The sequence below is a fragment of the Neltuma alba genome, unplaced genomic scaffold (genome assembly GCF_004799145.2).
Source record: "Neltuma alba isolate B1F8T4 unplaced genomic scaffold, ASM479914v2 tig00012201_pilon, whole genome shotgun sequence".
NCBI classification, from domain to species: domain Eukaryota; kingdom Viridiplantae; phylum Streptophyta; class Magnoliopsida; order Fabales; family Fabaceae; genus Neltuma; species Neltuma alba.
Window position 1 is genome coordinate 118,850 of NW_021636740.1, and position 114,566 is coordinate 233,415.

A 114,566-nucleotide genomic window follows, 5' to 3' on the forward strand; every position below is an offset into this window, starting at 1 on the left:
TCTTATTCAACATCCAGAGTGGCAAGGGAAGGTTGTATTGGTCCAAATTGCTAACCCGGCCCGGGGGAAGGGGAAAGATGTGAAGGAAGTGCAAGCTGAGACGAAGGCAACAGTTAAAAGGATTAACGAAACATTTGGGAAACCTGGGTATGATCCTGTCATTCTGATTGAGGAGCCACTCAAGTTCTATGAGAAAGTTGCATACTATTCTGTTGCTGAGTGTTGTCTGGTCACTGCAGTTAGGGACGGAATGAATCTCATACCTTACGAATACATAGTCAGTCGTCAAGGAAATGATAAATTGGACAAAGTTTTGGGACTATCTTCCTCTCCTAAAAAGAGCATGTTGGTCGTCTCTGAGTTCATAGGATGTTCCCCATCTTTAAGTGGAGCAATCAGGGTGAACCCATGGAATATTGATGCAGTAGCAGATGCAATGGACTCTGCCCTGGAGATGCCTGATTCAGAGAAAGAGCTTAGGCATGAGAAGCATTATAGATATGTTAGCACCCATGATGTGGGGTACTGGGCTCGAAGCTTCTTGCAGGATCTGGAAAGGACTTGTGGTGATCATGTCCGGCGAAGGTGGTGGGGAATTGGTTTTGGATTGGGTTTTAGAGTCGTAGCACTTGATCCAAACTTCAGGAAGCTCTCAATGGAGCACATAGTTTCAGCCTACAGACGAACAAAAACTCGGGCGATCCTTCTAGATTATGATGGTACACTAATGCCTCAAGCTTCCATTGATAAGAGTCCGACAAGTAAAACCATTGAAATTCTTAGTAGCTTGTGCAGAGACAAGAACAACATGATGTTTCTCGTTAGTGCTAGAAGCCGAAAAACACTTGCTGAGTGGTTTTCTCCTTGTGAGAATCTGGGAATTGCAGCTGAGCATGGTTACTTTCTAAGGTAAACTGGGATGATATTTAGTTAAAAGTTCCGTCGGTGTTTGTTATTAGCCTCATCATCAATAACACCCAACACGTGCTTTTCAATTGTTTGGTTTCAGGTTGAAGCGTGATGCAGAATGGGAAACATGCGGACCTGCAACAGACTGTAGCTGGAAACAGATTGCTGAGCCTGTGATGAAGCTTTATACTGAAACAACTGATGGATCCACTATTGAAGATAAAGAGACCGCACTTGTGTGGTGTTATGAGGATGCAGATCCAGATTTCGGGTCATGCCAAGCCAAGGAACTTCTTGATCATCTTGAAAGTGTGCTTGCAAATGAACCTGTCACTGTCAAGAGTGGCCAGAACATTGTAGAGGTTAAACCACAGGTGTGTATAATATCCTTGTATGAGATTAAATCAGTTCTCTTGGCTTTCGACGTCCACCAGCAATTTGTTTTCATTTTTCCATTTATTATCTAATTTTGGATGTAAAATTCTGGTTAACTTGGGTGACGCTATTTATAGAGCAAGTCATTTTGTAACGAGTATGAAGTTAGTGCCATGAGAAGATTTTTTAGGGTTTTTGAATACGAAGAAAAATAACGCTATGGGACTGTGGGAAAAAGTAAAAGCACATGAAAGAAGGTGATCTGTTGTCTAGTCCAGTCTTTCAATGACCTGTGAATGTTAATCTAAGTCCGGAATTCTTCATATACTTCATGTAATTATATTTTAGTGATCAAACTCAATACTAAAGCCCTTGTAGAGAGTACATTTATTTCTAGAGTGCGGCATAAATATGACATCACTGTTAAAAGGCATTTTGAGAAATGTAAAGGTTCGGATGCAGCTTGTTTCATGGTTCTAACATGCGGCACAAACGTTTCAAAAAATCAGCTGTATCCGTGTTTGACAATTGACACACATCAGACACTGTGGAATGAAATCCAGCATGATTTTTCATATTTCTTTCAGGAACACTTCATTATTAGTGTCTGTGTGTATCTAGTTCATGCTCCTTTAGGATTTTGCTTACAGCTTTAAATGTCTGTACTTTGTGGTCTTCCCTCTACTGCCATTAATACCTATATTACTTGCAGGGGGTAAGCAAAGGGATTGTGGTCAAGCGCTTGCTCTCAACCATGCAAGAAAATGAAATATCACCTGATTTTGTGTTGTGCATCGGAGATGATAGGTCTGATGAAGACATGTTCGAGGTAATCTCCAGTTCCTTGGCTGGGCCTACCCTGGCACCAAAGGCTGAGGTATTTGCGTGCACGGTTGGCCGGAAGCCGAGCAAAGCCAAGTATTATCTGGATGATACAGCTGAAATAGTGAGATTGATGCAGGGACTGGCCTGCGTCTCAGAACAAACAGTTAAAAGAAAGGATGGTGAATGAATTGAGATGTGTTGTGCTTCACTGGCTTTCAGTCGTTAATTGTGAACATTTTAGGCTCAGTTTATGCTTCTTTCTTCCTCACACGGTCTTATTGCTTTCTTGATATTTCCATGTAAATTATAATAGTTGTTTGTTGCCGAGAGAAGCTCTGTATCGGATTCCCTTGGAATGTTTGATTTCAATTGGGAAAAACTTGTAAATATATTTGTTTTTCCACCATTAACTCGGAACCCTGCTTTGCTTTCCCACGTTATTTGATAATATCTTCCTTCTTATGATGGATACGTATACTCTGGTCTCTCCAAAGCTGTTTATTTGGCAAATGTAAATTATCATATCCAAAATGGCTCTTCTGATCAGTGTGAGCAACATAACTGTTCTTTCGCCATCCGTACTAATAAAACATTCAAAAGCATGACCTGGATGGGATTCATCTCCGGTCATGAAGCACTGCACGCTTTTTTTCATTTAAGTGTTAAAAATGAACCAAATGCCACCGTTAGAGACAACATTTTTATTTTTAAAAATATTTTTTTTTATTTTGATTAAGTCTAAATACAATTGCATTTTAACACATCCTACTTTTGCCGTGTAAATTATCAGAATTACTTGTACCTAGTTGATAAAGTAGCTCTATAGGTCTTCACTGAAATTCTCTTCTTCCCGATATTAATTTATCAATAAGGCATGCGGCGGCAAGCCGGACGACGCATTTCCGTCGCCTGAGCTCCCGAGTTCGCATCTCCAGTTCTCCATCAAGCTGGAGGTCAGACCCTGACCGGTCAGTTGTCCTTACTCGGTCGTCGTCGAGGCCGTAGTATAGAGGAGTTGGGCTCCCCGCTCACTTCTCTTTCCGCTCTCCTCTCCCTCATGTACTCACGCTACTCCTTTGGGTTAGTTTTTTTTTATCAGACTTTTGGGTTAGTTTGAGAGTTTATTGTCAGTGGGCATTCGAAACTAATAATTGAGGAACGCCTATAGTTTAATATGATGAAACCAACAACCATGATCCGAAGTTTGAACCTGATGTAAGGTTTGTGGACTTTGGTGCATTTGCCTGAGCTATCCACGTAAGATGGTCGACGATTAGTCTCCTGGACCTCGTGCATTGAGAGGCTCTTGGGCGTCGAGGGTGTTTTTTTTGGTTTCTACCGTCTTTCATATGGCAAAGACATAGATTGGCGATAGTCTCCAAATACAATTTACCTTTTAGACTTACTACACTCGTATAAATTCAAGGCCATATCATGGTTCTCTGTGGTTCCCAGTTGTGTACTTTTGGGTGACACATGAGATGCAAGCGCTGGTCAGTTCTGAAGCACTGTTTGCTTTGGACATTGATTGCTCAACAAGACACACGACAAGTCACGGTCGATTTTGTAACCCAATCTTGCGAATTGGAATCATTTGTTGCACTAACTGGTATAATCCAATCTTGCGCTCTATTAGTGTATCAAACCAGCCTCTCAAATCTTCAAATGAGTGTCGATGACTGTTTTTGGGTTCGCAAGTGCATTAGTATTAGTGACGTTTTTGGTCGGGATAAGGAGTATGTATTCAATATAAGATCAAACAATTCATTGGAGGCAAGTACATTTTATCAGCATCGAGGTGAGACCACAAAGTCGGGGCGGTTAATGGAGATCATGCTTGCCTGACTTTTTGGTCATATAAAAGAAAGATTGGTCGCTTCTGGTTCCTTGCCACATGCAGGACCATGAATGTCCAGTTCCAAGTCAAACATGACTTGGGCAAACTGAAGTTTAGAATTGTCGATCATAATCGTTGTTTCACCAAAAATCTCCACACGAACAATCTCCATTCTTGAAATGGTGGAATCTGCTACTATCCCTCACAATGATTTCCCTCCCAACAATCTTGGCTATAAATTTTATCGCCGTGTGGCAGTCCACACAAACCCGAATGTTCTTAATTACACGGATGGTTGTGCCAGCAGGAGTGCTAATTATGCCATATGCTATGGCAAGTCTTTCACTGTGGGTATGTAACAAGGATCGTTTTTGATCCTCTTCCACATCGTGGAGAACCTGATCAGTGTCAGCAACATAACCTTCTTTCTCCATCTGCTCCAATAACACATTCAATGCCTCACTTATTTTGTCATAATCTGGATGAGACTCGTCTCCGGCCATAAAACAATGCACATTGTTTCTAACCTCGATCCAGCTGCACGCTGGTGTCTTCTTCATTCCCCTCTTCCTCATTCGGATTCTCAATTTTGCAGCATCTTTCCATCTTTGGGCAGCTGAGTATGTGTTTGACATTAAAATATAAGCACCCATGTTTTCGGGATCAATGATTAGTATCTTGTCAACAACCTTTTCAGCTAATTCGATGTTCTTATGAACTCTACAAGCAGCCAGCAACGTTGACCACACACTTCCTGTTGGGGGTGGTGCTTTCATGCCTGAAATAAAGTCATAGGCTTCCTCCAACTTCCCAGCTCTACCAAGCAGATCTGCAACAGCAGCATAATGCTCCAGGCCAGGAGCAACACCGAAATCCCGTGCCATACAATTCAAATACTTCCACGCTTCATCTACCAATCCAGCATGACAACAGGCAGTTAAAACAGCCACAAATGATACATAGGTTGGCTCTACTCCATCTGCTAACATCTGCTCAAATAAGCTAACTGCATCGAGGGCATGGCCATGTAAAGCAAATCCCATAATGATGGCAGTATATGACACAATGTCATGCGTCTCTATTTTGTCAAAGATATGCCTGGCCATCTTAACGTTGCCACATTTAGCATACATATCTACCAGAGCACTTGCTATAAACTTGTTATGTTCGAACCCTATCCTAATTATACATCCATGGAGCTGCTTTCCCAAACTCAGGGTTGTCAAATGAGCACAAGCTGGTATGATACTTGAGAAAGAAACAGGCATTGGTTTGACTTTTTCCTTCAACATTTGACGAAAGAAACAAAGCCCTTCATCAAACTGACCATTCTGCACACACCCAGCAATAATAGAGTTCCATGAAATGGCATCTCGCTTAGGTAAGAGGTTAAAGACACAAAGCGAATACTCCGCTTGAGTACATTTGGCATACATATCAATTAAGCCGCTTCCAATGAAAACATCCGCATCAAACCCATGTTTGATGGCGTAGCTATGAATTTCTTTTCCTTTAATGACATCAGCATACTCGGCAAAAATTGGAAGAATGCTTGACAACGTGAAGGTATCAGGCTTCAAGTTTGCATTTCCCATCTCCCTAACCATGGTTAATGCTTCTACATACATCCCATTTTGTGCGTGTCCTACGATAACAGTGTTCCAGGAAACAAGATCCTTAATGGGCATCATCTCAAAAACCTTTCTGACACTATCTATTTTCACAGTATCCGTGTCTGCCATCACAATATTACTTTGATTAACGTGATCCAAAAAATTAACATCAGCATCACCTTTTCCATGAGAATTGATACCAAGGAACTGCCCCTCATAATTGTTCACTGATTTACATGAATGATTATAATCCAGGATCAAACTACCATCAGCTTCTCTCTGTACATTGCCTGGAAAAAAATGCATTCTTCCCCTCCCCTCTAATTCACCAGAAACTATTTCACCACTTGACCCACGCCTAAATAAATAAGTCTCGTGTTTAGCATTTTCCCTTTTTTCAGCAAATCGGTCAAGCATTTTCTTTGCAGAAAGATCGTTTTTACAAGACTTACCCAAACTCTGAAATTTTGAGTACATATTCATCAGTGCATTACCAGTGTATAAATCAAAATCCAGACCAAGACGGATTATGCACCCATGCACTGACTCACCCAACCTCAAGTCCTTCAGCAATATGCATGCTTTAAGAATAGAAGGAAACACGTGTTTATCTGGATAGATGCCCAATGCCCGCATCTCATTAAAGGATGCCAACGACTGAACAGAAAGGCCATGAGAAGTGTAGCATCTAATGATAGATTTCCAAGCTAGAGCTGGAGGAGACTGCAGGCTGTCAAATACACGAACTGAGTCTTGTAAATGGTTCAAGTTTGAGTAGATTGAAAGTACAATGGAATTGTCGGAGTGCAATGTTCCTTTAATCTTGAGAATTTGTGCATGAAATTGTTTTGCAAGATATGTGGAAGTGATAGTATTTGGGTTTCTTAGAATAGTTCTTATCAGGTTTTGAGATGAATCCATTGATCTAACAGGATTTTGAAGCAAACATTGTGGTGGTGTACTAATGAAGTTGGTGATTCAAATTTCAAATAAGCTGCAGCATGAAACCAATCTGACTGAAGACTGAATATGGCACACTACACGGCTTCAGTTTTCTGCTCCGTCAAGGCACTGCAAAACTTTAAGGATGATGCTAGTATCAACTTCAAAAGGGCAAGCTCAGGCAACTAGCTACCCAGTGAATTATTTGGATGACGAAAGGTGTGTAATGATCATACACAGACCAGTATTCTTCTTAAATTGCATTCTAACACTCAAACAAAGAAGCCACACGCTCAAATTTCCAAATTTATACGAGTTCACGGCAATCATTACAACCAAACATTGATTGATGGGTAACCAGTTCTCGAGCTCAACAGTAGGAGTTCTGGTACTTTACAGCCAAAATCATAGGTTTGTGATTGATTCAGAACACAAAAAGAGTGAACATGGCTAAATAAGTGATTCAGAAACGGACGCACGGAATTTTCCCACGTCCTCTAACCTGTTACAGCAATAACAACATGCTAACGATGGCTTCGTTCAGGAGTCAACGGTGCTAATACTTCATAAAAATGATGAGAATCTTTAAGCTGAACTTGTGAGCAACAACAAAAGCTCCGGCGGAGGGGGTCCTCTTCGTCGACGCCGATGGGGTCGTGCCCCCTCTTCTTCCGTGGGCAACTCAGGTGCTGTGCCACTGTGGCCTTTGGGTATGAAAATGGGCCGGGAAATGGTCTTCTAGTTGGGCCATCGTAAGAGGGCCGATGTTCAGCTTAACATTAATTGTTTGCGTCAATTGCCATTTTGGTTTTGTCTCTCTTCTTCTACTTCTTTTTTAACTCTTTTTTTGAGACCAACAAGTATTAGTCCAAGTGGAAGGGACTTGAACACTTTAAATATCATATTCTGGATTCGATTCTTGAGGTGATGTATATGAAAAGAATACTGTTGGGAGGGGTTCCCCCTACGACGCTTGACAGTATCCCGAGAGTTTAGTCTCTTACTGTTTGGGTGGGAGGATACTCTAGGGGAAAAAAAACGTTTTTTGGGATTCTTTTTCACTTTTTTTAAGCCGAAGAGGGGTCTTAACTCTTAAGACGAAAGACTCGAGTAAAAATGGAGACAAATGAGGGGAAATTATCATTTTACCTGTGTTGAAAACGTCTTCTTGTGATTTTTTAAAAGGAAATTTAAATTCATGGATGAATAGATAATGAGCTGATTAACGTGTCGAATACTTGCAATTAACTGTCAGTAGAAAGCATTGATTTGTCAGCTAATGTAACTATTTTTATTAATAAAATATTTTCAGTTCGAGAAAAAAATTAATGGGACGTTGATAGAAAATAAATATGAAATGTTGGCTTGTTGATTAAAATGCATAAATAAATATGAAATACAATTAAATCATGACATGGTGTCACTAAAGAAATGTCTTCTGATTAATAGAAAAGTCATCATAAGTACTCCTCCGATCCTTAATATAAGACCCATTTAACTACTTTGATTAGATTAAAGAAGTTAGATAAGTTAGTTAATTATAAGAAAAGTGACATATTTTTCCTAAAACACCATAATCATCTTTCTTAATACCCTTTCTCCCTCTTCTACTTGATTATGGTTGAGGTAGTATCTATAAGGGTAATTTAGAAAAAATTGATAAATATTAGAAATGAGTCTTATATTTAAAATCAAAACCAACTCAAGAATTGGGTCCTATATTAAAGACCGGAGAAGTATGATTACATGTAGGATAACAGGAGTCATTTATTAAAATGTCGAAATGTTTTTGTTTTACTCTCACGGATGGGAACGTATAGCTTTATCGTGTGATTAGGAAGATTGCCTGCCCCGGAAGGAATATTGCACCAAACACATATTTTTAATTAACTTTTAATACTCTTTTATCTTATATTTTTTATTAAAATTTTCAAAGATCAAGCTTTTAATTTTTTTAAATCGAGTTCATTAAAATTTTTCTTCCCCTCTTCTTCTCTTTCCCCCGTTTCCTTTCTACCAAACGGACCATTAGAGTTAATTAGAGATATTAAGTGAAAAAAATAGTACTTTAAACAATATTTCATCTTATCCATAATATAAGATATTAGTTAAGCTTTCTCACGAACCAATAAATGTTAGTTAAAATATTAAATATGTTTTAAATTAATAAAAATTGTGTATTTTATTCTTATTAGTGAATGTGATTGGAAAATTTTTTGCTCTCTTCTCTACATTTAAAACTCTCTCCTCTCCTTATAATTACTCCATCAATCTCTTGTCTTTTGAATCAAAAGTTTCTTCTAAAAGATTTTCTCATTATATGGGCCAGGAGTACATGTTATACTATCTTCAATCCTAATTATAAGACCTTATTTGTAGTTTATAAATAAGATTTTATAATCAGAATAGAACCCAAAGTAGTATAGTATGACGAAATATGTAAGAGATGCTTCCAACAAGAATTAAAGAGGCAATAGACGAGCCATTGGTGTGTACGATAGGATAAAAGCAGGATTACCCGCCTAGAAAGGAACAAGATAGCAAGTACACACAGTTGCCTTGCTGAGTGGGGGAGGAACAACCTCACATGAATTATAACTTGTGAGGATCTGCATTGTAAGCAACAACGTTTGCAACACGTAAGGAGGAAAAAAGGAACCAGACATGAGAAGGAAGGAAGGGAAGAGGACCATGACTAGCTTTGAATTGAAAGGACCAAGACTCAGTGATGTGGTCTCCAATAAATAAACCCAACCAAAGTGCCTCACTATTCTGGTTTTCCCACTTTGTGCTTGGGCTTTGACCCAGTCCCCCATCTCCACTGGCTCCACCTCAAGTCTTGTCTATATGCTCTCACCGTGTGAACTCTCTTTTTTTTCCTTCCCTGCATTATTATTATTGCCATCATGTGGTTCGAATAGAGCAGATAATGTCTTTGATTGGACGGGAGATGCAGAGTACCTGGCTGAAGCTTCCATTTATGCCTTCTAGTATCGTGCTCGTTTGAAAGAAGTTTTGTCTTTTAAGTCTCTGAAGTTTAAAATAAGTGATTTTAATTCTTAAAATTTTACTTTATTTTGATTTTGATCATTGAAATTTAAAACCAATAATTTTTGTCCTTGAAATCTGATTTCATTCTGATTTGCTTAAAAAATTTTGATCGTTGAAACAGTTTTTTTCTTGAAATAATGATCAAAACCAAAATGAGGTAGAATTTCATGAAACAAAATTAAGACGAGATCAAATCTTGTGAACTAAATATGATATCAATCCTGCTTGTTGTATACGTAATGTTAGATGAGCGTAACACCAACCTGTATACATTACGCCAATTTTAATAAATACTATGTCAACCCAAACTGTAAACTTTGTGTGGCTATAAATAACGGCTTGACTAAAGATTTAATGAAATGAGAATTACGGAGTGGTTGACAAGTTAGCCAAGAGACGACTCTTGCAAGTGGACGGATCGCCCTCGAAATAGCTTTAAATTTTGTTGATATTATTCCTGCTCAAACCAGCCTTGAAGGGGAAAAAAGAAGAAGTTCATTAAACACAGTATTGATCAAAGTTGAACCGAGATTCGGACCAATTCAAAGTAGTTTTGGCTAGTTTTCACGCTTTGTAATATACACGATGCAGTGACCAGATTGGAACACTTGGTTCCATTAACGTGGGTCGATGCTGTTAAAAGGGAAGAACGCGGTTCGATTCATAGAATCATTGAATGCTGACGAAGCCTCAGTGCGATACGACGCCTCGTTTCAAATATTTACTGTAATTTCATGACATTACGATGTGGAAATCCCAATGCTCTTCTTACAAATCAATGGGCTTCATCTGCTCTTTAGGCATTCAATAACTTGCTCCCAACAAACTTTTGGACAAATAAGATAAACCTAAAAGCACATTTTTAGCAGCACACGAGGCTAGTTTCTCCTAAGATAAACCTAAAATTCTTGTTGTAAGATGTGTTAACATTTTGTGTTTGATAGTGCTTGGAAAATGATTATCTTTATTGAGAAGATACCTATTAGTAGCAAAAAAAAACTTTATACTCTCTCTGTTTGTTTTTATAAGGAGCGATGTTTCTATATATACAAAATAAATATTTTTATTTAAAATTTTAAACTGATCTTTTCATTTTTACCCATATGTATAACTTATTATGTTTGTGCCACAAATTTTTACTCGATATCTAATTGTGAAGATGAGCGGTATTATACAGGATTTATGCCTCAAAAGCAAAAACGATTCTCTGTAGATATAACTTGTTTTTTAGGAGCTACTGTCATTTTATTGATCTTTTGAGAATAAAATGTCATTCTCCCTGTGAAATCAGAATTGCTCCTTTATTTGTTTTTCTTTAATCCCCAGTTAGTATTATCTGCTTTCTATTAATTTCTATCCAGTTGCAGGGTATCGGTTTGAATACAAGGGAGATTATAATTGACGTCTATGCGTCTACGTACACTTGATTATTACAAAAAGTATAATCCTTTTTTTTTTGGGGGGTTCCATTGTCATTTAAAATAATTGAGTGGAAAAAAAGCCCTTGCTCCTCGAAATCGTATCTGCTTTGATCTTCCTTTAAGAAAATATTCAAAGGTCAACAATTTAGTTTCAACTTGCTTGAATTCGGGAACATATAGTTAATGCCAATTACACAAAGGTAAATGACCTACTCATCCAAATTTTAACCAACACAAGTTAATTAGCAAAATAATACTAGTAGTAATAATAATAATAATAATAATATTCAACCAACAAAATTTAAAGAAATTGACTTATCGTCTTTTGACCATGAATGACATTAAAAAAAGAAATGGAAACCGTGTTGCCTGACAGTTATTTACAGAAAGAGTAAGGATAAATATATATATATATATATATTGTCAAAACTATACGTATATTTGTCTATTTTAAACTAAAACGAAGACAGTCCTTTTTTTAAAAAAATAGATTATATAAATAATTAGACCTCTTCCAAATTTTGTTCAAAATAAACCTTGTAGGTAAAAGGTATGCGTGTATATGATTCATTCTCCATTTATCAAAGAAAAAGTTAACTGAAAAATGGAAGGAAAATTTATTTATTTATTTTACATAACCTGAACACACAAATAAAATTAAGAGATGCAAGGAACATTTTAGTCATCTTGACCAATAATTGAAATCATACCCGGTCCACGTCATAATGGTCAATATTTTTTTTTATTTAAACGTTTTTTTGGTGGATGATTAAAGACTTGTAAAGACAAGGGGTGTTTTCTGATTGCGTTGCTGCTGTTTAGACAAGGGGTGTTTTGATTCGTTTGAGGTTTGATTGTGTGAAAGGTATTCGAAGTTTTTGTTGATTCGTTGGCTGTAAAAGGAATCACAAGGAAAGAATGAGGCTCTTTTAAATTAAAAGTTCAAAGGCTGATGTTGGAGTGCCCAGTCAAATCAACCACTGACTTCTATACATTTCCATTGTTTTACTTTTATCATCATCTTCCTCTTTAATTAATTGTTTCACTTTTTGATATTCATCCAAAAGTGCTCACCACTTTCCTAATGTTTTTTTTTTAGAAAAAAAATGTCAAAGAAGTAATATAAGGAGAAAATTACATAAGATTTTTTTTAAATTTTCCATCTATATTATATTCTGCAATATTATTATAGTTAATAATTTGACTGGGTGATTTAATTTTCTATTTTTAAGTAGACTCTTGAATGAAGACATACTACTTATTTTGGTAATTTAATTAAGACCCAATTGATTATATGTAAAAAATCGCGGATTGTTTTTAATAATAAAAATGTGTATGATTCCATATGCCGGTATTCTTGCTAGAATGGTATGCAAATGTAAATGATGTGTGAAGTCCCACAATAATTAATACTTTGGTCATCAATTAAGATGAAAATTTTCAAAACATCATTAAATTGCGGACCCAATTTAGATGGTCAAGAATTAGGAAGAGTCATCATGAAATACGAGGTTTGAATTAAAAAAAAAAACATTCAAACATTTCTTAGAAATTATAATCGACATTTAACAAAGACGTTTCTAAAATTTCATTGACTCTTATTTTCTTCCTTTTTTTTTTCCTCTTCCGGCATTGACTCTTATTTTCATTACATTCAGAATCCTAAACGTCACGTATAATTAATTCTAAACCCATATTCATTAATATTATGTTTTATTTTTGATAGGGGACTCTTTCTTTACGAGATTGTTAAATTATAGTAAAAGATCCTCATATTTGTTGTTTGTACTTAATTTTGTTCGTATCAATGACTAATTTAAATTTAAACATGATGAAGCTCTAGTTCGATTAAAACTCTCCAAACCAGCTTCCATAAGACTTGCACTCAATATCCCATAATATTGCTATCTTAGTATTTCAGTTTAATATCAATAATTGTTGGCAAAATTTTTTTAACATTGATAATTAGTCATATGCTGAATTTTATGTTGGCCGTATACATAAAAAACATTAACAGATAAAAATGAAAAACCGAAGATCCAGGAGTTAAGAACTAGTAATAATTAGAAATATTACTTATTAAATATTAATGTAACTTTAATGTATAAACAAGAGAAGCTGTACGCTTAAAAAAATAAAAATAAAATAAAAAAAGGCGGTAATGTACTTATATAATGATTGGCGCTTCGGCGGGGGTCAAAAACACTGAAACGGAAATGGGTGCAGGCATAGTACAGAAAGCTCTCAACAGCTTGGGCAAAGGCTTCGACCTTGCCTCTGATTTCCGTCTCAAATTCTGCAAAGGTGAAGACCGTTTGGTTCTTCTCAACGAAACAGAGAGAACGGACCTCGCGATTCCCGGTTTTGGACCCGTCTCCGATGTCTCCGTCGATGTCAAATGCGATAAAGGCGACCGCACTCGATACCAGTCCGATATCCTCACCTTCGCACAAGTAAGACATTTCATCGAACATCTCTTACGAATTTAATCAAATTCACTAGGTTTCTCACCAACGACCATCGATACAAATTGGTGATCAATAGATTTTCCACTTTTTGACTGGGTTGATGATCTGGTTTTTCATGTTGCTGACAGATGTCAGAGTTCTTCAACCAGAAAAGTTCCATTCCAGGGAAAATTCCGTCGGGGTTTTTCAATTCCATGTTTGGGTTTGATGGAAGTTCATGGGCAACCGACGCAGCGAACACCAAGTGCTTGGCTCTTGATGGCTATTTCATCGGTTTGTTCACCGTCCACATTGACCGGTACCCTCTGGTTCTGTCCGAAGAAGTCCTTCAAGCCGTTCCTTCTTCCTGGGATCCTCCTGCGCTCGCAAGGTAATGGATTTTTCATCTCGTTTTCAATGATGAATGATATAGAGAACATTAAAAGGGGAAAAATGGAAAAACAAAATGCCAGAGCCCGAGTGAAATTGATTTTGCACTGGAATTAACCATAGAGGTTCTCTTGTGGACATCAATTGTGCTTTTCATGGGCGCATCCATAACTTCAATTGGGGAAAAACCGGATTATAGATGAAATTAACACTTTCTTTTTGTTCAACAGAGATGAAACATTTTAATCTTTCGACTTTCTCCGATAAAAATAATATAAACTTCCTCGAATGAAAAAAGCAGAAAGGCTTAGACTTTTAGAGATCTTAATGCAATCCTAAGATTCCTTCAGCAAGTATATAACCTCTATGACGAAAAAAAATGAATCTTGATGATGTAAAATAAGATCAATATATAATTAGTTCTAGTGCATAGTTAATAACTAATGATAATGTAGTTTAGAACTTGAGTACCCGTTTGAAAGGGAAATTAAATTGGCTAACTACCAGCGAAGAAAGGTCAAAGTAGTAGGGACAAATTGTAACCTAACTTGCTTAGCCGTCGACGCCTCTGGGTGCAAAAATTTCCACATTTGCTAAGACGTGGCCAGATGCGCGATCCGCGCTGCCATACAATGTTTCGCTTTCATAATGATTTTCATGTTATTGTCTCTGTGGTCTGATCTATTTTATTTTATTTTTTTTTTTTTGGTAAGGAAAGGTGATCTATTTTATTTTATTTTATTTTATTTATAACAAATGTCGACTTCAAGTAGTTGTCGATTTAGAATAATTTTTATTTAGATAAACACAAGCACTATAATCGTTTTTTTTATAAAAGATAAACGTTTACGCATATGTAAAAACATGTATATTTAGAACAAATCAACAAATAGTTAGGTTTAAATGTAAGATTGAGCCTCAGATTAGTTTGGCAGAGTTGATATATTTATTATTGTCAAGGTCAAAAAATATTTTAAGGGGAAACATTTTTAATTGATTTCTTACTCCCCCCATGACTTGTCACGTTTAATGTTATTTTGAATTTGTAGAGGATAAAATTGGTGGGATCTTTTCTATTTTCTTTCCTGGATTTCTATTTATTAAGATCTTTTATTATATATGATCATGTGATAAATTGATCCTCCCAAGAACTTAGCTGTGATGCATGCAATCCCGGCCCCTGTGGCTCTTTCTTCGGAAACAAACTTTTGACATTTGGCCCCTGCTTTTCTCGACTTATCCTTTTGAATTTGGTCATGACTTCAGGATTATGGACCTATTCTTCTTGTATGAACACGTCATTTGACCTAAATATTTGATTTAATTAACTAGAAGTCCTCTCCAATTATTATTTTTTGCTTTGCTCAAAACTCGTACTTTATTGTTTATGTACTTTTTTCACAGCTAATGACCATCCAGCTTCGAGCTTCTATAGATTATATATATTGATGATTAAAGTATGACAAGGTAAACTGTTTGAATAAAATAGCATTATTTAAAAAATTTAATGGATTTTTAAAATTTAATAAACAAGTCAATGGAGAATACTTATAAACGTTTATATATAATTTTTATGTAACCAGTGTGATATTTAATATATGGCGTCCGAGTAACGATTCCAAAATTATTTTATATTCACCATAGGTTATAGAAATTAGAAGTGAACAATTCCTCGGGTTGAAATCCTGCTACAGTTGCCCAAAAATTTGAGGGGCCGTGGGAAGGTGCGACTTTTGATAGGAGGATAACTGAAAGTCAATCCTTTATGAATTATGATAGTCTGAAAATGGCTGTAAATTCATATTCCTTTACTTTCATATTCAAGAAAGAAACGGTCAGATTGCGGCCATCAGCTGATGGTTATTTTTCAATATTCAAAGCTGTATAACTGCTTGGATCTTGAAGCGTTTGAAACCTTGTGAAATGCTGATTAGTAAACATTAATATTCAAAATTCAAAATTCTAGTAAGTGCAGTTGCAGCATTCCAGCGAAATTGCGCCAAAATTTCAAGCCTCACAAGTGGCTGCAAAACAAGGAAAGATATGAGAATAGCAGATTCTAGATTACTCTCAAGTTTGAACCTTCACTGTGCAGCGATTGACTCAGTAACCTGGTGACTTGAGTTGGAATGGATTTTATATTTAGTTGAATATGATCCTCAAGGACATTGTTCATATAGTTTGACATGTTCTGCGTGGGTACTTAAAAATTAAGATAATCTACTAATTTAAAGTTTTATTTGATTCTACCCGATCAGACTAGTTCTAGTGTATATTCTTAATTTTTTACAATTCAATTAACAAGTTGGTATTTCGAGGTAATTTAGAAATCCCATCCAGTTTAATCCAATCAGGTGAGTTAAACCAGGCGATTCCTGGAATCCATTTTGTTAGGGTGATACTGGCCAACAACTGAATTTTCCTCTTTATTTTTTCAATCTAGTTGTTAATGACTACGCCTTATAGATAGAAAGAGCAAAATGCCTTAATATTTCCTTTTAAAGAATTTTGTTAACCTGCGTATAAACGGATGATTCTGCCTTTTATGGACAAGAAAGCCCCTGAAATGTAGGAACAGAAGTTTCTCAACTTCTGAATTTGCTTGTATGTATAGTTGTATAATCAAAGGTACTATGCTTGTCAGATTCATTGAGAAGTATGGAACTCACATCATTGTGGGACTTGGCGTTGGGGGTGAGGATGTGGTGCTAGTTAGGCAAGATGCGTCTTCTAATTTGGACCCATCAGATCTCAAGAAGCACTTGGATGATCTTGGAGATCAACTATTCACTGGGACATGCAATTTCCTTCCAAATGCTAAAGAGCACAAGTGCAAGGTTCTCCCTTCGCATTATTTAAGCTTCCATTTTATTCAATTAAGAACCCTCAACAACTAACGATTTTCTCCCCTGGTTTAGATTTTGTGTTGAGCGATGACAATGATATGCTGAAAATGCAGGTACCACGGGCTTTTGATGTTTTTGGTCCACAAACTGTTGCCTTCAATAGTTGCTCATCTATTAGTTCAAAAGATGTAGGTTCTCCCTCTTAGCCCAACTAAGCATTTCCCTGTCAATCAACATTTGAATTCTTCATAATCAAAGTACAAAAAATGCGTCATTTCAGCTTTCAACCGATTACGTGATTAATGGACTTCAAAGATTGATACATGCAGGGAATTACTGTGATATGTTCTAAGAGGGGAGGGGATACCCAAGTGAGCAACCACTGTGAATGGCTTCTCACAGTGCCTGATAATCCGGATGCTATTCAGTTTAGCTTCATTCCCATCACTTCACTTCTTAAAAATGCTCCTGGCAAAGGCTTCCTATCGCATGCCATCAACCTCTACCTCCGATGTAAGTGGATTTTTATATCTTCTTTCTCTAGGAAAGTGTAAAATGCAATACATTATAATGAAGGCAGCACCGAGTTTTCATTGACCACATAATTAATATGCAGATAAGCCGCCTCTCTCAGAACTGCCATACTTTCTTGATTTCCAAGCATATAAAGTTTGGGCTCCCATTCACAATGATCTGCCCCTTGGTCCAATGGCAAATAGAGCTACCCCCTCACCTTCTCTCAGCTTGAATTTGATAGGTCCTAAGCTGTATGTAAACACTGCTAAGGTATTCCCTAAGCATTTCCATTATTCCCAAAGTACCAAATATTATAGGCCTGGTTGCACGTTCTGGTGCACCTATTGTTCATTCTGAAATATCCAATCTAAAATATTTACAACGCAGGTAATAGTGGGGAAAAGGCCTATTACAGGGATGCGCCTGTTTCTCGAGGGCATGAAATGCAACAGGTTAATTTTACTGTCATTTTAAGTAGTACTTTTTATACCACTCAAACCCATTTCCCTCTTTCCATTTCATAAAGTAATCATAATTAAGCGAGTTTATGCTGAGTATATATAGCACTTACATGGGTGTTTGTTGGTGACACAGATTAGCTATACACTTGCAACATCTACTAAACACTCCATTGATGCTTGAGAACAAAATACAGGACACAGCCATATGGTCAGAAGAAATTAGTGATGAAAGGTACTTCGAAGCTATCAATGGAAGAAAATTTTCGCATGTGTGCACGGCACCAGTGAAATACAACCCTAGATGGTGCTCCGGGAAAAAAGATGTGGCCTTCATTGTGACAGGGGCTCAGCTTCATGTGAAGAAGCATGACTCAAGGAGTGTCCTCCATCTCAGGCTATTATTCTCTGAGGTGTCTCGTTCTGTTGTTGTACAGTCAAATTGGACAAGATCCTCCAGTGAGCTTTCCCAGAAGACTGGGATTTTCTCAGCAATAAGCACATCAATTTCTGGTAATAAAGATCAGAAAAAACCAGCAGTGGTTGTGGATTCTGGCGTGTTCCCTACAGGACCTCCAGTTCCAGTACAAAAACAAAAGCTTCTAAAATTTGTAGATATGTCACAGCTATGCAGGGGCCCACAAGATAGCCCCGGCCATTGGTTGGCCACTGGAGCAAGATTGGTCTTGGAAAAGGGTAAAATATGCTTAAGTGTCAAGTTCTCTTTGTTGAACACTGATTCATGAAAGTTGAAAGACAGAAATCACCACATATACATCCCAAAAGGGCTACATTATGTGTTCATACTTCAGACTCTGTGCTGCTTGATAGAGGTAGTTAATAGGCTCAATTATACTTCACTTTTGTAACTATATGTAGCATAATACTGTGCAGCTCAATGCCATGTTGGCTTCATACGTTGTATTTATTCTTTTATTCTTTCGCACAAGCCGGGACAGTTTTATACAAGATTGTACATTTTGGAAGAAAAATAGCATACAGATTCTCGCAAATCACCCTTAGGTTGACTTGAATTTTATACTAGTTTCTTAAAGAAATTGAATATATGAACGCAAGTACATAAAAAATTGTACACCGGATCTGGATTTGGTGCAACTTGTCCATGTGTGTGCGTTTTTATTTTATTTTATTAGCAGTATTATTTGATGTATGCACATTTATTTCTCATCTTCTGTATCTGCGGGGCGGCAGAAAAAGGATGAAACAATTTTCTCACATATTTAATGCGTGTTGATCTCACGTATGCATTAACACAACCATTTTTTCCTATTGAAATTAAACGCAAAAAAAAAAAAATCAATCCCCCGGCCCCGGGGGTCCCCGTTCGATAAACTCGAAGATTTTTCTTTTAAAGAACTCAAACAAATGACCAATTTCCTTTAGTTTTGTGTGCTTTATTTTTCTACATTTTTTAAATTTCTATCCAGTTGCAGGGTATCGGTTTGAATACAAGGGAGATTATAATTGACGTCTATGTGTCTACGTACACTCAATTATTACAAAAAGTATAATCCTTTTTTTTTTTGTCTGAACTTTTTTTTTTCCGGGGTTCCATTGTCATTTAAAATAATTGAGTGGAAAAAAAGCTCTTGCTCCTCGAAATTGTATCTGCTTTGATCTGCCTTTAAGAAAATATTCAAAGGTCAACAATTTAGTTTCAACTTGCTTGAATTCGGGAACATATAGTTAATGCCAATTACACAAAGGTAAATGACCTACTCATCCAAATTTTAACCAACACAAGTTAATTAGCAAAATAATACTATTAGTAATAATAATAATATTCAACCAACAAAATTTAAAGAAATTGACTTATCGTCTTTTGACCATGAATGGCATTAAAAAAAGAAATGGCAACCGTGTTGCCTGACAGTTACTTACAGAAAGAGTAAGGATAAATATATATATATATATATATTGTCAAAACTATACGTATATTTGTCTATTTTAAACTAAAACGAAGACAGTCCTTTTTTTTAACAAAAAATAGATTATATAAATAATTAGACCTCTTCCAAATTTTGTTCAAAATAAACCTTGTAGGTAAAAAGTATGCGTGTATATGGTTCATTCTCCATTTATCAAAGAAAAAGTTAACTGAAAAATGGAAGGAAAATTTATTTATTTATTTATTTTACATAACCTGAACACACACACACACATAAAATTAAGAGATGCAAGGAACATTTTAGTCATCTTGACCAATAATTGAAATCATACCCGGTCCACGTCATAATGGTCAATATATTTTTTTTTATTTAAACGTTTTTTTGGCGGATGATTAAAGACTTTTAAAGACAAGGGGTGTTTTCTGATTGCTTTGCTGCTGTTAAGACAAGGGGTGTTTTGATTCGTTTGAGGTTTGATTGTGTGAAAGGTATTTGAAGTTTTTGTTGATTCGTTGGCTGTAAAGGGAATCACAAGGAAAGAATGAGGCTCTTTTAAATTAAAAGTTCAAAGGCTGATGTTGGAGTGCCCAGTCAAATCAACCACTGACTTCTATACATTTCCATTGTTTTACTTTTATCATCATCTTCCTCTTTAATTAATTGTTTCACTTTTTGATATTCATCCAAAAGTGATCACCATTCTCCTAATGGTTTTTTTTATAGAAAAAATGTCAAAGAAGTAATATAAAGAGAAAATTACATAAGATTTTTTTTTTTAATTTTCCATCTATCTTAATACGTGTTGATCTCACGTATGCATTAACACAGCCATTTTTTCCTATTGAAATTAAATGCAAAAAAAAATGATCAATCCCCCGGCCCTGGGGGTTCCTGTTCGATAAACTCTTGAAGATTTTTCTTTTAAAGAACCCAAACAAATGACCAATTTCCTTTAGTTTTGTGTGCTCTATTTTTCTACATTTTTTTTTGTATATCATAAAAATATTAATTGCAGCTTGAAAAAGAAGGGATTTTTCAGCATATTTGCCCAATTGCTTAGATCCTTTGTCATATCTAAATATCAAACCATATTATTGCGAACTACCTTTGATTCTAATTATAAGATCTCGGTTATAATAAAGTCTTATAATTAAGACTGGAAGTAATATATTATTGATGCCGTTTTAATAACAAGTTGCACCAATTAGTTACAGATCCATTTACTTATACGGAAAAGGGAAAAAAAATGTTTGAGGAACATCAAATAAATTAACAGATGCTTCTGCCTTCTGGTTTTATTTTCATTGGGCTGAAGCCCCTTTGCTTCTCTAAGTTTCCTACTCTGTATAACCCAATAAAAATTAATTGGTAATTATCCAACCCAAATTATGGTTTACCAATAAAAATGGCAACTTCTTTTGAACGATCGCAATCATCATCAAGCACGCTCTCAATCAAGGACAACCACCTGCAAGAAAAAGGTTACTGGCAAATATTATTTATAAGTTACTTCCAACATATTTTAGACAGATAAAAAAAAACCTTAAATTTCATTAACTCATTTAAAATTTATCAACTTTTCAACTTTATCTCTATTTAGTATATATTATAACTCACATAAACAAAGTCAATACCAATGTTTTAAAAACCGGACCGGATATTGAACCGGAAAGACTAACGGGTCACGGTTCATATGGTTGGACCGGTTGAACCGATGGTCAGACCGGTAATGTAATAATTAAATAAAAATAATATTATATACTTATAAAATAATATATGCATTCAAAAATTAAAGTTATTATTTTAAAAATAAACTTTAAATAAATTTAGATGACAATAATGTAGTAAAAATGCATGTTTAATTTATATTAATTAATAAAAAAATTAAATAAAGAAACCAACTGACAAAAAAAAGAAACAAAAAATGAGGGAAAATGTTTAAACAAGTAGGGAGAATTATAATAAGTTCTCAAAGAAAAAAAATCAGTACTAAAAAATTTCAATAACAACTTAAGTAACTTATAATGATAAATCTTAAAATAAAAAATAATAATTTCTGATATTTATTTTGTAATTATTTTTTTTTAAAATCTCATTATAATTCTTCTATTCCCAACTTAAAAAACGTCTGGAGGTATTCTATAAAAGGCTAAGAAAATTCTCAACTAAAAGAATAAAAAAATTGGCTCGGTGAATGTGTGTGGCAGTAATAGCCTGATGGGTGAGAAGTCAAATTTATTTACATTGAAAAAAGAAAAAGGTGAGGCAGTAAAACGTGCTTCCAGTTCAGCTTCTTTGCTCCTGTCCTTTCAAACGATAACCTCTTCGCCATTTTTTTTCCCTTCTTCACCCGAAGTCCTAACTCCAGTTGTTCGAACTTCGAACTCCAGCATAGTCATAGTCGACAGCCATGGATAGTTAAATGGTTCAGGTTCTGTTTGATTTTTTTGCTAATATTTTTCATTATTTCTATTATTATAAAAAAATTACTGGGTAATTTCTGGCTGGTTTTTCCTTCTCCCCTTTCTTCCTGGTCCTCCTCCTCATTCTCCTTCACCTCCAGAGCCTCATCCGGCGACCTGTTCGGTTTTTCAAAAACCGTTCCGGTTCCCGGCTTAACGACGGTTTCCGGCTCTAAAGCCGGTTCTTCCCGGCTCAACCTTTAAAACGGTTTTCGACGAAAAAACGAGCCGTTTGGGATTCCAGTCGCCGGTCCGGCCGGTCTGACCGTCCGGTCCGGTCCGGGTTCAAAATCATTGGTCAATACAATAATAAATAAAAAGTAAAATGCCCCGTAAATAAATAGAACCAAATGAGTATAATAACAACTATTCCATAAATTCCGATCTCCACCTTCATCCTAGAAGCTTAATACTCTAACCGAGTCTTTATAATTCAAAGCATTTACCGTTTTAAAAGGAAGCTGATCTCAAACTTTTCAAAGGATCAATCCACACACATATAATATATACCTTCACATGTTCTTCATTTTAGCATACCAAAAGTAACAAGACAGAAAAAAGGACGTCAAGGGAGGGCATTGAAGGAGAACAGATGCTAGTTTGTGGCGCGCAAGCATCGCATAGTCTTCGATCACTTAATGTGATCCCCCCCCCCCCCCCCCGAGGGAAACTTCAGTCAGCGGAACAACTTTGAGCATAACTTTCATTTTCCGAGGCCAAGTTCAAAGAAGAAATCTTGAAGAAACTTGGACGTGAAAAAGCTTGTTTCTCCCTCGAACAACACAACATGCGCATCGCAGGATATGTGATCCGCTGCTTGGAACAAGTTCATTACACGAGGTAGTGCTTCGAAGGTGATAAAAAAAATCCCTTTCTTTCATGCATGGTTACATTAATATTCATTGATATCGATGCAAGTAATGATGTTAACTTGTATTATTTATACTAATATTAGGGTTTGTTGGATGAATCAGAATTAAATTCCAAACGCAGTGGAGATGAGAAAGCTGATCGAGGCGAATGGAGCTCAACGATCCCGCGCCATATGGTTGAGACCCACCAGCAACGCAAACTCGTATGAGGGCAGCCATGGAAGCTGCTCTCACCACTCACTCGCGTCGCTGAACAGCTCTTCCACCATATAAATCAACAGATCCTGCACATTCGATTCGAGATTTAAAGCGCAAAAAGAGATTTTTGGTTACAGACTCGATTTACAAATGTGTCCATGGAGAAGATAGGGGTACATATGCGCGCGCGGGGGATTACTGATTGGTTTCCTCCTCATCAATTTATTTAACTTACAAATCGAGCCCACTTATCCAAGAATATTAGTTTGATTGATTTGGTTTTATTGAGCATTTTTGTCGAGTGCTCATTCTGGTTTTTCATCTTTGTGCCCCACCCTTTAGGATCCATCTCATGGTTTGCTTTGATTTGTGGTTTTCCCCATGAAACTAAGAAATTAGAAATTGTTTTGGCCAAAAAAAAAAGAAAGAAAGTTAGAAATTGCCGAAACTGTTTCAAGATATTACTGTAGAATATGTACCTGGTGGTCAATTTACGGGATTTAAGATCTTATTATGGTAATATTAATATAATTGCAAAACCATTAGTTTGTCTTCTTTATGCCTATATCAAGAACCCACAAAATCAGCATATGACTAACTGTTTTCTTTATTTTCACTACGGTTCTTGGAAACTTATTTGAAATTAAGTTTTTTACCCCCTGACCAAATGATGGTATTGTCCCTCCCTCACCCTCCCTCTAAACAAGAATACGACACACCGGCCACCAGAAACAGATTTTTACTTGCAATTTGCAAACTGTTTGTTAGACAACAAGTTTCCTTGTGTGGGCGTGTGAAACCAGCAGAAAAACTTTCGCGCATTAAGAAATGAGGATTCAAAAATATAGAAAGAAAACCACAAGCAGCCATACATACATTAATTAGCATGAACAACTTGTCTTGATCAAGACATCAGTACAGACCATACACACACACACACACACACACACAAACATACATAAAACACTCGAGTCCACTCAAGGTTACGTTCAAGTTAAGTTCACACCTTGCTATATATAACTTAGATGAACACTACAGTCTCCAGCTAATGCTGCAGATTCGATGAGATGCAATGCACCAAGTTCAAGTTGTCAATACAGACGCAGCCCCCTGCTAAACGTGCGTTCCAAGGAAGATAGTTGAAGAGACCATCTAATGCTGGCTTTCTCCCTCTTGATTGTGACAAGTTTATCATAAACACACCATGCGAAGCTTAGGAAATGATCCCTGTTCAACCCTTCATTGTAGCAACCCCAATAACTTGGATGATAGGTAACATAGTACCAAGCAGATGCTTTTGCCATCAGATCTTCCTCCCCATAATCTTCTGCACTTGCCGGGCTGTTGAACCAGGTTCTAGCTTCTTTTCTTAGGGATCTCACAGCCATTGTAATTGCTTCTGCATCCCTTCTTCTGGTAAAGGATTTGGACATTTTCATAATATTCCCACTCAGGATTTCAGCCTCAGTCTTGATGCCATAGTAATCCATCAAATTCCCCAACTTGAAGTCATAGTTGGTTTTGTGATAGAAAGCATCATCAACATAATCCATAAAGCCATCGACTTCCATATCAGAGTCATACGACTTTCTAGCCTTTTCCCTAGTGAAGACTGCGGTAGGGTTAGCTTCTGGTGCAATTTCTTTCACTTCCCTAAAAAGCTTTCCGATCACATTCACTGATTCATAGGTGGGTTTATCGGGTTTCTCCATGAAGTCTGGATATTCTTTGACATACAGCTCACGAGGTATAACAGCTGGGACACCAGTTTTGGGAAAGTCAACAGCAATCGAAAATAGCTTTGCAAGCTCAATGCATGGTTCAGCCATTGCCTTATTGGGCTCTCTATCTGCGAAGACAGTGTGGGCATTTGCAATTATTCCTAGACTGTCATTGACTAGATAGTTGACAAAGTATTCCTCAACCTCCTGCGACAGAAAAAGCAAGCATCTCAAAAGGTTATGCCTTAATTAATCTCGTAAGTGGATCTAAAAGCAATTTCTTTCACTTCCCTAAAAGGCTCGCAGGAGCGGAATTACTAAAATTAAGGTTGGTTGAGTAATTACTAATTAATTTAAAGGGAAATAATAAATGTAAATAGAAATATAAAACAGAGGGGTCATAAGAGATATGAAATATTTATATCTTACTGCGCAAATTGGTAAATTTGGGTCTCCAAACTAGAAAAAAGCTAAAGAAAATCTCAGACAACTGAATTTCCACGAGGCAATCAATACAATAGCATAATTTCCGAACATAGGAAGACTAGGTAAACAGAAAGACTATAAGATTTCTTCTTAGACGGAGATGACATATTACAGCTGGCTCTTCCTAACAAAATCAGGAAAATATGTCGACTAATCCTACAAAATAAGAAATCCAACACCGGCGAACTCAGTCTGAGGAAAACCATTATGAGTACTCAAGAGGAAACCAGAATAATGATATTTTTAGGTCCTGAATGTCCAGAAATTAAGAAATAGTTGGTGGACTTTTTGCCACATTCAACATTGTGTTGCATTTGCAGGTCATAGGCTGCTTTTCCTAAGGACTCTAGTACGAGACCAAAAGAAATCTTCAATGGAATTCCTACTCATACCATGGATGCAGCAATCATATTGGTCTACTATCTTCTCATGTCATCTCCTGGCTGTAAAAGCTGGTGCTGTGGTTCAACATTTCGGTGACATATACTTGTTTCTTTCCCCTTTAACTTTTTCTCAAAACGAGATGCCTTTGCATGAGTCATTGAATTAGGACCAAATGACCAAGAAACACATTTTACTACCCTTACATCATTGGAAAAAGTGAACTCCTATTGGCTTTATTTTATACCCCCTTAGTACATCAATCATACGTGTACAATTGTATGCTTATTAAGAAAAGAAAGATCATTTTTGAGGAAAACTGAGTATGAGGCATCTTTCACAGTTTATGTATTTGTAAGCCTCAAATCATGACACTCAGAAATATTCTGAAATATATGTAAAATATGTTTGAACTAAAACAAATATAGGTGTTGTCCCACTCAAATCCTGGTCATCCCATAAAAAGGAAAGAAAGATGAGTCGCCACCAAAATTTTAAAAGGTTAATTTTGGAAATCTAAACAATGTGATCTAGGAAAACCGGATAGAGCTCAGGAGTCAATTGTGTGTGAGGAAAGTGTTAGGCAGTCGTTCAAGAAAACGGTTACCCTAAATCAACTACTCAAAATTAATATGACTTTTTTGTTATATTTTAATTACCATAAAAAAAGATAGAAACAAAGATTGTTTTTTAATTTAAAAAAGGAAAAAAATAAATTACTTATGAAGTTAGACTTGATCTGAGATAAAAACCTAGGGCCTACGTATCTTTTAGAGGGATCAAAGCCCAAGTAGTTTGGAGATAAAAATGTGTGTCACTTTGTTGGTATTTTTTAGAAAATATTTATTCAATTAAAAAAACATGTTTTTTATGGGTTGGTATTTTTTTTAATATATGAAAACAATTTTTGTATTTTTATTTAGAAAATATTTTTTGAAAGAAATTTTGGATTACCCTCTTTGCGGAGGTTCCCATAACCTCACACAGAAGAATAATCATTCGAACCTGTGGGGATCCTAAAACTCCCACATGATTCTAAAAAACATTTTGAGATTACATATATACATATTTACAAAGGGACTTTTTATTTTATTATTTATTTATAAACACAGGGCCAAAATTATTTTCTTTCTTTTTATTTCAAAAAGAAAATTTGCACAACCACAACTACATGGGTATTCGTGCAGAGACTTTCATAATCTCACACGGTTTACTAATGAATCTAGATACTTGTGGAAGTTTTGAAAACCTCACACACGGTATAGATTTTAAAAAAAGAAGCGCTTTCGAAACAAAAAGAAAGAACACTCAAAAGTAATTCAACATGAAAATCAAGTTAAACATAATAGATAGGAATGAAAATTCATACTTGATGATGCACTTATCAATTGGCTTAAAAAAGAATACATTATATAATAAGCCAATAATAAAAAACTATATATACATATTAGCACAATGACATGGACAAAAATAAAATAAAAAAGAGAAGAAAGTAGATATCAAAGTGAATATATATGGGAGATAATAGATAACGGCATATTTTGAACAAATCAAAGAGAATGAGAGTATTGAGAATTAACTAAAATCATGTTTGATTCAACCCTCTAGCCATCATTGTTCAAGTGCACAAATGTGATAATAACTACAAGAGTGTAGGCTTACCTTAGGTAGAAAAAAGAAGAAGATGAACAATGAACTTTTCTCTAGTTAGGTCTCTTCTCTCTTTCCCCAACCCACCTCATTATCATGAAATAAAATAATCAAAAAGCTCTCTACCTTGCCTCCTTTTTCACCGGAAAATTCTGAATGCCTTCCTTTAACCTCTACTCTCTTATTTATAGGCTCCACCTAGGATTTTTCAATTTTTCTCTAATTTTTGTTTTTTAATTTTCCTCAATTATGACTCATAATGTAACTTCCTATTTAAGCACCAAATCATCATCAATTGTGATTTTTTATTTTAATTTTCGTTTTTTAGAATTTTCACAATTATGACCCTAAAAGATATTTCTAAATTGAGGAGTTAATCATCTTAAATGAGAAATTTTTACTTCATTTTCTGATTTTTCTTATTTTCCTTTTTAATGTGTCCACCTCACATTTTTTAAATTAGATGTCAATTGGCTCTTAATTCTTATATTTTATTTTATTACTATTCATTGTAAAAGGGATATTCTTATTTAATTTTCTTTTTTTGATTTGCCACATGGTAGATTTCTCAAACTTAACCTTCAAGAAAGAATAAAGGAGGATATTAATCTTTTATTATTCTTTTTTTTAATTTCATTTATATTTAATATTTTTTGTGGGTTTCGGACAAAATTGAGTGTTCACATATGTGAAACCCTCCTTAACAAGGTGAACATGGTCCAGGCTAATGGCGATACATTCTTTGCAGTATTGGCGATGAGAGGATCATAGAAAAGTGACTCAATATGGACTCATTAGACATGATCAATTCCAATGAAATCATGGAAAATAGTCATGACATAATGACAGCAAGAGGATAGTTGAATCCAAGAGAACAATACCTCCATCATGACATCATGATCCAATTGTACGCTTTGGGCCGGAGTATAATCCATTGGTGGGATTTGGCGCGGTGGAATTAACTCAGGGTCCCAGCAAACGAAGTAGATGTCTCCATCGAGATCACTTCCCGAACACTCATTGGGATGAGGTCTTGTATCGAAAGTCAATTATGGCATCAGCAGACAAATTACAAAAGTAAATTTAAAATATCCAAGACAATACCAAGGAAAAAAGCCACATCAACTTACTAGAGAATTCATTGACAAATAACTTAACAAACATAGCTCTTCCGTATGCGAAAATATTCAACGCCTCATTAAATGAAATGGTTTATGACATGAACTAATCATACTCCAGATTTACTTCGACATAAACAGAATGTTGCAAAACAGGTCAGGTATATTCCGGTGCATGTAAGACAGAAAATAGTTGAGAATAGAAATATTTTAATAGCATGTATAGTGCGTGCATGCACACATGTATATCTTCTGCATACACTATGATTTGAGCCCACATATGTTCCTATAAAATGATATCAACTGTGTAAAGTAATATAAATGCAATGAAATAAGCTTACCTGGATCCTTTCTGAGGGAAAACAACACAATCGACCATGTGATGAAGAGCTGGTACATTAACAGCCTTCAAAACACGCACATCACCGGGATGCAAGCATGGGTTTTTGGCAACAACTACCTTACCTGTAACTATATAAGATCTCTCAGAGCCATATGCAACAGAACCATTAGACCATGGCATGGACCTCTTATCAGAATATTGCACAAATACTTGACCATATTCCAAGGTTCTCGTTTCATCTAGGCATCCCATCATTGCTCTTCCGTTTGGCAAAATAATTCTAGTTTTGCGTCGCAATTCCAATAGCTTTGATGCCCTGAATGTTTGCAGCATCATTGAAAGAAAAGGTTCTGCATCAGGCTTATAACCGCAGATGAGCATCTCCTTCAGAATATGAGATATCTCCCCAGCAGAAATCAAGTCCAGAGCCTCCTGTGCCTTTAATGAATCTGTTAGCAACGAGTTCAGTTCGTTTATAGCTTCCTTCTGCTTTTTCTCAAAAACATGATCCTTGACACCAAGAGTAGACAAGAGCGTGATTATCTGCCGATTCAGATAACAAGGCTGAAATTTACTACATGCCAAGACATCTAGTTTTGTATTATCCGATTCATACTTGAGCATGCTCCTCCTCAGAGATAATTTCACCGACGATGTCGGGTCAACAGCCACAACCCCTTTGAACCCACCATATCGAATCTGAAAGGCAGATGGAGTGGATGATTTATGGCCACATTTCATAGCCACTTTCCTCGCAAATTTAGCAGAAATCTTCCCAATCCCATCAGAGAAAATATTGTCAATTCCCTCACGTTTTACCACCACATCAGGAATCATCTCAGTTTCATCCTTGCTAACACTTAAAGTTTCAGTAGATGAACCAAAAGATTGACCCAGTCTAGCAGCATATTTAGCTACATTTCTAATGGTGCGAAAATCCCCATCCACTCTCTAATATCAGCAGCATTAAGTCCACAGCTTGTAGGAGCAAACATCCATAAAGAATTCTCCCGCAACTGACTTGACGAGAATGCTAGAAATTCAAACTTTTTGTCACCAATTACTATGCCATTTCTAAGGATGGAAAGAATTCTTTTATATATCTCAGTTTTTCTTTGCCCGCTAGAAGAGGTACGTGGAGATAAATCTGTTGAAAACAGTTTATCCAGCTCCTCGTCAACGAATGAAACGCGTAGGAAGTTATCAATGAACTGATGGAAATGGCGAAGGACACGATTTGAGACATTAACCTCTGGGCCGCAGAAATACACTTTACAAGGGGTAATCTGAACCCTGCGAACATATACCAAGCCATTATCTAAGGATATGGAAGGGGACGGGGAAGGATCCTGTGATGCACAGTACTTTTTATACTGATCAATGATCCACTTTGAGGGGTCAGAGCAGAGTTCCTTTGAAAAAAACATTTTCTCTAAAGCATGTTCAATGAAAGCACGATTCATTCTTCGTGGATCAATCAAACGATAGAAGCCACTATCTAATGCTGGACCTACAAGACATCCATGCTGAAGCAATGAGTTAACTTTGAACAGGATATCATATGGTATGTCAATTCCCCGAGGAGGAGCAACAATAGGGACTAGACTAGAATTGCTAGAAAAAGGAACTCCTTCCTCCAAGGAGAACTTGCTCCCACTTTCCTTATAATAAGCAAAGTTTTCCCTGAAATTTGGACGCTGTCCATGTGAAGGAAGCTGCAAGTATATATGAGAAGACTGCCCAATACAGCTAAAAGGAGTGAAATCTATTGCCCGGATCCATTGATCATCAGAAACATCTTTACAATAATTGAGAAGAGGATCTTCGAATATACTTCCTGAAGTACGCACGTCTTTCTCAAATATTCGAGGAGCACCAAGTAGCTGAAAGTTGAAGAGAGATTGATAAAGATACAAGATTCATCTGAAGTCATGTACGCAGAAGAATACAAATAATAACAATATGCAATTACGCAATATATGCAATCATATGAATTAACAAGAATCCACCTTCATGTATGAAGATAAGCTCGGACAAAAACTCAAAAGCATTAGTGTGCTCTGTTTTATAAGTATATGAGCTTTAGGGGTTGGCCTTACGTTCTATTTTCCTAGTACTTATAGAATGTCTTCACTCTTATCTTATGACAGGCAGTGAAAGGTATGCATAATCTGAAAGGCTTTGTTGCATAAGAAAGGTAGGAAAGAGAGAGAAACAGAGGGAAATAGAGAGATAGATGAGAGCGGCGAGAGAAAACAGAACTTAATTCATCATTATTCCGAAGCCCGGTTACAGCTTAACTCACCCCTCTATTCATATATAGCCTATTACCCTTGACCCCGATTAACTAGATAATCCTAACTACTGGTTACCCCTTAACTAACCATTTATTCATTACATAACAACACCAATACCTAATTTATAGAGGCAGTTAAAGGAAGGAGGGAGGGGACAGAAGAAGAAGAGAGACAGAAGAGAGAAAAAGAAACCAAGAGACAAGAAAGTAATCAATAACTGAATTTCTAATCAGGCATGAGTATGACTTTCTCATACAACCTCCTTTTATAGGCTATTAAACCCGAGTGGCTATTAACTCCTAATGTCTATCAACTAACTGACATACGTATACTTAATTTACAAGTTACACATAGGCTTCCTCCTTCAATAAATTATACATGTAAGCATGCACGCACGCACACAAATTGTGGTTGTATGCGTATATGCCACAAACAAATCTCATAATGAAAAAGGAAGTAAGTCTTCTACAAGTTCAGCTTCAAAATAGTAAAGTAAATCTAATGGAGTAGCATTTATTCACTACTATCTATTAAATTTCTCGAGCAGAATTATTTGAATCAGCATTCCTTTTCCTTTCTTGATTCTGTTATATGTCAGAAATCAGACAATCTAGGAGCTTTATATTCTATTTTCCGGTTATTACCTTGAATGTATTAGTTTCATTTCACCATTATTTTTGTGGTCAAGAAAATGAACCCTTGACTTCTACCAATCTCTATCCCATCCTTACCATTTAAGTGCAGCAGGCCAAGTGGCTTGTTTCTATCACAATTGGTTGGTGTTCTTGTAACTATCACTCCAGTAACAATTCTTTTATTACACCCACCATAACAGTATAAGAAAATAAAGTATATGCTTTTAAAGTTCAAATTACCACTAAATAAGTTATATTTGACGACCTGAATCAGAAGATACTCTGCAGTTTCACCACGCGGACGATGCAGCTCAATCTGCCAAATGTTTTCATAGGAAAGCTCAAGCTTGTAATCCGCCCCCCTATAGGACAGAAGGAACTGCATCTTTCTCATTCCTATCCCAAAGTTTACTTCCTTAGTAACAGCTTTCCATAAATTATAGAATCTATCCCTCGAGATCTGGCAGCCAAAATGCAGCTTCACATCCTCCAAGCTATGCAAAAATTTTACTGGCTTTGGCACGATATCATTTTCCAGTTCTCGAGCCTTAAGGTAGGAATTCCCATACCATATGCTTTTGGCCGGCAAGGAGATGAGATAAGAAGCATTCTTCGCTTCGTTGAATTGAATGATAGCAAATGCTCTTCGAACTCTACCTTTGCCTTGCCTTATCTTAATAGCATAAACAGTATCTTCACCAGTAATCTCCTCTACAAATGGCTTTACTGTGGACACAGAAACATCACAAGGGAATCCATACAACTCGATTGTTCTACCCATCGTATGCCAGCTCTATAAAATTTCCTGTATTGGGAAGATGAAATGATAACCAACAAGAAAAAAAGGACAGAAAGAAAAATGTTACTGTGATTCACAACAGGAGTATGTTAAGGATGAAATGCAGATAAATTTTTCTAGCATATTTCATGATGAGCAAGGGGGAACGAAAATAAATATTTCAACAGAAGGCCACGTCAGGTAGCCAACACAACAGAGCTTGATGAATCCTTAGAAGTTGGAATGCTGTGAATCACCATTTCTAACAAAAATTGTCCCATAAAGCAAATCACAAGAGTTAGTGATACAGTATCTTACAGTCTAAACAAAGAACCAAGCTTAGATGGACTTCTGGACCAAAAAAAAAACAAAAGAAAAAAACTTAGAGACTGATCTTCTAAAATAGAATTCAGGGTGTAATTTTTTTAGTTCAAACTTACTGTCGTGAAAATAGCATTCCCAAAAAAGTTACCAAATAGTGCAATTCATGTGATTTTGAAAGGTAACCAATCAAACACATGCCCTTGGTGAAAATTAAGAGTCATCTGTTGAGTATTTTAAAAAAAAAAAAAGTGAATATAACAACGGTCAAACGTTAAATATCCGAAGGTACAAGATGCAACCGATCTCAGAACAAGTAAGAAATAGATTTATGTTCACACACTTTTAAACAGGACAATCATTCCATTCCAGCCAAGCGGATCAAACGCGTCTACCGAAGAGGTCCAATTTATATCCAAGGGAGATTTCTTTTTTCAAGAAAAACTTTTCCTCTTGTATTAAGTTAAATCACCACGAGTAAGTTTTAGAGCAACCCAGCAAAGCACCAAAGCAGAAAAGGAAAAACACTTTGAACATCTAATGACACGCCAACAAGACAACTAATCCGACACATCCAAAATTCTTGAATAAAGAAAACGAGAAAGAACGCAACACCGCGATATTTCAGGCAGAAACGTAATATTCTTGCAAGAGTAGTGATCAGCCGTGCACCACAAATTTGCATGAATCGAAGTAGAGAGCAGTAGAGGTTTGAGTTAGTGATCACTCATCATCCATCAAAAATGCAAAAAGATGATCAAAATCCAGAACTGAGTCTTACCAGAGCAATCACGAGACAAGGGATCCAACGACACAGAGAGAGAGAGAGAGATGAATTCTTGTTCTTCACTTGTCAACTGGAGTCAACACTCTCCCTCTTGACTGCTACTCACTATCCATCAATGACAGATTTACACTCTTCCTTTCTCGCCACTTCTCATGGCACGTCGAAGGAAGCTGCCTATAAATAAAGGGAAAAAAGTTAACGGGAAGTCAGTCAAGAAAACAAAATAAAAAAGTGAATAAAATAAGAAATGATTCTATGCGTTTTTAGTTTTGAAAAATTAATAAAAGTATCTAGATTTTATTTTAATTACTTTTCACCCTTTTAATTTTTATTTAAAATTTTATATTTTATCTGGCGCAGTAGGAATCTGGGATCATGGAAGCACACTCCTGGTTCGCCGAAAGCAATCCAACATCGACAATAACGTGTTGACGAAAGCTGAAGACGTATGTAAGGTGATATTACCATACTACTATACCACCAAGTTCGAATATAAAATTAATTTAGAGTTTGTTTGAATTAATATCTGAAAAAAATGATTTTTATTTCAATTTATTTTTACAAATATATATATAATTAACATTTTTTCCCGGCCAAAAAATAAAAAACGGAGAGAGAATCTCTGAAGGAATCCGCGAATGGGGATGCACTGGTCCGTACAGATGGGTCCCAGCCTTGAAAAGCAAATCTATGATCCGTGAAGCGAAATTTCGACCAGGCAATAAAGAAAGAAAATGTTCACAGTTTATTTATTTATTTATTTTAATTTTTATTAGGATAAAACTCTATTCCTCTCACGCTTATTATAATACTTAGTTATTAAGTTAATTTTAGTTCTAAAGATAAAATTTGTTTTTTATTTTTATCAGTTTTTTTTAAAATTATCCTTATTGATACTTTCTCAACTATAACCCATTAGGAGAGGGAAATGAATATTAAGGAAGATGATTATGATGTTTTAGAAAAAAACATGTCATGTTTTTATAATTAACTAACTTATCTATTTTTTTAATCTAATCAAATTAGTTAAATAGATCATATATTAAAGACTAACTGAGTATAATTTATGTAAAGTTCTGTTTCGTTAAGAGCAAGTTTTTTCTTTTCTTTTTGGTAATAAGAGCAAGGTTTATTGCAGATAAAAGAGTAAGAAAGACTCTTGAGCTACTTGTTGGCCTATTCCTTTTAAAATTATTCCATTCATTCAAGAATGTGATTTTTTTTCATGCCAAAAATATGGAAGAATTGGACAATCGAAGAATATTCCCAAATAACATCCAAGATTTACTTCTATTTTTTATTATAAAACTGTTATTTTATTATTAATGATTTACGAGGTACTGTTACAAATCAGAATTAAAAATGTAATTTGTTTTACTGATAATATTAGGTTATTTATGGTTTTGATTTCTTACATGACTTGTATTGAATTAACTACAAAAAATATATCTTTACTTATATTAATTAAAAAATAAAATCTGAGTTTTTAGACATAGCCATGTGTAATTGGTAGACATGGGACAGTCTTTACTCTTTGCCATTTATTTGCTCATTTGTTATTCCAATTTGCCCATTTATATTTATATATATAAACAGGATTTATAGCCAATAACATACAATTCATTCATCTATTTTTCCTTTTTTTTTTTAAGAGCGGAAACACGTTTAACTTTTCATGTAAAAATATAATCATTTTTTTATTATTACTTTTTTTGCTTTAGGGAAAGTTAATGAGTGAAGCAAGCTAGAGAAGAATCTCATCCATGGAGTAGAGATGAAAATAAAGAGCAGAATAAGCCATAGCCCATGAGGGAAGACTCCTTGGTGATGAAGAAGTATTATCTCTGGTCAAAAAAAAAAAAAAAGCAACTTGGTGATGAAGTATTGAAGGGGCCCATATATTCCATTTCATTCTTCCTCCTTTCTTCCTCCTCCATCATTTCATTCTTTTCTTGTTCCACGCAAAGATCAAAAGCAATCTCCTCACCTTATATTATATATATATATAATTATTAAAAGTTAAAAAAGCATGAAAATGAGAGAGAAAAGAGCCAATGATTTTTCTAAACCGTGCCTTATTTATTAATTCGTCCATGAGGGCTTATAAAAAGAACAAATGAATGAGACAGTCTAATAAATCCGAAGTGAATCTACAATAATTGTGATTGGGAACGTAAACAAAATAGTACTAGAAAAACTATCCTGCATGAAAATGACCAAGTAAATCGTAGTAACCCACCCCCATTTAATTTCATTAATACCCTCCCTCGAGCTCAGGATCTCGTGTTTGACATTTAATTTTCCTGTTGATCAGTGCATATAGGGTTATGAAGAAAAATGAAATAGCCTAATAAATACAAAATCAGTCCACATTAATAATAATAATAATAATAATAATAATAATCACAATAAATGTGATGATCGTAACTACTGAATAAGAAATTACCACAAGGTAATCATAATTTCCTTTAGTTTTGTGTGCTCTATTTTTCTATTTTTTTTTTTGTATATCATACAAATATTAATTGCAGCTTGAAAAAGAAGGGATTTTTCAGCATATTTGCCCAATTGCTTAGATCCTTTGTCATATCTAAATATCAAACCATAATATTGCGCACTACCTCTGATTCTAATTATAAGATCTCGGTTATAATAAGGTCTTATAATTAAGACCGGAAGTAGTATGTTATTGATGCTGTTTTAATAACAAGTTGCACCAATTAGCTAGAGATCCATTTACTTATACGGAAAAGGAAAAAAAATGTTGGAGGAACATCAAATAAATTAACAGATGCTTCTGCCTTCTGGTTTTATTTTCATTGAGCTGAAGCCCCTTTGCTTCTCTAAGTTTCCTACTTTGTATAACCCAATAAAAATTAATTGGTAATTATCCAACCCAAATTATGGTTTACCAATAAAAATGGCAACTTCTTTTGAACGATCGCAGTCATCATCAAGCACACTCTCAATCAAGGACAACCACCTGCAAGAAAAAGGTTATCTGGCAAATACTGTTATAGTCTTATTTATAAGTTACTTTCAACATGATTCAGACGGACCAAGAAAAACCTTAAATTTTATTAACTCATTTAAAATTTATCAACTTTTCAACTTTATCTCTATTTAGTATACATTATAACTCACCTAAACAAAGTCAATACAATAATAAATAAAAAGTGAAATCATACATTCATATGAAAAAAATTTTTTTGCCCTGTAAATAAATAGAACCAAAAGAGTATAATAACAACTATTCCATAAATTCCGATCTCCACCTTCATCCTAGAAGCTTAATGCTTCAACCGAGTCTTTATAATTCAAAGCATTTACCGTTTTAAAAGGAAGCTGATCTCAAACTTTTCAAAGGATCAATCCACACACATATAATATATACCTTCACATGTTCTTCATTTTAGCATACCAAAAGTAATAAGAAGACAAAGAAGAAAGGACGTCAAGGGAGGGCATCAATCTACAATAAAATACTCTTCCACCGAAACACTGTTCATAAGCCGTTTGCACTGTCTTGGGCTGCGTGCACGCCTGTTTTCCAAATCTTCCCTCCAACAAACACACTATTTCACAATGTCATGCATTTCATTCACATTTTCCCTCCTTGAACGATACAGATGCAGCTTCAACTTGAAATTCAAATAATGTTCCCTCCTTTTTCATGAGGCCACGGGCATAAATAGGTAGCTTATTCCCATTACCTCCACTTTTCCCATATTCTTGTCATCTCCTCTCTCAATCTTCGGTTGACAAAAATCATGTCCACATTGGTAGGAGATCCAGTTGCTTTGGTAGATTTGTATTATGGCAGATGTGAAGGCTGTATTTTGGTGAAGGTTGAGAGGGTTATATTCAGGGAGAAGAAGGTTTGGAGACGTGGTTTTACAAGAAGTTTTAGGTTTTTGGTTTCTGTTGATTTGTTGGTCTTTGATGAAATGGTTCGTCATTTTGGCTTATGATACAAAATGTTTCTATTAGTCTAAGGTTTGGTTTCATTACGGTTTACTTATTGGTGAATCATTCATGAATCTTTCAGGGTACCCATGTATTAGCTGTTATAGAAGATGATACGGTGCTTGACAGTCTCTGTGGTCGATTAGTTCAAGGCCAGTCATATAGGATCTCTGGTTTCACTGTGAGGCCTGATGGACTTGGTGTTCATAGTAGTTACCATATTTATTTACAGGAAGGGACGGTGGTTTTAGATGCAGCAGAACTTCTTCCTCAAGTGTCTTTATTCCTTAGGGGAGTTGATTGCTTATCATATGGTTATTATCATGATTGGGGTATGCTGGGTAGGTGAAAATGTTGGATGCAAAATTCTTTACATGTGCTTCGTTGAAAATGTTTGACGTGGTCTTCATGGATTTTTTTTTTGCTAATATGTTATATGTTTTTCTAATCTATTATTTGGTTTTCTAATCTGTTATTAGATGCTTGTGGTTATCTTCGTGAGCTTTTGAGCCCAACAATTGCTAAAGTAAATGGTGTGTATTGTAAAGAAGTTACGCTGATACTTGAGCAGAAACACTTTGAGGAAGAAGGAGGGTATATGTTATATTATATTTTATATAATATGTTTTTCATTTATTGTCAAATCAATTATTAGTATCAATTCATAGATACTGATTTCTCAATAATATTAACTAATGAATAATTACTTTCAGAAATATTGTTATATGTACTTTGCATGGAGAGTGTGCTGAGACCACCATTACATCATATAACTCTATTACTAACACTGAACATGTGTTTGTGGCAATACAACATGTTATAGGTACCAGTTTTTTTCAACCCGGTAAGAATATATCATGAAAGTAGTATGAATGTATTTTTGTTTATTTGTTAGTTCTCTTTCTAAGCATTGTCATTTTTTATATAGGGGGGCCACATCTAACCTCTTTTGGTGAAGCTACAAGAGTCTTCTTTAATCCTGAGGTGGCTGGTATTGTTGAAGAAGGCTACTATCTTTTGTCTTCTGGAAGACCGATGCTGAAATAGTTAGGATTTAAAATCATCATGGCTAATGATATTATCATTAATGAAGTTTGTAATATTATTTCCTTAACTTTGTTGAAGCCCTATAATAACCTATTTTTATCCTTTTTTTTAAAAATTATCATGAACTTTTATTAATGATTAGAATGTTTGTAAGTTACATTTACAAGTGCATTACTGATGGGCAGTTGACAAACACGAGCTTTAGAATATATTTGGAATAGACTAAAAATAGTACCATGACCAAAAAATTATTCTAACTTCTGATTACTCATTGAAATTAAAAGATGTAAAAAAGAGACATAGTCAAATAATACTAATAGTAATTTATTAATGATTTGAATGTCTGCAAGTTACATTGCAAGTTACATTTACAAGTGCATTACTGATGGGCAGTTGATAGTTGACAAACATGAGCTTTACAAAAAATTATTCTAACTTCTGATTACTCATTGAAATTAAAAGAAATTAAAAGATGTAAAAAAGAGACATAATCAAATAATACTAATAGTAATTTAATAATATTAATATTAATCAGTTCAATTAGACATTACAAAGACACTTTAAAATGCATACAATAACATAACATTACATAATATTAACTATGACTTACTCATATCCTAAGCAGCGTGCCATGCCATGGACATCCTACAATATATGTAAAATTATACTATTTTATATAGAAAGCCACCGGCTACTGTGGGACCTATTATCTTAACTCTAAATATATTACCTAAAATGATATATTACCTATTATTTTGCAACCTTCGTCGTTTTCCCCTCTTCCCCTTTGTCGCTTATCCTTCAAAACCCGTAATCTCCATTAGTTACAAACCCTAACGCTTCGCCGAGTTCATTTGCCGAAGGTAAGCCATATTCGCAGCAATCTATTCCTCCTTCCATTAATTTAGTCGACATTCCTTCCTCTGTTGCGATGAAATTGGAGTCAGACGATGATATTGTTGTTTCAATCTCTTCCATGGGTGCTTCCTCCTCCTTTGTTTCTTGAGTTCTGTTATGGGTATCAATTAAGCTGAGGAAATATCGAGCAAGATTGTTTCCAGCAACTGGGAAGACTTTCATGTATGAGTTCATAGTCACATCCTCAATCAAGAGAGGGTGAGATGAACTGACTGGTATCTTAACACGGAATGATGATTTGTATTTCTGGATCGTATGCAAGAAGAAGCTGATGTTCTCCAGGTTGTAGCATTCTGAGATATCCCATTCAATGTCGTGTATACCTTCGTTGTGAATGAGCCCGTAAATGCATCGGAACGGTATATACCGATGGTGAAACCATTCTGCAGTGCCGGCCTCTATGATTCCTGCCTCTGAAGCCTTCAAGACAATACGGTATGAAGTTAAGTTAAGGTGTGCTGATATTTCTAGAGGGCCGCATGTTACACGAACAAATCTAACTCCATAGATTTTCCATGTCCTGAGCAGAGCGTAAAACACAATTTCTGAAAATCCTTCGTAAGGAGGCATTTTGACAAACTTATCTCAATATCTATTCTCGGTTTATATAAGCGTTCTAGATATGTGAATGAGGATAGCGTGAGAGACATATATAGAAGAACTTATATATATTCTGTTCTGCGTCATGGTTTCTGCGGCTTCGTATAAGTTACCACTTTCTGTGTTGCATTTATGTTAATGATGTGACGTATGCTACTGGTATTGGGTTGTGATGATCATCATAATTAGCTCACTGTGTGAAACTATTTTAATTATAACTTGCCACAAGTTTCGATGCCTTTTTTTGTTTCACACAAGTACATATGCATATCTTCTACTTCATGTCATAAAACTGATACGTCGCAGAGCTGAAACACTACAGCGACGCGTCCTGTTACTCAATTTGCCTTATCCCAATATGTTACTCAATAGTTGATTATAATGAGTTGACAAGATGATTAGCCATTCGTCCACATCTTCTGCCTATCTTCTGCAATGTATTTGAATTTAATCATGTGCAATGATTTTACCACTGTTTACCAGCGTTCCCTGTTTCAGTTCTCAATTCCTTTGCAATTCTTATTTGTTACTTGTGTATATCCCTATTGTCTGCTTGCCATATGAAATGAATAGTCATATGACTGCATTATATACCTTTATCCAAACTGTGACTGCATTGTATCCTTTATCCTAATAAGACTACGCTTGCTACAAGCTTCTATGCCTTTTTTTATTTCACACAAGTACATATGGATATGTTCTACTTCATGTCTATTTAAAACTGATATGTGATAGAGCTGAAACACTACAGTGCGCCATCCCTGTCCACTCACTTCACGAACATGACTTATTCCTAATGTCTTCATATTTTTTATTACTATGTTCATTACATTACCACTCCCATGTAACTCTCCTGTTCCTATAAGCTTGCTATGGTTATCTTTTGTATCAGTGAATTGTGGCCGGTTGGCTTTACAATTAGGACATCCTATGGTACAAAGGATCCTATTTTCATTCTGTCCACATCTTCTGCCCATTATCTGCAATGTATTTGAATTGTCTCCTATACAATGATTTTACCACTGTTTAGCAGTGTTTCTTATTCAATTTCTCGGTTCCTTTGCAATTCTTCTTTCAATTTAATCCTGTTCATTTTACTTCATCAGTATTCTTGTATGTCCATTCTTGTCACTCTGTTTTTAACAACATTTTCTTCTTTATTATTAATTATATAGAAGTTGGCAATTTTTTCTAATGTCACTGATGTTCATAGCTTATTTAATAGCTGACTCTATTGACTTGACATAATGATTACTTGTGCTGTCCAGAGCTTCTGCCCATCATCTGTATTTGAATTTAGTCATGTATAATGATTTTACAAGTGTTTATTTAAGTCCAGTTACTATATTTATTCTTGTGTTATATGGGCATTCAAGATATGATGATGAGGATGGAGTAAGTGACATATACAGAGGAAGGACTACGCTTGCTACAAGCTTCTATGCCTTTTTTTTTGCTTGACAGAAGTAGATATGCATATCTTCTACTTGATGTCAGTTTTAAACTGATATGTGGTAGATCTGAAACACTACAGTGCGCCGTTTTGAACCATGTAACTCTCCTGTTTCTATAGGCAAGAAGATATGCATATCTACTTCTGTGCGCCGTCTTGCTAGAAATGTGTAGATATGCATATCTTCTACTTGATGTCAGTTTCGATCTTGCATACTCCTAATGTGTTCATATTTTTTATTATTATGTTCATTACATTACTATTCCCATGTAACTCTCCTGTTTCTATAGGCTTGCTATGGTTATCTTCTGTATCAATGAATTGTGGCCGGTTGGCTTTGCAATTAGCAAAGAAACCTATGCTACAAAGGATGTCGATTCTTCTCACTCTGCTTTAAAGAACATTTTTTTCTTTATTATTATTATTAATTATATAGAAGTTGTCAATTTTTTCTATTTTGGTTGAAAATGTTCATAGCTTAGTTAATACTTAACTTTATCGACTTGACATAATGATTACTTATCCTGTCCAGATCTTCTGCCCATCATTTGTAGTTGAATTTAGTCATGTAGAATGATTTTACAAGTGTTTAGGTTAGTCCAGTTATTGTACAAGTTCCATATCTCTCTTACAAATAGTTTGCCTTACTTATGTATCTGTGTTTCACTATGCCTGTACCGTTGATATGCTCTCTGTTTAACCAAATGTTGGTACTTTCCTATCAGCTGTGTTTTACATTATGGCTTACCTTTTTAAGTCGAGTTATTATACATCTATTCCTTATTTCATTTTTTCATTCCTTTTATGATTCATAGCAAACTGTGGCTGCATTATATATTCCAATTTGCTTATTCCAATTTCATGAAGTGGATATCTTCCTAACGCCTTGCACTGGAACTGGTTATTATTCTTGTCATTCTGCTTTAAACAACATTTCTTACTTTATCATTAATTAATTATGCACAAGTCGGCCTTTTTTTCTATCTTGAATGATGTTCATAGCTTACCCAGTAGCTGACTCTATCGACTTCACAACATTACTACAGTCTCTGTCCATACTTATGTTCTAACAAGGTATTCAGTACAAAATCTTCATTGAAATAGAATCTATTCCTATTGAATGAATTGACAAAAGTTTATGAAAACGCAAATGGTGTACAGGTTCCACCCATAGGCTATCAGATTTTATCAATATCAGATCATTTATACTTTATCTGCAAGATACAGCTACTGCCTTAATATATAGGTATGGCGTATGAAATCAAGTTGCAGGTCGTGATGGGTATGGAGAAGATATCTTTGCTGGCAATTGTCAACATTGTATGTGCTTTGTGTCATTCGTTTCACTCATACCTTCATTTATTGTGCACTGAAACCTAACTCTGTGCTTTGAAAACAAACTTGTGAGCTACCTTAGAATATGTATATCTCCGTGTTTCCAAATCTGGACAGGATAGGTAGCTTAGAATAGTAGAGAAGTCATTTGAACACTATCCAGTAATATCTTCCGCCCTCATCATAGATGTTTCCCGCCACAGAATTTCATCTTTATCATTCATATTTCATTATAGATGTTTCCCGCCACAGAATTTCATGTTTATCATTTGAAGTCTAACTTGTCTCTTGAATGTTAAGTCCAGTAACATATTTCATTAGGAATAAGTCATGTCATCCTTCAGTATAAAAACTGATTAGTTCCTTCATATTTTTCCACCGTTCAAGTATCTGTCTCTGATCACAAAGTTTGTAGCCTAAGGCTTCTATTCTCTACATTGTTGCTTACTCTGAAATTCACTATGTCACGTATATCATTGCTGAAAGATTTGAATGATACAACCGATAGGTGGCACATAGTGGCAAGAGTTTTCAGAAAATGGAATGTCTTTCATAAGGCAGCCCCTTCAGATATTTTTTGTGTGTCAATGGTTCTATTGGATGAAGAGGTATCTTTTTTCTTAGTCCCAATCTGAGTTATGTTCATTTCTTTTATGCAATAATGATTAATCGAACTACTATGTTTATGTGCAGGGGGATAAAATACAAGCAAGTGTTTTGAACAAGAGCTTGCATGACAAGTTTCGGCATGGTATTATTGAAGGACAGACTTACTTCTTTGCCAATTTTGAAGTCTCTCCAAATGTTAACCAATATAGAGCAACCACTCATCCTTTCAAGATTACCTTAACTCCAAGAACCCGTGTTGCTGGGAAACTTGCCAGTCTGCCAAGTTATTCTTATTCATTCTTCCCACTTGCTGATATCGTGAAGCTTGATCAGAGCCATGTTATTGATTACTTGATAGGTAAGTCACGTGCTTTGAAATATTTTATATGCTTTACTATTACATGAAGTGTTATTATTCTTCTTCTATTTCATTATATTGCCTTGAATTGTAGATGTTCTGGCATTTGTGAAGTCAATGGGCACACTTCAAGAATATCGTCGCGACAATGAAACCAAGAACAAATTGCGGATGGTCTTAACTGATATAGAGTATATAGGCCCCTACAATGTTTACTGTTTTTGCTTTGCTTTATTTTTGTTAATCTCAGTATAGTAACAGATTTTGATCTTTTATTTGAAACTTGCAGGGGAAGTGATGTCGAATGTACATTATTTGATGAAGCTGCCAATGATGCATTTATGTCTCACTTACAAAATACACAAACACCAGCTGTGTTGTTATTGAATATGGCCAGGATTGGATTTTCAGATGATGGTAACATGCCCATTAAAATTTTCTGGGTTCGATGTTCCATGTCACTTACTATTTTTTCTGATACACTGTTAATATGTAGGAAAACCACAAGTTTGCAACTCTTTTAATGCTACAAGGGTGTTTTTCAATCCACCTATTAAGGAAGTACAACAACTTATTGATAGGTTTGTGGATATAAGGAAAAAAATGAAATTATATAAATTTAATTTAATTCTGTATTGCTTTCGTTTCTTTAGTTAATTAATTATATTCATTTTAATGTAGTGGAAAAGATAATGGCTCACCAGCTCTCTCATTTCTCAGTCAAACCGCGCCTTCTCAATTGAGCCAGCAGTCATGTTCTGGAATGGCACGAAATCAAAACAAGATCACTATCTCACAGATAAAAGATCAACCAATGGTTAGTGTTGTTTATTGTATGTATAAAAATAACTACAAATGCTAAGTTCATTTACCTTAACTCTGTGTGATGGCAGGGAGAAAATTTTGTTATTAACTGTATCATTCAGAAGTTAGAGACAAGATATGATTGGGTTTATGATGGTTGTTCAAAATGTGGCACAAAGCCCCGATTAGAGAATGAAACTTCCATATGTCCATCATGTCGCAAGACGCCAGATTCAATAGAACCAAAGTATTATTACTAATCACCTTATTATATGCTGTATATGATTTTAGAATTGTTAGTATACTAATTATTAAGTTGTGCTTTAGGATGAAAGTCCACTACACTGTCAAGGATCACACAGGAAGTACTTCTGTCATTTTCTGGGATAAACTTGCTGTTGATTTGATTAAAAATACAGCCACTGAATTGATGCAGATGCTAGAGAAGGTATAAAAATTATTCCAAATTCTCACAAGTCGTATTTGTAAATGAATAAGTCTGTATTAGATTAATATTACTTCATGTGTAACATTTGCCTACATAGGATCCTGAGGAAGTTGATTTCCCAAAGAACTTGGACAATCCTGTTGGGAAGAATTTGTTGCTCATTATGAAACTCAATGAGTATAACAAACGCCACCCAGGTTCTAGCATTAGTGTTTTGCAATATCAATTATGTGAAGATTTGATGGATCAGTTCACTCAAGCATCAACTGAGGTTTTTATTCTTTAAAAGATTCTTCCTAATTTACTGTTTTTTACTTATTAAATTAAATAAACAGATTTGGACTCATGATAGTTGTGGTCTATATTTGATTTAGGGTTCTCAGGTTGACAATGGAGAAGGTGAGGAACATGTCAAAGCTGATGAAACAGTTCCTCCAACTGCACAGACAGAGTTTGTTTCGGACTGTAATGCTAAAGATGATATGAAACTATCAGATCTGGTCAACCATGCTCCACATCCTCCTGTTAAAGCAAAAAGAAGAGGCAATGTGAAGAACAACGCAGTGAACCATATGGATGAAGCATCTCCAGCTCCTCAAGAGAGACGTCTGAAAGCTATCAAGATAGAGAAATAATTTAGTAAAAATGAGTCTGTTGTCAATGGTGGTTATGTACTGTTGTCGTGTCATTTATGCTTTGTAGCTGTTTAACTTGTGTGTCGCTGTTTTCTGTGTTTCCAGATTCCATTTAGTGTTTGTTATGTTTAGGATGGAGCTTCGTTTTAAGCGTGTGTGCGCGCTTTGTATGCCTGTGAGTCTTTGTCAATGTAATGTCTCTTTTTAATGAAAGTAGTTTGTGTTTGTCTTAGAATTTAATCCAGTTTCTGCCTTTATTAAACCATCAAACTCATAAATTTAGTTTGAAATAAGATACTATGATTTATAAAGAAATATTCAGTCTGATAAAGAAATAATACACCAAGGTCTTCTAATTCATGTGAATTAGAATTAATCATTTTTTTTTAGAACAAAGAAGCAAGCCCGTGTTCAAATTTTAACAATTCAAGAATGATTATAAGTAACATATGAACTCTCCTGTGATTGTCATGTTCAATGAAATTCATTTTGTCCATGAAAGAATGTAAACAAAAGTTGCATTTGTTGTAATGTCCCTTTGGTTTTCGTTTGGATAACTATAAACATTATTTCCTCTTGCTTAGATTTCCGATTGGTAAATATGTATTGGGTATATGAGTGTTATATGTAATAACATACTTAATACATGTTGTCACCAACACTATTGACCAATATACTTTAACAGTAACACATATATATATTCGAAAATGGGAAAACTGTTACCACGGATAGGTAGTAAGGCAACCAATCAAAATGAAGGACTTGGATAGCTAAGAAATGACAAGGCAACCAATCAAAATGAAGGACTTGGATAGCCAAAAAGTGACCGAATGGTTATAAATGGACTACTAAAAATTACGAGCTATATATATAATACTCCATCCTCATTGCACAACAAGTTCATTGGCCACCATGTCTTCCAGTGATGAATTCCTGCTCCATTCTCAAGTCAATTCTACAGAAATGCAGACCAAGAAAAACATGCCAACGTCAGGTTTATTATTTCTTCTTTTGAAACATATTCTAATAGAATATTTATGTTACATTCATTTTTTTTTGCTTTTATAATGTTCTGTTATCTTGTACTTTACAATAACTAATAGTAATGTAATAGTTATTTTGTGTTCAAAGTCACCAATTTGTTTAACTTCATTGTTGATAGGAAATAATGGACAACATCAAAACACTTACATGGCAATTGTAACAAATCAGAGTGTAGTTCACTGTTCTGAAAATATTAATACTCAACCATATCCAGTTTTGTCCGATATTCGTCATAGCCGAAGAAGGAAAGCTACTGCACTCGAAGATATAACAAATGTAGCTTGCAATCTACAGGGGAGATTTGATAGCAATTTGTTAACAGGTTTGTGCGTCACTTTAATAACTAATACCGATTAAACCATTTCATTTATATGTTTGTCTGGGACAGGTTTAGAGAACTCTCAATGTTCTACGCATAAAACACCATTTTCTCAAGTTCAACCTCGGACGCGAAAAAGTGCTAGAAGCAGAGGACTGGAAAATATAGTTCCATGTATAACAGCTGACAAAAATATTCAACAGAAAGGTTTGTCAATGTAATTAATTTACATGAATCTAAGTTTAGTAATACATGCTACATAATTTATGGGTCTAATATATTTATTGTCGTATAAAAAAATCATAACATTTTGTTCGAAGCCATAGAGATCGTTGAGCTGGGAAGTTCGTCACTTTGTACAAATACAAGTGCACCTGTGAAAAATTGGCAACAAAAACAGACAAATGCAACAAATACATGGGCTAAAAGTAAGTATTTTGAATACTTTATAATTTGACTACAAGAGGCATAAAAAATATATTAGTTCATCTTTATTTAAGGTTAATAAAATAATGCATAATAATTAATTTTTTTGAATGACATTAGTATTACTGCATGTAAGTTACCTAATTGAGCGAATGATAATATCTTGCTCCTTAATTGTTAGGATCATGATATATGTTTCTATATTAGACCTTATTTTAATGCATGTGCAATGCATATATCAGACTTCGCAGAGCAAGAAATGTTTTACAAGGATATTGAGATCATGATTGGTGCTAATGATAATGATGATATTGAAGATAATATTAGGCACGATGAAAACATGGCAGGTTATTATTTTTAAGTTTTCCATTAGATGTTTATAATTTTATATATACATTTATATATGTCCATATGATAGTTTGGTTATAACATGTGTTCAATTTCAACAGATATAGAAATATGCAACACACTTACTCATTTACAGTATGCTTACCATACATCAACAGCTAGCTTGGATCACCAAATTTATAACGAAGGTATCATATTATGTCTAAATTTAAATATACTGTAATATTATTGTCTCCTTATAATAATCTGATTAACTTTAAATTGTTCTTTAGGATACATTGATGAGGGAGATCCTATACATAAATGCAAATTTTGTGGTGCTCTCATGTGGTTTAATGAAAGAGTCAAGAAAGATAATAAAAAAAGGTCCATAAATATCTTCTCAATGTGCTGTATGCAAGGAAAAATTGTGTTACCACCTTTGAAGACTCCACCTCCTATATTCCAGCGGTTATTTCTGCAAAAGGATAATGCACAGACGAAGAATTTTCTGTCAAATATAAGACAGTACAATAACATGTTTTCTTTCACATCAATGGGAGGAAAGATTGATCATTCTAAAAATTTTGGTGGAGGTCCTTACTCATTCATATTGTCTGGACAAAACTATCATAATATTGGTAGCTTATTGCCAGTTCAAGGTTCAGAACCAGTGTATTCACAACTATACATATTTGATACTGACAATGAGGTTTCCAATAGAATTGCTGTTGTCAGGTACTAGCTACTTTTAATATCTTTACTGTGTATTATACCTATTTATTTCATCAATGAATTGAAAATTGATATTTATTTTTCCTGTAGTAAACACCAGAAGGAATCAACAATTGATCCAGGAATTGTTGTGCAAATCAAGATGGTTTTAGATGAAATTAATCCTTTTGTACAACAATATCGATTTGCTTCTCAGTTTCTGAGCATTCAAAATCATCAACATTTGAAGTTATGCTTGCTAAGTTCCAGGGCACATGATGGGCGAACCTATAATCTTCCATCTGCTTCTGAAGTTGCAGCATTAATTGTTGGTGATATAGATATGACGTTTAATGTCAGAGATATCATTGTTGAAGAGCAATCAGGGAGACCTCAACGAATTAATGAACTCCATCCAGCATATTTACCTCTACAATATCCTCTGTTATTTCCATATGGTGAAGATGGTTATAGAGATGATATTGAACACAGACAAGAAACTCTTGCAATTACAAAGTCAAGAAAGAGGTTAAGCATACGTGAATTTTTCACATACAGGCTTATGAGAAGAGAGAATGAGGTGTCAATCCTATTACATGCATCAAGATTACTTCAACAATTCATTGTCGATGGCTACACAATGATTGAATCACAACGATTGCTTTGGGTTAGAACTCATCAAAAAGAACTCCGAGCTGATTTATATCAAGGATTATCTGATGCTGTTTTAAGTGGTGAGAGAAATGCTTCACACACGGGAAAACGTATCATTTTACCATCAACCTTTACTGGTGGTGCAAGATATATGCTACAAAATTATCAAGATGCTATGGCATTATGCAGATGGGCAGGCTATCCAGATTTATTTATCACATTTACTTGCAATCCAGCATGGCCTGAAATCACTAGACTTTGCCAACAAGATAATGTAAGTCCATGTGATCGACCAGAAATATTGTCCAGAGTTTTCAAAATGAAATTACGATCTTTCATGAAAACATTAAGGGAGAAGAAGATATTTGGGACAATTCGTGCAGGTTAGTCCAAAATTATTTTTTTATATTTCTTAATGTTTAAATCATTAATTTTTTAAATTATTATTACTGTCTATACTTTATAAGTGATATTCATTATTAATACATCTTATCTTTTTTTATTTTCTACAGAAGTTTACACTATTGAATTCCAAAAACGAGGCCTTCCACATGCACATATCCTGTTATTTCTTGATGAAAATGACAAAATCAAGGATCCAAAAGCCATTGACCGGATTATTTCGGCTGAGATTCCAGATAAGCATTCTTCTTCTATTCTGTATGACTTAGTTCAGAAGTATATGATCCATGGTCCATGTGGAATAGTTAACCCAAAATCTCCTTGCATGAAAGACAACAAATGTAGCAAATACTTTCCAAAAAAGTTCAATGATGTTACCACAGTTGATGATGATGGTTATCCCACATACAGAAGAAGAAATGATGGAAAAACAATTGAAGTTAAAGGTGTTTGCTTAGATAATCGTTATGTTGTTCCATATAATCCTACCCTTCTGTGCATGTTTCAAGGACATATAAATGTCGAGAAGTGCAATCAATCTACTTCAATTAAATACTTATTTAAATATATTAGCAAAGGCAATGATAGAGTTGTCGCTACTATATTTGATAAGGATAACAACAAGGATGAAATTGTTGATGAAATAAGGCAATATTATAGTTGTAGATACATATCTGCATGTGAAGCATCATGGCGTATGTTTGGATTTGATATCCATTATCGGTTTCCTCCGGTTGAAAGATTGAGTTTCCACTTGCCAAATCAACAATATGTAATTTATTCTAATACTGATGATGTTGCGGACTTATTACAAAGACCACGAGTTAGTGAGTCACAGTTTTTGGCTTGGATGAAAATGAACAATGATGATGATTTAGCGGCAAATCTTACATATGCTGAATTTCCTAATTATTATGTTTATCAAAAAGATAAACGCCAATGGAAACGAAGAGAGAAGGGGTTTGCTGTTGGTAGAATTACACATGTATCGCCATCATCTGGAGAATTATATTATCTCCGAATTTTGTTAAATAAAGTGAAGGGTCCAACCTCATTTGATGATATCAAAACTGTTGATGGAGTGATTCATGATACTTTTAAAGCTGCATGTTTTGCACGTGGACTCTTAGAAGATGACAATGAATATATTGCTGCAATAAAAGAAGCATCAGTATGGGCTTCAGGATCTCAACTGCGAAGGCTTTTCGTAAGCATGTTATTGTGTTGCTCACTGCAACATCCTGACACTGTATGGAAAGAGACATCAAATATACTCTCAGAAGATCTACTTCACATACCTCGCAATGATCCTGTCCTCTCAGGTATGTGAGCTACAATTCTCATGTCCTAAAACATGTGTGTGTATATATATATCATATTGATATTTATACCAATTTTTTTCCATATTTTGTAGATATTCATATCTCATTGTTTGATAAAGAGAATATGGCCTTGAAAGAGATTAATAATCTTCTCAGAGCAAATGGGAAGACTCTTCATGAATTTCCATCTCTTCCATTGCCATTGAATACTCCAGTCATTGATATAGCGAACCATCTGATAATGCAAGAGTTAAATTATGATAGAGAGTCTTTGAAATTAAAGACTACCACGCTCATGCAGAAGTTGAATGACGAGCAGCGAATCATATATGATAATATATTATCTGCAACAAATCTACCTCAGGGTGGATTTTTCTTTGTTTATGGATATGGCGGTACTGGGAAGACCTTTCTTTGGAATGTATTAATTACAACATTACGGGCAAAGGGTGAGATAGTTCTTCCAGTTGCATCAAGTGGAATAGCAGCAACATTATTACCATCTGGAAGAACGGCACATTCAAGGTTTGCAATTCCTATTCAAATCACTGAATCTTCTGTATGTGGGATAAAACAAAATTCACCACTAGCTAATCTGATTAAGTCCACGAAGTTAATTATATGGGATGAAGCACCTATGGTTCAAAGATATTGCATTGAAGCATTTGATAGAACATTAAAGGATATCATGCACTCTAACTTACCATTTGGTGGGAAATGCATTGTTATGGGTGGTGACTTTCGTCAGATACTTCCAGTGATACCAAAAGGTACAAGAGCTACAATTGTTAATGCTTCCATTAATTCTTCATATTTATGGAATCATTGCAGAATTTTCAAGTTAACGAAGAACATGCGATTAAGGAAAACTAATAGTTCCAATGATAGAGAAAGGTTAGAATGGTTTTCGAATTGGTTGCTAAATATTGGTGATGGAAAAATAGGGCAATCAAAAGATGGTGTTGCAGATATTGAAATCCCTAAACAGTTGTTACTCACAAACTATGACAATGCTCTTCATGCAATTGTACACAGCACTTACCCAGATCTTCTTCATAATTTAGCGTCTAATGACTATTTCAATGACAGAGCAATCTTGGCTCCAACAATTGAGATGGTCAATCAAATAAATTATTACATGTGTTCTTTGTTACCAGGAGATTCATTTCAATTTCTCAGTTGTGATACTGTCTGTAAAGCAGATCAAGAAATAGATACAGTTGACGATTTGTACAACACAGAATTCTTGAATACTATCTCTTGCTCTGGAATGCCACCGCACAAGTTAGAACTCAAAGTGGGAGCACCGATCATGCTATTACGAAATATAGACCAAGCTTCTGGTTTGTGCAATGGTACACGCCTTAAAATTTGTCACTTGGGAAAAAATGTGATTGAAGCTGTCACGTTGAATGGATCGAGCCCCTATCAGAAGGTTTTAATTCATCGGATGGATATGAATCCTTCAGAAAGTCGTTGGCCGTTTAAAATGCAAAGGCGACAATTCCCAATAACATTATCTTTTGCAATGACAATTAATAAAAGTCAGGGTCAATCATTAACTCATGTTGGTCTATATTTACCGAAGCCGGTTTTCACACATGGTCAGTTGTACGTTGCATTATCCAGAGTAAGAAGTATGGACGGTCTGAAGGTTGTTGTTGACGATCAAGATGGTTGCTTCAAGTCAATCACAACAAATGTTGTGTACAAGGAAATATTTAGAAATATAGATGGTAATTGTATTTAGTGTATTTATCTATAGTAGGCATTTTATCCTATGTTACATTATATATTGTAATGACACATATTGATCATGAGTCCATATTTCCCGTGCAACGCACGGGGGGAGAAAAATCTAGTTGAAGGAGAACAGATGCTAGTTTGTGGCGCGCAAGCATCGCATAGTCTTCGATCACTTAATGTGATGTTTTTTTTCTACCCCCCGGGGAAACTTCAGTCAGCGGAACAACTTTGAGCATAACTTTCATTTTCCGAGACCAAGTTCAAAGAAGAAATCTTGAAGAAACTTGGACGTGAAAAAGCTTGTTTCTCCCTCGAACAACACAATATGCGCATCGCAGGATATGTGATCCGCTGCTTGGAACAAGTTCATTACCCGAGGTAGTGCTTCGAAGGTGATTAAAAAAATCCCCTTCTTTCATGCATGGTTACATTAATATTCATTGATATCGATGCAAGTAATGATGTTAACTTGTACTATTTATACTAATATTAGGGTTTGTTGGATGAATCAGAATTAAATTCCAAACGCAGCGGAGATGAGAAAGCTGATCGAGGCGAATGGAGCTCAACGATCCCGCGCCATATGGCTGAGACGCACCAGCAACGCAAACTCGTATGAGGGCAGCCATGGAAGCTGCTCTCACCACTCACTCGCGTCGCTGAACAGCTCTTCCACCGTATAAATCAACAGATCCTGCACATTCGATTCGAGATTTAAAGCGTAAAAAGAGATTGTTTGTTACAGACTCGATTTACAAATGTGTCCATGGAGAAGATAGGGGTATATATGCGCGCGCGGGGGATTACTGATTGGTTTCCTCTTCATCAGTTTATTTAACTTACAAATCGAGCCCGCTTACCCAAGAATATTAGTTTGATTGATTTGGTTTTATTAAGCATTTTTGTCGAGTGCTCGTTCTGGTTTTTCATCTTTGTGCCCCACCCTTTAGGATCCATCTCATGGTTTGCTTTGATTTGTGGTTTTACCCATGAAACTAAGAAATTAGAAATTGTTTTGGCCAAAAAAAAAAGAAAGTTAGAAATTGCCGAAACTGTTTCAAGATATTACTGTAGAATATGTACCTGGTGGTCAATTTACGGGATTTAAGATCTTATTATGGTAATATTAATATAATTGCAAAACCATTAGTTTGTCTTCTTTATGCCTATATCAAGAACCCACAAAATCAGCATATGACTAACTGTTTTCTTTATTTTCACTACGGTTCTTGGAAACTTACTTGAAATTAAGTTTTTTCCCCCCTGACCAAATGATGGTATTGTCCCTCCCTCACCCTCCCTCTAAACAAGAATACGACACACCGGCCCCCAGAAACAGATTTTTACTTGCAATTTGCAAACTGTTTGTTAGATAACAAGTTTCCTTGTGTGTGCGTGTGAAACCAGCAGAAAAACTTTCGCGCATTAAGAAATGAGGATTCAAAAATATAGAAAGAAAACCACAAGCAGCCATATATACATTAATTAGCATGAACAACTTGTCTTGATCAAGACATCAGTACAGACCATACACACACACACAAACATACATAAAACACTCGAGTCCACTCAAGGTTACGTTCAAGTTAAATTCACACCTTGCTATATATAACTTATATGAACACTCCAGGCTCCAGCTAATGCTGCGGATTCCATGAGACGCAATGCACCAAGTTCAAGTTGTCAATACAGATGCAGCCCCCTGCTAAGCCTGCGTTCCAAGGAAGATAGTTGAAGAGACCTTCTAATGCTGGCTTTCTCCCTCTTGATTGTGACAAGTTTATCATAAACACACCATGCGAAGCTTAGGAAATGATCCCTGTTCAACCCTTCATTGTAGCAACCCCAATAATTTGGATGATAGGTAACATAGTACCAAGCAGATGCTTTTGCCATCAGATCTTCCTCCCCATAATCTTCTGCACTTCCAGGGCTGTTGAACCAGGTTCTAGCTTCTTTTCTTAGGGATCTCACAGCCATTGTAATTGCTTCTGCATCCCTTCTTCTGGTAAAAGATTTGGACATTTTCATAATATTCCCACTCAGGATTTCAGCCTCGGTCTTGATGCCATAGTAATCCATCAAATTCCCCAACTTGAAGTCATAGTTGCTTTTGTGATAGAAAGCATCATCAACATAATCCATAAAGCCATCGACTTCCATATCAGAGTCATACGACTTTCTAGCCTTTTCCCAAGTGAAGACTGCGGTAGGGTTAGCTTCTGGTGCAATTTCTTTCACTTCCCTAAAAAGCTTTCCGATCACATTCACTGATTCATAGGTGGGTTTATCGGGTTTCTCCATGAAGTCTGGATATTCTTTGACATACAGCTCACGAGGTATAACAGCTGGGACACCAGTTTTGGGAAAGTCAACAGCAATCGAAAATAGCTTTGCAAGCTCAATGCATGGTTCAGCCATTGCCTTATTGGGCTCTCTATCTGCGAAGACAGTGTGGGCATTTGCAATTATTCCTAGACTGTCATTGACTAGATAGTTGACAAAGTATTCCTCAACCTCCTGCAACAGAAAAAGCAAGCATCTCAAAAGGTTATGCCTTAATTAATCTCGTAAGTGGATCTAAAAGCATAAGGCTCGCAGGAGCGGAATTACTAAAATTAAGGTTGGTTGAGTAATTACTAATTAATTTAAAGGGAAATAATAAATGTAAATAGAAATATAAAACAGAGGGGTCATAAGAGATATGAAATATTTATATCTTACTGCGCAAATTGGTAAATTTGGGTCTCCAAACTAGAAAAAAGCTAAAGAAAATCTCAGACAACTGAATTTCCACGAGGCAATCAATACAATAGCATAATTTCCGAACATAGGAAGACTAGGTAAACAGAAAGACTATAAGATTTCTTGTTAGACGGAGATAACATATTACAGCTGGCTCTTCCTAACAAAATCAGGAAAATATGTCGACTAATCCTACAAAATAAGAAATCCAACACCGGCGAACTCAGTCTGAGGAAAACCATTATGAGTACTCAAGAGGAAACCAGAATAATGATATTTTTAGGTCCTGAATGTCCAGAAACTAAGAAATAGTTGGTGGACTTTTTGCCACGTTCAACATTGTGTTGCATTTGCAGGTCATAGGCTGCTTTTCCTAAGGACTCTAGTATGAGACCAAAAGAAATCTTCAATGGAATTCCTACTCATACCATGGATGCAGCAATCATATTGGTCTACTATCTTCTCATGTCATCTCTTGGCTGTAAAAGCTGGTGCTGTAGTTCAACATTTCGGTGACATATACTTGTTTCTTTCCCCTTTAACTTTTTCTCAAAACGAAATGCCTTTGCATGAGTCATTGAATTAGGACCAAATGACCAAGAAACACATTTTACTACCCTTACATCATTGAAAAAAGTGAACTCCTATTGGCTTTATTTTATACCCCCTTAGTACATCAATCATACGTGTACAATTGTATGCTTATTAAGAAAAGAAAGATCATTTTTGAGGAAAACTGAGTATGAGGCATCTTTCAGAGTTTATGTATTTGTAAGCCTCAAATCATGACACTCAGAAATATTCTGAACTATATGTAAAATATGTTTGAACTAAAGCAAATATAGATGTTGTCGCACCCAAATCCTGGTCATCCCATAAAAAGGAAAGAAAGATGAGTCGCCACCAAAATTTTAAAAGGTTAATTTTGGAAATCTAAACAATGTGATCTAGGAAAACCGGATAGAGCTCAGGAGTCGATTGTGTGTGAGGAAAGTGTTAGGCATTAGTTCAAGAAAACGATTACCCTAAACCAACTACTCAAAATTAATATGGCTTTTTTGTTATATTTTAATTACCATAAAAAAAAGATAGAAACAAAGATTGTTTTTTAATTTAAAAAAGGAAAAAAATAAATTACTTATAAAGTTGGACTTGATTTAGGATAAAAACCTAGGGCCTACGTATCTTTTAGAGGGATCAAAGCCCACGTAGTTTGGGGATAAAAATACGTGTCACTTTGTTGGTATTTTTTAGAAAATATTTATTCAATTAAAAAAACATGATTTTTATGGGTTGTTATTTTTTTTAATATATGAAAACAATTTTTGTATTTTTATTTAGAAAATATTTTTTGAAATAAATTTTGGATTACCCTTCCTGTGGAGGTTCCCATAACCTCACACAGAAGAATAATCATTCGAACCTGTGGGGATCCTAAAACTCCCACATGATTCTAAAAAACATTTTGAGATTACATATATACATATTTACAAAGGGACTTTTTATTTTATTATTTATTTATAAACACAGGGCCAAAATTATTTTCTTTCTTTTTATTTCAAAAAGAAAATTTGCACAACCACAACTACATGGGTATTCGTGCAGAGACTTTCATAATCTCACACGGTTTACTAATGAATCTAGATACTTGTGGAAGTTTTGAAAACCTCACACACGGTATAGATTTTAAAAAAAGAAGCGCTTTCGAAACAAAAAGAAAGAACACTCAAAAGTAATTCAACATGAAAATCAAGTTAAACATAATAGATAGGAATGAAAATTCATACTTGATGATGCACTTATCAATTGGCTTAAAAAAGAATACATTATATAATAAGCCAATAATAAAAAACTATATATACATATTAGCACAATGACATGGACAAAAATAAAATAAAAAAGAGAAGAAAGTAGATATCAAAGTGAATATATATGGGAGATAATAGATAACGGCATATTTTGAACAAATCAAAGAGAATGAGAGTATTGAGAATTAACTAAAATCATGTTTGATTCAACCCTCTAGCCATCATTGTTCAAGTGCACAAATGTGATAATAACTACAAGAGTGTAGGCTTACCTTAGGTAGAAAAAAGAAGAAGATGAACAATGAACTTTTCTCTAGTTAGGTCTCTTCTCTCTTTCCCCAACCCACCTCATTATCATGAAATAAAATAATCAAAAAGCTCTCTACCTTGCCTCCTTTTTCACCGGAAAATTCTGAATGCCTTCCTTTAACCTCTACTCTCTTATTTATAGGCTCCACCTAGGATTTTTCAATTTTTCTCTAATTTTTGTTTTTTAATTTTCCTCAATTATGACTCATAATGTAACTTCCTATTTAAGCACCAAATCATCATCAATTGTGATTTTTTATTTTAATTTTCGTTTTTTAGAATTTTCACAATTATGACCCTAAAAGATATTTCTAAATTGAGGAGTTAATCATCTTAAATGAGAAATTTTTACTTCATTTTCTGATTTTTCTTATTTTCCTTTTTAATGTGTCCACCTCACATTTTTTAAATTAGATGTCAATTGGCTCTTAATTCTTATATTTTATTTTATTACTATTCATTGTAAAAGGGATATTCTTATTTAATTTTCTTTTTTTGATTTGCCACATGGTAGATTTCTCAAACTTAACCTTCAAGAAAGAATAAAGGAGGATATTAATCTTTTATTATTCTTTTTTTTAATTTCATTTATATTTAATATTTTTTGTGGGTTTCGGACAAAATTGAGTGTTCACATATGTGAAACCCTCCTTAACAAGGTGAACATGGTCCAGGCTAATGGCGATACATTCTTTGCAGTATTGGCGATGAGAGGATCATAGAAAAGTGACTCAATATGGACTCATTAGACATGATCAATTCCAATGAAATCATGGAAAATAGTCATGACATAATGACAGCAAGAGGATAGTTGAATCCAAGAGAACAATACCTCCATCATGACATCATGATCCAATTGTACGCTTTGGGCCGGAGTATAATCCATTGGTGGGATTTGGCGCGGTGGAATTAACTCAGGGTCCCAGCAAACGAAGTAGATGTCTCCATCGAGATCACTTCCCGAACACTCATTGGGATGAGGTCTTGTATCGAAAGTCAATTATGGCATCAGCAGACAAATTACAAAAGTAAATTTAAAATATCCAAGACAATACCAAGGAAAAAAGCCACATCAACTTACTAGAGAATTCATTGACAAATAACTTAACAAACATAGCTGTGAAAATATTCAACGCCTCATTAAATGAAATGGTTTATGACATGATCTAATCATACTCCAGACTTACTTCGACATAAACAGAATGTTGCAAAACAGGTCAGGTATATTCCGGTGCATGTAAGACAGAAAATAGTTGAGAATAGAAATATTTTAATAGCATGTATAGTGCGTGCATGCACACATGTATATCTTCTGCATACACTATGATTTGAGCCCACATATGTTCCTATAAAATGATATCAACTGTGTAAAGTAATATAAATGCAATGAAATAAGCTTACCTGGATCCTTTCTGAGGGAAAACAACACAATCGACCATGTGATGAAGAGCTGGTACATCAACAGCCTTCAAAACACGCACATCACCGGGATGCAAGCATGGGTTTTTGGCAACAACTACCTTACCTGTAACTATATAAGATCTCTCAGAGCCATATGCAACAGAATCATTAGACCATGGCATGAAGCTGTTATCAGAATATTGCACAAATACTTGACCATATTCCAAGGTTCTCGTTTCATCTAGGCATCCCATCATTGCTCTTCCGTTTGGCAAAAAAATTCTAGTTTTGCGTCGCAATTCCAATAGCTTTGATGCCCTGAATGTTTGCAGCATCATTGAAAGAAAAGGTTCTGCATCAGGCTTATAACCGCAGATGAGCATCTCCTTCAGAATATGAGATATCTCCCCAGCAGACATCAAGTCCAGAGCCTCCTGTGCCTTTAATGAATCTGTTAGCAACGAGTTCAGTTGGTTTATAGCTTCCTTCTGCTTTTTCTCAAAAACATGATCCTTGACACCAAGAGTAGACAAGAGCGTGATTATCTGCCGATTCAGATAACAAGGCTGAAATTTACTACATGCCAAGACATCTAGTTTTGTATTATCCGATTCATACTTGAGCATGCTCCTCCTCAGAGATAATTTCACCGACGATGTCGGGTCAACAGCCACAACCCCTTTGAACCCACCATATCGAATCTGAAAGGCAGATGGAGTGGATGATTTATGGCCACATTTCATAGCCACTTTCCTCGCAAATTTAGCAGAAATCTTCCCTATCCCATCAGAGAAAATATGGTCAATTCCATCACGTCTTACCACCACATCAGGAATCATCTCAGTTTCATCCTGGCTAACACTCAAAGTTTCAGTAGATGAACCAAAAGATTGACCCAGTCTAGCAGCATATTTAGCTACATTTCTAATGGTGCGAAAATTCCCCATCCACTCTCTAATGGCAGCAGCATTAAGTCCACACGTTGTAGGAGCAAACATCCATAAAGAATTCTCCCGCAACTGACTTGAGTGAGAATGCTAGAAATTCAAACTTTTTATCACCAATTACTATGCCATTTCTAAGAATGGAAAGAATTCTAGCATATATCTCAGTTTTCCTTTGCTCGCTAGAAGAGGTACGAGGAGATAAATCTGTTGAAAACAGTTTATCCAACTCCTCATCAACGAATGAAACACGTAGGAAGTTATTAATGAACTGATGGAAATGGCGAAGGACACGATTTGAGACATTAACCTCTGGGCCGCAGAAATACACTTTACAAGGGGTAATCTGAACCCTGGGAACATACACCAAGCCATTATCTAAGGATATGGAAGGGGACCGGGAAGGATCCCGTGATGCACGGTACTTTCTGTACTGATCAATGATCCACTTTGAGGGGTCAGAGCAGAGTTCCTTTGAATAAAACATTTTCTCTAAAGCATGTTCAATGAAAGCACGATTCATTCTACGTGGATCAATCAAACGATAGAAGCCACTATCTAGTGCTGGACCTGCAAGACATCCATGCTGAAGCAATGAGTTAACTTTGAACAGGATCTCATATGGTATGTCAATTCCCTGAGGAGGAGCAACAATAGGGACTAGACTCGAATCGCTAGAAAAAGGAAGTCCTTCCTCCAAAGAGAACTTGCTCCCACTTTCCTTGTAATAAGCAAAGTTTTCCCTGAAATTTGGAAGGTGTCCATGTGAAGGAAGCTGCAAGTATAGATGAGAAGACTGCCCAATACAGCTAAAAGGAGTGAAATCTATTGCCCGGATCCATTGATCATCAGAAACATCTTTACAATAGTTGAGAGAAGGATCTTCGAATATACTCCCTGAAGTACGCACATCCTTCTCAAATATTCGAGGAGCACCAAATAGCTGACAGTTGAAGAGAAATTGATAAAGATACAAGATTCATCTGAAGTCATGTATGCAGAAGAATACAAATAACAACAATATGCAATTACGCAATATATGCCATCATATGAATTAACAAGAACCCACCTTCATGTATGAAAAAGTAAGTTTCACTAACAACCCAGAGAACATAAGCTTGGACAAAGTCTCACAAGCATTACTGTGCTCTGTTATATAAGTATATGAGCTTTAGGGGTTGGCCTTACGTTATATTTTCCTAGTACTTGTAGAATGTCTTCACTCTTATCTTATGACAGGCAGTGAAAGCTATGCATAATCTGAAAGGCTTTGTTGCATAAGAAAGGCAGGAAAGAGAGAGAAAGAGAGGGAAACAGAGGGAAATAGAGAGAAGGGAGGGGGAGAGAGAGACAGATGAGAGCAACGAGAGAAAACAGAACTTGATTCATCATTATTCCAAAGCCCCGTTACAGCTTAACTCACCCCTCTATTCATAGCCTATTACCCTTGACCCCAATTAACTAAATAATCCTGACTACTGGTTACCCCTTAACTAACCATTTATTTATCACATATCAATACCAATACCTAACGTATAGAGGCAGTTAGAGGAAGGAGGGAGGGGACAGAAGAGAGAAAGAGAAACCAAGAGACAAGAAAGTAATCAATAACTGAATTTCTAATCAGGCATGAGTCTGACTTTCTCATACAACCTCCTCTTATAGGTTATTAATCCCGAGTGGCTATTAACTCCTAATGCCTGTCAACTAACTAACATAGGTATACTTAATTTGCAAATTACACATCAGGCTTCCTCCTTCAATAAATTATACACGTAAGCATGTATGCATCCATGCATGCACACAAATTGTGGTTGTATGCGTATATGCCACAAACAAATCTGATAATGAAAAACGAAGTAAGTCTTCTACAAGTGCAGCTTCAAAATAGTAAAGTAAATCTAATGGTGTAGCATTTATTCACTACTATCAATTTAATTTCTCGAGCAGAATTATTTGAATCAGTATTCCTTTTCCTTTCTTGATTTGTTATGTGTCAGAAATCAGACAATCTAGAAGTTTTATATTCTGTTTTCCAGTTATTACCTTGAATGTATTAGTTTCATTTCACCATTATTTTTGTGGCAAGAAAATGAACCCTTAACTTCTACCAAACTTCATCCCATCCTTGCCATTTAAGTGCAGCAGGCCAAGTGGCTTGTTTCTATCACAATCTGGTTGGTGTTCTTGTAACTATCACTCCAGTAACAATCTTTTATTACATCCACCATAACAGTATAAGAAAATAAATTATATGCTTTTAAAGTTCAAATTACTACTAAATAAGTTATATTTGACAACCTGAATCAGAAGATACTCTGCAGTTTCACCACGCGGACGATGCAGCTCAATCTGCCAGATGTTTTCATAGGAAAGCTCAAGCTTGTAATCCATCCCCCTATAGGACAGAAGGAACTGTATCTTTCTCATTCCAATCCCAAAGTTTACTTCCTTAGTAAAAGCTTTCCATAAATTATAGAATCTTTCCTTCGAGATCTGGCAGCCAAAATGCAGCTTCACATCCTCCAAGCTATGCAAAAATTTTACTGGCTTTTGCACAATATCTTTTTCCAGTTCTCGGGCCTTAAGATAGGAATTCCTATACCATATGCTTTTGGCTGGCCTCGAGATGAGATAAGAAGCATTCTTTGCTTCTTTGAATTGAATGATAGCAATTGCTCTTGGAACTTTACCTTTGCCTTGCCTTATCTTAATAGCATAGACAGTATCTTCACCGGTAATCTCCTCTACAAACGGCTTTACTGTGGACACAGAAACATCAAAAGGGAATCCATACAGCTCGATTGTTCTACCCATCCTATGCCAGCTCTTCGAAATTTCCTGTATTGGGAAGATGAAATGATAACCAACAAGGAAAAAACGACGGAAAAAAAAAAAAATTTACTGTGATTCACAACAGGAGTATGTTAAAGATGAAATGCAAACAAATTTTTCAAGCATATTTCATGATGAGCAATGGGGAACAATAAGAAATATTTCAACAGAAGGCCACGTCAGGTAGCGAACACAAAAGAGCTTTATGAATCGTTAAAGGTCGGAATGCTGTGAATCATCATTTCTAGCAAAACTTGTCCCATAAAGCAAATCAGAAGAGTTGGTGATACAGTATCTTACAGTCTAAACAAAGAACCAAACTTAGATGGACTTTTGGACCAAAAAAAAAAAAAAGCCTTAGATAGAGACTGATCTTCTAAAATAAGAACTCAGGATGTAATTTTTTAGTTCAGACTTACCTTCGTGAAAATAGTATTGCAAAAAAAGTAACCAGATAGTGCAATTCATCTGATTTTGAATTTGATGGAGCAAAGATTTGACTGATGAAGATGGAAGTTCTCAAGTGAATCATAATTGAGGATTCAAAGACCGAGTCAGCTTAAAAGAAGAAAATCAATTAACCAGGAAATACAGAACAATTTACTCAATAATGGGTTTTAAAAGGTAACCAATGAAACACATGCTCTTGGTGAAGCTTGGAGTCATCTGCTGAGCATTGGAAAAAAAAAGAGAGTGAATATAGCAATGGTCAAAGGTTAAATCTCAGAAGGTACAAGATGCAACCCGATCTTAGAACAAGTAAGAAAGAGATTTATGTTCACAAACTTCTAAACAGAAAAGTCATTCCATTCCAGCCAAGCGGATCAAACGGGTCGACCGAAGAGGTCCAATTTGTATTCAAGGGAAACTTCTTTTTTCAAGAAAAAAAACTTTTCCTTTTGTATTAAGTTAAATCACCACGAGCAAATTTTAGAGCAACCCAGCAAAGCACCAAAGCAGAAAAGGAAAAACACTCTGAACATCTAATGACACACCAACAAGACAACTAATCCGACATATCCAAAATTCTCGAATAAAGAAAACGAGAAAGAACCCAACAACGTGATATTTCAGGCAGAAACGTAATATTCTTGCAAGAGTAGTGATCAGCCGTGCACCACAAATTTGCATGAATCGAAGTAGAGAGCAGTCGAGGTTTGAGTTAGTGATCACTCATCATCCATCAAAATGCAAAAAGATAATCAAAATCCAGAACTGAGTCTTACCAGAGCAATCACGAGGCAAGGGATCCAACAACAGAGAGAGAGAGAGAGATATAAATTCTTGTTCTTCACTCGTCAACTGGAGTCAACACTCACCCTCTTGACTGCTACTCAGTATTCATCATTGACAGATTTCCACTCTTCCTTTCTCCCCACTTCTCTCTCATGGCACGTCGAAGGAAGCTGCCTATAAATAAAGGGAAAAAAGTTAACGAGAAGTCAGTCAAGAAAGCAAAATAAAAAAGTGAAGAAAATAAGAAATGATTCTATGCGTTTTTAGTTTTTAGTTTTGAAAAATTAATAAAAGTTTTCTATTAAAAAAAATTAATAAAAGTATCTAGATTTTATTTTAATTTGGGATCACGGAGGCACGCTCCTGGTTCGCCGAAAGCAGTCCAACATCGACAATAATCGTATTGACGATGGCTGAAGACGCATGTAAGGTGATATTACCATACCACTATACCACCAAGAAAGAATATAAAATTAATTTAGTTTGTTTGAATTAATATCTGTAAAAAATGATTTTATTTCAATTTATTTTTACAAATCGATATTAAACAAAAATCAATTAATATAATATGATTGATGTTTGAATATGTTTTTTTTAAAAAAATTAGTTGGATCTAAATTTGTTTAGAATAAAATCAAAAACTCATTACTCTAATCCCGTTTAAAGAGTAAAGAAAATGTATTACAAAATATATATATTGAATAAGAATAAAATTAAAATTTTTATTAAATCTTAAGATAGAGTTGCGAAATATGAGTTTTTGGGTTTCTTAAATAAATAATTAGAGCAGTAACTTTGGTTTTTTTCCCAGGTGGGAACCGTTATTTTAGGAGAGACGAATCCGGAATTAACATTTTTTCCAGGCCAAAAAATAAAAAACACAGAGAGAATCTCTTAAGGATTCCGCGAATGGGGATGCACTGGTCCGTACAGATGGGTCCCAGCCTTGGAAAGCAAATCTATGATCAGTGAAGCGAAATTTCGACCAGGCAATAAAGAAAGAGAATGTTTATAGTTTATTTATTTATTTATTTATTTTAATTTTTATTGGGATAAAGCTATATTCCTCTTACGCTAACATAGTACTTAGTTATTAAATTAATTTTAATTCTAAATATAAAACTTGTTTTTTATTTTTATCAGTTTTTTTTTAAATTATTCTTGTTAATACTCCTTTAATCTCAACCAATTAGAAAAGAGAGGAGGAATATGAAAAAAGATGATTATGATATTTTAGGAAAAACATATCATATTTTTATAATTAACTAACTTATCTATCTTTTTTAATATAATCAAATTAATTAAATAAGTTTATATTAAATATCGAATGAGTATAATTTATGTAAAGTTCTATTTCATTAAGAACAAGTTTTTTCTTTTCTTTTTTAGTAATAAGAGCAAGGTTTATTGTAGATAAAAGAGTAAGAAAGACCCTTGAGCTGCTTGCTGGCTTATTCCTTTTAAAATTTTTCCATTCATTCAAGAATGTGATTTTTTTTCAATTCCAAAAATATGGAAGAATTGGACAATCGAAGAATATTCCCATATAATATCCAAGACTAACTTCTAATTTTTTTTATTATAAAAGCTATGATTTTATCATTAATAATTTAACGAGGTACTTATACAAATCAGAATTAAAAATTTAATTTGTTTTACTGATAATATTAGGTTATTTATGGTTTTGATTTCTTACGACTTGTATTGAATTAACTATAAAAAATATATATCTTCACTTATATTAATTTAAAAATAAAATCTGATTTATTAGACATGGCACGTGTAATTGATAGACATGGGACAGTCTTTACTCTTTGCCATTTATTTGCTCATTTGTTATTCCAATTTGCCCATTTATATTTATATATATAAACAGGATTTATAGCCAATAACATACAATTCATTCATCTATTTTTCCTTTTTTTTCTTTAAGAGCGGAAACACGTTTAACTTTTCATGTAAAAATATAATCATTTTTTTATTATTACTTTTTTTGCTTTAGGGAAAGTTAATGAGTGAAGCAAGCTAGAGAAGAATCTCATCCATGGAGTAGAGATGAAAATAAAGAGCAGAATAAGCCATAGCCCATGAGGGAAGACTCCTTGGTGATGAAGAAGTATTATCTCTGGTCAAAAAAAAAAAAAAAGGAACTTGGCGATGAAGTATTGAAGGGGCCCATATATTCCATTTCATTCTTCCTCCTTTCTTCCTCCTCCATCATTTCATTCTTTTCTTGTTCCACGCAAAGATCAAAAGCAATCTCCTCACCTTATATTATATATATATATATTATTAAAAGTTAAAAAAGCATGAAAATGAGAGAGAAAAGAGCCAATGATTTTTCTAAACCGTGCCTTATTTATTAATTCGTCCATGAGGGCTTATAAAAGAACAAATGAATGAGACAGTCTAATAAATCCGAAGTGAATCTACAATAATTGTGATTGGGAACGTAAACAAAATAGTACTAGAAAAACTATCCTGCATGAAAATGACCAAGTAAATCGTAGTAACCCACCCCCATTTAATTTCATTAATACCCTCCCTCGAGCTCAGGATCTCGTGTTTGACATTTAATTTTCCTGTTGATCAGTGCATATAGGGTTATGAAGAAAAATGAAATAGCCTAATAAATACAAAATCAGTCCACATTAATAATAATAATAATCACAATAAATGTGATGATCGTTAACTACTGAATAAGAAATTACTACAAGGTAATCATAATTCAATTACAATTAGATGTTGCATTTGGAGTTCACTTCTAAAGGCTTGTTTCAAGCTGCTTTTTATAAGCAAACACGTAAGTTGAAATAAAATTATTCTTATATATTATTTACTTTATATTTCATAAATTATTATTAGAAAGCTGCATTTAAAAGGTTCCAAATAAATTTAGACAAAATAAATAAGAAATAAAAAAGAAAGTTCAACTGTTAGTTGGCCCGAAAAAAAGAAAAGAATTACAATGAGGCCTCAAGCAAGAAAAACAAGTCTCAGAAGTTGTCATTCTCACTATAAAACTTGTCATTATAAGTTGTTGAGGTTGTTACTGAGACTTTTTGGTAATTATTTCTTTTCTATAAGACTTGATTGTAATTCTCCAAAAAAAAAAAAATTCGGCCATTGACATGTTTGGCATCCAATAAAAATAACCAATTTGATGGTTTTTTTTTTCCTGGGGGAAATTTGATGGATTAATTTGTAGGCCATTGGATGATGATAACTACGTGACAGAAAATATTGAATCACCATAATTGTTAATTATAAACTTTAAGTAAAAAAAAAAAAAACTTTAAGTAGAGGCTAGTCAAGGTCAAAAAACATAAATAAGTGGTTGGCTTAAAAAAAAAAAAAAAGCCGGGCATCAGAGTGTGAAAAGAGGCATCCTAATCCCTGACACAACTTTGGCCATTTCGCATGCTTGCTTTTGGGAAAGAGTCACATCTGCTGCATCAGCATGTACGAATACGATAATGAATCCCCCCTCCCTCGGCAATTGGGATTCAAGGAACCATTCATTTTACGTTATGGAATTGAGAATCCTATTTGATGGCCAAAAGCAATATTGCTATCCAAGTGATTCATCCATAATGAAGCAAAAGTTGGAAAGTAAATCTAATACATGATGTCTGCTGATTATTCTAACGAGCCCCAAGTAGTGATCTGGTCTCCAAAGTTAAGCAGCAGCATTTTTATAATGAATTACAATTAGCTGGGGCATTTTGCAAAGGAGCATCTTGAAGAGGTACAAGCTTTGCTCGTCCACCATACTCTTCAGGCAGAATCTCTTCTCCTATCTCTCTTACAAACTCTCTCCTCTCCTCCTCACTGCTTACTATCACAATCTGCATTCACAGCAAATACAAACATCCTCAGCGTTTTCAATCATTTCTAACAACTATAACAATGCAAATGAAATATGCCATACATGTGCTCCAAAAATTGTTTGAGTCATTCTCTCTTCAAATGTATGTACGTATATGTGTATGAGTACGCACGTATGGATGGATGTAGATGATTCATTTTTTAAAAAATTAAAGGGCTGATACTAACAGTCAGATTACAGAAGGAATTAAACCTGAAAGCCTGCAACCTACCACTTATAAGGAGGTTTCATGCCACTAGGCTAGAGGTCATCCAATTTAGTCAGGCTACTCCACTTTCATTATGGAAATTTACTTAAGACATTGTTATAATAGTACTTTGGAATTAAGTAAGCTAATTAAACTTACCATAAAAAGGTAAAAAGAAACTAATTAAGCAAAATATCACTTTCTCCTACAAAGGTATTACTGCACCAGCAATTTTGTTTTATTTTTTCTCTCTCTTTTTTCCGGCTTTGATTGCAGTTATGTGATTTCTATGCAGGCGTGTATGAGGGGAAATGTCACTAGGCAATTTCTATACTGGTATCACTTTTGAATGAGAACAAGCTGCCTGCACCCATGATAAATTCTGGACTTCAGATGGATAGATACCTTTTCCAGTGTAGCCTTCTCTAGAAACCGAGAAACTAGTCTCCAAACCGCCACAAAAAACTGGGGCATGTGGACTAAATAGCACTTTGCAAGACGTTCAGGATAGTATGCCTGACATTTTGACAAAAGGTAACAACAAATGAAGTCAGATCTGACGAGCTAACCCATTACAAACCCCTGAGACTCAAGATTGCAACATGGAAATTCTGACTTTAGAATACTTCAATCAATGACCAGTTTATAAATCAGATTATTTCCAGATGAAAAGGTTTAAAGTTGAAAAGGAGGAAACCAAATGACAACATGTCTTGGCATTTATCACATTCATCACACATTTATCTATGACCACATAAAATTGCAAGGAAGAAGACAAGGCAAGTCACCTGTAAAAATTGAAATCCTGTGATTAACCCGCGAGCATCAATGTTTTTATATGTGATATGCTGCAGATCAAGGATCCCAATCAACTTTTCATTTCCTCTTTCCCTTTCTTTGATGGCACTAAGCACCAAAAAAATTTAAAATGATTAATTCCTCAGTTTTCTACGAGAATGAAACAGAAAGCACAGATAACAAGATAATGGAAGCTATGAGGGTTTTTTTCCTCCCAAAAAAAAAAAAAAAACGAATGTGCTGAGTTATTGATGGAATATAGGTTTTGAGATACTATGGATTTTTCTCTGAGATAATTAGGATTTCGTGTTTATTAACATCTTCTTTTAGATTTGACTTAAATTAGGATTTAGATTATTCTTAAATAAATTACCTGAACTTTTACAGTTTTATCTAATCTTTTAGGATTTGTTAGATTTAGATTAGATTATTATTTTGAATAATTGTGCCTAGGAGTCTATAAATAGCCCAAAGGTCTTCTGAATTGTTTGAACTTTTCGGTGATTCAAATAAGAAAGTGAATCTTTGAGTTTTCTGTGTTCCTCCGTTTTCTTCTGTTTCTCCCTCCTTTCTTTCTCTTCTCTCTGTCCCCTTCCCTATTTCAGATCGCTTACTTTCTAAAGAATGGCAAGCTTTTATAATGACAAAACAAGCACATATAAACTAGACAACTTCAAATGAAAAATCAACTACCAAGCAGTTTCTCCTATTGATGTGTTAAATTTACAATGCTTCAAGAAACAACTTAAAATATGTCGCAAACTTTCAAAAAAATGCAAAGAAAAGGTGCGGTATGGGCTTCAAGAGTGGTCCATGGCTCTCACTTGTTTGTTAACCATAGTAATCCAACGATGATTCTCTGATTTTGTCACCTTATTGGATGTGAACTCATATGTAATTAAGAAAAATCTCCTAGTCTGAAACAACTGTAGCTTTCAGGTCCCTGTTTTCTGTTGCCTCCATCACAGTATGGAGTATGGACACAGTCTCCATAAATATCATAATCATGGTTATTTAGCAGCTTCAGTAGTTCAGTTACAATTATTTTCTAAACTGATTTTGTTATCTGAAATGCTACCAAAAGTAACGATGAAGATGTTCATCATATTTATTATAACAGTAAGTATGGTCATGCTACCATCCAAAATAAATTATTTCTAAAAATTGGTAAGTGAACCCTGTAGCAGTAAAAATAAAGAGTACCTTGCAATTGTCTTGTCTAGTAAATGAACAACAAATTCTGCACCAAAAGACAAGAGAAAAGCATCAGCCATAAGCTATCCTGAATAAAGGTCTAAATTCAAATATTTTTAGTCATTTATCTCGTTGAGGTAATATCCTCTTTCTAATGTTTACCAGACAAGAATTTGAAAATGAGAAGTGAAAGAAAGTAGGAAGAAATGAGAATCAGAACCCCTGATGATATAATTTCCAAGTTGTGATCATCAACTCCAGTAATGTGGCAACCATATATTGACTTAATTAATTGGAAACTTTTAAGAAAAGAATCCCGGATGGCAATTCTGCCTGTAAATTTCATTGGATAAGTTTCCCTATATCATAATTACAACCTAGTGGACTAAGAAACATTAAATCAAACAACAACCAGAGAAGAGAATTTAAAATGAAGTGAAAGAAAACTTGTAATATGGTACGTATCTGTAGCATCTGAGAACTTAAACTAATTTTTTCACCTTGATAACTGATCATGCTGTGACATTCAAAAATGAACCTGCTTTCTCATGCTTGAGCTGAAAACTTATCAGTTCCCTTTCTCTACTTAGTTACAACCCAAACAACAAGTCTTTTCCTGAAAAACTGATAGTTCATCAACAGCCTACTAATTCAACCTTGAAATGAGATTATTTAAGCTGTCAAGATCCTAAACTTTCAGACTGTTCTAACTGTCAACATTATGTAAACATAAACTATGGTCTTTGAACCCTTTCTTGTAAGTTCCTATGTAGAACCTTGATTTTAAGATGTCATAGCCCAGGAAATTCTATATGTACACAAGTTCCTCTACCCGACATTAAAGATAGTAACATTCACAACAGGCCATGTTCTCGCATATTATAGTTCTCATTGTCTTAAATAACTTCAAACTCTATATATTCAACATAAACTTTAAAGAATATGATAACTAATTTTCAGGTAAACCGATACCGCTAGTTATTCAGGCAGAAAAAATTGTCACAAACCAGACCAGTTTCATGATCTCATATACATTTAGAACAGCTGAATGACAATAGATAAAACGCAAATGTTCGTATCAAGGACAAACTTAAGGGTGCAAACACGTCTCAAGCCCTCGAGCTGACGCTCGAGCGACTCCGCATGTTGCGCCTCAGCGCATCCGTTTTCTTGCTGGGAGAGGAGTGTTATTAATAGCAGGCAGAGCAAATGAATAGATTATGATAAGATTAAAATCAACATATGAAGGATTTAGAAGTGATTTTTTAATGGACAAGGAATAAAGAATAAGCAGTTCTTTAACTTCCACTGTTGAAATGACTTAAAGGTGATAAGAGGAAAGAATAAGGCAACAAATGACAGTTTTCCAAATAGATACCCAAGAGTTTCTGAGGAAATATAAAATTAGGATGCGGCAAATAGAGTGGCTTAGACCCTTAGATCCATGCAGCCCAATAAACTCACCATTACTGACATGTTCGTTTTTTTCATCTTACAATTAACAATAGCCAAATATTAAGAGCAAAATAAAAGAAAGAACTGTGTCTTGAACTACAAAAATTGAACAAAAAAAGACAAATACTATACGACAGATGGTTAGGCTCATTTATTAAGTGACACATCCTTCGGGCCCCCCAATCTTCTGAATAATAGCACACCTATTTTCAACCACAATATTTAATGCCACCAGTGGAGATCAGATGGTGGCCCAACTTCTCATCGCAAATACCAGCAATAACGCTATTGGTAATAAGCATACCTCTAGAATTAGTAACCAACCAGCCACATAAAATATTGTATCTCTCGGCTATCTATGCATGCAATTTTATGAACACCATAAGGTAATTCGAGCGGAACCAACCAATCACATAATAATAGGCGATCATACGGGTGACAGAACGACTCAAGAAGAAGGAACAAAGGAGAAAGTAAAGGAAAGTAGACGGAATGAATCCATTGAGTCACTGACAAATTTGTTAGAAGCTTTAATTAAGACATGTTCATCCGAGGGACCACTGAGAAGATAAAATAACCCAAAAAGGTAAAAGCATCTTAAACTGACTAGATTAGAATCAAATTTCTAAAAACTGCAAGAGTAAAGTAACTTATTTAGCAATTTAACCACGAGTAGAATATTATGTGTAAAAAAACTTAAGGCAGGAAGTTAACTCTTGAATTGATTCTGATCCTTGGGAGGAAAATGCTTCCTTCCTTGGATGATCAACAAGGGGTATTTATCCTTGCACAAACCCTGCAAGAAGACTTTTCTCCCTTCCAGTTCATCTGGAACTTCAGATTCTGAAATGAAACCACTGGGCACCATCTTAGCCCTCCACTTCTGGCACTGAACAAACATCTTAGCTGCTTTGTCCGGGTCCATTGATCGAGCAATCAAGAACCTCACAAGTGTAGGATCCCCATACATCTGCAAATTTAAAACCCATGAACAACAACAACAACAACGACAAACAAAAACAAAATTGAGTTTTGCGCGACCTCAGCAGAAGAACCAAGCTTCTCAACTGATTTCCTCATCTGGGTCAGTGCAAATTCTTGCCCTTCTTCCATTTGGTGCTCGAGCAAAGCTTACAAGGCTAATTAAAACTGATGGGGTCGTCCTCAAGCTAGGAGAGCAGAACCCAGAAAAAAAAGCAAGAAGAAGACACTTGCAAGTTTTGACCCAATTTTCAGAAGGACAAGTTGATGCATTCAAACTTGAGAGGAAGAGAGAGAGAGAGCGTGTGTGGCCAAGGCCTACGGAGTAGGAGGATTTAATTTGCCTTTGACAAAACGGAAGCTTGGCGGGCAATAAGAAGACGACGAAAGGCGGGGAATCGATCAAGATAGAGAAATCAGTGTAGGGAAAAGAAAGAAGACGTTAAAGAATAAATATCAAGTTTAAGATATTTTTAGTTTTTTTATCGACTTGAATTAATGAATTCATCATGGGCAATCGAGGATTGTCAGTCAATGGTAAGCTGGTAACCAGAGCTAAGCGTCGTGAAACACGTTACTTCTTTAATCTTATTTATAAGAAATTTTTAACATATTTTATATAGATAAAAAAATTTTAAAATTTTGAAAATTTTTATTTAAAATTTAACAACTTTTCATGTTTATCCTATTTAATATATATTATATTTCATATAAACAAAGTCAACATAATAATAAATAAAGGGTAAAATTAAATATCTATATAAAAAATTTCTTCAATACCTTATAAATAGGATTAAAAAATGTTTTCTTTTTCTGTTTATAAATAGACTAAAAAATATTCTCTCTTTGTTTTATCAATATGATCAGAGTTTCCGCCCTTTTTGCTTTTTCTTTTTGCCAACATATTATTATTACTATATTAGAAGACATATTTTCCAAAAAAAATTTATATTTCAATTTTATAATACAAATTTTTGAAAAAATAAATAATTAATATTTTATAAAAAAGGGATCTAACAAATAAAAAAATTACTTGATCGACTGATCCGTGTTAGTTGAGTTCATTTCCTATTGATCCATGGTTCTTATTATAAAGTCTTTTGCAAGTAGTTAAATTTTTCAAAAATGTTTTTGAGATTTTCTAACTAACTAAACAACCTCCTAATTGGTATTAATTGAACTTCCTAACCCTGGCAAAACTGTTAACATGAGAGGCGCATATCAACTCTGAGCAAAGCAGGCTCGTTATAGCAGTGTTCTACTGTTTTTCATCCCTAGTTCCAGTCCGTTCGGCTATTTTACCGTGCATTTTTTCCTCTCCTGAGAATATTATACTTCGTAGTTTTATCACCCACATGTTTTAGATTTTCTTTAAAATTACTTTATTGTCAAAGTTTTTAATAAGAGAATGATATTTGTTAGAAAAAAGAAATTAAAGCATATATTAAGAAGATTTCTAATAAAAATTAGACATACTTCCTTATGCATTACAAGCCATCTAAAATAACTTGGACTATTCATGATTGATAAGTAACAGTGGGCGTAATTTCCGTAAAATTTCGCGCAATTTTCAAAATAAAAGGAAACTATTGTCTCTGGATAAGAAAGCGACATCTAGTTACATTGTCTAGAATTAAATACTAATATCATGTCCATTCCCAACTAAAAAAGATACTCCTACTGTCACGTAAAAAGTCGGATTTTCTATCGTCTCTTTCTTCTTGCTTTCTTTCTTTTTTTGTTTTTTTGTTTTCCCTTGGCACTTGGGTAATGGTTCCCACTTCACAGCCAGATTCAATTATTAAATCGTTGAACAATGGTCCAACCAATCGTGGCTGCATTTAATACCAGGCCATATTGACTGGTACTCTGGTAATGAAGACGAGACTAGTTTAGGTGAGGTTACAATTACATACAGCATATAACTAGTGATTCCACTAGGATAACATTTCCAACAGCATAAAAACCCTAACTAACATTGATGGCAATAAGCCGATAATTTGGACATAAACTGTTAGTTTTATTTGCCCTACAAACTAGTTGACAGGTAATAAAAATTCCTAAAGACATGTGCAGCTTCTAAGGAGAGCAAGCCAACATGCATAATACTGATACTTTATACAACCATCATTAAGCTCCAGAATACAACCGAGTCTGGTTCAAGCAGCAAGAAGTCCAAAACTAGTTTGAGGAAATAATCTCTACTAAACAAGATCCAACTGAATCTCTACTAAACAACTGATGATGAAATAATCTGTACCTTGGAGGAAAATGGCTTTCTCCTCGCCATAGTTCAGCCTGTTGAAAACAAGATTCGGACTGAGACATTCACTAACAATGCGTAAATGAATATGGAAGTAATAGCTCCCTCTTTTTTCATTTACAATGACCTCGGACCTTAGTATTTTAACTATTCAATTGCTACCATGTATAGAAACTATTACTCAGAAATTTAGAAAAACAGGTTTTAAAAATAAACCTAGCAAGTTACCTATTCAGCGAACACATTCATGGGATCAGATGGATATCTTTGTAAGACTGGGGAGCCCACTTTTGAATTATCCATAAAATCCATATTTGGCTCCTGCTTCACTGTGTTACCATTGCTATCTAGAGGGATTTTTCCCTGACTTAAGTCACTGACGGATGATTCAATTTCATGAGCAGCAAACCTACTTGGAATACTGCTACCTTGGCCAACAAATCCAAGATTTCTTACATGTGCTTGATCAATTGCATCACCAGATTTAGTACCACCATATGGAACTTGTGTCTCAGACACGTTTGATGAAAGAGTTGGCAAAGGTCTAACAGTACCGAATGCCAAAGATGGGTTATGAAGCTGTTGGATATTGCTGTTGTTAGCGCTTATTGGATGCGACGATGTTGAGTGCGAAATGGAGCTTGGAGCCACATATCCACAAAGAACACCTTTAGCTTTGGTGTCCCCGCCAGGAAATTGAGCAATATTTAATGAAGGATGATTCGATTGCGGTGTAAAGAGACTATAATCCATAAGGACATTCCTGGCCAAACTGGAATTCTGGTTGACAGAAGCAGGACCGTTAACCTGGAAGGTGCCTGAAGTCTGAGAGGGAGCCACCAAGCAAGATGGCTGAACATTGATGGAACGACTTTGATCATGCATCAGCGATTGCTGCTGCAGCTTATGCTGCTGTGTTTGCTGGAACTGCTGCCTTTGCTGGTGCTGCAGTATATCCACCAGCATGTCATTATTTTGAACACCCACCCTTCCATGATTACTATTGGGTGCCATTGAACCAATTGTATCAGATGGCGGCCATGTTCCATAACCTCGAGATGCATCATCCACAGTAAGGATGGATCGAGGAAAATTCTTGGCAACGTTGGAAGGACATTTTACTAGAGGCTGACCATATGCCACAGAATGTTCTGCAGGGGAATGCTTCGGGCCTTGTATGGAAGCTTGCAGAAGAGAAGTCTGGTCTACAGTCGGCACCAAGTTAGTGGCCGGACGACCTAAGAGTTCTGCATGAAGGGCTGCCAGTGTTTGAGGAGGAACTTGGCCAGCAGCAGCAAGAGCTTGGATGTCTAACCTTCCAAGTCCTCCTAGCCTGGATTCCATAGACCCAGAGACTGTGTTTGGAATCCCATTCTGTTGTTGTGCCACTCCACTTATTCTCTTCAAATAAAGTCGAAATTTCTGCCAATCAATATTGCAATTCATAATGACAACATGAACTCCAGTTCTGAAACCACAAGAAACAACTTCGAGAAACTCTTGAACTCAGCTGAGCTTTTGTGTGTAACTTTTTCCAAGTAAAATGTAATTAGCCAAGTATTTTCTGCAAAAATAATTTACAATATCACTTCTTCTCATGTCACTCTTGGCCTCTACTTCTTCCTCATACTTGACAACTCTCTCTTTCACATCAGGTACATATTCAAACCATATTAATAGTTTGCATTCCCAAGTTGAGTTTACCATTATACTCACCCTAATTAAACGATTTATCAACCTCTATTTCTTCCATTAGCACATAATTTAGTTAAATTATTATCTCTGGCACAACTATTATTCAAATATGTTGCTTGACAGCATCGAACGTCATTCACATAACACAAAGGGCCATATTAGCGATAAGTTTCCTTTCTATTAAATTCATCAATCCTCGTTTATGAGCTATAGGCTTCTAGATGTCCAATAATAAAATATCAAAGCATATTAAATTAAATTATCAAGAATTTCGTGTGTGATGAGTCATTTTATGTGACAGATTTCGCATGAGAGTATTAATAAGTCGGAACAAAATCCATTTTCCAAAAACAAAGTAAAGTTACACAGAAACCCAGAACAAAACAAAAGTAATTTACTAAATAACCACATGGAAGTAAATTGAATCAAACCTGCAGATGACTCGCAACATTTTCTCTTGTCAAACCAGGGACATTCATAAGTTCAAGAATTCTCTTTGGTACAGCCTCTGATACAAATGGCAAAAAGAACCTCGTAAGTTCGAAAAGAGTTTATTTCGTAGAATAATCTTTATACATACCCCCCTCCTCTTATTTATGGGGCATCTCCAACATGTTTTATACGAACCAAGGAAAACGTTAAACTGTATTAGCTCTGCCTTAAAATATAACAACTTTCCAACTTTATCCCTATTTAATATATACACTTTTCAAAACATAACAATATATACTATAATAAATAAAGGACAAAATAGCACATTCATGCTAAACATTTAATGAAGACACCCATAAATAGGACCGATTCTCTCTGCCTCATAAATAGAACCAGAGGGATATTTCAGTAACACCAATGCAGTCAGTTCACTGGATAAATATGCAAAAAGCAAGAGAATTAACATAAAGCTAGAATGTTGAAGATTCATACTGTCAAGCCCAAGTTGGTTCACAGCACTGACAAATTGTTGATGCAGTTCTACTGACCAGACCACACGGGGTTTCTTAGATGTAGATGGATCATCATTCTCCAGCTCACCATCATCATCTTCTTTTGAGCTTATCCTCTTTTTTGGCACTTTAACTACTTCTGCCGCATCAATTACAGATGAAGCATATTCAGTATCATCAGTTCCTTGTTTATTCCTATCATTGTCTTCCAAGCTGCCAGAATTTTCATGTTCTTTATTTTCATTCCACATTTTCCTAAGAACGTGCTGCCATATATTCCGCAATTCCTCCTCACGAACAGGCTTAATCAAATAGTCACAAGCCCCATGTCTAATACCCTTCATCACAGCACTTGTTCTACCGTCAGCAGACATCACTGCAGAATATTAACAATTTGCAAAATAAATATTAGGATGAATTACTCTCCCCTATCTGAGAGATGTCTAGATCACAAAATCCTCCCCGTCTATCATTTAAATATACACAAACCTCCCTTGAAGCCAAAATATTGCTAAAACACCCTTAAACAAAATATTATTTTAAAATATAGGTTATTAAAAATTATATTTCTTAAAATTTCATTTTAATGTTATCTATTTCGTGTTGAAAAATATAAATTGATTTGTTCTAAATTATTAAAGTGACTATATTATGTTGGATCGATCATATACCCATCCAAGACTCTATATATGTCACAAATATAAGTATATGTTGGTCAAAATAAACATGTTTATAGCTTCTATTTTTTTGGTTACACAGGAGATTAGTTGGTAAATATTTTGATTCCGAGAGAAGAAGGTGTAACTTTTGGAAAAAGGACAAAGCTGAGTGATTTGAGCAGTTCTCAAGGAGGGGAGAATAATTTATCCCAAATGTCTCAGTCATTGAAGTACATTTCCGCAATTATAGAGACAAGAACAACAACACTTACTGATAACAGGAAGATCCATCTCCAGCCCAACATGTTCTAGGAGTTTATAACCATCCATGTCAGGCATATAAACATCACTCAGTACTACGTCAAAACAGCCTTTTTTTCTCGTAGAAGATTTAAAGCAACAGTAGCCTCAGAACACGTGGTGACTGCAAGTAAACAAATAATCAGTTAATTAACATGAAACCATTGTCCAAGTTTACAGCAGCTACTAGTGTGCCATACTAGACATAGCCTATAATCTCAATTAGTTCCGGACTATTACTAGTAGAATATAACACCCCAAAAAATAGATATTCCTTATCATACCCTCAAGAAAAGTCTCCTTCTCATCTCCTTAAACCTTAAGATACAGGAGAAACTATATATTTTATATTCATTATCCAGGGAAAAAAACTCATTCAATGATATGCAATTAGAACAAGAAAGCACATACAAGCTATAAGGAGCGTCCAATCTAAAAGGAAAAGAATAACACGCAAAATCTTTTGGACATAAAATCTATTAAAGCAAGAAAAACGACTTTAGGTTATATGGACATCACGCAGGTATGCATAAATTGTTAAATGATAGACAAGATCCTCAGTGTTCCCTTATGAAACATCCAGCGATTTTACCTTAGATCCTTGGATTTAAAGTAGGAGCAGCTAATTAGATGGTGTCCAAAAAAAAAAAAAAATCTGCATGCAGCATGCTAATTGTGGCAGACGAAAAATGCAACAATATAGGGAAAAAAAATAATTTACTTTCTCAAAAATGCTAATCAGCGTATTTAAATCAGAGTCTACATCTTGGCAAACCAACCCGCCCCAAAAAAAAAAAAAAAACTCATTTTACAAATCAAGTTGTTTTTTTAAAACCCCTTTTACAATTCAAACTACTCGCATTGCCAACAATTCACAAATTTAGGACAAAAAGGATTATTCTGTGGTCAATGTGAAACAAACAAAATGGCCAAATTTAAACGGTTAAAATTAACACTCAAAATTTGAACAAAATTTTTGCAAGCAATTCAAATAACCCACTGCCTAAGTGTCGATCATGCCATATCTACAATCAACCCGCAGGTATTAAACAAACTTTTCCATGCTCCAAATTCGTTTAAAAGATTCATGTTACACCAATTCACAATCTATCGGGATGAATAAAATGGGCATGAAAATTTTCCCAAAAAAGAAAAAGACTAACCGCGATAATGACACTTAAGAGACATTTGTTCGATGATTTTCAGAGTAGTGATGTCATCGTCCACAACGAGAACCCTCAGACCAACTGGGAACTTATCAGGAACCACCTTCTCAATAGATGCAGCACCACCACCTTTGCAGCTGCCATAGCTGCTTACACTAGTGGTCATGCTTGACTGTGTCACTCTCTGCAAAGCAGCCATTGCAGCAAAATCTGACGCAGCAAAGCCACAGACAGCCCAACACTATATATAGCCCCCGAAATTCGCCATAATCAAAGACAACCGAAGGAATTGGAAACTAAAACCCTAGAATCTCCCAGGAAAAGGAAAGAAATTGAACGGCTTAAAAATCAGATCTGCCAGAATTGGAGAAAAACTCGGGAGAGTTGAAAAGTTTCCAAAATTGAAATGAAAAGGGAAAGGAAAGAAAGAAGGGAGGAAACGAGAATGGTGAGAAAGAAAGATAACGCAGAAATGAACAAGGGGAAGAAACGAAAAAAATTGACATGGTCTTTATTAATACTCATTAATCATTGATAATGTTTTTTTTTCCCGGTTCAATGTTTTTTTGGCCATTTTTTTGGTTCAGTGTTACTCGTTTTAAACTTTAAATAAATATTTTGGATTACTGAAGAAAGGCGTGATTAAAAAAAGGGAGGGTAATAATTGGAGGGAAGATACGGGCCCACAAAGTCGTCTGCGGCTATAGCCGCTAACAAACATTGGCTATTGCCTCCCCGGATGGGCCCCACTTCTCGTGCTCATTAGTTGTCTTTTAATTTGTGAATATTTAAGGTTTAAGCTAATAAATTATCCTCTCTCTGTTTTTGTTCTTCGGTTAGGAATGCTATACGCCTTCGTGAAAACAATAATACTGTTAAAGCAGGTATATATGTCTTTGTAAATTTGTGGTGTATTGTTGTTATTTTATTATTATTACTAACTCCGGTCCTTGATACTATCTCTGGTTCTAATTATAAGACCTTATTTATATAAATTCTTATAATTAGGATTGAAGGTAGTATAAGAGTTTGTTTAATTTTTATTTTAATCCTAAATATAAGATCCCACTCCACTTTATCTCTCATATTTATCTATTTTTTTCAACACAATTTGTGTAATAATAGTAGTTTTAACCAATACACTTAATTAACAAGTATATTTGAGCAAAGACAATATCTATTTGTTACAAATAACTAACATAACTAACTTCCTTGATCTACTCAAATTGGTCATCTAACTCTTATATCAAAGACTGAAAAGGACTGGAGGTAGTATTACTACTTCCTGTCCTTAATATAAGAACTTGTTTAACTTTTATTTTGATTATAAATATAAGATCTCAATTTACTTTATCTCTCATGTTTATCTATTTTTTTTTCTTAAAATAAGCCTTGCAGTAGTAATAGTTCTGGCTAATATATTTAATTATAACTTTTCAATACCTTGATAACTCATCAAACCCTACAGGCAACAAATCATTTTCCTTTTCTTCGGGTGTGTTTGCATTCACGTTTTGACACCAAAACATGTGATTCAAATGGCAAACGATGCTTTTTCAGAAAATGTAGTGTTTGGTATAGTGTTTGTATAATCTGACTTTTGAATCTCAAATAGACTTATGGAAGAAGCTAATCAATCATGCTTTTACTAGTAGGAGGTAACAGTGCGGTGGAAATGTAGCATTTTTTAATTTCTTTCTAATAATAAATTATTTTCAATATTTTTTTTTTACGATTGTCACATTATATACGTTTAATATTAAATATGTACTACCTCTGATTTTTAATATAAGAGCTAGTTAATTAATTTGGAGAGACTAAAAAAGTTAGTTAAATTACTTATTTATAATAAATAGTTGTTGTTTTATACTTAAAATCAAATTTAATGTCAAACCAATTCTTATATTGAGGACCGGAGGTAGTACTACTTAATAAAATTCATATCTTTTTTTGTTCATTTTGCATATAAACTAACTTTTTTATTAATCATCCAAGCAAGTTTTAATTTCTCAAACTGACTTTTTTACAAAATCCAATCCAAACATAAATCATATTATCCTATCCGACTTTTATCTAATCTGACTTTTATAAAAGTCATGTTGAAAAAAAGTCACTCCTCCCACCGCTAATCCAAACACACCCCCTTGTCTCCTTCAAAATATGGGCCACCTAACTTGCAACGAAACCAGTAAACTCTTGCCTTGTTCTTGATGGTGTGATGGCGATCGGCAGTTGGAGACAGCCGGCATGATTAGGCAACGGCAAGGACAGGTTGGACGAGAGGAGGAAAGGAGTAGATGAAGGAGCAAAGAAATAGAGCCAAGAAGAGTGAGTGAAGAACGGGGGTGAAGAGTGGGAAAAGTTTTTTTTTATTTTTTCCTAAGAGTAATTATTATTTTAACAGTACCTTACCATCCACCTATAAGCACGATAAAAAAACAATAAGTAATTTTGAGGCACTTAACTCAATCAGGCTTATGATTCCAGCTTTTAGCCATTAAGTAGGATAGAGAATAAGCTTATCCAAAGGGGCAGAATTTCTTAAACGTGCTTATAATTGAGTAAGTTACTTTTAAGCTCCTCAAATGCTTGAACAAACAGGCTCTATGTCTGTAAGTTCAACTATTTATTTACTCATTATTATGATTTAGAGTAAGTCAATATTTTAATGGGCAATCCTCAATCGAGCGATTTTATAAATTGTTTCGTAGAAAAATGTTTATCATTTAATATACTCATGTGAATTATTTCAAGCAAAAATTCGTCTCATTTGATTATTTTAGAATGCGTACACAACAACACACATAAAGGAAATATAGTGAAGAATAAAAATAATATTCTAACTTAATAATAAAAATAATATTCCTACAATAAACAGCGTTAACTCGGACCAAATTCTTATAAAACTATAGATACATTAACTAAAATTAAAATTTGATCAAAGTAAGGAGCCAATCTTTTTAAGAATAGTTAAACTGAAAATCATTTCATCACATCCCAAATAACCACACATATGCGTTTAATATTACTTGTTTGGAATGTCGTTGGAGCATTTAAAAATAATTTTTAATTATAATCTACAGAATACGCGACATGCATCGTGAAAGGTTCCAAACAAGTTATAAGGTCTACACATGCGCACAGATACCGGGGGGGGGTTATGTACCTGGATTGCGTAACGTTATCCTAAAGCACAGGTTCGTCTGCGGCGCACTGTCCTTCTTCCTGCTAGGGAAATTACTCCATCTGCGGAGATTTTGCTCACAATTTTCCTCTGTGTTCTGATTTCTAATGCTGAAAAATTTAGGGTTATGGCCAATGGTACAGACATCAATGCCCCCTATCTCAATGCTGCAATCTTCTTCGACGCGCACCTGTCCTTGTAATTCTAGCTTCTGCTCTACCGTTCAAGCCTCGAATCTGAGACGACAAAGGGTTTTGAGCGCTTTGTGTAGAGCGAGGCGGCGAGTTAGGTACGAAGATGACGATGTAATTGAAGACGAAGATGGACACAATGAGCAGATTGCTAAGTTGGAACTGTATAGTCAATCGGCCAGAGGAGAAGCTCTGCTTGTTCATGCACTCGTGGACGGCGAGGACGTGGATGTGCTTATCTTCAAGGTCAGTTTACTCCTGAAATTAAAGAGTACTTAATTACTACACCATAGAAATTATTCATAATCAGAATCAGAACTCTTTGTTAAATTCACACGAGAACAAGGGATTGAATTTGAATGCCGAGCCAAGTGGTTCCAAACCCATTTGGACATGAATCGAAACGGGTTCTCTTTGATTTCTTATCAGTAAATAATTCTAACTTCCCCCCCGGTTAGGATAGTTTATAATCAAGATGAACTTCTGGAAAACTATCACTGGACTTCGACAATAATGTGAATCTGACTTTGAATTAATGGAAGAACTTTGGGTAATCTTGTGGAATTTATGTGATAATCTACTAGTTTGCAGATATGTTCAGTTGTGTTAAATGTTAATGTTTAGTGTGAACGTTTCAGGGATTCTCTTCATGCTTGAGCTATAGAACCTCGCCTGATCCTACAAAGAGCGTTCTTCCGGCGAGGGCAGTGATAGAGTCAATTGACAGAATCAAAGGGCCATTTGACCCTAACAATATTGAGTATCTGGAGAAAGGTATAACCTGGGAAGCATTCCTGGACAGATATAGTTGACCGGTGACATTATATAATTATGGATTGAAGAGGTTGTGACCTGTAAGTAACCTCCCCCCCCCCCCAAAGAAGTGTTTTAACTTTTTAATGAGCATTGTTTTTTTTTTTTTCATTCATTTTACAACCCTGTGCTTTTGTTTTTATTTTTAAATATTATCGAGTTGTCACTGTTTGTGAGAACAAATGTGGTTTTCACTGCTTAGGCCATGAAATATATTTTATCTTCGAAGAAAATCTTAAATGGCTTAAGATGATATAGTTTTTCAAATTCAGTGAATAATTGAAAATAGTTTTATCATGTAAATTGCAAAATCAAATTTTCAAGGTGTTCCAAGTCCACACGCTGTGTCTTACAAGTTCCATGATCGATCTTTACCCTCACCAGGGTGCTCCCTCATCTTATGCGACGTTGGAATTGGTTAATAGAACCTTTCACGCTGACAAAAATCCCAGTGAAGTGATTGGTGTTCCTTCATCTTTAAAAAAAATCAAACGCACTGAATTAAAATTGATTTACCCACAGAAAAAATGAAGAAAGAAATAATTGATATTGAATTGGACTAAGAAATGATGATGCGGCCCAAAAGCCCAAAATATCTGGATTTGGGGAGAGGAACCAATCCGGACCCAGAATGTGAGGAGACACGTGGTGCGATGATAGACATGAGAGGAATCAACGATCCAGATTCAAGATTTAAGTGAAACGATGCGCGCAGTCTAATGACCAAAATCTCCCTTCCAAAAAATCTATCATCCTCCTGCGATGTTCAAACTGTTTCAGAGTCAAAAATTCAGTTTTGGAATCGATGGCAGAAACTGAAATCCCCCAACACTGCACTTTTTCATTGTCGCGACCTCCTCCCTTCTGTTCCCCGACAGAAATTCAGCGATTGACTTTGCATCTTGGAGCTCGGTGATAATGGATTTCTAGATCTGCACGGCTCGAGTGGGATTTAATGATAATATCCTAGCATTTTATTTTATCAAGACCATTGATCTCATTGCACCTCTATAGTCGCGCCACGTGTCTGCTAGCGCCTAGTAATGCTCGCACTGGATCCTGTTCCCCATAGCCGGTGATCCCAGAGGGAAGCAATCACAATCAGGAGAAAATAACTAGAGTGCCAACGAGAAGCGGACGAGCACTGAATCAACGGTGTCCTCCATCCTGCCTCAAGAAATTGAGGGAGCGTAGAGATCAGAGGCGTTGCAACTCGTTCTCTTTCATTACAAGGTATTCCATAGCAGCTATGCATTGCATCACTTGCTGAAATGAACGTGACCCCAATCTCGGGGGATGTGGGAAGAATTTATTGCTGAATTGGTTTCTTTATTCGACCGCCAGATGCTAAAATTTTGTCAGTTTGACTCAAAGCTTTCAATTTTTGAAAGGAAACGCAGGCAATTTCATGTGTGACTGTTGAAAATCGTAGTCAAGTATCGGGTTAGGGCTTAGAGAGCTGCAGTTGGCTAAATCAATTGATTTTTCTACTGATTTTTTTTTGTACTTGGTGTGACGGTGCAACAGAGTATCTCTATCATGCGTCGTTCCTTCTCGGTAAACCTCGAAACGGATGATTATCGATCTATCGAGCAACGAATGCGATACTTGTCCCTTGTTTTTCTTTTTAAATTTTCTTAAAATTCTGTTTCGATTTCGGGGATAACTAACAAGTTCTGATTTTGCGTCTGAGTCAATGAAAAATGTGCACTTATAAATCAAATTTTCTGAGTTGAGGCGTCTTTTGAAGTCCAGTTCTTTCGTTTGCTGATATTGTGATTATTGACTTCGCCAAGTTAAGTGCAGAGAGGAGAGCACATGGGGAAAAAATGAGTTGTGGAAACTCTTTAGCTCTTTTGTTGAATCTGGCTGGAGATGTTATTTTTAATCTTTTTAAAAATCTGCAGGCAAAAATGACAGGAGTAATTCAGAAGTTTTTTATTGCGTCACTGCTTATGTGGGCTGCCCCTCTGGCAATTCTATATGGGTTTAACCATAATCTGCTACCTGGTAAGACTTTAAAGAACTTCGTATTTCCTGGGATTGATTATGTATTTGTGGCATGGGTGCACGTTCGTTTGTGCTGTAATCTATGTGTTTGATAGTTTTTCACTATTTTATATTAAAAACTTATAACTAGTGTTTCTGTTAACTTACAATTATCAATGTACAAGTCTGCATCGGAGATTAATAATGGCAGAAAGGAAAAGGCAATGGAGGTTCTGAGTTGCCTTTTCTGGTTTCGTAGATTTAAGACATTAACATTTCTGTGTGAAACAGGATCCGCTAATCTGTCCCCGTACTCTACAACTCTGGCGAGCGGATTTCTTGCGGTCATATCAGTTAATATTGTCATAGTATTTTACATAATTATGGCAATGAGAGAACCTGCTGATAAACATGTGCCGGATCCAAAATTTCTTGCTGAGGCTAAAGCCAGCATGAACCAATCTACAGGAGACTCGCCGCAACCTAATCTCAAGAAACAAGATTAGCTCGGAGCTCCTAGTTCATTGTCTTGCAATAACTAGTAGCTCTCTGTAAGGGAGGGAAAATTTTGGGGTGAGGTGGCCAGGTCCTGAGTTTTGTACGCTCCTAAAGCTTCGTAGAAAGATCGCATGCGATTCATCACGAGCACTACTTCCCTGCCATATTTTATGGCATCAATGTCTCTTAGTGTATACAAGTTCTTTGACGGTATGTGATGCAAACCCTTTTCTTCCCGCTTTTCACTGTTTTATTTTGGGTTCTCTGCCTGGAGGGAAATGATTTGGCGGAAACCTGTGAAGATTTTTACGGCATAACATTTTCGATAGACTTTGTTTGTAAGGTGCGGGCATGTGAACAGGTCAGAGGTTAAACTTGCTGATAAATTATGTAACTTGTTTCCATGGTGATTCTTTATGGATCTAGTCTCTTTCAGGATAGGATAGATCAGAATCAGATATTTGAGCATGTGTAGCTCTAACTGGTTGCTCACCACTAACACAGAGTGACAAAGTCTCCCATCAATGAAGTTAAATAAAGTGAAGAGTATGAAACGAGTGGGCATATGATTGTGATATTAACGGGACCTAATTAATGACATCTTGTACGGTCAGCGTGGGAAAAAATGGTTGATGTCGGTGTCTTATCTTAAACGGAAATCTAATCCCGGGTTGCTCCAACTTCGATATTCTTAGACGGTAAGCCAACTTTTGACGTCATGTAATCCAACTTGATCATTTTTGTTTTGCTTGTCGGGAGCTTCCGAAGATACTGAAAACATTTTTCACCTGTGGTGCACAATCGTGTGGATGGTATTGTAAGGTAACGTGGTCAACCTGAGATTGGCATTCATCTTGTGGGATTTTTTCTCCTTTTTTTGAATTTTTTTTGGGGGGGTGTTAAAACGCGAATTTACCCTCTGAAAGAACTGTCTTTTCTATACACGAACTTTTCATTCTCTGTTGTACCTGTTCATGTCGAAGATATTTGGCGTTTGACATTCATTAAAAATAAAATGTGTGATGTTGAATGTAAAGTTAAAATTGTACGCCGATAAAATAAGTGTGCGTAAGGGAAAATTTTATGAGGACGAACGGCTGAGATTTAAATTGTCACATGATTATGTTTTGCAGAAGACGGAGACGGCTTTGCCCTGGATTGTATCTCTTTATACTTACGTGATAATGTTGGTAAAATCTTTCGAAAGTGTCTTCTCCATACACCTGGACTTTTGCTCGACGATTATTTAGCTCCCATCATCCATCTGCACTATCGACATTGGGTTCATTTGGATTAGAAGTAGGAAAAGTGAGTTATTTTTAATATGATTTTAAAAAAAATTAAATTATATAATGTGATTTATGTTTGGGTTTATTTTTATAAAACTAATTTATAAAGTAAAAAAATGGTTTGGATTATGATTGAATAAGTAAGTTTAATTTGTAGAATAACTAAAATGGATATGATTTTTATTAAATAATGAAAAATAATTAAAATCTTTTTAAAAAAATCTAGTAATTTTAAATTAGTCTAATATTAAGCCGTTTTCTTTCCTGAAAAATATATTTAAATTAAAAATCATAGTAATGTGAAAATTTTTTAACCAAATAATATCACATAATTAATTGGATGATATATTTTGAATAATTTGTGTAAATATAAAATAAAAAATATTATAAAAACCGTTAAAAATTATTTTTGCTTAAGAGAATATTAAAATAAATAACAAAAAAGTGATTGGGAAGCACAAAGAATATATAGAGAGAAACATAAAAAAAAAACATAAATATAGAGGCAAAAATGTCTTTTAATTTTAAAAAGATATTTTTGCATAAGATATAAGTAAATTTTAGGTGTCTTTATAATTGTGTTTGAAAAAACAACTTTTGACTCATAAATCAGATTGGCCGAAAATTATTACAAACAGTTTTCAAATTAAAATTGATTTCCTATACCTGTAAGCTATTTTTTGTCTGCTGAAATGCCTTACCAAATAGGCACATTTATCTTCTTGCCCAGGGAGAAAATTATCACGTCCCCGGGGGGTTGCTTGTGAGGAAATTAAACTTTTTGAGAACTGATATTATTGTTGTCATTTTTATTTGTTTGCTCAGTAACTTATGGTGAGTTTTACCTTCTGAGTCACTTTTATCATTTTTCTTAAGTTATACTTATTAAATCTCCTGATTCATAATTACTTTCAGATAATATATTTACTCAAGAAATAATTTTAACTTTTTGAAAAGTAAAAATAAAAAAGGGTTAAAGAAGCAAATTTTACGCAAGCTCTTGCAAAAGTAATTTTCTGAAAAATTTATTTAATGAGATAATTTTTTGAGAGGCATGAATGTTTGAATCAAGCTTATTAATTATCAATTTTCCGCGAGGTCGTGCAATTATTATTCTTTTTAACAAAAATATCAGGCGCCGAATAAATTGAAAATATCTGGGATATGTCGTCCCCCATGAGCTTACGTAAGAGATTTTTTCATTACGCACATACACAGTAGTGCCTAGATTTTTTCACACAAAAAGCAGTTTTTCAATTCCGTGGGTGCAATCTTCGGCCAAAAAAAAAATTCGGTGGGTGCAAACAATCCTCAAACCCAATTAATAATATCTAATAGTAGTATAAAAAAACATTTGTAATAAATCATACTATATTTAAAATTGAAAATAATACTCTATAAATCTTCTGGCTTCAGCATTTAATTTAAATAATATGATTCATGGTAACTCGTCAGTATCGACAACAAACAATATATATGAAATTCATAAAAAAATCTCGCATTATACATCTGGTTTTGTCAAAATACTCTTCCGATTTTTAATATAAGATATAATTATTGAGTTAGTTTTAGTCCTAAATATAAGATCCATTTCTCATATTCATCATTTTTTTCTTAAATTACCTCTATAGATATTCCCCTAACTATAATCAAATAGAAGAGGAAATGGAGTATTAAGAATGATGATTATGGTGTTTTAGAAAAATGTGTCACACTTCTTATAATTAACTAACTTACCTAACTTCTTTAATTTAATCAAATTAGTTAAATAGGTTTATATTAAAACCAGAAGAGTATATTTTTTTGGTTATTAACTCAAGTAGCACTCGCAACCTCATAATTAAAAAAATAAAAAAAACTAAAATCGTTTGATACTCTTCCGATCCTTAATATAAGACTCATTTAACTAATTTGATTATATTAAGGAAGTTAGGTAAGTTAGTTAATTATAAAAAAAGTGACAGATTTTTCCAAAAACACCATAATCATCTTTCTTAATATCCCCTCCCCCTCTTCTACTTGATTATGGTTGAGGGAGTATTCATAAGGGTAATTTAGAGAAAATTGATAAATATGAGAAATGGGTCTTATATTTAGGACCAAAACCAACTCAAGAATTAGGTCTTATATTAAGGACCGGAGGAGTATTATTGAGTTATAAGGTCCTGACATATAAATTTGAGTTGATGCACTGGATGAAAAAAAAATGGAAATGAAAATATTGACATATCTAGGAATATAGAATTTATCATGTCGTACATTAATATTACGCAGGTTAAAATAATTAATTGGGATTAAGGAGCAAGTGGCGGTGAGAAGATAATAAAGTAGAGCAGAAGATATCAGGAAACACCAACCGAACATGGAAAGCAAATAGAGGCAGCCCGCCAAATCTGTGAACAAAATATCTTGGGCCGCACCTCCTGACGTGGCAGCTTCCCGGTGGGATTTTGGCATTCGGCTTAGATATTTTCGCCCCAAAAATATCATAGACACATCCCACGTTGACTCCTTTTCACTTCCGGTAATTTCATCACTTTAACAGGGTTATTTCCGTCCAAAATATTCCCTCTTTGTTATACTCCCTGACACTCTGGCCTTCGTCCAGTATCCTCCTCTGCTTCCACCATTTGAGAGATATAGAGAGACAGAGGGAGATTCAGTGTGTCAGAGGCTGTTTGTTTCCTTCATGGCGATGGCGAGAGAGATAGGGGAGGAAGGAGAGGTGCAGAACAACGCGGGGAAGAGGCTGAAATGCATGAAGAATGAGGAGAAGGGTCAAACAGGGGAGGAAGCTGTGGAGGATGAAAGTGAGCTTCCCCTCCAGCCCGGCATCTTCTACTATCCAACCACTCCTACGTCTTTCGTTGTCTCCGATGCTCTTGAACCCGATTTTCCCATCATCTATGTCAACAAGGTCTTTGAATTCGTCACCGGCTATCGTGCCGATGAGGTTTTGGGTCGAAACTGGTGAGAATTTGAGTTCTTTTTGCTTTCCTTGTCTCATCATATTTCCTATATTTCTTTCTTTTGTTTTTTTTTCCCTGTGCACCTTTTCCTCTATCCTGTTTGGAAGATTGTGAGAGGGTGAAATGCAGGGTTTACTGCCTTGTTAGCTTAAAAGCGAAAATAGACAATAAATTTGCATGGTTAGTTACGGATTGTTGTTTGCGATCACTTTCTTCAATCGATTCCTCTCGTTAAATAGTGGAATGATTTCGTGCCTTCAGATCTACGCTGAATTGAAGTTTTTGATGCGTTCCAATCTCCTATCTAGAGACAGATGTCTGGTGTTAATCGGTATACATTTTTCAGAGCACATTATGGCTTTTCCCACTCTTTTTTGGCAAGCAAATGGTGTTTCATCTCTCTTCCATCACATACCTAGGGGTAGTTTCTCTTTATTCACGTCAGTCGAGAAGAGTGCTCCCTATTCTGATGTTGAAACTTCACAAGTTGGACGTTTTGCCTGCTCCTATCCTTAATTCTTGTGGCAAAATCTTGTTTTCTAGGTGGAAGCAGCGATCTACTTCTTTGTTTCGAATCTTCCCGGTGTAAGAATATTACTGGAGTTTCTTTTTTTTTTTTTGAAATTGTCTGTTGTTTGTCTTGATTTTAGTAAGGAACGTATAGAACTCCAAATCGAGGGGAGCCTCAAGATTTAGAATTTTTAAGGAAAATTTTGTTGCCATGTCTTGTGGATTGGAGAGTAAGGATTTTTTGGTACTTAGTCTTATCATCTGTTTGTGCTTATTCGAGTCATCTTCCACTGAGGAAGGATTTTGGTTAGTGGATATGTTCCAAAAATGTGACTTTTATGGCACTGATATATCATATATCTCTCTAAATTGTAACTTGCATTTCCGCAAAGTTCTTTACATCTCTAGATTTTCAAGATAAATGATCCTGACTTTTGTCGGGCATTTAATATGGGCATTGGTGGTCCATGGTTCTCTTGCATCTATTTTGGAAACTATGGTCTTCTGATTACTCATGTAGCTTGGCATTAAGTGTCTGATCTCATTGAGTTACAATATTTATTACATAGTTATGGTATGTCACTTGATTTTATACATTTTTCAAGTTCCTATTTGTTGGAAAAAAAATTTTCGTGATGGTTGTTGAAGAGGTTTTTTCATGAGAAAGAGCAAATGTTCTAAAGAAGCAGCAGAGCTCATTGAAGATGCAGTTTGCATGGGTTGTGATCCTTTATTTCCTCCTTTCTATACAAAGTATCTCCTCCTTGTCCTGTTGACTTGATAAGATTACAGGCTACAGCTTAAATCATATGTCGTTTTTGTTGAGCTTCTAGAGATTTTTTTTTTTGGCTGGAAAAAAGCCTTTAAGATTGTTAGAAATTTTTATCGGACTTTCTCCAAGTTTTGCATTCAACTGCACCATCCTAGTTTTGCAAGCACAAACTTCTCACTACTTCTCCTGGGATTTCTCTTGCAACGGTTCTTTCTATAGCCAAGGCTTAATCCTAACAAGCTGAGGAAAGAATGATGAAGGGCGCTACTGGTCATTTGAAAATAGTTGGCGACAAAATAATTCTTGTTCTTTTATTTTAATTCCTAGAGCCGTTGAATATGCCAGTTCAGTGATCTCATGATTTTCTTTTCGTTTGTATGGTCTCCGAACAGACATTTAAGAGCCAAGGGTAGGGAAGTTATCTTAGTTCTTGTCTTTATTTGACAGTTTTATTTGCTAAAGAATACCCTGTTAACCACTTTGATGTACGTTTGGTTTCAGTCGGTTCTTACAGTATAGGGACCCTCATGCTCAAAGGAGGCACCCTTTGGTGGATCCTGTTGTTGTTTCTGAGATTAGAAGATGCATTGAGGAAGGTATTGAGTTCCAAGGTGAACTTCTGAATTTCCGGAAGGATGGCATTCCTTTAGTGAACAGGCTGAGACTTGCTCCAATTCACGATGATGATGGAACTATGACACATGTAATAGGCATCCAGCTATTTTCTGAAGCAAATATAGATCTAAATCATGTCTCATATCCGGTGTTCAAAGAGACCTGCAGTCAGGAAATTGACAAGACTGGTAAAAATTTTCTGAAGAGTGGACAACCATTATACAGCCAGCACCAAGAGATGTGTGGCATTCTTCAGCTTTCTGATGAGGTCTTGGCTCATAACATCTTATCACGCTTGACACCAAGGGATGTTGCATCAATTGGGTCTGTGTGCAGAAGGATCCGTCAATTAACACAGAATGAACATGTTAGAAAGATGGTGTGTCAAAATGCATGGGGAAAAGAAGTGACCGGTGCATTGGAACTCATGACCCAGCAGTTAGGATGGGGTCGTCTTAGCCGAGAGCTAACCACTCTTGAGGCTGTTTGTTGGAGAAAACTGACAGTTGGAGGTGCAGTAGAGCCTTCGCGCTGCAATTTCAGTGCTTGCGCTGCGGGAAATCGCCTCGTACTGTTTGGAGGTGAAGGAGTTGATATGCAGCCCATGGATGACACTTTTGTCCTCAATCTTGATGCTAAAAATCCTGAGTGGCGTAGGATTAGTGTGAAATCATCCCCACCAGGAAGGTGGGGCCACACACTCTCCTGCTTAAATGGTTCTTGGTTGGTGGTATTTGGAGGATGTGGTAGGGAAGGATTGCTTAATGACGTGTTTGTTCTTGATTTGGATGCTCAACAGCCAACATGGAAAGAAGTCTGTGGTGGAACTCCGCCCCTCCCTAGATCTTGGCACAGCTCTTGCACTGTTGAAGGGTCTAAATTGGTAGTCTCAGGTGGGTGCACAGATGCTGGGGTACTACTTAGTGACACATACCTACTGGACCTTACTACGGATAATCCAACATGGAGAGAAATTCCAACTTCTTGGGCTCCTCCTTCTCGGTTGGGGCACTCACTCTCTGTATATGGCAGAACAAAAATTCTCATGTTTGGGGGACTTGCCAAGAGTGGACACTTGCGATTACGATCAGGGGAGGCTTATACGATTGATTTGGAAGATGAAGAGCCTCAGTGGAGGCAGCTAGAATGTAGCGCATTCTCTGGAATAGGCAGTCAAAGTGCTGTGGTTCCTCCACCTCGGCTAGATCATGTTGCAGTGAGCATGCCTTGTGGGAGGATTATTGTTTTTGGAGGCTCCATTGCAGGGCTTCACTCTCCATCCCAGCTCTTTCTTTTGGACCCTTCTGAGGAGAAACCGTCATGGAGAATCCTCAATGTGCCGGGACAACCGCCAAAATTTGCTTGGGGTCACAGCACTTGTGTGGTCGGGGGGACTAGGGTTTTGGTTTTGGGTGGACGTACAGGGGAAGAGTGGATACTTAATGAGTTGCATGAGTTATGCTTAGCAAGCAGGCAGGACTCCGACCTAAGGTGAATTGGCCAAACCAAGTGCACAAACTCAATTCCTTTCATGATGAGACTTTGCTGCTTTGTTGATGTCTTCCTTCTGCTCTAGTAGCTTGGTTTTGTGTATATGCTTCTGTAAAATTGTCTTGTACCCCTTGTATGTGCTTCTAGTGCCAGTGTTGATGATACTCCTTTGATGGAATATGTACGTACCGTGGGTTTTTTTTTTTTTTCCCGTGTGTATGATCTTTTTTTTTTTTTTTTGCCTCTTTTGCTGCCAAGTTATGAGAATCAGTTCTAGAAATTTAGATATGTTGGTAGGGCAACTGCGGTATAGAACTCTCTGAAACATGGCAGCCTATGGTGGGGTGACGAGAGATTTCAAATTTTCAATACCCATTTAACCATTGATTAGTTAATTGGTTAATTCAGTTCAAGAAGTTACAAATAACGGGGGTGAGAACTCCTGCTTGTGCCAATTCACAATAGCCTATGCTGCCTTTTAAGGTTAGAAGCTGATAACTAACGAAGCTGAGAGGCTTACAGCATTTTTTGTGTTTATGTTCTTTTATAAATCAATCAACATAAAATGAAGGTGCATGAATAGAATAAGTCAACTATAAACACAAAGCGAACCGTAGATTTGTGGACAACGGTTGTAGCCCGTGCATCAATCATAATTACATTATTAACATGCTCTGCCACGCCAGTTTCCTATGATTAAGCATAGGATAAAACATACGGTTGACTCTTTATACGGGAAAGAATTCGCTAATAATCAATTAAGGCTGGGAAACAAATGTAGGGAAGAACTTAAATATAATAATTATTCTTTTCGGTGAAATAAATTATAAATATAATCAGTAAGTATTTGTTATCAACTTCTTCAACAGAATCACGACTGGTGGATAGTTTATGAGTTTGTAATGTAGCAAGAGATTTACGTGTTAATATCTGATTTTGGCAACAAGCGTGATAACAAAAGGGAATCTTGTTCAAGTCTTGCCCAACCAACAACTTGGATTTACAAGATCTAAGCATAGAAAAAGAAAGGCATGACTGATAAATGATTCTTGTAGGATTGACGAAGCAAAACTGAACTCTCTGCAACTATTAAGTAGTGTGGGATCTTTATCATTTCCAAGCCACAGCATCAATATCATCTCTGGCTTGCTTGTACAATTCAAGCCTTTTTGCAATCTGCACCCTCTTTTCCATAAGCACTGGATCTTCATCCAACATAGCACTCAATTGCTCCTTCTGCATTATGTAAAGGCATTTTAAGTTCTCATCAATCAACACCAATGATTGAAACAAACCTCTAATACTAATGCAGGCTTTCTCTATCAAAATGAAGTAAATCTAGTCATTCATAAATACACATTTAAACAAAAGTCATACTGAAAAAAATTATACATATTTTATATATTTTTATGTGCATATTTAGAATCGACTTGCTATACATAATTTGATCGATCAGATCCATATAAGAATCTTTACTCGCCATTTTTCTCCCACAATCTTGACAAAAAAACCGGTCGGTTTTATGTCTAATTAGGGAAAAAAGTTATTCTATTCTGCCTACATTTGTTCCTCGAGAAACAGTCTTGATAAGGAAAAGTAAAGCAAAGGATACCAAAACACACCCTATACAAGTAAAACAGGCGGACGTGTGGATTTATTCCGGATCCTACTCAATGTTATTATCAACAAAGACATTTACAAGTATTTGCAAATTTAAACATACATGTCCTTGTTATAAATGAACTCAAATATTTCACCCTCCGATGTTGTGATATTAGATTTGTTACATCCAGAGTTCCCAAAAGAAAAACCCTTTATATCCACAAATTATTGTATGTGCTCATCATTTTCATTACAATCAAAGCAAGCATTCTTTAAGCTTTACTAAGACCGAGAGCTGAACAGTTTTTATCCACATAATAGGTTCATTGTGATATCACCAAACTCATGTACTGACCTCATCTCGACCAGGAATGGAATACCTTTAGGAAGTGTGCCTACGATGTGCAAAAATTTAACCAAAAGGTATAAAATCGTACCTCTCTCTTCCCAACTTGAACATAAAACTGGTTAAGCAATGATCTCCTGGCCTCTCTAACTTGACAATAAACCACAGCCTTTGGTATCGAATTTTTTAGTGTATCAAGAATCATTTGGATGTACGAGCTAACATTTGATGCTGAAACAAGAAGAGAGTATATTTTAACAGTAAGTAATGTATATCTTTCATCTCCTTTCAAGTGGGGAGAATTTCAAGAACATTAATGTCTAACTTTACAGATATGAAGTATAATGGTCAATGTGGATCAGAATCCAGAATACGCCGGAACATGATATTTAAATCCAGACTACTCTTGTTTCTATGCTGTGGTGAGAAGGCTTGATGGAATTTATGTACCTATCTTCCTGAGGTGATTGTCCGAGAAATTGTCAAGGAACTTGTCCTTTCTTTTTTCCTTTTCCTTCTCTTTTTCGGCATTTGGACCAGTTCGATTTGGTTCATCATTAATCTTACGGAAGAACTCCACTGTTATGTAGCTAGCCTCCATATCAACCAGCCGTAGAACTGTCTTCCTGCTTTCATCTCGAAATCTTTCCAATGATTCATTAGCAGAAGCAGCTATGTCAGACTGAAGGGTTGGAAATCTTTTCAATTCCTGCATCCAATAAAAGAGTAGCACTTGCATAAAGTTTATTCCCTTTCCTGCTAAATATTTTTCCCATCCTTCCTAGAAGCAAATATTTAGTTTCAGGGTGAAGCACGAAAAATTACGAAACTCAAATCCATTGATATGCATGCTAAGTCATTGCATTGCCTGAGATTTATGCCAATTTTAGAACATTGTTCACCTCAGTTTCTGAAATCGACTTCCGTACGAGCTCCTTTAGAATGAAGTGAACCTGAGAATGAATAAGCAAGCATATAAATATCCAAATGAAGGTAAAAGAAACTGTAAAACATAAACGATTAAAGCAAATTGTTTCCAATAGGAAATATAGATGGGCAATGCCATTCCCTATGAACAAATTTTTCCCTTCTTTCATCAAGAGCATAAATAAGGGGAAAAGAAAGTGAAAAAGTCAACATGTTATAGTATGAAACCTACCAACCTATAGCCAGAGGAAAACTAAGAAAAAGTCAACATTTTATAGTATGAAACCTACCAACCTATAGCCAGAGGAAAACTAAGTTTGCAGGAAGGTCTGGACTTAAAAAAAAAAAAACATTATTTACAGTCTGGGAAATGATCTGCAGTCAGACAAATTGGCATAGAAGCCGAAAAAAGAAATAGATGCGGCAGCTTTGAACCATGTGATGATATGGAGGGAAAGGAGGCCATTGCAACGAGCCATTAGGAGAGCCCAAACCAGGAAAGTTAATCTATTAAGTGGGAGATCCTTGAGGTTTATGTGATATTTTAGGTATTAATGTTTGCTCAATGCGGCTCATAAAGAAGCTGCTAAGGCACACAGGATGGATGAGAAAGTGCACTCAAAATATCTAGTTCGAGACCACTGGGTGGCCAGATAGTCTAGGGTCGTGAAGATTACAGCATCCACAGAAGCTTCAGCGGGGCCTTTGAAATAACTGATAGATCCTTCAATAAGTCTTCTGTACCCTTGCTCTGGCGCAATCAGATGGGGCTGATATCCATCAGCTTCTGTGACAACTCTCTGTACATTATTTAAGGTTAGATGACGATCAAATGGAAGCTTTTTCAAAGCAGCTGGCAGTTGGTGGTCGAAAACTCCATTTATCCGATCCCCACCAGGACGCCTGAAATAGTAATAGTTTATTATTAATTAACAAAAAAACATTGAGTCCCCAGAAAGTAACATAATGAAGGAAGGCGTATAAATTCCCATGGTTACAAGGCTATAGCATACTGTGAGATTATCTGATTGAACTCAGATATGGCTCTTCTAATTACTCTGCTTCTGAATGAGCAAAGTAGAACTGTCATCGAATTAAAGGAACTCCTTTGCGTGATTAATTTTCCCGTCCGTTTTATAAAGTATACTGGTCACTGTTTCGAAATTGTTTATAGGAAATCAATAGCAGGAGCACGACAAGAATACTCTGTTAACAGATTTGTTATCCTTCATCCAAATATGGTCATCGATATCCAAATTCCAAGCAAGACAACCTCACGTTTAGTTGACGAATAAATGCATGAATTCGAACACCATTTGTTTCCAAATATTTTGATAGCAAAGTGGAATTTCAAGGCAAGTAGACAACAGGAAGGAGGGAAAAAAAATCCGACGGCGAAGAATCTCTCTCTTTTTTTCCCGGGGGGGGGGGGTGTTGCAAAATGATAACTACAAAAAAGGAAATGTTAAATACGTATTTCGTCAGCAAGCACAAGTCAAAATCTACTAGGAACATTGGATATATCATGGAAAAGAGCATTGACGTACGAATACGATAGAAGAGAAACTTTGCAAACTTAGTTAAGGCGGAACTATCAGCTAATGCTAAAACTTTGTGATGGCACTCACCCTCCTTCGAGGTGCTCTCTGAACACTTTGTCAAATGCGCGACACATTTCTAAAATCGTGTATAGTTGGGCCTATAAAAACAACAAATACAACAATTTATGAGTAGGAATATGATGGTTTCGAATGATGAGAAAACTTATTTCGGCGTAGGTATCAGTTCTGACCCCGGAATCTACAGAGATTGGCCTGCCAATGCGGTCCAACTCTGCATTAAGTTCATCAATGGTCTTGTTTATTAAGGCAATGATACTGGGAATCTTCTGCCTGATAACAATCTCCAAATGCTGAATTGATAAAAGCAAGAAATGAGAGGAAAGGAAATTACACATCATAGGATGAATGAGAGGTTTGTTAAATAATATTAATAGCGACATGATCAGAATGCTAAGATAAATGAAAATACCTGGGATAAGAGTTTAGCAAGATATTCTGAGCCCATTTTATGAGCCAGATGTCCATATTCAGGGCTTGTCTCGAAATATTCACGTTCCTTCTTACGAGCAACAATCATGTCAACATTTTTATTGATATCAGCTTGTGAGCGGTTGACAATTCCAACCCATGGATGCTGCAGCCTGTATTGCCTTCCTTCAAGAACCTTGGAGATTCATATAAAAGCGCCCATCACATCTTGTTATGGTGATTAACTTCAAACTTAAAGTCCAAGAAGCATGGACATTCACATGGATGCATGATACGACGAAATACAAATGCAGTAGTGACACGACGAAACATGCGAGTTCTATTCTAGGTGCAACTTGAAGTGTTGATTCGTGTTTGATAAGAGTGTCAGATATGTATTGAATATAGTACAGACCCGTTGCATCCTTTGTTTGGTTTGGCTGGGGAAGAAGAGTAAGAGAAGTAAAAGTTGACTATTGTACCCTTACGTAAGTTTTTCCTTTTTTTCTTTTTCTGATAAAGAATAGTTATATTACAATTCATCCTTTTTTTTATAATGTCAACCGTCGTCATACTTATCTAATCTAATTTTTTTCCTATTCCTATTTTTTCAAAAAAAAATTGTGACTTTTTTTTTTTTGAAGATACAGGATAAGAGAAGTGGGAAAGAAGGTGAGAAAATTATGTGATCCATTTTTTTGGGGGCGGAGTGGGTATGTTAGTTATTAGATGTAAATGACAGCGTGAGAATATTGATGATAATAAAAAATTTGCGGGAATATTGAAACTTTTTAGGTTAATACAAACTTTGGTTTATCAAATTTGCTATTATTTTGGTTTTGGTTCCTGAAATTTCAAATAATAAGTTTTGATTTTTTAAATTTCTTTTCATTTAAAACATTAGTCCTTATAATTCAATAAAAATTTGGACCATTTTGCCCCAAACCTAAGGTTTAAAAATTTAAGGAACTAAAACCAAAATGAGAGCAAATTTAAGGAACCAAAGATTATATTAACCTAAAATTTTTAATGTTGTTTTGGTTATAACATACAAAAGTTACACTACCTAAAAAAACTTGAGTTTTTAAGAGAGTAAGAGAGGATGTGAGATTCATTAAAATTGTCTCCCATTCTCCATTTTTTCTGAACCAAGTAAGAGAGGGGAATCAAAGGCCCGTATTTAAAACCCCAACACAGAACATAACCATGAAACTTTAGACATACATCAGCGGCGTTGGTTCCTTTATCCATAAGATCCAGTTTAGTCAACACTCCAAATGTTCTTTCCCCTGAAACAAAAATAATGAGATTTTTCTTAATTAATCTTGGCTGGAAGAAACGAGAAGGAAAGAAAAATTGTTAATGCAAGCACAGTATGTAACCTCGAAATTCCTGCAACTGTAAACAAGCATACCTGAAGGATCAACTTCTTTAGCAAGTTTTATGGCATCTGAAGTGGCAATATCTTGGTTTGCTGGAGAAATAGCCAATATGATGCAGTTTGGCTTCAGAACCCAATAAAAGTTGAGTCAGATAATCTAGGAGAGAAATTGTGGAAGTCAATGATAAGAATTGATGTAGACAATGAACTTAGGAAAGGTATTCTTTTACAGAACTAATTTTAGTCGACACAGAGGATGTTGTCATAGAAATGGATAGAAAAGGAAAGAAAGGAAAGAAAAAACTCCTTGTGGAAAGTGGATGCTTGCCTTCTTCACTCATTCAGAAAGAAACAAATGACATAATTTTCTGGTGTAAACGATTTCCAAGATCAGTTTTTGATACTTGAAAATGTTGTCTTAGAATGAATGGTATAAGGAACTGGTCTTCTTTCTTTAACGGCCTGAATTTTGTCAAGTTCAGTATACCATGCTTGTTTAGAATATTAATTTTCAGTCGCATATGACTGCTGCATCAATCAATTATGTATAATATATCAAGAACCTAGTTACCTTCTCAACATAGGAACGGACCATATTTTCAATGTCTTCAACTATAGTTTCTGATTGTCCCTCTGTAAAGATGCCAATATTTCTTTACCCATTAGACAGACTGATAAATATTATTGAGGAAAAATACTCGGAAACACGTTGGCATTTACCTACTGCAACCTTCGTCAATCCAGGAAGATCTATGAGGGTTAAGTTTACAACTGCAGACGAAAGCCATGACAAATCATCAAACAATTTGGATTGGCAAGGCATACAGAAAAATCACATTAAAGTCATGGAGAAATTATGTGTCTCTCATATTCGAAAGAAAGAGGGTGAGGACTTCAAAGGAGAGACTTAGAGTTAAATTTTAATCAAATAATGTTTTTATAAGCTGCAATGCAGTGCAGTAGGCATATGTTTAATGGAAATAGTCTGGTAAGCAATCTGAAGTGAAATTAAAACCATATCAAATGCATGTGACGTCAAACTAAAAGGATATAGTTTTCTAGTATGAGTTTTCCCATTCATAAAGCTCAACCATCGTCCCTTACACAGTAGGGATATCGAGTTTATTTCACTCAAACCCAACCTCCTTTGGGACGGGTTAAATATTACATGCCTCAGTCAAATTACTTTAACGTGCTATCACACGGTAATGTACAAACCATTTGGAGAATATATGCTGAGATGAATTGGAACATTTGATATTTGCTTTGTCTTCCCAGTTATACGATCTGTTTCATCTGATATTTCCTTCCTCACAGCAGCTGCATGGGCAGAAAAGGAAAGAAACTTCAGTCCGATGAGTCATAAGCCCTAGTGTTCCCACCACCGAAAAACTAAAAGCAAACATGGCTCACATTTCAAATTTATTACCTTCTAGATTTTTTTTTTTTTTGTTCATTCTTTTGGGAAAGGTCGCTGCATTTAGAGTTAAGAGACAGAAGTGTAGGTTTATTTGTTTCTCAAATACATCATTGTCACATTTTTTTCAGAATACCTATCAGTTTCAGAACACGGAAGTAGACCCCAAAAGTGACTTAAATTATCTCCATTGTTCCCCATCGTTACCAATTTCTGTATCATATTTCACTTGTACTGGAGCAGAGGCAGATCTAAGGATTAAGAGATAGATGAAAATGATCCTTCCTACCATGGCAAGATAAACTCAAGCATTAATGCATTTGTCCAGCTAAGCGTGGCCAAAGAGAGTAGTGGCCCTTTAAATGGAATCATATGATAGAAATATAGGATCAATTATTACTGGGACTGTCGGCATCTTTTGAATAGTTAACTTAACAACCCAACATCATAAATCCATACTAAAACAAGCCCAGCAAGAATTCTCATCTCACCCACAATCATAACCCCTATATGCTTGGGAAAATAAGCTGACTTCAGTATATGTAGTAAGCATTATTGTTATTATCGTGATAATTTTTAGCTCTAATTAACAATAATTCTGCATGTTGAAAGTTGTTAGCAATAATATAGAACTTTGGGGTAACATTAAGGAAAGGGTTTCGCAGCATGTGGTTATATCTCCCATCCTCAGTGAGACAAGAAAAGCTCCATAAAATTCAATTAAATAGATCTTAAATTCTCGATTTAAACTAACGTGAGGTTGAGTTATTAACATCAAAGGAAATGTGGACTATACAAGTGACTGCACGTTAGGTTAGCTCGCACTACTGCATATATACTTGGACAGGAAAATGGAAGTTACAGTTAGAAGCTTGAAATACCAAAGTCAGTAAATCTCTTTCTTGGTGCATGGAGAAACTCGGCATATTCTTGCTGCCCTTCTTCGGTCTTATGAAGCTGAAGCACTAATGGCCTCCTTGTGACAATGCCTTAACATAAAGAAAGAAAATTTCATGAAGACATTTTGAAAGTGAAAATAACCATTCTTCAGCACCATCAATAGGATGATGACGTTTAAATCCTTAGAAGTATGCGGGAAAAAAATTGCTCTAAAACCTCTCCTAATTGCGTAAAAAGACATTGTAAAAAAAATTAACATTTCAAAAACGGCAAAAACTCAGCATCATGCTCAACGCCACTCCATTGTGAACATTTCACTCGTTGCATCACCTTTCTATTCATTGGATAACACCTTAGTTCTACTGTCCAGTAAGACAGCGAGCCACGTGCTTCTATATTCTATCTTCTTACAGTTTTTCTTATGGTCACATTGCTAAAGATTTTGCCAGATTAAAAACCAGAGGTTAAACGCCAAGAGGAGGAGAAAAATGAGCATTACCAGACCCTCGAGGCAGAAAATCCCTTCCGACCACACTTTCCAACACAGATGATTTCCCTGAGCTCTGATTTTCAGAAACAGAAGAACAAAATCAGACCAACTAGTTTTTAAACAACATAGAAGAAGTTAAACCCGATTTCAACCACACCTGACCTCCGACCACAGCCACCGAGGGAAGAGCCTCCCAGAGGGACAATCCCTCGCCGCCATGGTCGCCTAAAATTGTACACGCCCGTTGAATCTTATTGATTAACCCGATCAAGCTCGTCATAGTCGCCATTTTGCAGAATACGTTCAAGAGAAAATCAAGTCAAGTACGAGGAAAATAAGAGTTGAAATATATAATTAATCGGAGTTAAGGTTCGAAAATTGAGAATGCATAAGGTATGGAAGAGAGGTCTTTTTAGATCAAGTAGGTGAATGAATTTGCATGCAGAATGACCGTCCTGTCAGAGAAGGAATGGAAAGAATGTTAACAGAATTCCAGAGAGGAAGCGATGAAACCAAAACGGAAAAAACGGTCGCGCAGCGCATGTGTAAGTGAATTGCAGGTGAAATTATTAATATACTACTCTTCCGGTCCTAATTATAAGACCCAATTGACTTATTTGAGGAGATTAAGGAAGTAAGTTAAATTGGTTATTTATAGTATAAGTGTTGTCATTTCTAAAATATTTGCTAAGTATAGCTAACTATCATTATAAAAGGATTATCTTGGAAAAAATGCATATAAAGAGACAAAATGGATTGTCTTATAATTAGGACCAAATAAAAAGTCAAATTGGATCTTATAATAAGGACCAGGAGTACTATCTATCAATATTAATATTTCAATATATAACAAAATTCTATAAAGAAATTATATTTAAGTCATGATGAGTACAAAATTTTCCAAGAAGCACGACGCATCTAGTAGTTTAATTATAAAATTTTGTTCCAAATAAATATGATTATCATTTTCCAAGACTACGTATTGAGTTATGAATTTTCTTTTACACAATATACAATACAATTATTGCACTAATAAATTTTTTAAAACTATATCAGGTCCATCATATTTCATAAACATAACTCTTCAAGCTTCTAAAATCATCAAAATTATTAAAAAAATTTCAGAGGAATTTCTTCTACATCAGATAGAAGGGATGTATCACCAAAAAAAATAAAATAGAAGGGATATAATTGGTCTAGTTAGAAGCACAGTTCTTGTCTCTTCCTTTCTTCCCTTTTTGATTTTCTCCAAATATAATAACAACAGTGAATGAGGCCCTAGGATAGAGAGAAATTGAGAGCTTGTACTCCTTTTATTCTATAAGGTAAAAGTGGAAGAAATTTTTTGGTCTTGTTTATAAGATAGGAAGAAAATTTTTCATATGAATGGACGATTCTACCTTTCATTTAATATTGTGTTGGTTTTATTCTTATGATATATAATTATTAAATAAGAATAAAGTTGAAAAATTATTAAATCTTAAATAAAAATTAATGAAATTTAAAGTATGTATTGATTATATGAAACATGTTAAAATTGATTTATAAATAGAACCAAAAAAGTATTTTACATAAGTATGATTCACTCACCCTATTTATATTTATAAGACTTTATTTGTAAACTATAAATGGAGTCTTAATAATAAGACAGGAAGTAATATAATTTAATGTTTTCTGAATGGGATCAATGATCGTCCCTATGAAACTTGTGCTTAAAATATTTATAAACTTTTTGTGATTGAATTGAATATGCTTAAAATTATGTGTGGAGGCGACCCTCCTAATCTTGGGAAGTATCGGTCCATCCATGTATGCGCCTCCCCTGTAAATACGCTCATTCAACAAAGCTCCTGTTTGTTATGACTTATGATACGGATTTAAACTCGAAATTCCATGTTTATCATTTAAGCAAATAAGCAGATCAACACCTGTCGGTAAAATCGAAAGCTTTTTTTAATAATATGATGATTAAATAAATATTCACGTGTCTTATTACATAGAGTAAGAAGCATCGTGAAGTTAAAATTACAAGAGACTAAACAACATAATTAATATAACAATAAAAATGAGCGATGTTGCACATATTTGTGACCTTTTCAAGTACGGAACATTTCATGACCGAAAATGAACTCCGATAAGAGTGGTTCATAAAAACCGAACTAAAAACACACAATGAGAACTAAACCAAAAAATACGATATATCCTGATGGCTAAATTAACTCCTCCAAAAGCGGATCCAGAGACGACTTACTGTGAGGTTGGAACTTTAAAAAATTGAAAGAAACAAGGGGGAGCTAAAATTTATTTTATTTTTCTATAGAGGAAATTCATCAACTCTTCATGACCAACTCAAGACAGTTTACGGATACGTGTACAAGTGCTTCAGAATCTGATTTCGGATGCTACCTTTAAAATTCTACATGGCGAAATAAAGACGGCATGGTTCATGCTTCACTCAGACAGATTTATAATAACCTTGAAACTATGAAGGTATAATACAACCACATAAGCTTAAATCTCGCTCTGATTACCAATATCAACAAACCTGAACCAACACAATCACGCTATCCTGAAAATTACAAAAATATAAACTACCCAGTAAAGAGACAATAGAGGCGGGGGAATCCACCTATACAATCACACAACCACTCCAATTAATGCGGTTAGCCCGAGTTAATTTGTCTTCCTGCCTTTGTAGCCGATCTCTCTCTAACAAGAGGATACAACAGTTTTGTCAGAAGCATACCGATTCCTCCCTTGGATTTCCTTCGTGCTCCCCAAATTCATGGTCAATATCAGTAACAATGGTCGTCGGCATGCCAGTTACAAACTTATAAGCAATGGAACCAAGAGACAGCATAAAAAACCAAAACAGAGAAAGGACAGATGAATGCCTATGAAAGTCTAGTCCCCAGGGACACTTCCATAGAAGACCATATGTCATTGCGTGCTGCGCGTTAATCCTCCTCTTGTTGCAGCTCTGGACACATAAACTCCCCATCAGTATCACAATAATTTAACATGCTTCACGCTTCGCTATCTTGTCTTAAAATATATACCCAGTAACGATTCGACTTTGTCAAGCAAGCATAATTAATCTACAGCAAAAAAACGTACTTAGGTTTAAAGACAATTATTATGTTCAACTATGATTATTAATTATTCGTTCCTGATAACTCATGACTAACTATTATGCAATACACAAATATTGCCAATGCATTAGGGAATATATAGATTGGACCGTACTGATGAATGCCATCGCATGTATTTTTACAGTAACAAGAGATAGTCTACATACTTGACTTCTGAGGACTCAGAGCATTGCAATTTGCAGTAATCAGATTCCATGAGTGATATTTGCTAATAATAAGTACTATGATTTTTAGAATATCAGGCTCTCAAAATGAAATTGGTGATGATATTATCAGGAGAAGGGAAAGAATGCGGCAGACAAGGAGTACAAGTCCAAAAACAAAGGGACAGTTGAAATACATATCAACTAAGATTCAACCATGCGGGCAACAAACAGGGCTCCAGGGAAGCCAGCAAAGAACAAGAGGCAGCATGAGTTTATTAGAGTGGATAGCCAGAAGACCTGAATCAAAATCATGACAGGTGCAGTGCAGGATAGTCCATGTAACTATTAATATACAATAGAATGGCTATATCGAAGTCTGAAGTGCTTAATCAAAATACAGGAAATGTTCGGATGAGCCTTTTAGAAGTGATTTTATGATATACGAGGTAAGCATGTGAGAGGAATTTTGTCTCGACTTGAATGAAGCTTTTTTTTTTTTAAATTGATTTTCAGGGGCATCTAAACTCCCCCAGATGAGGACCATTTATTACTATTTCTGTTCTCTTTACTGTCTCATGTGCGTTTTAGTCAAAAAGTATGCCAAATGTACAAGTGTAATGCATAACAGCTGAAGCCATAAGACACCTAGAATGAAGAATAAGCAAATATCATAGGAAGACCCAGACTTGAGCAGTTATACATGGAATTTCTATTGTGTGCACAGAAAAGACTGCCGATTAGTTGTTGAGGCCTTTTCTTTTGCAATCTAGATATGCGCATACAATATGTTAAAGGGTTGAGGCCCTTTAGCAGTTTAGATTTCACTATCAAAACAAGAGGCCTGGGTCAAAAACCAAATCTAAAAAGTCTATGTTAGATAGTAATCTATGAGAGGCATTCAACACAGAAGAATCAGAAAATACTACTACTTCGTATCCTGGACCAAAGAGCCTAACAAAATATTCCTAGAAAGGAAATGCGAAATCAGGAATAGAACAAATTCATAAGATCGAAAAAGCTCCTGGCCAACCAATAACCAACAAAAAATCAAGACATCAAATTCTGTTGAATAAAATGAGCGATGACTGAAACTTCACGCAAGAAAATGTTTCAAATAAGTACCTTCCAGAAATCAACTGCTGCTGAGCACTATTTACAGGGCCCTTTGCATTACCAAACCTCTTTGCTCTGTTCTCTTGTTCTTTTTCCACACGCATAGCTGCTACCTCCTTCTCCATGACTGCTACTTCTCTTCTCATCTTTTTGGCCTCAACTTCCATGGCTTTGGTTAATGTATCTACCTTCTTTGCTAACATCTGAAAGACAATGACAATTGGCAACAATTGGCTAAGACTATGGATTGAAAATTAAGAGAATTAAAGAAGTCAACGATGGTTAAACAAAAACAAAAAGTAAAGAAACTATTGACCTCAATGGCATCATCTTTATCTTTAAGGTTTTGATCTTTCTCGAGACCAGCTTTCCTCAAGGCTAAGACCTCTTTCTGCAGCAGGTCGTACAAAACACCAGGAACGCTATCCTCTGTCTCTACTGTGGGGAACTCGCTAGGCTTATCATCTGAATTCCCTTTCCAGTTGTTGTTTTCCTTAACGTCTTTGGTTCCTTCACAAGACTGATTGAATGGATAACTAGGAGGAGTCCCATTTAGCAAAAGCTTGCCCCTTTCCAGTGACCTTGTGCCACCATCAAAAGATTTAGATGTGCCTTTAGCATGCTTTAGCACTGAGCTAGAGCTAGAAGATCTCATTTGAAAGGATGGCGATCTCTTGGATAAAAACCCATTAGATGTTAGTTTAGACATGTTATCAGCTCCACCGAGGGATTGACGTCGAGAAGGTCCATTGCTAGCACTTCTTCCCTCTGAGGTACCGCGATTACTACTGTTAGAAGTTCCTCTCAAAGTCTCCTCCACCACTTTAAGCCGTAAATGATACTTATCCTGAAAATTACAAAACGTTTACCTTTGAATACTGGCAGAATTAATCTACTAGGCAAATACAATGGCTGAAGGACCAGATAATTACTTTCAACTGTGCTTCAGACCTGGCAGCACGCTCAGTTATAGCAAGCTTCTCACGAAGTTGCTGCATCTCTCCCTATTGTAAATGGAGTCCAGCAATTAGTGATGTTATTTAAATGAAGTTAAACGCAGAAGAAACTTTTGTACCAAAAAATAAGGAAGTCTAAGCTCAAAAATCTCCAAAACTAGGTAGAACAGCAAAGCAAAACAAAATTCACCTGCAAGAATCTCCTCTCTTCAAGCCACTGTTTGACAGGCATCACTTTGTCATTGGAATCTTTCCATTCATTTGCTACAACCACAGCAACTCTGTTTGCTGTTACCTTGGCACGGGCCAACTCCCGATCAAGAGTTTTCCTTTCCTCCTGAAGAATGTCAAGCAATCCGAGCAACAGTTAATATGCTCTTAGCAAGACAATATGAAAATTAAAGCAAAGAGTAATGTCACTGGAGATTCCGGCCGGTTACATTCATTTCTTGAAATTTCCGTTGATAGTCCCTCACAGCATTAGCAGCTGCACCACCTGCAAGGACAGCCTCTTCAAGCTCCCTAACAGTTTGAGTAAGCTTTTCAACCTCTGCCACCTTCTGTCTATGCATTTTGTCCAGAATTTTATTTTCTTCCTGAGATAGGTGACAACAAAACCAAGCATAATAAGTTGAGTATTTACGATCTGATGTAGTAGGGGGGGACAACATCAAACGATATGGAAAAGTACCTGGCAAATCTCAATTTGTTTAACAAGTTCTTGATTTTTATTTTGAAGGTCATCCACCATAGAGGCCTTAGCCAAGGCAACCTGAACAGTCCTCTCTGCTTCAAGTAGTGCAGCTTCTTTAGATTTTGTAAGACGATCTAAAGCCTTGTTATCTTCTTGAAGTTTAGCAATCTACAAGGAGTAAATAGAGGGAATTGACAAATAGCCTATAATAAAATGCCCCCTCCAACAGAGTTCGCCAAAAGCTATTATTACAAAATTCACATGAACAAGTTATTACCTCCTGCCGAGCAAGCTTAAGTTCAGCCTCCAGAGGAGCAAGAATGGCTTCTATTGGAGGCATATCATCATCCTTCTGAGCAGCATGGACCCTCCTAAGAGTTGCTTCAGCTGCGAACTGAGCTGCCATTGATGCTTTTTTCTCATCATTGATTTTCTTTATTTCTAGATTCTGTAACACATGTTCAATTTAGTAAACATATCATAGAGAACTAAGGCAAGAAACTCATCACTAAAATTGAAAAAGTCTGAAATGATACTTTGCTTTCCAGTAGAGATTCTGTTAATTTCAGCTTCTCCTCAACCCTTGACAGCTCTTCAGTAAGCTACAGTATAAACCAGGAAAATAGAAACATAAAGTCACATTTAAAGCGATACTGGTGCATATACATGACAATGCAAAGCCATAAGCACAAGACAATTCAACATTTGTAGAGGAATAACTTCTAACTTGCTCAAATACCTAGATGAAAACAATGCAAAGTATGATTGAGCCAAAAATGAAATCCTTCTAACTTGCTCAAATAACTAGATGGAAACAATGCAAAGTATGATTGAGCCAAAAATGAAATCCTTTCAACTTTCACCTAGAAGGTTTAAATAACAAGCACTCGGAAATCCCCATCTCCATCCTAACTACAATCACTAGATAAACATAAGGCAAAAGGGCAAGTTCCATATCTCTACGTACGATCACATCAAACGAATACAATAACCTTTTTACACTTCCAAAAAAGGCATTGCCACCTAGTATTGATATATGAAAGACACAGAAAAGAACATTAACAGAAACACAAGACCAACAGTATCAAACATGTCCCTGTGATTAAGAGTGCGTATACAGAATCTCATGAAAGAAAAAATGTTCTTCATAAGTAATGAAATAAATTAGGAGCATATTTGGTCACTTTATCCGACTGAAAAGTAGAATAAGAATTCTCAGACAATTAATACGTTAATGCAAGGCTTGAGAGCAGCAACCATTTCATTAGCAAACATTGGATAACTCACAAAATAGCTTCTTTGGCATGCTCATTACTGACTAATGGCTTTTCTACATGGTCAAGAACACAGCCTACTTAAGCTTAACAGGACGAATTGACTTCAGACTACTATCAAACCAAAATGTTCTTGCCCGCCTTAAGCCAGCTAGAGGCTTTACTGCTGACACTAGATGGGAAGAATTCGTGGCAGTCTTCCACAAATACAGTAATTCGCGGACAATTTTAACTTACGGAGTAGCTAAAAGTTTACTTCACATCGAAAGCTACAAAATGAAAGAAAAGGCAAAAAGATGAGCATACTACATGGTGCAATCCACGTCACTCGAACAAAAATAAGAGCTTCTATTAAACTGAGAATTCATGGAAATCATTATATGAACAGCAGCAGGTTAAAATAAATTTTGTGAAAAATAGAGGTGACCTCTTCAACGGCCTTTTCTCTTTGCCGTTCGGAGAGCTTCAAGGCTTTGATCTCTGCCTGTGCTTCTGATAATTCCCTATCCTTATCTGCACAGATACACACACAGACACCCCCAATCAACACGGCAAAACACGAAGCAAAATCAGCTCAAAACCCATTGGATCGAATAGCATTTTCGCACCTCTGACTTCATTCTCCAGCCGATTGAGCTCCACTTTCACCGGATCCGACCCGTGCAACAGGTTCAGGAACTCGTCCGCATCCAAGCTCGGCCTCACCGATGCCCGCCTCCGTGACGAACCCTTCCCTTCCTTGAACGATCCCGACACCGTCACTGCCGACGGCTGAGAAGGTGTCGGTGTCGCAACCACAGCATCCGCCCTCACCTCATCCGGCGCCACCCCTCCCCCGTCGCCGGAAATATCCGCCATGGCCGATCTAACCGATACCGTTACTACTCTCACTCTCGCATCCAAATGCTCCTACTTCCAAGGATCCCAACGCCAGATCTCAACTCCACAACGTATAGATATACAAATATATATAGCTAGACAGAGTAAGACAGCTAGAGAGAGAGAGAGAGAGAATGCGAGCTTGAAAATGGCGGTTTAAGAAAGAGAAAGTATGAGGGAAATGCCTTTCGTTACGGTTGTTTATCTTTCTAGGATTAAAGCTATAAGAAGAGAGAGAATGAGAGATTATATAAAAATCTCAGTACAGAGTGAAGTTAGTAGAGAGACGCTTTGCTGTCAAGCAGGACAATACGGGGGTGAGACTTGAGAGAGAGAGACAGTGACTTCACAGTAATCTTAGCTGAAAAGACCGTGAAAAGTATAGGATCAACGGGAAGCGTAATGCGCACACCAAGCAACTGACTGCGCATTGCTTGCAACAGTGACTCCCATGGTGTGCGATGAGCACGTTCCGCGCACGCTAGCAAAATGGGATCCTATTACAGCGCAGGACAAACTAAAATGGTCACTGGCTGACTGCAATAACTCCTCAGGGGGGAAAAAAAAAAAGACGCGTAGCCGCGTATGTATTTCCTACCCGTTTTTCCTTTTGGCCGGAATTTCCTATCCGGTTTCTTTTTAGTAAAAAGCAGGTTAATATTTTTTCCTATTAGGTAATACGTCCATGAGTAATTAAAATTAAGCATTTAAGTGATATTACTAACAAACATATAAAAGTCAAATGGTGCTTGGGACACACTTAAAACTCATCTCAGAAGAACATAATAAGCACAGGCATTTCCTATTTAGTTCATTTTAGCATAGAAACTAAAAGCAATTTTTTTATGTGGAGGAACTATATAATTAAATCTTTCGATAAATTTCGTCCATAATTATCAAGAAGTTACTCCCTCATTTCCTAATATGTGATCTTTTTAATTGAACCACGTAAATTATAAAATGAAAAAAAGATAAAAGTCGTTAGCAATCTTAATTTTAATCTCTCTGAAAGAAATGGGAACATATTTTTAAAACTATCATTCTTTAAAGAATTTTCTTTAATTTCTAAAAGAAATTTTGAATCATTTAAATAGATGAGTTTTGTTTTGTGACGATGTATCGTATAAATGTTAGTACATTGAAAACCAAAAACGAACTAGCGTCATTTAAAGCACATGAGAGAGTAATTAATGATCATATAAAAGTCAACTACTTGGGTTCATTGACTCGAATTCGATGAGGGATCTGAGAAGTGAGAACAGTAGAAAGAGACATGAAAAGGAAAGTATGAAAAATAAGAAACGATCGAGCAGGGGAAAAGATCCTTGACTTGACAGAGCGAAGTCGTGCTCAACTGAACAAGGGATCATGACTTCACGGGATAGTTTTTTTTTTTTTTTTTGGGTGGGTCAGATTGTTCCATGATTAATTAACTTTAACATCGTACATTGACAACACTTACGGATCTAGATACGAGTCAGGCATTGATTATCGATTCATCATTATTTCAATGTTTCAAGGAAAAGATATGATTTAAACCTGGGATCATTGCCAAATCAAAACTTTGTATTCTTAATTTTTCAGTTAAAAAAAATAGAAATTAATAATGGCTTCAGTAACAGAATTTGCTTGTGTTGAACAGGATGATTCGTGTGTTGGATCATCATAAACATATATTTGCGAGATTATGGATGAGTCAGAAATTTGAATGAACCCATGAATGGTGCGGATGAAGCAGTGAGCAGAAGAACACGGAAGGGGAGAGTGAGGAAGAAAATGAGGTAGCTGATAGTAGAATAATTGCTCCTTCATCTTGCACGGATCAGTGAATAAATGCACGGCCAGTGAACGCAAAACCGGGGAGGAGGAAAGCTGAAGAAGACAGAGTAATTATCAGTGCGTCTAGGGAAATGAGAGACTCTGGCCTTATCAATAAAAGCGGAGCAAGAAGAAAAATGCAGATTTTGACTCTTTTTCTTTTGGACTGAGATTTTGGCTCTGATTAAGAGGAAATCACTCGGGCCGATAAAATGCATGCCCAATCAACGTAAAGTAGTAGACGAAATAGACTGGGCAAATTGATCACATCAGAGCATTTCTCGGTAAGAGGTCTAGGGTTCCTCTCCATCTAATACAAATTACGGTTCCGGTTGTTCCTCATCACTCGCCTTCCGTCAAGTTTTCTCTTCTTACTCTTCTCGCAGGCCATTACTTCAGCTGCTTCTGGTAATCCTGCGGTTTTATTTTACAGCCGTACAACAAAGATGGATCACGAATTTCGAGGAGCGCGGTCGGGATTGATAAAACTTTGATTCAATCTCGGAATGAAGATCATACGAGCAATTCAGTTTGAAATACGACCCTTGTGCTGCTGAGGCAATGAAATTGTTTGTACCTACCTGATACGGTTCTGCATGGGCTAGTCGAATAATGGGCTAGAACTTACTGTTCACTGAATATACATATAGAAGCCATTGAAGCATATGGAAGACCAAAGTTGCCTGAACCTTCTGATGCGGTTTGGAATCAAACCAAGCAGGATGTTCACAGTCAATTTGGAAGATTCCCAAAAGTGAGATCGATGTCATACAAGAATCTCGAGTCCGTTAAATGGATCAAATCTTCTTCTGCAGGAGATGGATACGCAGGTCTCAAAGGCGATGCTGAAAATTACGACATCGCTAAACGTACAGCATTGACGATAGCGGAGAAACTTGATGGCGATCGCAATTACGGACCAGAAGCTATCAAGCATTCAACACCAGACGTTGCACTTACCAGAACGCAATTGTCACAGATGAAGGCGATGACCAAACCGAGAGACGTTTGGGAAGAATCATATTTCATTACGTGCTTCTGGAAGGCTTGTTTGCTGATCCATTATAATGGCTGTGTTTAAACAGGTTGAAAGCTTCTATCGTATAGGAAACATCCCTCTGTTATCTATCGCTTCCTGGTCTAATCGGCCAAAATCTGGCGGAGATAGCCCAAGTCTGCATGCTCGAACGGTCCGACTTCGATGCGTCAGCGCAGTAATGGGAGATCCGTTTTGCTTTTCAGTGTCTGGAATCGATCCTAGCATTTCCGTCCAGTAGAGCAGAAGATGGCGCTTTTTGATTGAACTTTAAAGATTGTTGGACCGCAAGGAATATTGTACTTGAAGACCCAAGGCATATGATCTGGTCGTTGTTTTGCCAACATTAATTACTGGCAGCATCACGAATTATGTTCGTACGTAGTATACGTTTAAGCGTTTGACGAAATTGTTTCGCAGAGGTTTATACGAACGGAGACGACAGTTGGCTGCTGCTGATTCAGTTGAATCCATCTCTATGAGTAGATTTACTGAAGTTTGCGAACCATTTTTATGGAGTATCAATACATCGAACTCTTGGATATATCCTACTACCTCA

The 114,566-nt window shown here is 35.6% G+C and overlaps 14 protein-coding genes across 16 annotated transcripts in view; 7 read left to right on the forward strand and 7 right to left on the reverse strand.

The window, feature by feature from the left end:
- LOC114724850 (alpha,alpha-trehalose-phosphate synthase [UDP-forming] 6) overlaps positions 1-2,575 on the forward strand; it is a 4,258-nt gene extending 1,683 nt beyond the window's left edge. The window contains exons 1-3 of the mRNA XM_028911300.1: positions 1-909; positions 1,010-1,283; positions 1,997-2,575. The exon at positions 1-909 is cut by the window's left edge and continues 1,683 nt beyond it. Of these exons, the coding sequence (XP_028767133.1) occupies positions 1-909; positions 1,010-1,283; positions 1,997-2,296 (1,483 nt within the window). The 3' untranslated portion in view covers positions 2,297-2,575. The remainder of the gene's footprint in view (positions 910-1,009; positions 1,284-1,996) is intronic.
- Positions 2,576-3,848: 1,273 nt separating this feature from the next.
- LOC114724871 (putative pentatricopeptide repeat-containing protein At3g23330) lies at positions 3,849-6,506 on the reverse strand. Its single transcript, XM_028911327.1, has one exon. The coding sequence runs from the start codon at positions 6,478-6,480 to the stop codon at positions 4,087-4,089; it is 2,394 nt and encodes a 797-aa protein (XP_028767160.1). The 5' UTR covers positions 6,481-6,506; the 3' UTR covers positions 3,849-4,086.
- A 6,679-nt stretch (positions 6,507-13,185) lies between these two features.
- Positions 13,186-18,646, forward strand: LOC114724872 (MACPF domain-containing protein At1g14780). The gene is made up of 8 exons (XM_028911328.1): positions 13,186-13,426; positions 13,570-13,811; positions 16,455-16,647; positions 16,770-16,844; positions 16,986-17,169; positions 17,273-17,442; positions 17,560-17,624; positions 17,767-18,646. Exons 1-8 carry the CDS (start codon positions 13,190-13,192, stop codon positions 18,374-18,376), a joined length of 1,776 nt encoding a protein of 591 aa, XP_028767161.1. The 5' UTR covers positions 13,186-13,189; the 3' UTR covers positions 18,377-18,646.
- Positions 18,647-23,945: 5,299 nt separating this feature from the next.
- Positions 23,946-33,722, reverse strand: LOC114724893 (RNA-dependent RNA polymerase 1-like). The gene is given in 6 exon segments (XM_028911346.1): positions 23,946-25,000; positions 28,192-28,342; positions 28,770-29,715; positions 29,718-30,654; positions 31,969-32,508; positions 33,584-33,722. Coding segments are annotated over 5 exon segments (3,387 nt in total). The 5' UTR covers positions 32,485-32,508; positions 33,584-33,722; the 3' UTR covers positions 23,946-24,163.
- A 9,647-nt stretch (positions 33,723-43,369) lies between these two features.
- On the forward strand, positions 43,370-45,762 carry LOC114724812 (uncharacterized). Its single transcript, XM_028911267.1, has 10 exons — positions 43,370-43,516; positions 43,602-43,875; positions 43,970-44,066; positions 44,165-44,292; positions 44,372-44,456; positions 44,557-44,692; positions 44,769-44,926; positions 45,007-45,127; positions 45,225-45,398; positions 45,502-45,762. The coding sequence occupies exons 1-10, from the start codon at positions 43,370-43,372 to the stop codon at positions 45,760-45,762; spliced, it is 1,581 nt and encodes a 526-aa protein (XP_028767100.1).
- Positions 45,763-46,953: 1,191 nt separating this feature from the next.
- On the forward strand, positions 46,954-52,720 carry LOC114724813 (uncharacterized). Its single transcript, XM_028911268.1, has 7 exons — positions 46,954-47,128; positions 47,794-47,898; positions 48,001-48,087; positions 48,172-48,616; positions 48,704-49,629; positions 49,759-50,970; positions 51,063-52,720. Exons 1-7 carry the CDS (start codon positions 46,954-46,956, stop codon positions 52,718-52,720), a joined length of 4,608 nt encoding a protein of 1,535 aa, XP_028767101.1.
- Positions 52,721-54,165: 1,445 nt separating this feature from the next.
- LOC114724883 (RNA-dependent RNA polymerase 1-like) lies at positions 54,166-62,740 on the reverse strand. Its single transcript, XM_028911337.1, is given in 5 exon segments — positions 54,166-55,236; positions 58,411-58,561; positions 58,980-60,007; positions 60,009-60,866; positions 62,225-62,740. Coding segments are annotated over 5 exon segments (3,390 nt in total). The 3' UTR covers positions 54,166-54,399.
- A 4,775-nt stretch (positions 62,741-67,515) lies between these two features.
- On the reverse strand, positions 67,516-72,868 carry LOC114724885 (SEC14 cytosolic factor). Its single transcript, XM_028911339.1, has 6 exons — positions 72,559-72,868; positions 72,232-72,487; positions 70,072-70,108; positions 68,859-68,976; positions 68,476-68,586; positions 67,516-67,842 (listed from the first exon to the last, which is right to left on the reverse strand). Exons 1-6 carry the CDS (start codon positions 72,628-72,630, stop codon positions 67,690-67,692), a joined length of 747 nt encoding a protein of 248 aa, XP_028767172.1. The 5' UTR covers positions 72,631-72,868; the 3' UTR covers positions 67,516-67,689.
- A 1,452-nt stretch (positions 72,869-74,320) lies between these two features.
- LOC114724884 (two-component response regulator ORR21-like) lies at positions 74,321-79,947 on the reverse strand. Its single transcript, XM_028911338.1, is given in 7 exon segments — positions 74,321-74,796; positions 74,990-76,183; positions 76,888-76,964; positions 77,381-77,776; positions 78,332-78,436; positions 78,439-78,483; positions 79,523-79,947. Coding segments are annotated over 6 exon segments (2,019 nt in total). The 5' UTR covers positions 79,725-79,947; the 3' UTR covers positions 74,321-74,796.
- A 2,720-nt stretch (positions 79,948-82,667) lies between these two features.
- Positions 82,668-83,810, forward strand: LOC114724897 (uncharacterized). Of its 3 annotated transcripts, none has more exons than XM_028911354.1 (3): positions 82,668-82,722; positions 82,833-83,146; positions 83,539-83,810. In XM_028911354.1, exons 2-3 carry the CDS (start codon positions 82,844-82,846, stop codon positions 83,710-83,712), a joined length of 477 nt encoding a protein of 158 aa, XP_028767187.1. In that variant the 5' UTR covers positions 82,668-82,722; positions 82,833-82,843; the 3' UTR covers positions 83,713-83,810. The 3 variants fall into 3 exon arrangements, with proteins under 3 accessions (XP_028767187.1, XP_028767186.1, XP_028767185.1); XM_028911353.1 differs by having other exon boundaries at positions 82,683-82,758; XM_028911352.1 differs by having other exon boundaries at positions 82,683-83,146.
- Positions 83,811-84,516: 706 nt separating this feature from the next.
- Positions 84,517-86,640, forward strand: LOC114724836 (uncharacterized). Its single transcript, XM_028911284.1, has 3 exons — positions 84,517-84,946; positions 85,621-85,723; positions 85,994-86,640. Exons 2-3 carry the CDS (start codon positions 85,627-85,629, stop codon positions 86,206-86,208), a joined length of 312 nt encoding a protein of 103 aa, XP_028767117.1. The 5' UTR covers positions 84,517-84,946; positions 85,621-85,626; the 3' UTR covers positions 86,209-86,640.
- A 3,472-nt stretch (positions 86,641-90,112) lies between these two features.
- On the forward strand, positions 90,113-94,050 carry LOC114724886 (adagio protein 3). Its single transcript, XM_028911340.1, has 2 exons — positions 90,113-90,459; positions 92,242-94,050. The coding sequence occupies exons 1-2, from the start codon at positions 90,179-90,181 to the stop codon at positions 93,848-93,850; spliced, it is 1,890 nt and encodes a 629-aa protein (XP_028767173.1). The 5' UTR covers positions 90,113-90,178; the 3' UTR covers positions 93,851-94,050.
- Positions 94,051-94,742: 692 nt separating this feature from the next.
- On the reverse strand, positions 94,743-103,228 carry LOC114724892 (dynamin-related protein 1C-like). The gene is made up of 16 exons (XM_028911345.1): positions 103,097-103,228; positions 102,949-103,012; positions 102,431-102,538; positions 101,351-101,452; positions 100,853-100,903; positions 100,704-100,765; positions 100,166-100,256; positions 99,976-100,040; positions 98,753-98,947; positions 98,514-98,633; positions 98,350-98,420; positions 97,399-97,624; positions 96,697-96,747; positions 96,245-96,503; positions 95,886-96,025; positions 94,743-95,082 (listed from the first exon to the last, which is right to left on the reverse strand). The coding sequence occupies exons 1-16, from the start codon at positions 103,226-103,228 to the stop codon at positions 94,957-94,959; spliced, it is 1,863 nt and encodes a 620-aa protein (XP_028767178.1). The 3' UTR covers positions 94,743-94,956.
- A 2,140-nt stretch (positions 103,229-105,368) lies between these two features.
- On the reverse strand, positions 105,369-111,260 carry LOC114724876 (microtubule-associated protein 70-2). The gene is made up of 11 exons (XM_028911331.1): positions 110,883-111,260; positions 110,702-110,787; positions 109,537-109,602; positions 109,278-109,448; positions 108,998-109,168; positions 108,747-108,902; positions 108,497-108,643; positions 108,283-108,354; positions 107,667-108,197; positions 107,360-107,553; positions 105,369-105,919 (listed from the first exon to the last, which is right to left on the reverse strand). The coding sequence occupies exons 1-11, from the start codon at positions 111,130-111,132 to the stop codon at positions 105,880-105,882; spliced, it is 1,884 nt and encodes a 627-aa protein (XP_028767164.1). The 5' UTR covers positions 111,133-111,260; the 3' UTR covers positions 105,369-105,879.
- Between the last annotated feature and the right edge of the window lie 3,306 nt (positions 111,261-114,566).

Bases quoted from the DNA above. Each gene is read 5' to 3' on its own strand.
- LOC114724886 (XM_028911340.1), top strand. From the start codon at position 90,179: ATGGCGATGGCGAGAGAGATAGGGGAGGAAGGAGAGGTGCAGAACAAC. The intron at 90,460-92,241 runs GTGAGAATTTGA...GTTTGGTTTCAG, and splicing joins GAGGTTTTGGGTCGAAACTG to TCGGTTCTTACAGTATAGGG.
- LOC114724876 (XM_028911331.1), bottom strand. From the start codon at position 111,132: ATGGCGGATATTTCCGGCGACGGGGGAGGGGTGGCGCCGGATGAGGTG. The intron at 109,169-109,277 runs GTAATAACTTGT...TACTCCTTGTAG, and splicing joins TTAAGCTTGCTCGGCAGGAG to ATTGCTAAACTTCAAGAAGA. The intron at 107,554-107,666 runs GTCAATAGTTTC...ATTGTCTTTCAG, and splicing joins ATAAAGATGATGCCATTGAG to ATGTTAGCAAAGAAGGTAGA.
- LOC114724885 (XM_028911339.1), bottom strand. From the start codon at position 72,630: ATGGAAGAAGGGCAAGAATTTGCACTGACCCAGATGAGGAAATCAGTT. The intron at 70,109-72,231 runs GTTAACTTCCTG...CTTTTGGTGCAG, and splicing joins GGATCAGAATCAATTCAAGA to AATTTGTTGTTCATTTACTA. The intron at 68,587-68,858 runs GTGACTTGCCTT...TCAAAATGTCAG, and splicing joins CAGGATTTCAATTTTTACAG to GCATACTATCCTGAACGTCT.
- LOC114724872 (XM_028911328.1), top strand. From the start codon at position 13,190: ATGGGTGCAGGCATAGTACAGAAAGCTCTCAACAGCTTGGGCAAAGGC. The intron at 16,648-16,769 runs GTTCTCCCTTCG...CTGAAAATGCAG, and splicing joins CTAAAGAGCACAAGTGCAAG to GTACCACGGGCTTTTGATGT. The intron at 17,170-17,272 runs GTAAGTGGATTT...ATTAATATGCAG, and splicing joins CATCAACCTCTACCTCCGAT to ATAAGCCGCCTCTCTCAGAA.
- LOC114724812 (XM_028911267.1), top strand. From the start codon at position 43,370: ATGTCACGTATATCATTGCTGAAAGATTTGAATGATACAACCGATAGG. The intron at 43,876-43,969 runs GTAAGTCACGTG...CTTGAATTGTAG, and splicing joins TGTTATTGATTACTTGATAG to ATGTTCTGGCATTTGTGAAG. The intron at 45,128-45,224 runs GTATAAAAATTA...TTGCCTACATAG, and splicing joins TGATGCAGATGCTAGAGAAG to GATCCTGAGGAAGTTGATTT.
- LOC114724897 (XM_028911352.1), top strand. From the start codon at position 82,817: ATGCTGAAAAATTTAGGGTTATGGCCAATGGTACAGACATCAATGCCC. The intron at 83,147-83,538 runs GTCAGTTTACTC...TGAACGTTTCAG, and splicing joins TGGATGTGCTTATCTTCAAG to GGATTCTCTTCATGCTTGAG.
- LOC114724836 (XM_028911284.1), top strand. From the start codon at position 85,627: ATGACAGGAGTAATTCAGAAGTTTTTTATTGCGTCACTGCTTATGTGG. The intron at 85,724-85,993 runs GTAAGACTTTAA...TGTGTGAAACAG, and splicing joins TAACCATAATCTGCTACCTG to GATCCGCTAATCTGTCCCCG.
- LOC114724813 (XM_028911268.1), top strand. From the start codon at position 46,954: ATGGCAATTGTAACAAATCAGAGTGTAGTTCACTGTTCTGAAAATATT. The intron at 49,630-49,758 runs GTTAGTCCAAAA...TATTTTCTACAG, and splicing joins ATTTGGGACAATTCGTGCAG to AAGTTTACACTATTGAATTC. The intron at 50,971-51,062 runs GTATGTGAGCTA...CATATTTTGTAG, and splicing joins CAATGATCCTGTCCTCTCAG to ATATTCATATCTCATTGTTT.
- LOC114724871 (XM_028911327.1), bottom strand. From the start codon at position 6,480: ATGGATTCATCTCAAAACCTGATAAGAACTATTCTAAGAAACCCAAAT.
- LOC114724892 (XM_028911345.1), bottom strand. From the start codon at position 103,228: ATGGCGACTATGACGAGCTTGATCGGGTTAATCAATAAGATTCAACGG. The intron at 100,766-100,852 runs GTAAATGCCAAC...GCATCTTTACAG, and splicing joins ATTGACGAAGGTTGCAGTAG to AGGGACAATCAGAAACTATA. The intron at 97,625-98,349 runs GTGAGTGCCATC...TTACTATTTCAG, and splicing joins AGAGAGCACCTCGAAGGAGG to GCGTCCTGGTGGGGATCGGA.